Source organism: Panthera onca, chromosome C1 (genome assembly GCF_046562875.1).
Source record: "Panthera onca isolate mPanOnc1 chromosome C1, mPanOnc1 haplotype 2, whole genome shotgun sequence".
Classification (NCBI taxonomy): domain Eukaryota; kingdom Metazoa; phylum Chordata; class Mammalia; order Carnivora; family Felidae; genus Panthera; species Panthera onca.
This window is the reverse complement of record NC_138346.1, coordinates 150133612-150271827: the sequence shown is the minus strand read 5'-3', so window position 1 is coordinate 150271827 and position 138216 is coordinate 150133612. Positions and strand designations below refer to the sequence as shown.

Sequence of the window (138216 nt, the reverse complement as noted above, 5' to 3'; positions counted from 1 at the left end):
ACACACTAAGAAAAGGTTACAACATGGCTGCCAGGAAGGGGAATAAATAATAGAAGGTGATTTTCACCAAAAATAAATAAATAAATAAATAAATAAATAAATAAATAAATAAATAAATAAATTATAACGCTATGTCTGGGAATTCAAATCAGTTCTTAAAATGACTAAAATCGGTTCTTCACATAATTCTTCAATAATAAAATGCAGGAGGGCAAGTTGTAGTTCAATGCAAAGAAGTGTTCTCTCAAACTATTAGCTGCCCCTCAGTGGATTGGGTGACTTTGAGAGGGGGCGAGTGTCCTATGGCTTAAAGGTGGAAGCAAAGTGGGGACAGTCATTTACGGGGAGGCTGCCAGGGGACTGCAGATGTTGGCTTTCCACATGTTTTGTATTGTCTGAGAGCTAAAAAATGTCTTCTACATTTTAACATGCATATTGTAAAAATGTCCAGAGGTCTGTTAGCTTTTCACGGAGAACTGTTGCTACATGTTGCTTCTTGACTTGTCAAGCCTAAAATGTTTACTATCCAGTACTTTACAGGAAAAGCATGCAGACCCCTGCTTTAAGGGATTGAAGTTCCCCCAATGCTGAGGCGCTGGGATCTGAAGCACAGCTCATTTTCTGACAAAACTTCATCCAAGTGGCAAAACTATCTCACTGTGGAGTAGAGCGTCCCTACAGGAGACACGGACTGTCTCCGGGACGAAACTTGGATCTAATATTAGGGAATACGTATGAGGATACACAAATACTGCATTTCCTCCTTCTCTCCTGTTTCCTGCAAATTAAATTTTAGACTTTCAGATTTTATTCGTTGGCTGGGAAGAAAGGCAACTCAACGAGCTCCCCAAGACAAACGTCAGGAACAGGGCGCATCAGAAATAGAAGTAACAGAAACCAGATTTCCCCTCCCGTCAGCAGAAATGGGATATTTCCCAGGGCATCTCACATACAAGGGCTGAGGGTCCCTGCACCACCCTCCAGGGAGTTCCTCCAGGGAAGAAGGTAGAGGCCAAGGCCAGGGAGCATCATGTCATTTCTACTCTAAAAGAGAAATACCCTTTAGAAAATGTCAGTGCTCAAATTCCTCTAATTTTTTTTCCTCTTTTTTATTTTTTTTAACTTACGAAGATGCCATCTCCACCTGTTCTGTCTTCGCTGAGGGATTAGCAACCCTTGAAAGGCTCTGGTCTCCGGGCCTGCTGGGGGCAAGAAGAAAAGGGCTCGTCTTATGACTATCACAGGTGTGAGGTGACAGTTTCAGTAAGTCAGTAAGATTCCTGGATCTCCAGGAGGAGGAGAAACAAAGAGGGGGAAAAAAAACCTCTGACACAACCCAGTTAATCTTAGCTTAAGGTAATAAATTCCACTGCTCAGAATTTGAGCCAAGAAAACACCAGTCTTCAGGGGATTTTATCATCTCCGGGGACACATAAGTGTTTCGTGTTGGTTTTTAAAATGTGCACGCGTCTATGCATGTTTCTTAGCATCAGTGTGCCTAGACAATGGCAAGTCCCTCTGGGCACAACAGCATGCAGTCTGCGACATTTAAAATCACACATTGTAATAAGTATTTTTAATTGCCTCAAGCAATTGTGCGTGCGCACACACATGCACACACACGCACACACACACACACACACACACACACACACACACACACACCAGCTCAGTGCTCTGTGACTTCTACCGCTGCGTCCTCCTCTGCTGTATGTCAGATTACAGGGCCACGGAAGCAAAGCTGATTGCACAAAAAGGGCCAGACTAATGTCACAAGCCCTGCATGGATTTCTCCAGGTCTTTCATTTCAGAACCCTGAGCACAAAAGGATTATTGTTATGCCACATTGAACTACACGTTAATTGTGTGGCCCCAGTCACTCCTGAAACACAGTTTTCACCCATCGCGGCTGGTTTCATTGTGACTGTTTTCATAAGCATCCGTGAGAGAGGCTGCAGATACGATAATATCTTTGACAGAGAAACGGTGGCCAGGAGCCTACAAATCGCTTCACTCGGAGGGTCCAAGCCTCCCTGTCCCCTGCCTCCCCGCTTTCCCCTTCTCTTTCCGCCCCTGCCCTTCAGCATCTTTCCTCTCACACACACAACCTCACGCCTCTCCTGGAGAATGGACTTGGGCCACGTACGCGATGAGTGGCAATCTGGACGAGCACATGTCCTCTGTCACAAAATCGTGTCTTCCATCCAAGCCACTCTCGTCCCCGCCCCTCCTTCCTGAGGTGCTGCTTCACAGTTAGAATTCAGCCCAGAGTGAAAAGGTGGCACTCAGCAGATGGCTGCCGGCGGTACCTTTGCGCAGCCCCGACGCCCACTCCTCAGCAGAGAGAGCCAGGGAGCGCCATATGCTGGAGCTGCTAACATTGCCAGCAGAAGGGAAGCTTTGTTCTTTTGTTGGGTTTCTTTTGAAAGGGGAACATAAATAATACACACCCACTACTCCTTCCCCAGCAATCTGGGCAGAGTTTACCGGCAGCCCTGGCGGGGGCTCCAAGTGCCTAAATGGCTCCCTGAACACCGCTGGGTACCAGTGCTGGCCTCGACCAGATGGGTTAAGTCTGATTAATTGCCAGCAGTAAATAGTACCCCTATTGCTTTTCTTCTATTTAATCAGTGAATGAGCTTTTCGCTGAGACGATCATGTTCCCCTATAAAAATTAAGACCTTTGTTTTCTTCTCACAAAGTCAGTGGGAAAAATGGCCAACCCTACCTCCTTGATAAATGTGTATGTTGCAGAGAGGGGAGAGTGAGGTGTGAGGGCAAGGAGGGGGAGGAGAGGGGAGGGGAGGTCTGAGTTATGAATGCTTAGAGGGGTGGGGAGGAGGGGAGGGCTGACAGGTGAGGGCCTGGAGGTGGGGGGAGGGGAAGGCTGAAATGTCAGGGGAGGGGGAGAGGAGGGCTGAGGAGGGCAGGGGTGGTGGAGGGGAGGCCCTAAGTGTGAGTGCTTGGAAGGTGGGGAGGAGGGAAGGGCTAAAGTGTGAGTGCATGGGGTGGGGAGAAGGGAGGTCTGAGGTATGAGTGCATGGGGGTAGAGCTAGGGGAGGTATGAGAGCATGGCGGGGGTGACAAGGAGGGGTGCTGAAGTAGAAGCACACTGGGGTGGGGGTGGATTTCCTCCAGGCTCTTGAGGAGTATCAAATGAAGGAGCCTGCAAGTCTGTTCTGCCATCAGCCAGCCAGGCTTGTTTCTCTTACAAAAATCCTACATGCTTCTCAAAGTCACTCATTTCAAGCTATGAAAAGTGTCTGAAAGTTCTGAGAAGGCAGCACAGCCTTGCTCAACACCTTATCCAACAGTGCTGGGCACATCAATTCTCAGTAATAGCTGTTGGATAAATGAATAAGTGGCCAATGAATGGGTACTTTGGGGGTTAAATTCTTGATAGCTTATAATGTTCTGGAAATAAGTGGGTTTTTTTTTTGAAAGTTTCTTTCTTTCTTTTTTTAATTTTTTTTTAAGCAATCTCTATCCTCAACATGGGGCTCAAACTCACGACCCCAAGATCAAGAGTCCTATGCCTGCTCTTCCAACTGAGCCAGCCGGGTGCCCCTGGAAACACGTTCTGTATGTACATATGTGTACTTGCATTTACATGCATATGTATACCAAAAGGATCTAAAATAATCTAGCCAAGGTAGTGATAGTGTTTAGTAAGATTTATTGCTAGTCTCATGTTTTTCTTGCGTTACTTTTGTTATTAGAAAAAATTAGCTTCGTGTGGAAAAGGAAGGAAAACATGTAACATTAAACAAACCAAAACAATATCAACCACCGCCATTATCGTAATTACAGTTTACAAGAAACTTTGAGTGGGTGCCACGTGTCAGACACTGTTCTTGAATATCTCATGTTACCTCACCTAATTCTCATGACCACACTATTAAGTAGGAACTATTATTAACCCCTTTTATGGAAAGGAAACCAATTAATGCAAATTATTTATGTTCTAACACAGTAGGCATAATGCAAAGATAAACAAATGAATACAAAGTACAATTTATAACACTTTCCCCTGAGAGTAGCGTGTAGCTGACAACTAGGCCCTGAGGTGCGACCAAGGTAATAAAGTCCCCCTGAATCACAGACAATGCCTGCCTCGCTGGGTTTGAGAGTAATAAATGAGATCTGGAAGTCTCCAGCACTGCCCCTGGCTCTGAGCTGGGACTTAAGTGAAAGTCAACCATCAGTCCAGTCCCCCCAGCCCAGGTATCTCCTGGACCCTTTGGGGTGAACGGTATATCTTAGGCCTGAGCTGCAGCATCTGGAAACAGGAAGATAGACCAACAACAACAACAACAACAACAACAAAGTAAACCAGTTTGAGACCAGGCCAGGCCTGTGGTTGGTGTTTTATAGTGGTTACCTCATCTAGACGGCCTTTCTAGAAACTCTACCCCTGCAGTGGTAATTTGTAGGGGCCCCATTGCCAACACCGTGACAGCAATGGGATCTATGCAAACACCATGAGACAAGACTGTCAAGTGCCTTCGGAAGCACTGAAAATCATGTTCCGCGCCATTGTAGTGTAAAATGGATTTTATCTGAAAAAAAATGTCTCTTTCAAAGTCGGTAATCTATATATGGTTGTCACCTCCATTAACAACTATTTGTAGAAAGTTCACGGATCATGTACTCAGTGAATAGGAGAGACAGCTGTGAGTTTTTATAGATGGTGGAGAGGTCAGGAGACAAAGTCAATTCTGACTCTGCCGCTCACAAACGGGGTAAACTAGGGCCTCAGTCCCTCCACCACACCCCAGTGGAGGTGGCTGTGTGCAGCTGCTTCTAGTTATAACATTTTGTGAGTCTGAGCTAACAAAGCCTTCAGAAACAAAGGGGCAGCAAAGCTTCCCCTGTGGGCAGGGGCACATAAGGAGCGTGCACCGTGCACTCATAAAGCCCAAGCTCTGGAATGATGGGGCTGGTCTGCACGTTGTTCAGAATAGACTCCTTAGAAAGGAAGAGCATGAACTGGGTTTCTGTGGGAGTGGAGGGAAGACAGCTTCCATTCAGGTGGAAGGGGATTAGAGAGAGGAGCCTGGGAATAGGCTTTCCTGCTTGGAAAATAGCAAGATCTGCTCCGCGGGGGCAGAATGTGCAGTAGGGGTGTATGTAATAAAAAGAGGAAGACCCTACAGTGAATTAGTTCAGCAGATGTCTGTGGGGCATTAGCTGTGGGTGGGGAAGAGGCTGATTCTGGCATGGCAAGGGGCTTCTCCAGGTCCCTGCTCTCAGGGAGCTTACAATCTGGTGGGTGAGCCTAGGGTAGAACAGGTCACCAGCAGCCTCCAGACTCATGGGAGAATGGAAGCATGAGAGGCACTCCCACAGGAAGAGGCATCTAGATCAACGTTATCAATCCAAGAATGAGCTGACCATAGGCTTGGTAATGTCAGCAGGGAAGGAGGGAGATGACGGGATTACATCATTTCCTTTAAGATACTTGATTCCCTTCTCTAGGTCCACCCTGTGCAAACCTACCCGTATGTTGCAGGAAGAATTACCTTTTTTTCTTTTTTTTAATTTTTAAAAAATTTTTGTTTTAGAGAGAGAGCATAAGTAGGGAAGAAGGGCAGAGAGAGAGAGAGAGAGAGAGAGAGAGAGAGAGAGAGAGAGAATCTTAAGCAGGGTCCATGCTCAGCATGGAGCCCAATGTGGAGTTCAATCCCATGACCTTGGGATCATGACCTAAGCCAAAAATCAAGAGTCAGACGGGCAATCAACTGAGCCACCCAGTCACCTCAAGAGTTACCTTTTAAAACACAGATAGCTTTGGGTCTCTCTTCACAAACCATCATCAGCTCTCATTTGCTTCAGAAAACTCCCAGTATGGCATTCAAAGCCCTTCACAGAATGACTTCAGCCTATTTTCCTAGTCGTATCTCCTACCCCATCCTCATGGGACCTGGATTATGCCAGGAGCATTCTTTTGATCCTCTTGGCTGTTTATGCTCTTGCCCCTTTCTTATGGTCTCTATTCCCTCTTTCCCTTTAAAGGGCCAACTGAAATATTATCTTTCCCAGGAAGATATTCCCTATCTTACAAATTCTGGTTAGCTCAACAAAACATCCCTTGTATCCCTTTTGCCCCAGTGCCTAGCACACTGCTCTATACACGTAGGCATCCTACTGAGCTTAAGCCTCAGATTCTAAAGGGATTTGGAATAAAGTTTCTAATGGGGGGCTAATTTGCAGACTGGAGTTTCATCTTGCGTGGCAAAACTTGTCCCCTGACGGTGCAGAGACGGATTTTGATGCAACAGTTTGGTCCAGTAGGAAAAGTATGGTGGTTGATTACTGATGTCTGCCACTGTCACAGGAGTGGGTGGCAGCATGCATGCCATTTAAAAATTATTTCAGGGGTGCCTGGGGTCAGCACCAGTTAAGCTTCTGGCTTCGGTTCAGGTCATGATCTCACGGTTCATGGGTTTGAGTCCTGAGTCGGGCTCTGTGCTGATGGCTCAGAACCGGGAGCCTGCTTCAGATTCTGTGTCTACCTCTCTCTCTCTCTCTTTGCCCCTCCCCTTCTTGTGCTCAGTCTCTTTCTTTCTCAAGAATAAACATTAAAAAAAATTTTTTTAAATAAAAATTTTAAAAAAAGATTTCACTAGAAGCTTCCAAAGGACACATACTTCTTTTTTTTATTGTTGGTAATATAACGTAATGCTGGTTGTTTATATATATTTTTTGGTCACTATAATATGTTCATGGTTGTCAGGAGCCAGCTTTTCAGCTGTTCCCTTCCAATGGACTTCATTGACATTTGGCCCCTAGATTCGTGGAGGCTTCCTCTTGTATAAAAGTTTCTATCATCCATAGTTCTAGCTAAATAATGAGAAAAGGATCTTAAAAACAAAATGCAGTTGGCGTAAATACCTTCCACTGATATTTGGAATTATGAAGGCATATTATTATTATTTGAAATCTTAGTTTTCAATATTCTGAACCTCCAATGCTGCTGGTTATCTGCATAACCAATCCTGCCTAATGCTGTCCTCTACATTGAATTAATAATGTGTTCTGGATGCTTAACAATGAAGCATGGTCAGATTTTCATCCAGCAATTCAGAGAGCAAAATGGCTCTTGCAATAAACCAGATCTACCTCTGCCCATCCTTATCTGACTGGGTGCCCACAGCACGGGAATTTGTGCCGGAAGCTGGAGAAGAGTCCCCTTTGTTCAGACACTTCCGAATGAGGCGTCTAACCTGAGTCAGGCAGTGCATGCAGGGCCCTGTGATCACAGTCAACTCAGGTAAAACAAGGAAAACTCCAGAGCTAAGGTTGAAAGCAGGTTTAATGCATCCTGGGTATTTTGTCCACTTTCTCCATGGGCTCTGAAAGTGATTATCTTCCCAAGCAGGGAACAACCACTGCAAAGGAATGCAATTGTTGTAAAGCCCAAGGGCACACAGCTTTCTCTAACCAGAAACAGGTTTCACAATGCAGAGAGGACACCTGGGATGTCTCCACTGCCAAGGGAGAGGGGAGTGCACCGGAGGGCACCAGAAAAGGTCCAAGATGCCAACACTCTGCTGGAAGGGAGGCGGCTGCCATTTGAACTAATGCTTTTGAAAATCTCCTGCTGGGGGAGAAACAGGAAAGTGCTAATGGATGTAATGAACCAAGACTCCCAGGAAGCCAGAGAGAGACGGGGGTGGGGGAAGAACGGTCCCAGTAGCTGAATCGTTTAAAACCAGAGCAAGGAAAACACTTTGGAAGAGAAGCACACTGGGGCACTTCAGTGTGACCCAGGAAATGGGCAGAAGCTCCGAAATCAAAAGCTTAGTTATCAGCCCTTTAGCCCTGAAAGAAGTTATTTTGTGTATTTCCAGCACAGAGACTAGAGGTGGGTGCCTGGCTCCAATCAGGAGTCTCCCACATGCTTGGGGAAAGGGTCTGGCATGGCAAGGATAATTTACAAAGGTAGCCGGCAGTGGAGGGGAGCACAGAGGGCACAGGGCAGCTGAGGCTGTGTCCTCACACAGACCCCCTCCCTGCCACATCCACGGCACCTTGTCTACGAGCATGCAGCTGGATCCTTGCTCCTGTCTTGGTTTCCTGTAGCTACTGTAACGAACAACACAAACCGAGTGGTTTAAAACAAAACACATTCATTCTCTCACGGTTCCAGAGGTCAGATGTCCATGATGGGTCTTATCTGGCTAAAATCAACGTGTCAGCAAGGCTGCATCTCTAAGGGAGTATCCACTTCCTGTGTTTCAGCTCCTAGAAGCTGCCTCCATTCTTTGGTTCATGACCCTTTCTTCCGTCTTCAAAGACAGCAGAACGTCGTCTTCTCTCTCTGAGCCTCCTCTTCCTGCACCCTTTTCCCTTATAAGGACCCTGGAGGTTATATTGGACCCACCTGAATAACCCAAGACAATCCCGCCATCTTGAGATCCTTAACTTAATCGCATCTGCCAGATCCTCTTGTCAGTAAGGTAACATTCACAGGTTCCTGGGGTTAGGACTGGGTATCTCTGGGGAGTCATTATTCCGCCTACCACGTCCGCCCGCTCCCCCACCCAGCACCCAGAACGGCACAAATTCCGGGGTGAAGGTGAGCCAGGTGGGACCAGGGGATGGCATGGCTGGCCTTCGTTACCAGCTGGGCTGTGTGGCTAACATCTCTTTATTCTAGCACTTTTCCCACTGGTCCCGTCTAGTTCATGGTCACCTTGACTCCTGAGCTGCGGTTCCTGGAATAACCTGGCACTTCTGCACCTTCCAGGTAGACAATTCACAAGGAGCTTGGACCCTCCGTGCCCATACTCCTGAGCCTGCCCCCCACCCCCCAGGCTCTTCCTTGTGATGCCTCACGTTTGGCTCCTCACCTGGGGCTTGGCAGATACAGTGAATGAGTTATTTTTCCCACTCACTCTTCCTTACCCATTTGCTAGAAGAAACCCCTGAATCACCATGGCTAAGGGGCATTTGAGTCCTGGCATACTTTTTTTAGAAATTAAAATGCATTTCCCAATGAAAGCAGAATTAAAAATTATGGGGAGGAGAAATCACTGAAATTGAATGTACCTTGAGCACATTACATGCTAAGCCAGTTTGTTGGGTGGCCAAGATCTGCCCTTCACCTTAAACTTCATTTCAGTGGCAAAACTTCTGCTGAACAGCAGACATTTATTAGCCATCCCTGCTTGCGTGCCAGTTTTCTAGCTGCTGTGCTGAATTTACTGTCACCACACTGCCTGGTCCACACTCATGCCTCCACTATCGTCTGTTCACTTGCTCCCTTCCCAGAGATTTTATTATTTCAACAGTCACTTCCGTTCCATCACGATGCTGGGGAGATACTGCAGATGCCTCTTGCCTTATAGAAAGAATGGACAACATCAGACCTCAATGAAAGGCTGATGGAAAGAGCAGGGAAATACAATTAATGGGCAAAGTTATTAAACTCGATGCAGTCTTGTATAGCAGATGTGGGTGATTGAATCTGGGCTCCAGATCAGACCTTCCTGAGTTTTAATCCCAATTCTGCCATTTCCAACTGTGTGACTAGAGCAAGTATAAGTAAAAACTCCCCACGTCTTGGCTTCCTTGTCTGTAAAAAGAGGTAATGATAGCACACACCCAGCCCCGTCTTCCTTGCCTGCCTCACACAAGAGCGGAGTATAACAGACACATGTTTTCCCATTCCCCTTTGTAGCTGGAGATGATACAGTTCTGGCCAATGGGCTGAAAGTGGAAGTCTCCCAGGGAGCTTGGAAAAATAGTTTTCTCAGTAATAAAAGACATGGGAGGAGTTTCTCTTACTTTTCTCTCTTTCTGCTTTGGATGCTGTCATTTGAGAATGCGATGTTTAGGGCTGCTATACCCATGTCACCATGAAGAGAAGGTCAGGAGAACATAGAAATTCTCACCCATCACCCTGGCACCACTGAGCGGCTTGACTACCCTGGAACTGCTCACCTCTCCCCTCGTGAGACAGTTAAATGACTCTAAGGTTTAGGCCACTGAGAGCTGAATACTTGGATAGAATCCAAAGTCTTGTGACTTAAAACTCCTTGCTGATACAAATGTCTGTCTCAGGGGGATCATTGTAAAGATTAACTGAGATAGTGCGTGTCAAGTGCCTAGCACAAAACTATCATTCCATAAATAGTAATAATCAATACACGGGGGAAATTAGGATCTATAGTTATTTGCTTTTTAACTTCCTACTTTTCAATATCTCTAGCTCACTAATTTATGCTTGTGCTGAGAAATACAGTGAAGTCTCAGAGGCTCGACTACATTTGTTGAGTGGTTTATATCCTTATTTGGGCTCCTGGAATAGGAGCTCCTCAAGGGCAGGGGATGTGTCTAATTCATCATTAAGCTCCATGCCTGGCATGTAGGATGCCCTAAGTGAATGTTTTTGGGTGGATGGTTGGATGGATGGATGGACAAGTAATCAAACCCCAGAGTCTTTGCAGAATACCCTCTTACCCATCATCAGGCCTGGACGCTTCTTGTCTGTATAATACCAAAACCTGAACATCAGACTCTTATGGGAATCTGGCATTTTTTATTTTAAACTTGTAACCAGTGATGTTTTACAATCTACCCAGTGAGGTTTCTACCCGGGCTAAGAATGCAATTGAGTATTCTCCCAGCCCAGCATGAGCAAACTTGTCTATTGCTTTGATGGAACACCTAAATTTACCACAGGTCCTTTATATAATAGGACTGTTTTTTATCCAAGAGGAAAGAAATGACTTGCACGGAGGAGTCTTAAGAAAATTGCGTACTACAAAGTAAAAGTGATGATTTTTATTATACCCACAGGACTGCCCTCTTCTCCCCCCACCCCCCAAAAAAAACGTTCACAATAACCAATTTCTGTTGGGACTTCAACGAGCCAAGATAATCTGATGTCTATGGCTATAGTTATTGTCTCATTTGCTAAAGAGATTGCTAAATTAGGGAATAGATGTTGAAGCAAGGCTTGAGGAAAAATGTGAGATGCTCATACCATGCTTCTGATCAATTAGCCCAGACAATATCACTTTATCACTTGTTCTTCTCCTGCATAGCCTGCTATCCATCATCTATGCAAATAAATCAGGGTGTGTGTGTGTGTGTGTGTGTGTGTGCGTGCTTTCACTCCATTCTTACCTCCAAGGTTTCTTTCTTATGCATTGAAATTCTGCAGGTGAAGACCACCAAAGAGATTTCATCCTCTAACTTTTACATTGTGATGGTCAACAGAAGTCACCACATTTTCCTCTTTCTTTCCGTACTCCTGTATCAGTAAGGAGCTCGTGTCTTTCCGTACTCCTGTATCAGTAAGGAGTTTCTATTTATTGCTAATTCTAGACTGGAAATAATGTTTAATGAATATATTGTTTGGAGGTGGGTGGTCTAGCCCTGGTTTGGTGGTTCTGTGGTGTCAGCAGGAACTGAAGCTTTTCTATGTTTCTGTTTTAGCATGTGGTTTCCACTTTGAGGCTGCCCTATGTTCCAAGATTGGTCACAACTCCAGCCATTAAGCCTGCCTTCCAGATAAAAAGCAGAGGGAAGAGAGGAAGAGAAAAGGAATGCATCTCAACTCTTTTTCCTCTTTAAGGAACCTTCCTGGAAGTTCCACCCAGTAGCGTCCATTTATATTTCATTGGCCAGAAGTTAGTCATTTGGGTATAACTGTTTGCAAGGGAAGCTGGGAAATGTAGTCTTTTGGCTGGTGTGTTGCCACCCTGCATACAACTTGAGCTCATTATTAGGGAAGTAGGAGAGGATGTATGTAGAATAGAAACAGTCAGTATATGCCTTGTCTCATCTTTACTTTGCTCTTTCACTCCCAAGATCTATCTGAGTTCCGACCTCTGATCTGTTTTGGGTTTTGTTCTCCCTTAAAACCAGTGTGGAACTTTTAATGTTTATTATCTATTCCCTGCACAGAGATGCCACTTGTGGTGTTGTTAGTAATGTATTTTAAAAAAAATTTTTTTAACGTTTATTCATTTTTGAGAGACAGAGAGAGATAGAGCATGAGTTGGGGAGGAGCAGAGAGAGAGGAGCAGAGAGAGAGATAGAGCATGAGTTGGGGAGAAGCCTGAAGCAGGCTTCAGTCTGCGAGTGTCAGCACAGAGCCTGATGTGGGGCTGAAACTCACAAACTGTGAGATCATGACCTGGGCTGAAGTCGGACACTTAACCAACTGAGCCACCCAGGCACCCCATTAGTGATGTGTATCAATCAGAACAGACTGAGCTATTCCATTCAGCTCGATGGTACTCTCACTTAAGACAGAAGCCTAATGCCTCCGGGGTAACCTGCCATTATTGCCAACACCCCCAAAGACAGGTACAGAAAGAAGCAAACAACCTGTTAATTGAGCCGTCTTACCATGTCCCACTCGATCCTTCCAACTAACATCTCTAAGAGGTAAGTGCAATTATTAATCTTCATTTTACAGATGAGGAAATCAAGGATCAGAGAAGTTAAGTAAGTTGCACAAGATCACATAGCTCTGAGGAGAATCTGAACACAGATGTGTTTTATCCCAGAGTCTTTCCTACCGTATATTTAAATAACTTCTGCACTGTCTCCCAAAAATGAAACTAGGCCCAAACCGGAGCCTACAGATGTGTGGGGTCTTCCCCCAGAACACACCGGCCCCAGCCTGATCAGGATTACTAATTTCAGAGGCTCCTTTGGTCCTTGGCCAATCTGCATGATGGAAGGAGGAGGGGCAGTGAAAAGGTTCACCACTGGTCTGGTCCTCAACCTCAGTGCTGCCAAACTTCTTTGCCATCATGGCACATGTTAAAAAGTGCTCATTTTTGTACAGCATGGGGTAACAGAGGTTGATCCAGGCCCCCTCCTACCAGAGGTGGAGGGGCCCACGTCTTGTCTGGCCCCATGTTCTTTACTTATGCTGTCTTCTCTGCTGGGAGCATGAATGTCCTTTTTCTGTTCCAGCCTCCAGTCCAAGATCCCACATTGCGCATTGCATTTAGTTGGCCTGTCTTTTCAGCCTCCTCCTGTCTGTGACAGCTTCTTGGTCTTTCCTAGTCTTCCAGGACCTTGATACTTCAGAGAGTACCAGGCAGTTATTTTTGCAGTGTCTCTCAAGTTGGGTTTGTTTGACATTTTCTTAGAATTAGTTTGAAGTTATGCATTTTTTATCAAGAATGCCTTAGAAGTGATATGTCCTTATAGATCAATGGAACAGAATACAGAACCCAGAAATGGACCCACAAATGCACGGCCACCTAATCTTCAAAAAAGCAGGAAAAAATATCCAATAGAAATAAAAGACAGTTTCTTCAGCAAATGGTGCTGGGAGAACTGGACAGCAACATGCAGAAGAATGAAACTGGACCACTTTCTTACACCATACACAAAAATAAATTCAAAATGGATAAAAGACTTAAATGAGCAACAGGAAACCATCAAAATCTTACAGGAGAAAATGGGCAGCAACCTCTTTGACCTTGGCTGCAGCAATTTCTTACTAGACATGTATGTCTCTGGAGGCAAGGGAAACAAAAGCAAAAATGAACTATTGGGACCTCATCAAGATTAAAAGCTTCTGCACAGCGAAGAAAACGATCAACAAAACTAAAAGGCAACCAATGGAATTGGAGGAGAGATTTGCAAATGACATATCAGATAAAGATTAGTGTCCAAAATCTGTAAAAAGAACTTATCAAACTCAACAACCAAAAAACAAATACTTCAGTAAAGAAATGGGCGGAAGACATGAACAGACACTTTTCCAAAGAAGACATCCAGATGGCTAACAGACACATGAAGAGATACTCAACATCACTCATCATCAGGGAAATACAAATCAGAACCATAAATACCACCTCAGACCTGCCAGAGTGGCTAAAATTAACAACTCAGGCAACAACAGATATTGGCAAGGATGCAGAGAAAAGGGACCCTTTTGCACTGTTGGTGGGAATGAAAACTGGTACAGCCACTTTGGAAAACAGTATGGAGGTTCCTCAAAAAATTAAAAATAGAACTACCATAGAACCCAGCAATTGACTGCTAGGTATTTTTATCCAAAGAATACAAAAATGCTCATTAGATGGGGCACCTGGGTGGCTCAGTCGGTTGAGCGTCCAACTTCAGCTCAGGTCATGATCTCACGGTTCGTGGGTTCGAGACTCACGTTGGGCTCTGTGCTGACAGCTCAGGGCCTGAAGCCTGCTTCGGACTCTGTGTCTCCCTCTCTCTCTGCTCCTCCCCTGCTCACACTCCGTCTCTCTCTCAAAAATAAATAAAGATTAAAAAAAAATTGTTTTAAATGCTCAAAGGGGCACATGCACCCCAATGTTTATAACAGCACTATCAACCATAGCCAAATTATGGAAAGAGCCCAAATGTCCATCCACTGATGAATGTATAAAGAAGATGTGGTATAATATATAATAGAATATTACTCAGTGATCAAAAAGAATGAAATCTTGCTATTTGTTCCACGTGGATGGAACTAGAGTATATTACGCTAAGTGAAATAAGTCAGAGAAAGACAAGTAGCATATGATTTCACTCATATGTGGAATTTAAGAACCAAAACAGATGAACACAGGGAAGGAAAAATAAGATAAAAACAGAGAGGAAGGCAAACCATAATAGACTCTTAAATACAGAGAACAAACTAAGGGTTGCTGGAGGGGAGATGGGTGGGGGGATAGGATAAATAAGTGATGGGCACTAAGGAGGACACTTACTGGAATGAGCACTCGGTGTTATATGTAAGTGATGAATCACTGGGTTTTACTCCTGAAACCAATACTACACTGTATGTTAACTAACTTGAATTTAAATGCATAAATTCTTTTAAACAGTGATTTGTCCTTCTCAATCATACCAGGGGGCACAGGATATGGGTATGTCTTAATACTGGCGATGCTGACCATGATCCTTTGGAGAAGGTGATGTCGGCTGGATTTCCTCACTGTAAAGTTATTGTTTTCTCTTTGTAATTAATAAGTGTCTTGGCAGAGATACTTTGAGACTACACAAATAATGTGTTTCCCTTCAAACTTCTGCATGGAATTCTAGCATCCACCTGTGGATCTTGCCTGTGGTGTTTTAAGGTGACTTTCTATGTCCCTCATGTCCCTCGTGTATAATTGTAATTCTTCTGCAAAGAAGATCTGTCCCTTCCCCATTTATTTATTCATCGATTTATTTATATTTGTACTGACTCATAGTTATTTCATTCTATGAGCTATAGTCTATTATTACCATTCTTTATTTTGCTCTCAAACTGTTACAGCTCTGGCTGTTGAAAGCTCTTTCATGTTAGTTCCTATGCCTTTTTGACATGCTATTATCCTTTTGAGGTTACTTCCTTACTTCCCTGCGCCACCCAAATGCTCCAGATTTCTCCATTATTTTCCCTAACTTGGTTCTACAATCAACCACTCTTCCAATGGGCCCTGGTTCCTTTCATTGGAGAATGGTTTTAGAAAACAAGATCTGGATGCTCAGTAGCACTCTCATTATAAGACAATTTAGAATCGAAATATTCCAATTTTAGAGATAAGAAGCATGTGGATTTGTGAGGTTACATGATACCCAGTGTTACACAGGGCGGATCCTGTATTCTGAGCCTCTCTACTAGTGTAAATGCCTCATTTATTAAAAACATGAATTACTATTTGGGAAAAAAAGTGCAGATGTGCCAGATAAATGTGATTTCTGGTTGATGGAATGTCATATAAAGTAGGTTTATATATAAAAACAACCTTGGCATAAGTGTTTTTGGATTGACTTTGTTGAATGAATCATCATTATCATCAAATACTTCTTGGTCTCTGTGAAATATCCTATTGTTCGTGTGCTTTAATTCCTTTCCAGAAAATGGTAGGGGGTATGTAAAGTAATAAAGAACATAGAAAAAAATGCCAGGGCAGGTTCACTTTTCGGATCCCCATGGTCTTGGATGGAAACGTGATGGTGGGGTTTACCCTCTCTTTGCCATGTTGCTTTAGTAAGCCAGGAAACCAAGGCTTAGGAATAGGGACCTGGGTTTGGCAAGTGGGAGCAGAGTGGAGCTACAATTGAGGTCTTCAGGCTGGATCCCGTCTGCCTTTGAGGGTCATTATCTGAGCAGGACAGGATGACAGTATCCCCAGTGAGCCTGGGTCGGCAGGACCACAGACAAATTTTCCGTACCTTGTGGCCCAGGCCCTTGGGCCATCTGAGTGGCCTGTCTATACTGCTGGGAAGAGATCTAGCAACTCCGCTCTCTTCCTGTCCCTCCTGTGTTTAATCCTCAATATTGTAACACTTCCTGCTTCAGTCAGTAGTGGCTAAGAATCCAAGACAGCATAGGTAGAGAAAAGAAAACATGGTGGTGTGACTGAATGAGATTGATCCAGAGGTAGATCTGATCTCTAATCCCAGATTTGCACTAACTGGTTGTTTACACAGGCAAGCTCTTTTATCTCTCTGAGCTCCTCTTACCTGGTCTTAAAATGATAGGGTCGGACCAGATGACCTCTTAGGCCGCATCCTCCTTTGAAATTCTTGGAAACTATAAATTCCTTTTCAGAATTTCCCTGAAAGGTCCTTGGGCCATCCCCAGGCTCATTGGTAGAACTCTGGCGCCATCTAGTGGTCTAGAGGACTCTTTCTCCTAAAATGCTTTCTGCTCTCAGGTCTCGCCTCAATTGAAGCAAGAGAACAAAGCAGGTTCTGCCCTTCTTTGCAGGAGTGCGGCAAACTGCCAGACCAAGGAGAAACACATATTTAATTTATGTCCTAGGAAGATATTTTGTGCAAACACACTGCTACTTCCTATGGCACAGGCTGCGGTGTGGTGGGCATGTGGTTACAAAGCCAGGCTCCTGATGTCAGGAACACCCAGAGAGGCGCTCTGATAAATGCAATCGGGAGGCGATGTGTTTGGGTTGCTCCCTGTGTGCTAATCTGTTACCCGCTGGTCCTTATGCTTTCGGCTGCTCCCCAGTTAACACTCATTAAGCATGCATGTAGTGCTTCCATCCTGAGCCTTGGCCCTGCTGTCAGAACCCTCCTCCAGACATCTGCAGCAGAAAGAGGACGGAAGGACCCCTTGGGTCTCCTGCTGACCTGGAACAGCGATCCTTCCCATTTGGAAGGTCCCTCTGGACTTTCCCTTTTCCTGACGTTCTCATCTAAATGAAGATCACTTCTGAAGTCAGCCTGACCCCAGGCTGAATCACCTGAGTCATCCTTGGGCTGTGGCACACTTATCCCACACATCTTGGCATTTGCCAAATGTTGCCATTAATCCCAGAATGACAGCCACTACCTGATGGCTCATCGTTCCTCTCACGGTAACTGCAGATCACCTGGAGCCAAAAGCCCCAGATCTTTTGCTTTTAGTTTCTATATCCTGGCGAGGCAAGTACAAACAGCATTGTTGGTGTCCCTCATACGGGCAAGAAAAGCAAGGACAAAACTGTGTTACGTGACTCTCCCCACATATGCAAATAGGGAGTGGCGGGGTTACAATAAAACAAAGGAGTTCTGACTCCCTGTTCAATTCTGTTTGGAAATTCGTTTTTCATGGTCTCAATGAGGGGCCGTTGGTTCATTAATTTTCACCACAAACACTATTGCGAACCATTAACTGCCTGTACCTTAAAATTTTTTTTAACGTTTATTTATTTTTGAGACAGAGAGAGAGAGACAGAGCATGAATGGGGGAGGGTTAGAGAGAGAGGGAGACACAGAATCTGAAACAGGCTCCAGGCTCTGAGCGGTCAGCACAGAGCCCGACGCGGGGCTCGAACTCATGGAGCACAAGATCATGACCTGAGCTGAAGTCCGATGCTTAACCGACTGAGCCACCCAGGCGCCCCTGCCTGTACCTTAAATAGCTGTGTGTGCATGTGTGTGTATGTGTGTGTTTCCCCTGCCAAGCAAGACAATGTGGTCAGTGGGTAGAGAGACCATTGGGTTGGGGACCAGAAAAGCTGGGTTTTTGATGTGGCCACTGCCAAGATGGGGGGCCTGGGAAGTCACAACTACTGAGGCTTTCATTTCCTTATCTGTGAAATAAAGAGAGCACATTTCTGATTTGGGGTGTGTTTCAATATCTTTAACCCTGGATCTATCCAAATAAAACAATTCAGTGAGGTTACCTTTGCCTAGTAACTAAGTATCATTCACCTGGCTAGTCCAGATTGTTCAGGTGGGTTTATTGCTTTATTGATTTTTAAGTTTTTTGTTTTTCTTTTCTTCTGAGTGACCTGGCCTGTTCTTGGTACAGAATTCCATTCTCAGGTTATAAATTCCTTTAGGACAGCAATGGCTAATAGGTTTCAACTTGAGCGCCCTTCAAGTCAGTGAGCAATGGCTGTTGGGAGTTCTGTGTGAAGGTTTCTGAGACCATGTTCTAAGGCTCCATGGGATAGTGGTTGGTTAGCCATGCCTGCAGTGGGCATGGGCTGGGGAAATGGGGAGGGTGAGGGCTGTATCTGTGATAGCAGTGAGGAATTTGAGAGGGGCAAGGGGAACCATGCCCCTTGTGCCCAGAGGCACAGAGCTCCTTGGAAGTAAGAGCTGGGATGGGAATCCAGGCCTCTTCCCTTCAAGTTCAGGTACTTCCCACCTGGTCTCCCTCTTTATTGGTTGTTGGCAATCAGGTGCTTAGAAGATGCTTTTTGATGACAATGACGACGATGATGATGATGACACTAATGGCTGTGATAGCAGGTTCTCTGCCCGCGCAGTTGTGTGTACTCCATAGATGTGTTTCTTCCTTTCTGCAGGAGAGAAGAGCGTAACCCTCGACAGGAGATGGGCCAGGTGCCTTTCATAAGTGTTCCAAAGGTTCATGTCCTCCTTTCTCCTCCTGGCCAGTCCCAAGAGAGACTCCTGAAAGATAATGCCTTGCACAAGTGACAGGTAGCAGGTGGAGAGGATCCGGAGGGGAGTGGAGGGCAGGGGGACAATGGGCCAGCCTTCTTGGCCTCACAGAGGGGCATCTCAGCGAACAGCGATGGCCTGTGGCCTTCCAAATGGCAAAGGCACAGTCCCAGCGAGGTCCACTGTGGAGGGGCTCCCCGCCCAGATGGACCTGCTGTACTGTGAAGGAACATTCTGTGTTCCTTGGCTGGCAGTGAGCAGTCAGCCTATCAGCCTCCCCTGACTGCACACCAAGGGCCCTGATGGCTTCCTCAGGGGGCACCCTGGAACTTCTGCCCGGAGCAGATGCCTGGGCTTTCTGTTCCCACAGAGCAGCCTTGCCTGGGGCGGTCTATCAGTCTTTCTCCGCTGGGAGGCAGCCACCTGTCCTGAGCTGTGCATGGAGCCTCCTCACAGGGCCCAGGAGGGAGGATGCTGCCTGGGTGCAGGTGGTCTGGCTCCAGGCATAGGAGGCTGGGGGCCCATCCCGGGCCCTGGAGCCTGAATGCCCTTTTGTTTGCAACGAAATCAATCTACCCTTTAAAAAAGCATCCAGTGGCCAAAGTCCCAGGTAAAAAGCTGTGCTGCTGGGGTGGGGGCAGGAGGGGCAGAATTCCTCAAGCTCTGTGGGCCTCAAACCGTCTCCAGGAAAGGCCTGGGCCTGGCTGGCAGTGTAGATGGGATTCCCCCCAACACACACACCTCTCTTTGCAGGCAGGTAACTCCACAGTGAAGAATAATAACCAAAGCCATGTCTCAGAGCTTTCAGAAAAGGGGCTCTGGATCCTGGCTTCAGGTTTGGGAAAGGCCTGGGTTTCCTGGAGCAAAACGCCTTAGAGTCCACCTCCGGACATCCTCTCCTAGGATCCTCCTTAGGTCAAATGCAGGACCCACCCAGCTCCCACCTGACTCTGATGTCACAAAGTAACAGCCTTCACGGGCCCGAGGCTGACTGGCCAAGAAGTCCAACGATAAAAGAAACCCTGTGGGTACTCACACTCCAAAGTGCCTTGTCTTTCTCCTGCAAGACTATTCCTTTCTTTGCCACCATCGGTTTACATTCTTCAATCAAGGAAGCCCCAAGAGGCCAGAAGCCTGCAACACACGGTATGCTTATTTCCATAGCAGGATTATCGCCACAGCGTTAGTAACCGAACATAATTTGGGTCCTGAGGGAGTTTACTGTCAAAGGTGAACTTGTTCTCCATCGGCGGAGACATGGCCCTAAGTTTCTGTCTCCAGGGATTCCATGGAGGTCCTTGCGCGGCAGGAGCAAACACGCCATTGTTTAGGCTAAGCTGAATCCCCGCAACCTGAGCCATCCTTACTCTCGAGATTGGATATGGACATTTTTGGAAGGATTCCTGATCCAAGCGACCATGTCAGAGTTCTTTCTACACCTGGCCTTCTTTCATGCATTTCTCTGCATTTTATTGCAAGGCAGAGGCTGTCCCTGTGCCTATAAACACTCCCTGCCATCCTCAGGAGGAAGGGTCCTCGGACAAATAAGTGAACAAGGTTTTATCGAATACTACGTTCCAGGCTCTGTGCCAGCCTCAGGGAGTCCTGTGGGTCCTCAAGAGGACTTTAGATATGGGGGCAGGGGGAATCAGTATAAAGTGTTACAGGTGACAAGTTAGAAGTAATTATTGTGTTCAGTGGGGAGGGCACAGAGTAGGAGCCAGTGTTTCCTCTGTGGGTAAGGAGATGAAGGGAAGAGGGTGGGAAAACTTCCCCCCCGACCTGCAATTGTTTTCTTTTTTTTTTTTTTTTTTTTTTAAATTTTTTTTCAACGTTTTTTATTTATTTTTGGGACAGAGAGAGACAGAGCATGAACGGGGGAGGGGCAGAGAGAGAGGGAGACACAGAATCGGAAACAGGCTCCAGGCTCCGAGCCATCAGCCCAGAGCCTGACGCGGGGCTCGAACTCACAGACCGCGAGATCGTGACCTGGCTGAAGTCGGACGCTTAACCGACTGCGCCACCCAGGCGCCCCTGCAATTGTTTTCGAAATGAAAGTCACAACGTGGAGCTCTTCTGTATACTCTTAAATCTGCGTGCCAGGCTTCAGGCCTCGTGGTCCCGGATGTCTGCCTGCCCAGCCTGGTGGGGACCAGCATCTGGGGCATGGGTCAAGTTCTCCAAGTTCCAAGAAGATGGGTAGGACAAGATTGTCAGTATCCTAATTTCCCACAGTGGGAGGTCTATTTGTCCCTAAGAGAGCATAGCCGTCTGAGGAAAGGCCAGTCCTCTGGCATGGTCTTGCCCAGGAAATCCCAAACAGATGTTTTCTTCAAAAGGAGCTACGTTTATTTAAGAAATACTCTAAGTTCGGGCTACAATCAATCAATCAATCAATCAATCGAAGAAGCAACCCATGCATAGCCACAGACCTGAAAAAGGCCCAGGAAATCCAGCTAGGTTTGTCACCGGGCCACAGAGTTGTGATTTCACATGGTATGGCTAAGGGAAAACAGCTGCCCTGAGCACTTCTGGGCCTGCCTCACATCATCAGTGACAGTCTGGGTTCTCCATGCACCCAAATGCATGATTGCATTCATTCACGCACCCTATCCAGCAGAGTTACCATAGATAGTTTCGTTACATAGCATATATATTAACATGGAGAAAAATGTCTACACCACAGACAATAACTCACAGCTAAGGACCAAAGACGGCTTCCAGAATCCTTACCTTGCCAAGCTCACTGCTCAGTGTGGATGCAAAGAAGCTCAGTTCTAACACGAAGTATCGGAATTGCAAGGTCAAAGGAGTTCAAGGAGCATGCTCTCCTTTTTGCTATTTGTTATTTTATTTAATTTAGTCTTCCCTGTAGCTTAATGTCCCTGCTCTGGGCAGGCTTTGGGAAACACACATCTGCTCATTGCAATCTCCGAAAGCACTTAGAATTTACAAGCCTTGCACTTTGGTGAAACTCCGTGCTCTTCTAAGGAGCCTCTAAATCAGTCTCCACTAGGGGTTCTGAGGTGCCTTATTATGTCCAATTCGCTCTCTATCCGGATCTTAATGGGATGTGTGAAACCTTGGTGAGGCAGTGCCGGAATGTTTAACGCTCACTGCCCCTTGGTTACTCTGGCCTCCCCTAGACAGAAACTCTTTGTTCACATAGCCCCATCATGTCTCCCCAGCAGGTGCCATCCACGGGGCCATAACATCAGGGACACAGGTTGCTACATCTCAGCAGCCACCAGGTAGAGCCAGGAGCAAAACCTGCTTTTGTTTTTGCTTACTGAAAACCGTGATCTGAGCTGTGTGCTGCATTAAAAAATAATTCGCGAGTTTAAAAGCAGTAAACTATCCATGGCCACAGGTTACTTTTAAGACATGCTCTTTTTCCTTGAGGAAGCTGCACTATCGGTAATGACTCCAGGAGGGAGAGAGGGAGGGAGAAGGGTGGGAAGCAGACCAGGGAGGGGAGCTCCCGCAGCAGTCACTTCAGGCTATAATTTCCAAGCAAAGAAAATGGCTGAGCTGGTTCAGATCCCCTCCAGCCTGGATTGCTTTGCTCTTCAGGGCCGCAGGGCTCACTGGAGCACAGCTCAGCACCTCAGTGGGTCAGGCCTTCTCCACTCTGCTGGAGGCTTGTCCCACATAAACAACAGCGCCCGTGCCTGACATCTGGTTTTAGGCTGCATCATTATCTAGAATCCTAATCTGTTCAGAAGGGATGCATTATACTCAGCTGCCTGCATTATGCATTTACACGGTCCCCTCCACACGGCAGACACTGCTCTAGGCACCGAGACCTCAGAGGTGAACCCAACACGGTTGCCGTCATCATGGGGCTGATGTTCTTATGGAAGCAGCCAGACAAGAAACAAATAAACACATTAATATATAATATAGCAGCTGGTAGTGATCTGTGCCATGGAAAGCATAAAGCAAAGGGGAAGGCTATGGGCTGCTCTGGGTGGGGTGGCCAGGGAACGTCTGCTGATGAGGCGGCCCTTTGAATAGGGAGTCCTGAATGGAGAGCATTTCAGAAGGAACAGCAGGTGCTCAGCAAAAGGAAGAACCTGGCAAAGAGCACGGCAGACACTAAAACCAGCTGCTACTGTTAAGTGCTTACTATGTACGTAATCGAGCACTTTACATACACTATGTGCTGCTTTAATGCATTGTCTCATTTAATTGTCACAACAGTCCTATGACCCAGGTAGAATTATTCTATTTTACAGACAGGAAACAGAAGCTGAAGGACGACTTAATTTGCCTCAGATCACATAGTTAGGACATGGCAGAGTTGAGGCTTAAGCCTGGGTCTGGTCTCAGTCCAAACACGCATGTTCCTAACCTTTAAGATATCGTGCCCTATGCTGCTGTAGTGGAGAGCACTCCCAGACCCACAGGGTTTAGTGTGGAGGAAATACTTTTGACTGCCAGCTGCATGGAAGATGCTTTGCTCATCATGCAAACCGCTTTCTTGTATGATTGTTTTCTCTCTTAGAAACATTGTCCAGACAAAGTTGCTTTTTGGGTGGTCTCTTGAGTCTTTGCTGCTTCTCTATTCTCTTTTTTTTAAAAAATTTATTTATTTATTTTTGAAAGAGACAGAGACAACATGAGCCAGGGAAGGGGAGGGAGGGAGGGAGGGAAGGAGGGAGGGAGAGAGAGAGAATCCCAAGCAGGCTCTGCGCTGACAGCGCAGTGGGGCTCGACGCGGGGCTTGAACCCACAAACCCGTGAGATCATGACCTGAGCCAGAATCAAGAGTCAGACGGTTAATTGACTGAGCCACCCAGTCGCCCCGCTGTTTCTCTTTTACAAGGCAAGTGTGGTTGCTACCAGGATGCCCACGAATGCCACTCTGGTTCCCACCTTTATTCCCGGGCTTCCTAGGGGTGCCACAAAGTTGCAGTGCTCTTTCAAGAACCTGGCATGTGGAGCTCAAAAGTGTAAGACTGCTTTGTTCTTACGTTAGCCCTGAGATCAGAAGTGATTATCAGAGGACAGCCATCTTGGTGAATGCCTCATCTAGCAGAACCACATGGACACAGTGCGGTTTGGTAGAAAGAATACCAATTTGGAATCAGTAACTCTGCAATTTTGCAGAGTCAGACCAAAAAAAAAAAAAACAAAAAAAAAACAAAAAACAAAAAAACATCTGCCTGATCCTGAGCAGATAAATCAGTAATTTTCTCAGAGCCTCAGAGTCCTCATCTACAAAACAGGAATGATCATGCCTACTTCTTTCTACCCTTTTCAGCAGTGACAAGAGAGTATCCCCAGGAGAATATGCTTCTTGTGAAGGAGCTCCTTCATCCTTCCCCAGAAGAGAAGAGAAAACACAAACAAAGAGCTTGGTGTGGAGCTCAATTCCTGTCTCCTAGATGTGAAAAGCCTGAAGGCTATAAAATCGCCCTGGAATTCATCCACACCCAAACAGTAGTTTTGTGTGTTGGCTCTTCTACTGCCTTGGGGAGGCAAAGCAAGGTCACTGAAAGATCTCTCTCCAGGGGCGCCTGGGTGGCTCAGTCGGTTAGGCATCTGACTCTTGGTTTTGGCTCAGGTCATGGTCTCACAGTTCCTGGGATTGAACTCCGCACTGACAGTGCAGAACCTGCTTGGGATCCTCTCTCTCCCTCTGTCTCTGCCCCTCCCCTGCTTGTGCTCTTTCTCACTCTCTCAAAATAAATAAATACACTTTAAAAAATCTATAAAAAAAAAAAAAGAATAACTTTTAAAAAGACAGAAGTGGAATTGAAAGCACCCTGAGTCCAGATGAGTGAGAAACCATCTCAATAAACACATTTTGGATTTAACAAGCCCAAAATGACCCCAAATACAAATATGCATGGGGTAGCTGTGGATGTGATTAGTGGTTACGGTATGGATTTTAAGCCAATCCCTTTGAGTTCGGAAGGTGGCTCGGCCACTTACTAGCTATGTGACTTCAGGTGACTTAATTGCCATCTCTGTACCTTTATTTCACCCTTTGTAAAATGGAGAATAGTAGTACCTACCCCAGATTATTATGAAATTTAATAAGCAAACGTGCACACACACACACACACACACACACACACGCGCGCACACACACACACACACACACACACACACACACACTAGTCCCTGACAAATTAAGCAACATTTAAGCTTTGGCCATTATTATGAGGAACGGACCAGGTTTAGGGAGGAAAATTCCAGGCCGTGAGAAAGATGCTATCACTTAATTATCCAGGGAACGGCATTCCCTAGGGAAAGCAATCCAAAGTGTACCAGGAAAGGCCACTCCGCTCCGTGGCTGAAGATGCGTGGTGACTCTTGGTTGGGTGCGGATGAAAGCGCCGCTCCGGTCCCGGAGAGTAGGAGGGATGTTAAGTGTATGCTGCATTGTCGTTAATTAATTTCTCAAGGGCTGCAGTAATCAGGAGGCTCATTAATGTGTTTCAGCCTGCCTTTCATTTAGAGAACGAACGAGCAGTAAATGTAAATGCAGTGCACTTAGAAACCTTAGAAATCGTTCCGTGCTGTAGTAGGAGGGGGGAAACCCTGCTACGTCTCTAAGGAAAAGAAAAAACCCACAAGGGCTTCTTTAATCACATGAGAGAGGAACAATTCCAACCCAACAGCAGCAGAAGCTCCCTGTGGCTTTTCAAAATATTATCATTTGGACCTGGTTGTCCCTTTGCTCTTGTACAATGTTTAAAGATGCCATGCTCTATCCATATTTATACTCTCCCCAGCAGGGCGCTTAATCCTGACAGGCAGATTCCAGGGGCCAGGGCTTGGGTGAGCCCCTGCAAAGGATCCGCCCTAAGCTCACAGGGATGCATGGCGGAAAAGGTCCCCAAAGGCCCCCCCTACTGGAGGCTTAGCTGTTGTGTCAGGTCGGGGGCACAGGCCAGTGGCTTCTCTAATTCTTCGAGGCCAACCTCAGGGTCACATGTGCCTTCTTCACTCTAATCTTGACCTCCCCTGAGGAGATGTTTGAAACTGTGCCAATTCCTTCTCTGAGTAGTGAGCATGTTTCCGAAGAGCCCTTTCACGGACCTGGACCTCTTCTTCCCCAGCTATTCCTAGTAAATAAATAACGTGCGTAGAACCGCGCCTCCCTGATAGGAAGCCCTCTGTAAGTGTTTATTATTCTCATTGTGATTCTTATTGTTAACTGCTGGCAGACAGCGAGCCACGGGATTTCGGGGATTCTGTCCCTCCATTTTTCCACACTGGGCTTCCTCATAATAACTGCTGTACAGGTGGTCACAACCCACCATAGCATCTTGGATTGTGACTTAGACCTCCGTCCTCCCTCTTTCCCCATCCTCATCTTTAATCCACTTAGGTCGGTAACACCTATTCTCATTTTTACCCTCCCCCAGTGTGCAGAAGAGGGCCGGGCCTAGGTCTACACGGCCTCTCTAGAGTAGGACATGTCTTCAGTGGGCATGGAGGTTAGCCCACGGAAAGCAGAGGTTCCCATGGAAAGGGATGCCAAGTAATCTGTGACACACCACGCTCCTCCCTGGGAGTCACTTCACACCCATATAGCCCCACTTCCCCCTACCCCTATCTCTCCCAGGGGAACCTGAACATAAGACCCTCACTTGGGACCCCAACCAACCTTTCCTCTTCAGTTCAGTTCAACAAGCATCTATCAAGCACCTATTATGTGCCAACCTCTCTGCCAAGCGCTAGGGATACAAAATGAATAAGACACGTCTCTATCCTTAGGGAGCACAGAGTCTAGGGTTCAGTCACATCCAGAAACGCCACTGCAATAAATGGAAGCACAGAGGAATCTTCCTGAAGGAGATGGGGCCTGACTTGGTCATTAAGGACAAGAGTCTGAAGGAAACGGGTGATGGGTGCAGTTTTACAACTTATTTGCTCCTTCCAGTACTTGCCCAGAGGGAGCCTCCTGAGAACACTGAAGAGTCGAGCCTTTATAAAGATCATGGTTTTATACTCTGGTATTCCAAGATGTTCCCGGCCGTATGAGATTCACGTTGCTCCTTGGTTAAACGAATTCGATAACGGGTATCTAATCTTGAGATATGGGGTCGAATGTTTATAGGGTGAAAATTTCAATCTCTACTTTAGTTCCTAATCTATAAATAGAGTTTTTACTTCTCTTGAAATTCTTTCTCTACCATGAAGCTTTCCTATTAACAAGGGTTTGTTGCTGCCTCCTGCCCTTTACCCCCTATCATGCAGTGCCACAATTGGGAACATGCCCCAGCATGTCCTCGGAGGACATAGTCCTATTTATACACGTGTGGGTCTATATCCCAATTATGGCCTGGACCTGGGTCAGCTTCTCGGATGCAACATGAATCATGTTACAACATAAAGAAGAATCTTAGTTCCAGGCTTTGACATAAATTGGGTCAAGGCTGAAGCTCAAAATGTTTATTGCAACATCTAGTTTTAAACCCGAATCATGTTTCACTTTTAAGATTTTTTCCACATTTTGGGGGCCCTGGGTGGCTCAGTCAGTTAAGTGTCCGACTTCAGGCTCAGGTCATGATCTCACGGTCCGTGGGTTCAAGCCCCGTGTCAGGCTGTGTGCTGACAGCTCGGAGCCTGGAGCCTGCTTCAGATTCTGTGTCTCCCTCTCTCTCTGCCCCTCCGCTGCTTGCACTCTGTCTCTGTCTTCCAAAAGTAAATAAACATTAAAAAAAATTTTTTTAATAAATTAAGGTAGAACGTCAGGAAAAAGAATATATGCCACAAATAAGAAATAAAAAGCAGATACTAGACTTAAATCCAAATACACTGAAAATTACATTGAATATAAAGAGTCTAAACATGCCAATTAAAATGTAGAGATTGTCAGGGCACCTTGGTGGCTCAGTCGGTTAAGTGTCATGATCTCACAGTCTGTGAGTTCAAGCCCCGCATTGGGATCTGTGATGATAGCTCTTAGAGCCTGGAGCCTGCTTCAGATTCTGTGTCTCCCTCTCTCTCTCCCTGCGCCTGCTCACACTCTGTCTCTCTCTCCCTCCCAAAAATAAACGTTAAAAAAAAATGTAGAGATTGTCATAGGGTGCCTGGGTGGCTCAGTCAGTTAAGCACCTGACTTCGGCTCAGGTCATGATCTCACAATCCATGGGCTCAAGCCCCGCGTTTGGCTCTGTGCTGACAGCTCGGAGCCTGGAGCCTGCTTCCAATTCTGTGTCTCCCTCCCTCTCTGCCCCTCCCCTGCTCATGCTCGGTCTCTCGCTCTCAAAACTAAGTAAACATTAAAAACATTAAAAAAAGATTTTTGCTACATTTTAATGATTTTTCTAAAGGTGAAATAAAACAAAGGGTAAATTGCTTACACATGCTCTACATCTGGTAAGTTCTCAGTAACGTTGCGTATGTTCATTATTATTAAGAGATAGTTCTGCTGAGGACTCAAGTCATTAATACCTCTAGAGGTGGACAGAAATTTATCTGCTATGAGAAATAAGCTTGGCGTTTTCTTTATGTATATTACGTTGGTCTCACTGAACTCTCGTATTGTTCTTTAATGTTTTGTGCTTACATCTGGGCCTCCTAATTAGACTAAAAGGAGTGTGAGGGCAGTGATCTTAGATTTCTATTTTATTTCCCTCACAGCACTTAGCACCATTCCTTGCAGATAGCAGACACCCAGTAAATATATCTCTATGCGTTGATTGGCTCTACAAGGCTCTCCAAATGAATATTAAAGTACCACATATAAAATATAAAATACCATAATAGTTGGCATCATCTGCTCCACGGTCCCTTTCGTTGTCACTGCTTCTCAGCTCAGGAAAATGAGTAGGAGGAGGGTCCTGGGTGAGGTAACAAATGCAGAGGACTGTAAACTATCCCGGCTGACCGGTTCACACACCTCAGCTTCTCACTGTGTCTCTTTCTCACACTATCCACTGTCCCTGCGGGCTCCTGATCGTCGCTGACCTCCAGGCTCCCGGGCACCAGATGCGGCACCAGCTTATTGCACTAAGGTGCAAACGACTTCTTCAAAGTTCAGGAGAAACCCTGGAGAGGCGGCCTGCCTCCTAGGTCACCCGCAGCAAGCCAGGGCAAACTGGGTTGGCTCCGTCCTCCCTTTCAAATAATAGGCCATTCAGTCTTTGGGAGAGAAGTGAATCAGCAACCCCAGGGCCATTCTAGCGGCCCAAATGGCTGCCAGCTGGACAACCCGCTTCAAACAACCAATTAGTATGAGCACCACAAGTTGATTTGAGCAAATCCAGGCAGCTCTCCGCGCAAAAACTAGAAGGGCCCACATGTCCGCGTGGAAAATGAAGTTGTTTCACCTTCCCTGGCACGGTTCCACTCCAAGGAACAAGCTTTATTTCTCTCAAAACTTGGCTTCCCTTGACTTGCCAGATGAAAAATGATGTGAAGTTATTGAAATCATCTGCTAAGGGAAATGAATCCAAGCTCAGTGAAAGAGGTTTTGCTGCCAGCCTGTCTTATAAGCAAAATAGAACGGTGCCACCAGGTGAAGACAGTGATTATTTCAATGAGCAATTGTATTAGATGTAGAAGGTAATGAGGAATAAAGATGCTGGACCCAGCCCAATGGTTTGCTACATATGCTTCTCTTTCCTGTTCTAAGGTAGCAAATGAACGGAGTGAGTTCAGCTGTGGGGTGATAGAGGCTTCCCCCAATGTGGACTGACTCACAATTCATCATTCGCTGCCCGATGAAGAGACAGCACAACCCTGGGGAATCCGCAGACGTGAGATGCCAACAGTGCCTGTCCCACCCTCGATCTAATACTGCCTCTGGTACACAGTGACCCTGGAGGAAAATGGCAAGCCGTGAAGTAGGATGGTGGTTAGGGAAATGACAATTGACAGACATTTTTAACTTTGTTGCTGAAATGAAATAAGGAAATCCCAAGGATCTGGAGTATTTTTGTTCAACTTCATCTTAGGCCATTCTTTTGATTTTAAATAAATGCATTTCTGGAATGGGAGGAAGGAAAAGAGAGGGGGTGGGACATAGAGTGACAGCAAGGGCCACCTTGTTCTGGGAAGACATCGACCAAATTGGGTTAATCTGGCAGAACAGACTGAGGCAGCTGATAGTCTTTTTGCAAATGTGGCACATTTGAAGTTTCTGCTTTGATTAGTGCCTCTCCGTGTTATCTGAAAAGCCTATCGCGAAAGCAAAAACTGACAGTATTTCAAGGAGTAATTGACAATTCCTTGATTAGAGTGAGAGATTTAACACACATTTCTTAGTAATTGATAGATCAAACAGCCAAAAATATTCAGTATAGTTATAAAGATTTTGAACAACATAATTAACAAGTGTGATGTGAAGGACTTATATAGAGCACTGCACTCAACCACTGGAGAATACACTCTCTTTCCCAAAGCACATATTACATTTATGAAAACTGATGATGAATTAGGGCATAAAGCAGTACCAAATTTTCACAAATTTCAAAGAACCAGTGCTATAACATTGCAACACAATTAAGTTAGAAATCAGTAAAACTTACAACGTAAAGTCTCTACACATCTAGAAATTTAAAAGCACACTTAAAATCCAGAGATAGAAAGCAGCTTGTGGTTGCCAAGGGCTGGCAAGAGAGGGGAATGGGAAGTGACTATTTATTTAACGGGTACGGGGCTTCCTTTGGGGGTAATGAAAACGTGTTGGAACTCGATAGAGGTGGTGGTTGTTACAACACTGTGAGTGTACTAAATTGTACACTTCAAGTTGGTTATCTTTGTATGGATTTCCAAGTCAGTAAAAAAAAAGTGCTCGTTATCTCCGTGTTTAAATCCTAACCAAAGGATACATGGGTGAGACTTTTTCGGGCTTTATACCTATGACATGTACATTTTTCTGTACAGTATGTATATATGTTTATATTTTCTGTGTTATGCTTCAATAAAGAATTTAAGAATGAAAAACATCAACTGAACGAAATAATATTATAAAGTTTGAAAAATAAGAACTGCATGACACTATACCCAAAATTTACGGTAAGCAGTGAACTCACTCAGATCGGGGAAATAAGATGTGGCAAAGGGTGATGATGAGGTCTCCAAAGTACACATAAAAGAAGACACACAGCTTTAAATGTTTCTTTGGAAAAAGAAGAAAGGTTTAAAATGAACAAGAAACGCATTAAATGTAAGAAGGGAGAAACTAACAGAATGTTCCCAAAGAACGTAAAAAGATGGAAATAATAGCCTTAAAGAAACAGATAACAGATACAATAATGATGATCAACAAAACCAAACACTGGGTCTTGGAAGAGACTAACCCCTGGAAAGATTGAATAAAGACACAAATAGGGGCACCTGGGTGGCTCAGTCGGTTAAATGTCTGACTTCGGCTCAGGTCATGATCTCAGTTTGTGAGTTTGAGCCCTGAGTCAGGCTCTGTGCTGACAGGTCAGAGCCTGGAGCCTGCTTCGGATTCTGTGTCATCTTTTATTTATTTATTTATTTATCTCTCTGCCCCTCCCCTGCTCATGCTCTGTCTCTCTCTCTCAAAAATAAATAATAAACATTTAAATAGATATATGTAGAGAGAAGGCATATATAATATTAGGAATGAAAAAGAAGAATACACAAAGATCACAAATATAATAGAAATATAAGATAGAAAAACCTTATGCTAATAACTTTGAAAATGTACCTTTTAAATGGAAATTCCCCCCAAAATACTTACCAAACTGACTCTAAAAGAAACAGGGCGTGCCTAGGCGACTCAGTCATTTAAGCACCCAACTCTTGATTTCAGCTCAGGTCAAGATCTTACAGTTTGTGAGTTCAAATTGGGCTCTGCGCTGACAGTGAGGGAGCCTGCTTGGGAGTCTCTCTGTGCCCCTCCCCTGCTCATGCTCTCTCTGGCTCACCCTCAGAAACAAACAAACAAACATTAAAAAAAAGAGAAAGAAATAGACTGCCTACATAATCAGTAGTAGAAATCTTCCCATGAAAGAAATCCTAGGCTTTGAGAGTTTTACTTGTGAGTTCTAGGAGACATTTCAATTACAGCCTCAGATTATAACCAGCACGTTAAATAAGTAGGATTCATGGGATGCAATCAAATAAGTGGTTGTCTCCTACTGTCCCTTTAAATCTTCTCAGTGAAGGTAATCCTTCCCCTGACACTGGATGAAAACTCAGGCAAGCCCCTTGACTTTTAAGGTTATTAATGAGTAATAGAAATGTCTCTATTTACTTATAGACACAAACCCAGACTCAAATTAGTAACTTAAAATGACCAGTACAATATAAGATAGGCTTTCGGTTTAAAAGTTAGGATTTCTCGGGGCGCCTGGGTGGCTCAGTCGGTTAAGCGGCCGACTTCGGCTCAGGTCATGATCTCGCGGTCAGTGAGTTCAAGCCCCGCGTTGGGCTCTGTGCTGACAGCTCAGAGCCTGGAGCCTGTTTCAGATTCTGTGTCTCCCTCTCTCTGACCCTCCCCCATTCATGCTCTCTCTCTGTCTCAAAAATAAATAAACGTTAAAAAAAATAAAAATAAAAATAAATAAATAAATAAAAGTTAGGATTTCTCTTCCCCCAACTCAGAGGCTGTGGCAGACTGACCACCTGTTTTGGGGGAAGGAAATGGAGTCAGCGTCTTCTCTTTTTCTCTCCCCCTTTCTCAATCACCCCCACCCCTACCCCACCACCACCACTGCACCATCTATAAGTCAGGGCCCAACAAGAGACTGAAAATATACCAGCAATTTGAGAAAAAAATTAATGTAAAAAATTAACTAAACAGAAGTCACTAACCAGGTGACTGATGAGACAAGAAGAAACTTCTAAGGTATCTTTAAGTGTCACGATTTCAACAGCAGCTACCATCCCCAGGGCTAAGGGAGTGAAAGAAAGATGTTAGCATTCTTGAAACTTCAAAGCATAGACAAGGAAGCCTGCAGGGCTGAAACTCTGGACCCTGAGGAGGAAGTGATGCTTGGTTGGTGCTGGTGTGTCTGAGCTCAGAGAAGGAGCCCATGAGGCCAGACTCAAACTTTGAAGAGTATGTGGCCCTGTCCCGGGATAGAAGGGGTGGATGTGAGGAGCCTGGCCTTACAAGTCTTGTTGAAACTGTGAATGAACTGGCTGCTGTCATGGGAGGAACTGCCCCTGATGGGGTCAGAAGCTGTGACACTCACAGGGACCAGACAGGAAGGAGGCAGGGAGGAGCACAGCCCTTCTGCTCCGCCAGCCCTCCAGTCCCCCTCCGGTACCTTGAGCAGCAGAGCCCAACAGGGAAAAGTTGGCAAAGCAGAAATGTAGTTTGCGGGGCTGTGGCCCTAGCATCACAGAGCAGAGAATGAAAGGGTGGGCTTTTCCTAAATGACAGACCCCCATTCCCTGACTGCTGTTTCTGGTCCTCTGCAGGTTAAGGAGATGGAGAAGGAGGAGAAGAGAAAGTCCTTACCTAACTGGTACTGTTATCAGTGTGCTTTGCTCTCTCTGGACCTACTGGATATTTGAAGCGGATTCTCTCTCTCATGGAGGGCTTTCGTGTGAACTTTGCAAAACCTCTTTTCTTACCCCATCACTGCTGATTTCCTTTGATCTAAATGAATACACTCTATTCTGGGCATTGCTTATTAACCCCCATTTAATGCCCAGAAAAGCAGCATCCAGCTTCTCCTGTAATGAAGCCTGCTCACCTCTCCAACTGACCCAATTCTACTTGAGACCATATAAGATGACCCCGTGCCAGCTCCTTTGTGTGCATCTGGCTGTACTTGAGCCAAGGAAACACTCATGGATTCTTTGCCCAGGCAAATCTGGGGAATGCAGACTGACTCAAGCCCAGGCACACCTTTCTTTCACTCCATCGGCAAAGCAGCAGGCCAACCCCGTTGTTGCTTCCTGTGTTTCAGATGAGAGCCAGACACAGGCCCCCCTAGACCTGCCTCACTGCAGAGGACTAAGGGGAACTACTGAATCCCTCTTCAGTTGTCTCAATTCATAACAGCAGTGTTTGCCAAAGAAATTTTCTTGCAAAATTTCCATCATACTCCCTCTCTCAAGCCATGCACATGCTTGAGAGGATGAGGGGTGGTTAATGTCAAGGAACTAATTCCTAGATATGTCTTTTGAAAAGGCATCTTGGCTTACCATCTCACTTTGGAAGTTCGTATCTTGAATCTTGGTGCTTCAATTACAACTGAATCTTAAATTCTTCCAATTCATCTTATGCGATTAGTATAACAGTGATCCTAAAATCAAACAAAACAGAACTAGAAAGGAAAATTATAGGTTAAACTTAATCATAAGTAAAACTGCAAAAAACAAACTATTCTAAACAACCTATTACCAATCCAGCAGAGCACAAAAAAGATGACCCATCATGCTAAGTTAGGTTTATCCCAGGAATGCAAAGTTGGGTTAATTTACAAAAACAATTAATTTAATGTATTACATTAACAGATCAGATGAGGAAAACATTTAATCATCTCAGTAAATGCAGGGAAAGGTATTTGAGTAAAAGCATCCTGATTTGTGACAGAAACTCTGAAGATTATTATGAGGAAGGTAACTTTTTGACAGGATAAAAGCCAAAAGCAAACACGTATAGCAGGTATGATCCTTCATGGTAAAACTTACGAGCCTTCCCTTTAAAATCAGGAACAAGTTGAAGACGCTCAATGCCATTGTTATATTCAACATTATTCTAGTGATTTTCATGACTAAAACGTAAATAGGAAAATAAATAAAAGGTATACAAATTGGAAAAGAAGGAATAAAGCAATCATTATTAGCAGATTGATATAGTTGCCTATAGAGAATATTCAAAAGAATCTATAACCAAATTATTAGAATTGAGGAGCTAACTTAGCAAAGTGGCTAAGTATATAAAACCAATTGCATTTCTAGACAGCAGCCATAAAAATTATAGTAATGTAATTTAAAAGATACCATTACAATAGAAACAACACTATAATAAAATAAAGGGACCTTTATGGAGAAAAACATCAAAGAAGACCAAAACTAACAGAGAGATTTACCATGTTCACAGGTAGAGAGACTCAGTATAAATATGTCGACCTTCCCCAGATTCAATGCAACTCAAATCAGCATCTCAACGGTTTATCACAGACCTCATTAATCCGATTCCAAAATTTACACGGAAAAGCACAGCCCCACGAAGAGTCAAAGTACTCAGATACTCTTGAGTAAGAACAAGGTTGTGCACGCCTTTGTGTGTGTGTGTGTGTGTGTGTGTGTGTGTGTGTGTAAGATGGGGTAGATCTGCCAAACAGCAAGATTGATAAATCGACTTAACTACGACAATGTGATATTACAAATGGGATAGACAAATGGATCAAAGGAGAGAATGGTAAGCCCAGAAATGGATCCATAAATATATGAAAACTGATCTACTGGCACTCTAGAGCAGCTAGATGGCAAGGGAATGAAGTGTTCAATAAACAGTGTGGGAACAAGAGTTTATCCATATTGGAAAAAAGAGATATTGGATTCCTCTTTCACATCATATATAAACTATAATCCAGGTGAAATGAAGATTTAAAAGTGGAAAGAAAAACCTTAAAAATTTCATGTGTCGGGCACCTGGGTGGATCAGTCGGTTAAGCATCCAATTCTTGGTTCTGGCTCAGGTCATAATCTCACGGGTGGTGGGATCAAGCCCTGTGTCACGCTCTGTGCTGACAGCGCAGAGCCTGCTTGGGGTTCTCTCTCTCCCTTTCTCTCTGCTCCTCCCCCACTTGCATTCTCTCAAAATAATTAAATAAACTTAAAAAAATTTATGTGTCGGGGCGCCTGGGTGGCTCAGTCGGTTAAGCGTCCGACTTCAGGTCAGGTCACGATCTCGCGGTCCGTGAGTTCGAGCCCCACACCAGGCTCTGGGCTGATGGCTCAGAGCCTGGAGCCTGCTTCCGATTCTGTGTCTCCCTCTCTCTCTGCCCCTCCCCCCTTCATGCTCTGTCTCTCTCTGTCTCAAAAATAAACGTTAAAAAAATTTGTGTCAATATAGAAAAATATACTTTTTAATGTTTATTTTGAGTGAGAGCATGTGCATGTGAGCAGAGGGAGGGGCAGAGAGAGGAGAGAGAGAGAGAATCCCAAGCTGGCCCCACACTGTCAGCACAGCCTGATGTGGGGCTCAATCCCATGAACCATGACATCATGACCTGAGCCAAAAACAAGAGTTAGACGACGCTTAACCAACTGAGCCACCCAGGTGCCCCGGAAAAATATTTTGACTTTAGGTAAGGAAGTATTTTCTAAACAAGACCCAGAAAATACAAACCATAAAGGAAAAGATTGATAAATTAGAGAAAACCAAATTATAAATTTCCTTTTATCAAAAAACACTGGAAAGAGAGTAAAAAGGCAAACTAAAAATTGAGAAGGTATATTTGTCATGCATAGAATTAACTAAAAATTAGTATACAGGATCCAGGAAGAAGACCTAAAAATCAGCAAAAACCCCACAAAGAACCCAGGAGAAAATGAGCAACAGGAATGAAAAGCTTTTCACAGGAGAGGAAACATGAATGGCCAATCAATATACGAAATGTAGCTTAATTTCATTAGTAATCAAGGAAAAGCAAAATGAAATCACAGTGAGAGACATTTTTATACCTACCAGACTGGATAAAGCCTGAAGATTTTAAGTAGTACAATGCGGTCTTCAAAATACTTGTACTGGGTGATACAATCACTTTGAGGAAAACACTTACATCTAGTGTAGTTGTGACAGTCCATGTCCTCTGATTCCTAGGACTATGCCTTAGAGGAACTTCTGCACATGAGCATCAGATGATATGTTTGAGCCAGCACAGTGTATAGTAACAAAAAACTGAACACAACTCAACAGGAGAAGAGACAAATCCACTGTGGTAGATTCAGAAAATGGTTGTAACAGTAAAAAGGAAGCAACTGCATAGCTGAATTTCAGAAATAGAATGTTGAGAGGAAAAGAATACATGAAAGATGGCATTTTAATACACTTGGAAAACAAGCAAAGCAATATTTTGTTTAGGGATACATATACATATGTATATGGTAAGCTATAAACTCTATAGCAAAGGGATGATAAAGCCAAATTGAAAAGCAATGATTATCTGTCAGGGAAGGGACATGGGGCTGTGGCTGGCAAGATAGTGTTGCCAGATAAAAAGAGGGGTAACTTTGAATTTAAATAATGAATAATGTTTTTAGTATAATTATACCCCAGATATTGCATGGGACATGCTTCTACTAAAAATTATTTATTGTTCATTTGCAATGTAAAGCTAATAGGGTGTATTTTGTTGTTGTTGCTTGTTTGTGGCTAAATCTGGCAACCCTACTCAGAGGGAGCTTCAATGACATTGATAACATTCTATTGCTTAGGTTGTGTGGTGGGTTCATGGCTGCTCAAGTTATGGTATGTTTTTGTTTTTTTTTAATTTTTTTTTTTTAACGCTTATTTTTGAGACAGAGAAAGACAGAGCATGAACAGGGGAGGGGCAGAGAGAGAGGGAGACACAGAATCTGAAACAGGCTCCAGGCTCTGAGCTGTCAGCACAGAGCCCGATGCGGGGCTCGAACTCACGGACCGTGAGATCATGACCTGAGCCGAAGTCGGCCGCTTAACCGACTGAGCCACCCAGGCGCCCCATATGGTTTGGTTTTTTAAAAGCAGACAACAAACTTTAAAGCAAGGCTGCTGCTGTCCACAATTCCACTTGGTGGATCCAAAGCTTTTGCTAAAAAATCAGCAATAGCGAGACCGAGGTGTCGAGGTGCTGGTCCTCCGTGACCACCTGAAGATACATCAAACTTCTTGTGGCTGGGCTTTCTCCTTACTGCTCACCATGCTCCTGTTGGTCATTACTTCACCCCCACGCTGCCACTAAATAGAGCTGTTTGGCTCAGTTAGGTAGGGTATCCTACCATCTTCTTTCCATAGTGTCCATAAGTGCGGGGTGTTACGCAATGCATGACCCACTTTAAGCTCATGCTCCAAGCAATAAAAGAGTTTTTAACCATCAAAGGGCCTTCTTATCTCCCCAGTTCCTCAGAGAAAACATCAGAAAAGAGATCACAGAGAATATCCAGATTAAAGAGGCTATTAGTTGCAAAATCACTTGCCTAGTCCCATGGGGAGAAGCTTACTGGAGGGAGAAGAACCTTACACAGAATTTAATTGATGAAGACTCAATATGTGAAGACTCTTCTTGAAGCAAATGCATAAGCAAAGGGTAAAGACTGCAAAGAAGACTAAGGACCCCCAAATAAAAGTAGAACACACCAGCACAGCACAAACAGCAAGGGTGCAGGGTGGGGGTGGAGTGCTCAAAACATACAAAAGAGATTCCAACTGGATGTGTCATTAATGAGCCCCAGGACCGTGAGCAGCTGTTTGACTCACTGTTGTATTCCAAGTGCTTAACCCAAAGACTGGCTTAGAGCTGTCCTCAATAAATGTTTGTGGGTGGAATAAATGAATGCATAATGAATGAAAGAAGTAGCAAGGGGAGCATTAAAGATTATTATCAGATTCGTAGAAAGGAGGAATTAAAAAGTCACCTCAGAATCTGCTGATTCTCATATATTTCTTACACAGGCACACCTCAGAGATATTGCAGGTTTGGTTCCAGACCACTGCAATGAAATGAAATTTGCAACAAGGCAAGTCACATAATTTCTTTGCTTTTCTAGTGCACACAAAAGTTATGTTGACACCATCCTACAGTCTATTAAGTGTGCAGTAGCATTATGTCCAAAACAACAATGTGCATGTCTGAATTAAAAAATATTTTATTGCCTAAAAAATGCTAACCATCATCCGAGCTTTCAGTTGAGTTGTCACCACTGATTACAGATCACCGTAACGAAGAAAGTAATAATGAAAACATTTGAAACATTGCGAGAATTACCAAAATGTGACACCGGGACACGAAGGGAGCAAATGCTCTTGGAAAATTAGCGCTGACAGACCTGCTCAACACAGGGTTGCCGCAAACCTTCAATTTGTAAGCAGAGAAATTACAGTATCTGCAAAGCTCAAGAAAGCCAAGTACAATAAAATGAGGTGTGCCTACAGATAGGCATGTAAACCGCTTATGGCTCTCGACACAAAGTGTAGATTCATAAAACCTGAATAAAAGAACTGATTGAAACCCACATATCTATCCCGGTCAAAAATCTAGTGTCTGCAGTAGGCAGAACCAGAAAGCAGTTCCCAACAGAAGCTCCCTTGACTAGGCCTGTTCCTGTCTGGGTTTGCTTAGTCACCCTGACACCATGGTTTTGTACATCTCTGGTTCCTTCTGGCTGACCCTGAGGGACGGTGGCCAAACTGCTGATACTTTTCCTACTGCCATCAGGTGCTGATATACGGTCCTTCTCCATCAGTTCTTGCAATGAACCATTCATGCAATAAACATTTATAAAGTATGAACCAGGTGCTGTACTAAGCCCTGGAGGCTTAGAGGTGGTATTTAATGAGCACTTACTAAGACAGTCACTGTGTTAATAACATTGCTTAAATTATCTAACTTGCAGCCCTACGTAGTAGGTACTGTTATTACCCTATTTTATAGATGAGGAAGCTCAGAGGTGAATAAGACAATGTCCATGGCTTCAGGAGGGAAGACGGACATTTGCCCTCCACCATTCTGAGCATTTTCCAAAGCGCCATGGGAACATAGTGTATAGGTGACCTGAGCTGCTGTCCCTAACCCTCTGTATTAGCTATCTAGTGCTGCATAACAATATCACCACCCAATGAGCAGCTTCAAACGACACCCATTTATTTTCTCACATCTGTGGAATCGGGGTCCGGGCACAGCGTAGCTGGATCGATCCTCTGCTTCCAGGTCTCTCGCGAGGCTGCGGTCAGGCCAACAGCCAGGGCTGGGTTCTCATCTGAAGACTTCCAAGCTCCTGTAGTTGTTGACAGCATTCAGCTCCTTGTGGCCTGTCACACTGAAGGCCTCAGGGTCTTGCCGGCTGTCAGCTGTTACCTGCCTGCAAGTCCCTGCCAGTTGCCCTCTCCATAGGGAAGCTCGTAGCAGGCAGCCTGCTTCCTCAAAGCCGGCCAAGGAGAGGCACTCCTAGCAACAGGGGCATTCTAGTCTATGTAACAATCTAGAAGGGACATCCTATCACCTTTGCTGACTTATATTAGCTAAAATGAAGTCACAGGTCTGGCCACAGACCTGGGTGGAAGGGGCTTACAGAAAGATGTGAACACAGGAACCGCCGTGGCGTCTTCCTGCCTTTTGTTCTTCCTCATCTGCCCAGATTAGCGGCCCCTCCTATCTGCCTCCAGAGCTACCACAGGTGGCTGTGCCTTCACCTGACTGCAATGTGAAAGGCACCCTACCCCCCTCCAGGGTTGTGCAGTGCACGCTTTCCATGACGATATGCAGAAGCCCTGCCGCTTCCATGAAATTATGTTTCTTTTTTACTCCGTTGGTGATCTGTTTATTTTTCTCTCACTTGACTCTACTAAAAGCTTCTTGATCCGAGACTAAACCTTTTATTTTTATGTCCCCAGTATAGCAAGTGCCAAACCAGTGTTTGTCAAATCAATGGAAGAAAGATGGCAGCAAAACTAGCTCACGTGGGGGAGCCAGGAGGAGACATGGGGAAGACTTCACAGAGAAGTCACATGTGTCTTCTTCCCCATCACTCAGCTAGAACTGGACACTGAACTTTTCAAAAGAGACTTCACGGACAACTTCCAATGAGATGTCATAAAAACCCTGGTTTACTGTGCTTTGATTTCCGACCGAGTCATGTCCATGGAGATGAAAACAAAAACACCCTGCTGATTCAACCCAATAAAAACCAGCGTTCTTGTTCTCTTACTACGGTAGTGGAAGGTGGCAAGTGGGATGTTTCTTATTTTTCTACAACTGGCAAGTAGAGGCCAGAGAAGAAAAAGAGTGCTAAGCTTTCTGCGGTCCAGGTCAAGACAGCATCCAGCGCTGGGGAACACCTGTCTGCAGGGCTTGCTGAGTGATGCCAGCTTGGCAATGTGAGCCCCGGGTTCCTCCCACCACCTTGCTTCCTCCACCTTGCTGTCCTCTACAAGTCCCCGGAGCAGCCCAAGAGCTTTGAAGTGAATATAAGATAGAGGTGGAAAGGGGCGCCTGGGTGGCTCAGTCGGTTGAGCATCCGACTTCGGCTCAGGTCATGATTTCGCGGTCCGTGAGTTCAAGTCAGGCTCTGTGCTGATGGCTCAGAGCCTGGAGCCTGTTTCAGATTCTGTGTCTCCCTCTCTCTCTGACCCTCTCCCGTTCATGCTCTGTCTCTCTCTGTCTCAAAAATAAATAAACGTTAAAAAAAAAAAAAAGAAGTGGACAGAACTAAGGATAGTCTTAAAACTGGTTATACATTTAAGGCCATTATCAAGTCCCTTTTCAGTTTCTTCATACAAAATCATTTCTGTTTCTTTATGGTTTCCACGCTACAGGCCTTCAGTCACCCACTGTGATTCTTCAGACTACCGATAAAGCGAAGACCAACACCCTGTATTGCGGTTCACGACAGCACGTGCTCAGGGCCATACCTCTCGGACCTGACCAAAGGCCCAACGTGGAAGCAGATGGAAATGTTAGGACCAGCAGCCACACGTAAGGAAACCGATGATACATGCAGCAATGAGGAGGTGTTTAAGTACATTAAGTACTACACCCAGAAATGGCTACCATTTCAACATGATCATTCTAGAGATTTCTCTGCAGGGACAGAGTTGGTTCCTCAAATTAAACTAATAAAGAAAGAGAACATCGAATGCTTGCCTGAACGCCACACTCACTGCACTGTCTTGGGGAGGAGAGGCAGGGATGAGTTGTGTCAAGCTTTGATGGAACTCACGTTATCCGTTCAGTCACTAGAGGCCTTTGGACCTGATGTTCCTCCGCGTGTCAAGGAACACTTTGAGTCAGAACAAAGGCACCCACCAGCGAAGTTCACGGCCTTCTGCTGTTCCCACCAGAGCACAGATCACCTTCACACTGTCCAGACACTGATTCACTCCTGCTGGCTGCCTCCTGTGGCCCTGTTCCTGAAGGATGACACAGTTAGAAAGTTTCTTTTATGTTGCTTCTATTAAATGTGAGCTTTTTGGTGCCCTCGAGTGGTTCTGAGGCAGTAAAAACTATTCAGAGGTTAACATTGTTTTTAAAAATTAATATTCAATTTATTAAGGTTACAGATTAAAAAAACTAATTTTTCCTGAAGCTTTTAAGTTCTGCATCAAATCTGACTGTTCTCTGTATAGTATATATAGCCTGTCATATATATTTAAACTATGTTAAAGGCCTTTGAATAATATGTGATCCTATTTCTAAGCTAACACCTTCAAGAATTTTAAATTGCATTTATAAGTCAATGCATTCTATTTTTTTATTACTTCAATGTTTTGATTGAACTAATATAACTTTCTGAGTGCTCAAATAACACAGAACACTAATAAGTCAAACTTACAAGGAGGGCTAACCTTAATTTCTTTTTTTTTTATTAAAAAAAATTTTTTTAATGTTTATTTATTTTTGAGAGACAGAGAGACAGAGCGTGAGTGGGGGAGGGGCAGAGAGAGAGAGGGAGACACAGAATCGGAAGCAGGCTCCAGGCTCTGAGCTTTCAGCACAGAGCCCGACGTGGGGCTCAAACTCACAAACTGCGAGATCTTGACCTGAGCCAAAGCCGGATGCTTAACCAACTGAGCCACCCAGGCGCCCCCTTAATTTCTTTTATTTCAATACTGTATGTATAAACTTAGTAAAAGTATAACTTAAAAATCTAAAGCAATTATTCATATGTTATAGAGTAGAGTTTAAGTTCTCTTCATTTTAATAGTAGGTCAAGTTTTCTTAAACATAATGGGCACATTATATACCAAATGTATGCTTCTCCCTCACACAAAATATTTACAGTGTGTTGACTTCCTTAAACACACCCATACTTACATCTAAACCAGCCTGGAGTTGAGTGATACTTAAGTATTTTACCGGTTCCCTAGGGCTGCCATGACAAATTACTACAAACTGGGTGGCTTAAAACAACAGAAGCTTATTCTCCCTCAATCTGGAGGCTGAAAGTCTGAAATCAAGATGTCAGCAGGGCCTTGCTGCCTCTTGAGGCCTGAAAGGAGAATCCCTCCCTGCCCCTTCCACATTGGGTGGCTCCAGGCATTGTCTTCCTTGGCTTATGGAAGCCAAGCCACTCCAACCTCTGCTTCTAGCCTCACATGACCTTCTCTGTGTGTCTTCTCTTCTATCTCTCATTAGGACATTCATCACTGGATTTAGGGCCCACTGGGGGAAGGTCTTCTTTCAAGATCTTAAATTTTATTACATCTGCAAAGATCTTTTTTCCAAAGAAGGGAACATAGGTTCCAGGGATTTGGATGTGGACACATTTGGGGGAGGGGGGCACCATTCAACCCACTCTATACACAAAGAGGCTGCCATTCCAGTGAATCCTGGGAACACCCAGAGGTGGTAACTGAGTGTCTCTCTGGGAACAGCACTACTGGGACAGAGTAGTTCTATTTAAAGCAAGGTTACAAGTGCCTTTCAGCCGAGCTCGTCTCATCATTCGCAGCCCTGTGTTCACATTCTGTGTTACTGGATTTCTTTACCGTCTCCCAGAATTCTGCACTAACCCTCCTCCCACCCAGACTACACACTTTAGTTGATTATGTTTTGCATTTATTGACTCTTAACATATATAAATATATTGTCAGGTTATCTCTGAAGACATTTATACTTGGTAGAATCCTGGATTCTTTTCATATCCTTCCAATCTGTTAGAATCATCAGTATCAAGGGTTATCAAAACAGTATCCAAATGAGACTTGTGTCTGTCTTATGGCTCTGTCTGGCTAATTGGTCATACTTCTCAGATCTTTCCACTGCCAGTTTCAAACAATAGGTTAGGGATTCTCTTAGGACTTTGAACAAACTGTTGAAAAATGAATTTCAAAGAACCAGTTCGACATTAGGTCTTTACTTAAAGGAGGTAGCCTTGTAGAGTGGTAAAGAAACTCTTCTATGTGTGAGCTGGGTGGCTTGGGAAAACTCCTTAGTCCTTTTGAGCCGGTGCACCCCTGATATAAAATGGAGGTAACATCATTCCAAGTTACTTCACTGGGCTGTGAGTGCTAAAAGAGATGGTGTGTGTAGAGTATTTCTCACAGGGCCCAGTTTATAACAAACACACCAAAAGTTTTAGTGATTGGAATACTAGAACTTGTGTGTCTGATAACTGTTCAGAAGAGTGTTTCCATGTTCCCTTAGGGACTATTTGAACACAAATTTGGTATCTGGTATAGATAGAAATACTCCTTAAAAGGAGGTTCCTTCCTGTGTATTATATATTCATTCATTTTTATTTATATCCAAATAATTGTTGAGCACTTACTATTTGCCAGGCACTGTTCTAAGTGCTTGGGATGATGACTGAACAAGACAGGCAATAATTCCTGTTTCATGGAGCTTAAGTTCTAGTGGGGGGAACCTTATGGAGCAAGGAAAGGGGTCAGGGCCGTGCCAGGAGAGGGGTAGGTTGAAAACTGGATAGGGTGGTCAGGGAGGATCTCATGAAGAAGGAGACATTGGAGTAAAGACTTGAAGGAGATGAGGGTGTAAGCTATACGCAGATAAATGCGAGGCAGCATTTCAGGCAGAGGAAGCAACAATGCAAAGGCCCTGAGGTGGGAGCATCGCTGACATGTTCAAGGACAAGCAAGACAACAGTGTAACTGGAGTGCTGTGAGTGAGCCAGGGAGTGGAAGGGGAAAAGATAGAAAGGTGACAGGACTAGATAATGAAGGTCACTGGCATCACTTTAATAAGGCAGGAGGCCATTGCCAGGCCAAGAGCAGAGGGATAATGTGATTTGACCTGAATTTTAAAAGGATCACTCTGGCTACAGTGTGAATAGATAGTAAGAGGGGAAAGGGGAGGAGCAGGGAGACTAATCAGCGGGTCTGTAGGAATCCAGACAAAAGACCAGGACATAGTACTGGGGGTGGTAAGAAGTGGTCAGATTTTGCTTTTATACTGAAAAGCGCTATTTGTTGATACATTAGGTGTGGGTGGCGAGGAACAGAGAGGTGACAGAAGACGCTAAGATTTTTGACCTGAGCAACCCGAAGGACTGTGTTACTATCAACTGAGATGGGGAGGGCTATGCGTAGAGCAAGCTTGGGGTCGGAAGAAATGACTACTAGACATTGAAGGGGTATTTTCCATATGAGTTTAGAGCTGGAGAGAGACAGAGACAGAGACAGAAGTCCTGGGTATAGATATATATTTGGGAGTTGCCAGTATATAGATGGTTACTCAGAGCCATGTAGCTTGATGATATGACCAAGGGTGAAGGGAGAAGGAAAAGAGAGCTGGACCAGTGGTGGACCCTGCCATGATTAAGATGCCAGGGAGAAAAGTGAAACCAGCAAAAGAGACGGAGAAGGGGCAATCAAGAGAACATGCTGCCTTGGAAGCGAAGGAGCCGTGTCCTGCACGGTGCTCCAGTTTGTATTCAACGCTGGGAATGTCCTTCGTGTGATGACAGTGAGCCCCTTAGCAGTCTAGGTTACATCTGTTGCAGCTCTCCCAGTTTCCCCTGACTCTTCCTCTCTAGCCAAACATCTTTTGCCTTTCTGCGTAGACTTCCACAGGAGAATCAAATGGATTTTAAAAATTAAAAAATAGTAAAGGAAACAAAAATCAAGAAATACACCTCAGGATAGTAATGATAATTTTTGTAAAGTGTGCCTATAACTCATTTACATAAGCTACACAAAATATACACATCACATGCAAATGCTCTTGCATTCATTGGTACTTAGGAAAATCCTGTTGGTTCCATGGCAGTAATGGATTTTGTACCGTACCCTGCCAGCTGTACAAAGGCAACCCAAATGGCACTTTGAATAGTCATAACTCTGGTCATACGTTTTGGACAGTGATGGCAACCCCTTCCTTGTCCCATGATTATCTATTGGAAGAGCCTTAGTCACTAGTGTAAGCTGTTTTTGAACTCAGGGTCCATCGTATTTCCCTTGACATCTTTCTCAATACCCAGAACACTGTCTGGCTCACAGTAGATACTCTACAAAAGTTTGCTCAGAGAATGAATGAATCAAGTGCTTGCTGTACTGATGAACAACTTGAACCAAATGGACTTTTTTGGTCAGCAACTGAAATGCAGACAAGCATAGCAATTATATGTAGAAGTTGCCTTTTTTGGTGAGTGTCTGGCATATTTTTTATTGGATCATTGATATTTCTTCTTTTTTTCCCCTATAACATAAAAAAAACCCTCAAAAGTGTAGGCTTTCTACCCCAGGACAGGGAAGACACTTGCCACCTTATTTGAACCACATGTAGCTCCAAGAAGAATACTAGGCAGAAAGGGGGTAGCTTCTGCTTTTTAATTAGCAGTATTGTTGAGGACAGATGCTATTCTATTTTTCATCTCTCTCTCTCTCTCTCTTGCTACCATTTCATGAATTATGATTTTCCATATTCTCAAAGTAAAAAAAAAAAATCGCTGACAGAAGGCAAGCAAACCAATGTCATCAGTGAATATACCACACAAGTGTATATGAGAAGCTATATCACTGGCCAAAGGGGCATAAAACCGAGTTAGTCTGCAAACCAATCAAAAGGATCATTTCCATGAGCAGCTGCCTTATTAGATGCATAATCAACAGTCTACCCAGGGCGTCTTTCCATGGGAGAAGCCGGGGAGATAAAGATTCATTTTGTCAGCGTGTTCTAGTTTTTCATATGATTCTTTGCTGTCTCCAGAAGTTTTTTTCAGCCCTCAAACAGACAGCTATAAAATTGATTGGCTTGAAAGCCAAATAAAATAAAACACAGTAGCCTACTTTATCATTTACTACTAGCTATTTATTATGAGCAGTGCTGTGTTGGGATATCGACCCTGAGATTAAAGCTAGAGAAATATAGATTCTGAGATTCTGCGGACACATAAAGCTCCCCAGCCATGGTGACAGATGATAATGAGATTATACTCAGAGGCCATCTTTTATCTCAATGGAGCCCAACAGCTATCATTTTTTTAAAATAATGAATTGTACAAACAATGCAGGGAACATTTGCTTAGCAATTCTGCGATGCAGCTTCCTTGGGCCCCAAGTACATTGGCAGCCTGCCCAGCTGTCTGGCCACTGAGGACAGACACTCCCCAAACTCATTTATCTGTTGATTGGTGGAATCATTTGTTCTCTTATTTACTTCAACCCACCTGCTGCAGGAGGCGTTGTCTCCCTGAATATCTCTTGTATTCATCATGTTCTTTCTTGCCTTCAGGTCTTTTTTCTCAGAGTGTCCCTCCAGCTGGGAAGCCCTCTTGCACATCCAAAATCAAAATGCTCCTACTACTTGAACACACAGCTTAAGTCGCACATCTTTCACAAAATCTTGAGCAACAACTTGGGAGCAAATTGGTTCAGATCCAAATCCTGGCTCTTACTGCTTATTAGCAGGGGAGCTGAGGGCAACTCACATCACCTGTCTGAGTTTCAGCTCATTTACTATAAAGCAGAGGCTAAAATTCTTACCTCCAAGATTCTTATCTAATTCGTATTCTTTTTCAGGACCAAGCGTGTGAAGCGCACAGCATAATTTCTACCCCATTGTAGCCACTCACTGTTAGTTCCTCCTCTTGGGCTCCTTTTCTCAGTTAAGTTTTCAGCCCACACTTAAATAATTAAACAGACACTGAATTTTTCACACCAGGATGTCCTGGATCTCAGGTTCTTCTGTGAACCTTCCCATTACCTTTTTGCTTTAACCCATGGTTCTGAACCCTGGCTGCACAGGGCAATCACTTCACATACACGCTATGGTTGGGTCCAAGCCCCAGAGATTCTGATTTAATTGGTTGGGATGAAGCCCAGACATTGCTTGACAGACAGTTCAGATCTCTGCAGCTGAGCCGAAAGACAGGTCAAAGGGAAATACATGAACTCTCTGAATGGTCTTAAATCTGGGCTCACTAGCGTCACTAGGTGGGCTTTGTCTGGCAGTCCTACTGAGCTCCCTGGTCCACTCACTGTCCCACTCCCCTCAACAGGGACGTCTCACTTCCTCTTCTCCCCTCAACCCCCCTCAACGCCTCTTGCCTTATCATTGCCCTCTGCTAAGGATCTGGAGCATTCACTGATTAGATAGGAAGAAAACCGTGAACGCACCCCATCAGCACATGTCCCAACTCCTTGCATGCATACCCTGCTTTCTCTCCTCTTACTGTGAATGGAATGTCCCTGTCGCTGTGAAAGACCAGATCCTCCACTTAGATCCTGGAGCTCATTCCTTCCAGCAATCATCACCACAATGCTCCCGAATCATCCCGGATTCCCTCTCTACTGGATCATCCCCACCTGCAACTACACGCTGTAATAATTCCCATCTTAAAATAAGTTCCCCCACCACTGCCCATGTCCCTCCAGGGACTGTCCCGCTTTGCTGGTCCCTTTTTAGGAAAAGAGCAACAATTTGAAACTAGCTAGTCCTCACTTGTCTCCAGTGCTTTCTTCTCAGGCTTCCTTGGACTCCCTTCAGGCAGGCTTTCATCCCCCCTACTGCACTGAAACACCTCTGTCAAGGTGACCAAAACCTCTAACGCCAAAACCTCACATTGCAGCATCTGACATGACTGATCACTCGTCTTCACTGTCACTTCGCTCTCTTCTTACATGACTGGCTGCTCCTTCTGTCTTCTTAACAGACTCTTCATTTCTCTGAAATGAACATTGCAAATCCCTAAGAGTCAGTTCTCAGAACTTTTATTAGCTTTATCCATACTCACTGTCTATGTGATTTAGTTTAACCCCATACATCTAAGTGCCATTCATATACCGGTGACTCCAAGATTACCATCTCCAGCCTGGACTGGTTTGTTTCTCCAGCTGCCTTCCCAACACCTCCACCTGGTTTTGTCTTGGCATCCTCAAATGTCACTCTACAACTGAATTCCTCATTCCCACCTATCCCCATATCTTCTGTTCCTACCAACTTCTCCATCTCAGTAAAAACAAATTCTACTTTTGGAGGCTGTGGGTAGGTCTACTCCTCGTGCCCCAGACCCCTTGCCTGAATGCTTTGCTGGGGTAGCTGGGGGGTCGGTCGGCGTTGGTTGAAAATCATCTGCGACTTTTGCTGCTGGGATACTCACCTCACTGCCCACTAGTCACCGTGAAGAATGTGAAACCCAGGCCTCAACACTCGCCACTCTGCGTGTGCGTGTGTTTGGCCGCTGACCCCCAACCCGTGTTCTGCCTGTAGGACTTGTATGTGGACCCTGGGCCCACGTGGCCAGGACTGACTGGGAGGGAAGGGAGCTCTGCTCCCAACTCTCAATAAAACTGTTGTCTAAAAAGAAATAAAATGGGGCACCTGGGTGGCTCAGTCGGTTAAACATCCAAATTCGTCTCAGGTCATGATTTTGCGGTTTGCAGGTTTGAGCCCACATCAGGCTCTGTGCTGACAGCTTGGAGCCTGGAGCCTGCTTGGGATTGTGCATCTCCCTCTGTCTTTGCCCTTCCCCCACTCATGCTCTGTCTCTGCCTCTCTCAAAAATAAATAAACATTAAAAACAAATTTTTAAAAGAAATTCTACTCTTGTAGTGTTCAGACCCAAACACTGGAAGTCTCTTTAAGATGCATCTCTTGTTACCATATCCAGTCCATCGGCAAATCACCATCATACATGTTTTTCAATATTAGATAAACCAAACTGATAATTTAAAATGTGTTAATTTATTGGGGCACCTGGATGACTCGGTTGAGTGTCCCAGTCTTGATTTCAGCTCAGGTCATGATTCTAGGGTCCAGATTGAGCCCTGCCTCAGGCTCTGTGCTGACTGAGTGTGGAGCCTGACTGAGATTCTCTCCCTCTCTCTTTGCTCCTCTCCCCCACTCACTCGTGCACACGCTGTCTCATCTCTAAAAAAGAAAAAAAGAATGTTAAATAGCATTGCATACATAACAATAAATACACATACACAGTGCCAGGTACTATGTTAAATATTTGACATATAACTTCTTTCATCTCCATAACAAGCCTATGATGTGTGGAATTGCCCAAAGAGGATCTTGGCTGAAAGTCACGTAGCTAGCAAGTGAAAAAGCTGAGATATGTAGGCAATAGGATTCCAGAATCCATGCACTTGACCACAATGCTTTACATTTACTATTTAAAATGTTTAGAACTTTCCAGTGTTGTAAATGTTGTTTTGACCAACTTTGTGCACAAAGCCTTTTCTTAATTTAGAACCATTCTTTAGCATGCATTCTCAGAAGCTGAATTGCTCAAAGAGCATAAACATTCTTAAGCCCTAAAATGGCTAACCCATTATTAATTAACATTGGCTCTTTGATTCTGAAGTCATATACAGTTATTAAGCAATGTTTTCAGAATAGAGAAGAAAAGCTGAGGAAGAACTTTAAATAGCTAAGTTGGATCCTTGATTTGGTCACTGTGTATCTTACATACTCATTCAATCTTGTGGTCTTCAGTTTCCCCTCATTTATAAGATCAAGATAATCCCTAGGTTACACCTTTCTCACAAAGATGCCTATATCGGGCCCTTATTTCTGTCAAAAGAAGAAAATTCGGTGTTACTTTCTACCAGGCAAACCACAGACTCTGAAGCAGATCTAGGACTGCTCTAGTCCAGAAAGGGGTTGATCTCTTGCCATTGGTTCGGACACTGAGTTCTGACTTTGAAATGACCTCACAAATCTGAGTCTTACACCTACTTTGGCCTGTTTCAAGATCCTCTTCTATTCACACCGTCTGGACCTGAAGGAGAGATTAAATAGAGCTATCTTTGTTGTGTTTGTATATCAACTCTGACACCAATATTTTCGTTCTCATGTTCTCATCTTAACTTTGATAGCATAGGTTTGGATAATGAAGAGCCAATAATAGGTGAACTCTGCTTTTATGGGTTTTTTTTGGGGGGGTGTCTCATTCCCATTCAGTCTTCAGAAGATCCATATACTATAACGTGGAACCTGTAAATTATATGTACCAACAATATGTTTTAGTGAATTTTCACCTCTTAGTCCAGAACTAACTATATTATTATCTTCTACCCTTAATCAACAAAAAACAAAGGACCCATATTGTAGAAAGGGGGAATTTTCAGAAGCTAAGAAGCCCCCTCTCCTTCCTTTTTCCTGGATTGGCAGTTTGCAAATCTTTTTCTGACTGAAAATCTCATCTATCTCCCCTGAATGTGAAAGGTTGGAAGCCTGGGAACTATACTTTCCAGAATACAAAGCCAGCAAATACCCTAATCTAGATTCTGCCAGTGCCAGAAGTTTATGAGAGATGAGGAAGGCATTCAGTTTATGAGAGAAGCTGAAGCCATATTCTTCCTCTAGCAGCAGAAGTAGATTTTGCAGTGGCCTCTGTCACAAATTACCTGCCTCAGGGGGCATGTCCAAAAGTTTGAGCCCCCCATGTGTGGCAGCAATTCCCAGAAAGTTAGCTGCCGACCTGAGAGCCAGTTATGGGCTTGGCTTCCCTTACCTTTTCTCCTCTAGCCCTTCCAACTGTTTTATAAGTACCTAACTGCCTATTTTAAATACCTTCCTGTTATAAGTACCCAGAATGGTTTCTGGTTTCCTAACCGAAGGCTGACTGATATGTCCCATCTCCCAATTTATATAAACCTGTGATTGGGCATTCACCTAAGAGAAACACAAGTCTAATTTAGATTACCAGTACCAGATCCCTAACCCACAAACTGTAAACTGATTTTAATCCCAAAAGTAGCCCCTTTATGTGATTTCCTTTTCTTCCCCCAGGTCTTGGGGAATTCTACATCAAGAATTATACAACAGGCGCCTCTGGGTGGCTCAGTCGGTTAAGCGTCCGACTCTTGGTTTCACTCAGGTCACGATCTCACGGTTCGTGAGTTCCAGCCCCGCATCGGGTTCCACACTGACAGTGTGGAGCCTGCCTGGGATTCTCTCTCTCCCTCAATCTCTCTCTCTCTGCCCCTCCTCTGTGCTCTGTCTCTCAAAATAAATAAACTTGAAAAAATTTTTAAAAGAATTATACAACAGAGTCAAGATCTTAAAAATATAACATCAACATCACCAATGTTTCGAAGTGATACCTTGAGGATGGCTACATCCATTCATGTCTCTCTTTAGCATTTTCAGCTCCCTTTCACTTGATTTCTCTTGGATTATTTGCATGTATGTTTATGATTTTCTCAATTCTTTTTTTTTTAAGTTTATTTATTTTGAGAGAGAGAGAAAGAATGTGAGCAGGGGAGGGGCAGAGAGAGAGGGAAAGAATCCCAAACAGGCTCCACACTGTCAGCACAGAGCCTGATGGGGGGCCTGAACTTGTGAACCAAGAGATCATGACCAGAGCTGAAATCGAGAGTCGGACACTTATACACACACAATGGAATATTATTCAACCACAAAAAAGGAAATCCTGCCTTTTGCAACAACATGGATGAACCTTGGGAGCATTATGCTAAGTGACATAAGTCAGGCAGAGAAAGACAAATACTATATGACCTCACTTACATGTAGAACCTAAAAATGCTGAATTCATAGAAACAGAGAGTAGAATAGTGGTTCCCTGGGGCAGGAGGTGGGGGAAATGAAGAGATATTGGTCTAAAGTTACACATGTCAGATGAGTAAGTTCTAGGGATCTAGCATACAATAGGAACGGTGACTATAGTTAACAATACTATATTGTTGGGGCACCTGGGTGGCTCAGTTAAGCATCTGACTCTTGACTTTGGCTCAGATTATGATCTCACTTGTGAGTTCAAGCCCTGTGTCGGGCTCTGCACTGACAGCATGGAGCCTGCTTGGATTCCCTCTCTCTCTCTCTCTCTCTCTCTCTCTCTCTCTGCACCTCACCCACTTGCACTCTCTCTCAAAACAAATAAACATGCAAAAAATACTATATTGTATATTTGAAAGTTTCTGGAAGTTGATCTTCAATATTCTCACCACATTTACAAAAAAAGTAACTGTGAGGTGATAGACGTGTTAACTCACCTTATTGTAGTAATCATTTAACCATAAATACGTTTATCAAATAAAAAAAAAAGTCGGACACTTAACCGACTGAGCCACTCAGGCACCCCTGATTTTGTTAATTCTTTTAAGGGTAGGACTTTTTGTTCCCTAGCATCTAGGAAATGTTCAAAGATGTTGGTTAAATGTAAAAATAAATGTGTGGGTTTCTATTTGCCTTGGAGTAAACACCAGCTCACACATTTCACATTTAAGTTTCACTTTAGCACACATAAGCAGGCCTTCAGGTTTCTAAGGTTCTCCATTTTGGTGAGCAGTTTTATTCCATCCTTTCCCCCCACATTAATAGATTTACAATTACACATTTCACACCTACCTTAATCTCATAGATTTTAGATGGTCTCCCTAGGTGACTCTTACGTACACTAAAGCTTGAGAACCATTGTAATAAATGAAAGCACAGTTCCTTCTCTTTGAAATACCCACACCAGGAGTGAAATTCAAAGAATCCAAAGACTTAGGGTTCTTTCCATGATTCATATCTGGGAGGTGATGTATAGAATAGAATTTTGGAGCTAAAAATGTCCCTATGGATCATTTAAGCCCCTCATTTGGTAAATTGGCAATCCTATATAGAGTTTCATTGACCATTTAGGGTAGAGCAGAAATGAGAACCCAGGTATTCTGAATTTCAATCTAGCGCTTTCTTTAAGATGGCTGTCATGTACATTTGCATGGGTGGTGAACTGAAGAACTCTAAGTGTGCCAACCATACTGTGGACATGCATATACATTAGTACAGTTTCCTGATAGTAGTAAAGTTCTAACAAAATTAGGGTATCAGATGCTTTTCCAACAGATGCAAGTTGAGTATCGTAAGGAAGGGATAGCAGTTTTCCCTACTTTTTTCAATATAACCGTATACTAATATAGAATGTACAGGCTCTAATCTCAGTAACAAATACAACACAGATGGTTTATGCAAATTTGAATTGTGCAAACTTGAAGTTGCTGATATAGAAAATTTTTATAAAGTTTTGCTGTACAAAATTGCAACTCTCTAAAAAGCTGGCAAGAACTGCATATCCCAAGACTGGCTGACCCCAGTGAATCGCAAACTGTGCTCATGGATTGCATGCAAAGGCACTGCATTGTATACAGTGACCCACACTCTTACCGATGTCCCCTGGAACCTCCACGTGTGATTTTGGTGACCATTATGCAATTGCTTGCACTATTAAACCTTTAGCTCAGAAGTAATCTATGATAAAACACTCTGAACTCGTAATCATTGCCATTAATAGTTTGCCATCTGTTAATTTAGGAGCAAGCACACTCTAAAAGGCACTGGTGAGGATGCTGTAAAAATAAAATACAGCATTAGGGCCCCAAAAAACCCAACCCCACAGCAACAGCATCTCCCATTCTAACACTATTCTGTGAAAACTGGTCTTAAATTATGAGTGTTTTACATTATGTGTTCAGGAGAGCATCACTCACACGAAATGCAGTTTCCCTTACTTAAAAAAATTTTCAGGTCTTTAAGTGATTTTAACCCCTATGCCTATGCCTGAACGACAGTGTGTAAAATTGGAAGGAGCCCTGGGGTTTCCAATTTAATATCACATTTAGTGGTCCACCAACGGGATATAATTCTTTGACAAGCATCCCAGAAGTCAGATCTGTGTTTTCAAGTTTTAAATTCTTTTTAGTTCACCATGAGATGGATCATCATGTAGAATAACACCTTGGTTATTTTTATTCCAGGTTCTAATAGGGCTTGAGATTTTCATTAAGTCACGTTCACGGTGTCTTCACAGGCTTAACATCATTATGGTTATTCAATCAATTAAAAGAGGGCCAAGCATTCTTCTCCCCCACCCTGAATGATTAAAGAATTAATGGGCTAATAAGCACAAAATACTTTCAACCTTGTGAAATTAGTCTACAGACTTGGGGCATGACATGCCCTATAGCGTGTGGGGTGGCATCAGAAGAACACAGCTGTACCACCTGCCTCCATGTCTCCCCTACCCCCCACTACCTGATGCTGATACAATTGACTTCACCTCATCCTGGATCCTGAGTCATCCGATCATGGGCTGTGCACATGATCAGTATGCCTGGTAAAACAGGGGCAGCGAAATTTCTAAATTTTGATTGTTAGTGTTTATTAAAAGCATCAAAGGGCTGATTGTGAGGGCAATTAGAGCTCTGTTAGAGGTTTACATTTATTCTGTGGTTCAGTATTGTTTGTATTTGGAATTACACAAATGGAGGCCATAATCATCTCAGTGCTTAGGGCGTCTAAAGATCACATTATGGCCCAAGTCTACCACTCACTTCAAAAAATATTTCACCAAAAAATTTCACCAATTTATTTCCAAAAATTCTCTCTTTCCAAGCAGGCAGTCTTCACAAAGAACCAAATCCTCTCACCAACACAGAGATATGTGAACACCTTGGGCAGTGCTACAAATCTAAGGAAATTGAATCCTGTTTGGCTAGGGAGGAACCCAAGCTTTGAGTCAAGGGTTGGTCTGAAAAGGTCTAGGTCGAACTTTTAGAACCATCATCTCAATGACTTGCAGGTAAGCTTGGGGTCCTAGGCTTGAGGGGAAAGGCGTTCGTTCTTCGTTTTTTTCTCCAACTAAGAGATGCACCTGCCATGCTCTAGGGGAGCCCTGTGACCCTTGCCACTTGTCAATTCCAAATATACATGACCTCTCTACTCTTGAACCATCACTGAGATATGAGTGTGCACATAAAAACAAAAGCTGTATATTTCCATCATGAATTTCCCACACTTGGATCCCCTCCAGACACTATTCTGAACACTACATTCTGCTGCAGGGTACTAAAAACAGTGCTTTCCTCAAAATAAAACCTTTAAAGATCCCTTAGTAGCTATTCAGGGACTGGGATTCAATTTCAATCCTCCACCCTTTGGCCAGCTGTAGATTCGAGATGCTTACATAAAACATTGAGAGTATGTACTTCACGGCAAATTTGATTTTTCTTCTGCAATAGATATGTGTGTTATAGTTACCACAGACTATATTTTTACTTAGAAAATACACAAAGCAATAATACACCTCAACAAGAGAGAACAAATTCTTTATTTAATTTTATAGGTGTTCTTGATATAAGCTTCAGATATACTCCACTTACTACATGGAGTTTGTGACATCTACACCTTCAAATCATAATACTCTCTATTTTAGGCCATTATATCTAAAAGCATGACTTTTCAAATCCTTTTATTACAAGTAGTTCTTGCACATAAATGTTACATCACAATAGCAAAAAAAATGTAAACTTCTTTTGCAAACTACATAAATATTATAATATCTGCCTTGAAGTTATTCTTATTTTAAAATCAGAATATATTCTAAATGCTTTATATAAAAAACTTTGGTCAGTAGCCTGTGTGTCCGAAGCTTTTTATTTTTCTTACTGACTTGCCTTTCATGTTGCTTACGTATTTGAAGGTGAAAATTTTAAAAGAGAACTCAGATCAAAATTCAGTCCATATGTAAGACAAGTACCAGAAACATGTCAATAACTATAAGCAAAATATGAAATGTGAAAATTATTCCATATACTAAAATCCGACAAGCCACCAGTGGTATGGAGTTAACTGAAAATAAGGACTCAAGTCAAGCTCATATATGGTCCTATATGAAAGGAATTCAGGCCCACTTATCAATATACCTTTTACTTTGCTATATGTCTGTTTGCAAATGAATCACCTCTTTTTCTTTTCTTTTAGAGCACAACAGGTCATTTCTACAGCTATAGTTCTAGACTGAAAAGCCTAGATGGCCAGTGAATTTATTTCACTACCACTGTCCTTGAGGTCTGTAACTACAAATTAGAAATGTATAAACACACAGATGTGTATACACACCCATGCACACTTCGGCGATCACATCAAGGCCTTTTTTTCTGCTCTAAGTTTCTAACATTTACCTTTTTTTTTGTTTCTAAGTAAATCTTCTTCCTCAGAATGTTCTTTCATTTAAAAATCAAGTCTAATCTGGAGCCCTTACTGATTTGTTTTTCTGAGATTCCTATTGAACACCTAGCTACTGGCCACGGTTTCTTTGAGGAAACAAATATAGCTGAAGCATTTAAAAAATTTTAAATGCATGCAGAAAGAACTACATAGGCTTTCCAAGCAGCTATAGCAAGTGGCTCAAGTAACATCGTTATTTATCTTGGTCTAAGCCCTTTAACAACATCCTTTTAAAGCACAAAGAGAATGGCTACAAGATGGCGGCAGGGCCCAGAATGGTCCTCTGAGTGGTTCACAGGACATCACTCAGGAATCTGCTGTGCTGTCTTCCCTCTTTTGTGCATTTTCTCTAAATGCGCTGTGTTCCCTCTTTACTGCTCATGCTTTTAAACTATGTAAAGTGATTTTTAAAAAATCTGCCAGTGATTAATTTAGACCTCAAATAACACTGTAGGTGGGTGTTGTCAGAGACAGGCAGCCATTCTTAACAGCTCCTCTCCCAGAGGAGGCCTGGGTGGGCACAGGGACACCCACAGCTTAGGAACTGCTCTTGTTGCAGACCGTGCCTTGACTGATACTGTCTTCCTTATACTGGCTGCTCGTGTCGCTCCTGCTGAGGATGGTGGAGGGGATGCGGGAGGGGCGTCTCTCCGGGTTCTTCTCCTGAGAGAAGCAGCAGATCATCTTCTTCATGGTGCTGTACATGTCCTCGTCTTTGTAGGAGTAGATGATGGGGTTCATGACGGAGTTGAGCAGCGCCAGCAGCAGGAACCACCTTTTCACGTGCTGCACGCCACACTGCGTGCAGTTGAGGCCATCCAGCAGCAGAACCACCAGGCCCGGGGTCCAGCACACGACGAAGGCCCCTGCAGTGACAGAAAAGGAAGCCGGGCTGCTTATTTAGATTTCTTCTCACCCGGCCTTCAGTCAGCGGCATCAAGGGACCTTAAGGATTTGTTTTGACAACTGCAAAGCAAACTTCCACGCTTCCTCTGAGCACTTGAGACCTGGGCTCGTTAGAGGCAAACAGCTGGGCACGTCCTTGCCTATTAACCATGTTCTCTTTCGACTCCTTACCGGCTTACCCGGGACTCCTAATTAGGGGCTCACATTTACCTCCCTCCTGCTAAGCACTACTCGTACCTTCTCTCCGTCAGTTCTCTGAACCACACTAGAAGGCTGCTGCAGTCATGACACACACTTTGCAGAGGAGAAAACGAGGCCAAATTCCAGGAGTCTGTGTGGGGAGGCCTCACACCTCTGCTGTTCGCTGGATCAGATGTTCTGGGGTGCCTGGGTGGCTCAGTAGGAGAAGTATCCGACTTCGGCTCAGGTCATGATCTCGCCACTCGTGAGTTCGAGCCCTAATTCAGGCTCTACGCTGACAGCTCAGAGCCTGGAGCCTGCTTCGGATTCTGTGTCTACCCCTCAATCTGCTTCTCCCCTACTCACGTGCTCTCTCAAAAATTAATAAACATTAGGAATTTAAATCAGATGTTCTGAATGTTTTCCTGACAATAAGACACACTGCATCTGTGGCATTCTCCTGGTCTCTTAAGTCACCTGTTCACAAATTGTATTCTTTATAAAACTATGTTGACAGAAAGCACTGTCTGCTTTTTTGATATATTCATAGGCCATCTACTTAATACTCTGCTCTGGATTAGGTTTTTGTTTTTGTTGTTGTCAGAAAGAAATCTGTTTCATGATGACATAGAAATGTGCTTGTAGCCAATTTATTTAGCACAATTTTAGCACCAAGTGCACACGAAGGGTAATCTCTTCTGAGTCGCCAGATATCTGATCATACTTAGCTTACCACTAAGCTTTCTTTTTTTTTTTTTTAATTTTTTTAACGTTTATTTTTGAGACAGAGAGAGACAGAGCATGAATGGGGGAGGGTCAGAGAGAGGGAGACACAGAATCTGAAACAGGCTCCAGGCTCTGAGCTGTCAGCACAGAGCCCGATGCGGGGCTCGAACTCACGGACTGCGAGATCATGACCTGAGCCGAAGTTGGCCGCTTAACCGACTGAGCCACCCAGGCGCCCCACCACTAAGCTTTCTGACATGTTTTTCCTAAAATATGAGACATAGGTTCAAAATTCCCTTAGTTGCCATAACCTCAGATAACAGTGACAGCTCACATTTATACAATGCTTACTATGAGTGAGGTGCTGGTGTAAATACTTTTCCTCTATTAATTCACAGAACCACACTGTGAGGTAGACACTGTTATCATCCTCAGGAAACTGAGGCACAAGAGAAGTAACCAGCTCACCATCAGATAGCTTATAAGTAAGTAGGTCACCATCAAACATCTAATTTTGAACCTTGGCAGTTATTCTCCATATGGTTTCTTTTCCCCAAAGTCCTTATCATTTCTAAATGTTCTTGCTTATCCATTCGATAAACATTCATTGTGAGCTAACAATGTGCCAGGAACTGTACTAGGCACTGAATGAGGCAAGGACTATGCATCCGGGAGCTAAAGTGCTACTGAGGAGACAGAATAAACAAGCAAGTCTGTAATCATATCACCAACTAGTTATTCCTACTGGTTAGAATTAGTCCTAGACGGTATCCCTCTTGTCGCTTTATCTTCATTCTGAGAGATACAATAGGCAAGTCAAGTCAAGAGTTGTAAAAAGGCCGGGTAAGGCTGTGAAATGCCATGAACTTTGGGGTCAGAAAGGTGTGCCCAGCTCCTCACTTTATGAACTCCATGAATGAGGCAAATCACTGTGCTTCTCTGGGCCATTCCCTCGTGTACAAAAGAAGGGTAACACTCCTGACTGTGTGGGTGGTTGTGAGGGGTCAGAAGTAATGGAAAGTGGTTCCTAACATGGAGTTGGGTTCACCAAGTAGTGATTATCATCAGATGCTTTGTCAAAGACATCTGCCAAATTAGATGTTTAGGAGTTATCAGGAGGGTTTAATTCCCCATTTCCTAATTCCAGCTCACCAAGGCTTCCCTTTTCATTCCCTCCTGTATCATTTTTGGTCTGGCTGACATATGTGAATAAAGACCTTGGAGATAAGAGATCAGAGACTGGCTGCTAACATTCACTTACTGTACGACTCTGGGAGACCCATGTCATCTGGCTGGGGTTCGGTTTCCTAAGCCATAAACTGAGGACTGTAGGCAAGTTTTGGGTTTTTCAAATTTAGGGCCAGGACATCTTCGTGGGCATGCAATCAATTTAATGGATTTGGACAAGTTTGGGGATTTTTAAATGAAAGAATGGAATGGAATAGCTCAGAGCGTATGTACAGACCAAGGGAAGTTCTGTTTCATGCAATGTTTCAGTTTTACATACCATGTTTTCTGTGTGTATTTGTTATGAAGTAAACTATATTATTTCTGACTGTTGGGCTTTGTCAGAAAGTTTGAAAAATGTTAGTGTAGATAATCTTTAAGGCCCCATCCAGCTCCAACGGTCTCTATTTCCCATAACGGTAACATTTTTTGTTCTCTGCTATTCCCAAGAGAGCATTACTATGTTGTCAAGAGACAAGAACTAAAAACACCAGACATCAAAAGCTGTAGCTGCCAATTTTGATGTGAAGACTCCTTTCTGTGTGAAATTGCATGATTCCAAAGAAATCCCGGTAGGAGGGTTCCAAGATCCTTGTGTTAATGGGAAAGAGGGGAAAATATTGATTAACTTTATACTTTGTTAAATATGCATGTCAAAATTTAATAGAGTATATAACTTCCAAACCAATGGAAGGGGAAGAATGGAACCAAAGGAAAGGAAAAAAAAAAAATATCTCAATAAAAAAAAAGCGGGGGGGGGGGGTAGTGGATACGGTCAAACATAGCAAAGTAGGACAAATAAAGAACAAAAGAAGATACTGGAAATGAATCTAAAACACTGATAACCAAACTCAATGTTAATTGTGGTATTGTTTTTTTAAAAACAGGCGAACCTAAACAATTTGATGTCGAATATTACATCCATATGTGGTAAAACCAAAAGGGAAAGCAAGACGATTAACATAAAATTTAGGATACGGTTACTTCTATAGGAGAGAGGGTCACTGGGGTAGGACACACAGGCCATGCTAAAGATATTGGTAACGTTCTATTACACTGGGTGGCAAGTACACAGGTATTCTTTAAGTTTTTTGTTTTTTTTATTCTTTTAAGTGTTATTCTTTGTACTGTAGATATATCTTATATAATTTTGTCTGAATGATATATTTCACACAAACACATACACATGTCAAAAAAGGATAAAAGTAAATTGCCAACATCTTTTCCTAAAAACTGTTTTATTTTTTACATTTTTTCCCTAATGTTTATTTATTTTTGAGAGAGAGACAGAGAGAGAGAGAATGAGCACAAGAGGGGCAGAGAGAGGGAGACACGAAATTAGAAACAGGCTCCAGGCTCTGAGCTGTCACAGCACAGAGCCTGATGTGGGGTTCGAACCTACCAGCCGTGAGATCATGAAACTAGCTGAAGTAGGACGTTTACCACTAAGCCGCCCAGGTACCCTTGAAAACAGTTTTTAAAATGGGATTTTTTTTTTTTAAATCATAAAAGTTTTTTGTTTTTTTTCCCCCAGCATGAAACTCTGGTTTAGATTAGTCAGGGGACCTGAAGACTCTAAATAAATCTCCAAAGTGATGCCTTGTTTGTCATAATGCAGTGACTCATATATATTCTCCCTTTGTATTGAATTGCATAAAACAATTCATTCAATCAACACTTGCCAAACCTTTCATTGAGCAATGATTATAAGAATTTTATATGTTCTAAGAATTTTGTATGAATTAACCATTTACTCTTCATGACAACCTAATTAGTATTATTAACACTATCTAAAAATACCAATGCTACTCTCATTTTAAACCTAAGGAAACTGGAGCATAGAGAAGCAAGGTAAAATGTTCAAAGCCACACTGCTCATAAATGGAAGAGCCAGGATTTAAACCCAGGCATCCTGGTACCAGAGCCTGTGCTCTTGTCCACATGCTAGGCTGTTCAGCAATGGACACAGAATCTTATTACTAGAGTGATGGGGAAGGCAGAAGGGTAGTTTTAGCCTGTGAAGCTCCATTTATGGTATGTCATGTCTGACTGTGAAGCTGCATATGTCATGATTAAGTCATTCTTTGGTTTGCTAGCATAAAGATTTCCTGCCGGGTGGGCAGGCAGGCAGGCAGGCAGGGAGGAAGGGAGGAAGGAAGGAAGGCAGAGAGGAAGAGAGGGAGGGAGAAAGGAAGGAAGGGAGGATGGAGGAAAGGATGGAAGGAAGGGAGAGAGGGAAGAAGGGAGGAAGGAAAGTAGGGAAGAAGGGAAGGAGGGAAGAAAGAAGGAATGGAGGAAGGGACGCGAGGAAAGAAGGGAGAAAGAATTCCAACAAAAATATAGGCTGGCCGCAGGAGTAAGAAGAAACAAAAATCTGCTGACCTTTTCTTTATACTGTTTCCAAGAACAACAGAACGCAAGCCTTCTTTGACGGAGCAGCCGAAACACCCTGAGCTGCCAGAGAACCCGTGCTTCGGCATGCCGTCTGAGGTGATGGCTGCACACAGGGCAATAAGCCTGGGAAACACGCCGCTTCCTGACTCCTCCACTCGGCAGCCAAGTTCTCCCACCAAACACATCTCAGGGTAGATGCACGGTTTACCTAGCAGTTCGTTCTTTGGTGGGGGAGGCGGTTAATGTAGGTCGACAGCTAGTTATGGGGCCCCAAAACAATTTAAAAGGAGAAGAACATGTTGGGAATGGTTTTGGCCTTGGGAATCTGTCATCTTGGAGAATTCCTACAGAATGAAGGAGATGTCAAAAACAAACAGATGGGCAACTGGCCTATTCCTTAAAAAGGGGACAGATGATGGACCCTGGGAAATACAGATCAGTCAGTCCCCTATCAAGTTCCAAAAAGTTTTGGAAGAAAAAGCTAACACAAATGTTTTTTGAGTATTTAAACTCAATGCTCAGACCATGCCAGCTGGGAATAAGCAGAGTTTTCAAAGAGAGGTCAGGACAAGTCCTAAACACTTTTCTTTTCTTTTTTTTTTTTTTTAAATCAGGCATTAACAAATAGGAATGGATCCAAGGTGCCTATTTGGGAACCAGTGGAAAGAAAATCAAGTATGTTCCCTTTGGAGAAGAAAAGGCTTAGGAAAGACATGATGTGCTAACCACCTCAAAAGCCTGAAAGACCATCATGTAGAAAAAGAAAGTGCAGGGGCGCCTGGGTGGCTCAGTCGGTTAAGCGTCCGACTTTGGCTCAGGTCATGATCTCACGGTTTGTGGGTTCGAGCCCTGCGTCGGGCTCTGGGCTAACAGCTCAGAGCCCGGAGTCTGCTTCAGATTCTGTGTCTCCCTCTCTCTCTACCCCTCCCCAGCTTGCACTCTGTCTCTCTCTCTCTCTCTCAAAAGTAAATAAAACATTTAAAAAGAAAAGAAAAAGAAAGTGCAGACTTATCCTGCGCAATGGCAAAAGGTCACCCCGAAACAGAGGGAAAAGTACAAAGGGGCAAAATTTGGATGTAATAGTTTTTTCTAAGTAATGAAGCTATTTAGCAGGGGAACTGGTTCTTCAGTGAGCAGAGAGTCTTCCCTCAGCTGACTACCTCCTTTGCCTAGACCATCCTGAGATGTACAAAGTTAAGGGATTTTTCCTAACTGAGAGAGATGGTTAAGTGGCTTCTGAACTCTTTTCCAAGTAGAAAATTGCCACATTCTACGAGACTAGGAATTTCAACCTCTCATAAAATTCAAACAAATTTGACTTGTTTGTTTCCTGGACACAATGATCAGACAGTATGGCTAAAAACTATGGAGATGAATACTTTGAGCTAACTGTTCCCAAACCCAACTGGTCATCCAAATTACCAGGGCAGGTTTTTGATAATGCAGATTCCCTAGTCCCACATCAGACCCAACAGTCAGAACGTCGGGGGTGGGATGTGGAAATCTGTAGGACTCAAAAGTTCCCTGGGGGGTAATTGTGCACAGCCGGTTTTGCAAACCATTTCTCTATGCTGACTCAAAGAGTTTAATCAAGCCGACCCCGTGAGCAAAACTGTAGACTCCACAGATACATAGCAAAAAGTAACTGAAAAGGGGGGGGGGGGGCAGATTTCTTTAAAATAAGCAAATAAGTACCTCTACACATGAATATCTTCAGCTTCCACTTGGAAAAATGTTTGAGCACCTCCTATACGTGAATAAACGTACAAACACTAGCAGCGAAGCTGGACTGCAGGCAAGGCGTGCACAGTCCTCCTCTGGCCTCTGTGGGCCCTCTGGTTTGCCCTGCCAGGAATGCCTTCCTGCCTCCTAATCCACGGTCTACTTTTCTTTCTAAGCTTAGCTCAATTTCTGCCTTCTCCATGGACCTCCACCTTCATCCAGCCCGCAGTGATCCTTCCTTCTTCTCAGCTCCCGTGGCACTTTCACCGACAACATCCACGTGGCACTGAGCTCGCTGCCTGCCTCATTCACTCTAACATTTCCCGAGAGCTCTGGGCCAGGCAGTGTGCTCAAGGCTTTACACACACCGGTCATTTAACACTCACAGCCCTGTGAGGTTGCCACTCTTACCGTTATCCCAAGCTTACGTATGGTGATTTGAAGTTCAGAGTGGCTCAAGAATTTGTCCTGGGTCCAGAAGCCAACAAATAGAAGAGTCATAATTTGAACCTGGGGCGAACTCCCTCATGCAAACCCCTGGGCACTGGGCTATCCTGGAGGTAGTTTTTTTTTTTTTTTTTTTTTTTAATTTTTTTTTTTTTAACGTTTATTTATTTTTGAGACAGAGAGAGACAGAGCATGAATGGGGGAGGGTCAGAGAGAGGGAGACACAGAATCCGAAACAGGCTCCAGGCTCTGAACTGTCAGCACAGAGCCCGACGCCAGGCTTGAACCCACGGACCGCGAGATCATGACCTGAGCCGAAGTCCAGCCGCTTAACCGACTGAGCCACCCAGGCGCCCCTGAAGGTAGTTTTTAATACACATGCCCTCTTTCTCAGGCCTGTTGTAAGCTCCCTAAGCATGTGGATCTGCCTCATCACAGTCTGTATTCTCAGGACTAAGTATGAAGCCCCACACTCAGCAGAGAGGAGTCAGTTGAAGGTGACTGAAATTTAGTAAGAGCCCTCCCAGGGCCAGGTACTGCATGAGCTGTTAACATCTGCTGTTGTGAACGGTTGTACAGTCCTGCCCTTCACAGGCTGACAGGCAGGGAACCTGGATGCTATGTGTGATGATTTTGACTGTTGTCACGGAAAGTCTCAGGCGAAGGCAGCCAGTTGAGCTGGGTGTTGAAGGTCAAGACCAGCAGTGCAGAGGTGAGAACAGCATGATGCATTGGGAGAGTTCCAAATAGTTCAGAATGGTTTTAACCCAGAGCTGTGACTGAGGAAGTATGGGTAAAGTCTGACAGATGACACAGGCCAGACCCATGTTGCCGATTCACTGTCATCTTCATACCACACCCCCCACCCCAATACATATACACACACCAGGCACCTCTGAGCAAGGGCCTTGTGGGAAACACTCAGGAGTTGGGATTTATTGTAAAGATCAGACCCCATAAGCCTTTGCCCTCAGGTGTCCACTGTAGTAATGAACTAATTTCTCTCCCAAGTGTCTAGCATGGTATGAGTCATATATCATCCTTGGGAAGATTAGAAATATCTCTACTTTCTGTGGTTCATAAAGGAATCCCATTGAGAAAGCTTAGATCAGAGGTTTTTCAGACTCCATTGCAACTCATTAACGAGCTGTGAAATCAACTTAGTGGGCTGTAACCAGCAATTTTCTAAAAGATGAAATGGCACAGAACAGAAAACATCAGAGTGCAGCAAGTATAGTAAGGGTATGTTTCATGAAACTTGTTTCAGTTACACACAAAAATGTGTGTGTGAACTGGGCCATAATATAGAATGCACACTATTTCTTATTGTGGGTCCTGATTTAAAAAAAAAAAAAAAAAAGGAAAACCCACTTCTATAGATCAGTGGTTTTTTTCAAGTCAGACTTCCCAAAGGAAACCTCTTGTCAAAGTTCAAAATCCAAACTCCTCTGACTCAAGACAGAGATGGGCAGCAGGGGGTGAGAAGGAGTTGAGTAAAGCCCTTCACAGCAGAACCCATGTACCTCTTCACACTACGACCCCCACTCCACACATGTACACACACTGAGGCACCCCTGGGAGCCCCACTGACTGCTGTTTGAAAACGACTGCTGCAGAATGGTAGTTCCTTTAAGGTTTTTGATCAGGGGCATGGATACGTCTTACATTTTAGAGTGAAGCTTTCAGTGCTGGGGATGGACAAGTGGAGCTCAAAGTCTGCATCCGAACCACCTGGCAGGGGTAGGGGCTCTTCAAAGTTCAGATTTCCGGGCCCTCCCCAGACCTACCAAGTGAGAAACTGATGAAAGTAAGATCTGGGCATCTTCAGGTTGAGCCGGCTCCCTGGGGAATGCTTCACTGTAACAAGCATGAGACCCACTGGCCTGGCCTGGAGACTCCCCTGAAGACTGGCTACAATTCAGGCGAGAATGGTAAGGATGGGAAGAGCAGTGCTGGCGGAGATGGACAGAAGCAGAAGGTTATCAGCAGACGGTAAGGAGGACTGGATGTGAGAACAGAGGGAGAGGAAAGAATCTGGGTGACTGGGTCATATGTGGCTCTGATAACCAGTCAGAGGGGGCAGCAGAGGGACAGGTTTAGAAGGAGACAGGGTCCGGTTTTATATGCATCTGGTGTGTGGACTACCCGTGGCTCCTCCAGCCAGAGACGTGTAGAAGGCTGTCGGCAGCTTGAGAGCTCCAAATTGAAATGTTGACTTGGGAGTCACCAGCAGTGGGTGGCAACTTTGGCCATATGTCCTTCCATTAATAAATATTTACTAAGCAATCACCTACCATGTGCCAGCTACTAAGAGTGAACATTTTCATGATGATTACATTTGCATAACAAATCTAATTTCCTTCTATTGCCGAGTGACAGGTCAGTTACGTTGACAAGAAGCAATTAGGTTTTATTTTAATGAGGCACTATGTTCCTTCAGTACCTGTTTAAGAGACTCGCTAATTGTCCAATTAGACTATAAATGAGCTTTCCTCTGGTAATTAAATAAACTAGTTTCAGTGCCATACTCAAAAACCAGTATCATGAGTTCAATGTTAATTTTTAAAGTACAGTGAATCATATACTAGAATATGCAATTACAGTGCTGAAATGATATTTAATGACTGCAATTTAAGGTAATCAGAAATATCAAATTAAGGAATGTCTAACACTTAGGAAGATAGAATTACAAATGAAAATATTGGTGACAAGTGAAATAAAAGATCTTCCCAAGTCCCTAATCAATATCATGTTAGACAGTCTATAACAGCCCTCCTCTCTTCTTTGGAAGTTTTCAAAATACCTCAAAAAACCTTCTGGTTAATACTTCACCCCCACATTACACAGGACATCGGAAGGAAGAACACCAGTCCATCTAAGAAGAAGGGTCCCTCACGGGACTATACTTAAGATAGTTCAACATTCTTGGGGTTTTTGTGAAAGGATGTGCAGAAGACAAAGACTTCAAGTTGCATGAAACCTGTTCTTCAGGACTCATAGTTTTTTCTATTCCGCTAGTCACGCTTGTAGCCATATTTTCCTCTGTTTAAAAATTCACACGTGCAGGGGCGCCTGGGTGGCTCAGTCGGTTAAGCATCTGACTTTGGCTCAGGTCATGATCTCATGGTTTGGGAGTTTGTGCCCCTCGTCGGGCTCTGTGCTGACAACTCAGAGCCTGGAGCCTGCTTTGGATTCTGTGTCTCCCTCTCTCTCTCTGTCCCTCCCCCGCTGGTGCTCTGTCTCTCTCTCCCCCTCTCTTTCTCAAAAATAAACAAACATTAAAAATTTAAAAAAAAGTCACACATGCCATTAAAAAAAAATCCTGACATGTGAGCGGCACACAAATAAAACATCTATACCAATTAAAGCAATCACTCACACCGAATTGTTGCGCTTTGGCACATGGACTACTCATTTCATCACACAGGAGGATGTATTTTAAATATGTTCAGTCTGTTATTCTTTGTTTTCAGTCCAGGAAAAAGTGGCAGGGCACAGGCAATAATGCTAACCTAGTAAGCCACAGGGCTGTCTGATTTACTAAAATAGAAAATTACAACTCTACATAAAAGGTTGCGAACCTCATCCAAGGGAGGCTCTCCTCTTATTTGAAAAGAAATTTTTAAAGTAAAAACTTTAAGGTAAAAAGCTATTCTTGGTCAGAAGTGTTATAATGTTCAAGTCACACATTAACAGAGTATTTAAGTGGGAATGCTCTTGTGGCATCAGGTAATTTGTTCAATGATCTCAAACTAACACTATCAGATGTGGTTTGACTCTAAATTCATATTCGTTTCGCCAGTGTTTCAGAAATCCAATAATTCAGAAAATAGATTGTCACATATGTGAAAGGAATGAAAATATATACTTTCAGTAAACCTATTTTTACTACAGAAAGCAAGAAAACGCTAAGACACTTCAAATAGAAGATGAGCAGTTAAGCATTCCACAAATGATTCATTTAACACTATTGTCACTTCTGCTTGGCCTTTTGACTCTAACAACTGGTTTTAGACACTTGTTTTAAATTTGTGGCCAGCTTTGGAAAACTGAAAATCTCAGTGCCCAGGGGTGACGAGATAAAATTTAAAGGAGAGACATAGCAGCTAGAACCACAGCCTAGACCTAATTCTAGTGTTTAACTCTGGGCCACAGCTGGAAATCATAAACTGAATAAGCAAGAAACACCATCTCCACCTCCAGACTCTGCTTTAAGCATAATATGTATGGACTAACAATACCTCAGAACCTCACTAGTATATCAAGAACTCTCTAGCATCTAAGAAAAGGTGTGAGGTCAGCTGTGTGTATTGAGAGAGTGACAGCTATTTGCTTGGTATGATTTTAAAGATGGAAAGATCCCAACTAGTCTGCCCAAGGATCTGAAATTCTTGCTGGAGTCATTCCTTCAGATTAGAAAGGTCTCTGTTGCACCCTACCTAAAAATGTTAACATTATTAAGCTACAGGCATAGAATATTTTATCATACAAACTGTCATTAGCACAGAGCGGGGTTCTGAGAGGACGTTAAAGGAGTATCTTTGATGGGGTTGAACATTTTCAAAACGAGGGTTGAACATTTTCTAAAGTATGGGACACTGCATAGAAAAGTTGACTTGCGTAGAATATGAGATTCTGGATGAAATACCAGATGGCACAAAATACCATTCTGAATTCAGAGGAAGGGAACAGGAATTAGTAGGAGCAGCACTTGACTTAGAGAAAGTTGGGCCTGGAAGAGCAACAGCATGTTATAGCTTAGGACTTACAACGTCATGACGCAAGAGCCGTCACCCTCCTTCCTATGCCCCTGGCTGCCATCATTAATCCACCACAATACCTGCTTCTGAATCCACATATGGCCTCCAATCCTTCCTTCACAGCACAGCTCTAAGCTGCCTCTAGCAATCAGATGGAATTTGCCTTTGGGAGGAAACCCACTTAACCATCCTGTTATAGTAAAAAGAGGATAGTCTGGAGATTAAGCAGACACTGAGTTGACTACGGGCGAATCCATTCACCTTCCTGGGCCTCCTACCAGTTTCTAAGCTATGGAATGATACTGATTTGACAGGATTTTTGTGAAAATGTCATGAGATCATGCATGGAGTGTCCAACACAGAAACTCCCCAGAAAATGGTAGTTCTGACTACTCAGTGTTGCTTATTTCCCCTGCTGTGCTTCCTAAGGCAATTCATAAACACAATCCGGTAGAACACTTCAGTCGCTGCTGTGCACGCGCATGCACGCGTACTCACACACACACACGATTTATGATGCTCGGTCCTATTCGCATCTGGCTGCCCTGCTAGCCCGATCCTCAAGATCCCTTTTGCGTCTTATTCAACTTGGGATACCCAGTGCTTAGCCAAGCACCATATATACAGTACTTACCAAAAGCTCGCTACATGAAGGAGTAAGGGATCTCAATCCGAGTCCAGACCCTAGAGTATGCTTCTTAAAAGGTCGTTATGTTTCTCTGCTCCCAATTTCTTTACCTGTATACTAATGGAATTGGACTAGAATGACCTGCAAGGTTCCTTTTGGCCCTCACATTTGATAGTCTGAGTTGCACGCAGAGCTTCCTTCAGTCATGGCCAATGTGTAGTCCCAAGTAACTGAACAGAAAAGCAAATACGGATGCTCTCTACGGTGCCAAGTGAGAGAATTTTATGGTAAATCTAAGGTGCATGTTACATGATTCCAGCAGAAACTGGTGTCTAGGTGGGGACGCCCAGAATGCTCTCAGATACCAATGTTTATTCAATTAATATATGGTGAGCACTTAAGTGTCATGCGCTATGCTAATCACTATGCTAGCACTATGCTAATCACTGGGAATAGCAAGACAAAGGAGACAGAGGAGTAACTGATTACCAAGCAGGGTGTGCACAAGAAACTGTAAGAGCATACTGCCTGACGGTCTTCACAAGAGTTGAAGTTGACCCTGTTCTCTACAGGGTCGCCATGGACTGAGTTTTTAAAGTGACAGAAATGTTAAGAATACCCCATGGCAGTGTAGCTATTATTACCTTGTTTTCAACATAAACAATATTTTTGATATATTAAAAACAATCTTGTTGAAACACTGAAAGAGTTGAAAATAATATTGATATAAACAATAACAGTACTGAAAATAATACTACCAATGTAGAAGATGTTCATAATGTATTGTTGAATTTACAAAAAAAAAAAAAGCAGGTTACAAAACACTATGGGTATAGTAGGAATTCATTCTGATTAAAAAGAAGTTAAGCATGCATTGTGTATGAACATGTGTGCACTTAGAAAAAACCACAAAATATACAGTATTTCCAAATACCCTAGCAAAGATAATCTCCAGGCAGCATGAGCCAAGTGCTATTTATCTTCTTCCTTATATCTTTCATTATCGTCTTTATTTCTTCGCTAGGAGCCTATCTTTTGTTACAAAAAGCTCTCACTAAAGCTATTTTTGTTTCTATTTTGGGTACAAATATATCTACATGCACTAGATTTCTACTGCGAGAAATGCCATCAGACTGATCCTATGTAGCTGAAAAACAAGAAGGTCAAGACTGCCTCTCCTAACAAATCTCTTAATAGGACTTTCACTCCATGTTACCTTCAGATAGTTTACTAAATAGAAAAAAGCACAGTAAGAGTCTGAGAAAATCATGAAATGGTAAAACCGTGTCATAACCCTTGAAGGAGAACCAATAAAAATCAATTCTGTAAAATGTGAGGTTTATTATTGCAGTGTTAATTAAAAAACATTTTCCACGAGTTTTACATTAATCGCAAGAGGAACAGGTAAAAGGAGGACATACTATACTCACTGAGCCAAAAGGTCCCAAATGATCACTTCTCCTCCCCACAAGAGCATGTGTGTGTGTATATATATATAACATATACATATATATATGTGTGTGTATATATGTGTGTATGTGTGTGTGTGTGTGTGTGTATGTATCATCCAACAAAAATTTATTGAGCCCCAAGAGGAGCCAATGTTAGTGCTAATTACCCAGGACACAGAAGTAAACAAGATGGACAGGAACTCTTTCCCTGGTCCTGACTTCACCAGCTCCTTCTCATTGTTTAGTTCTCAGCTCCAAGTATGCCCTTTGGAGAGGTCTTCCTTTGTGACAAATAAAGTTGTGCCCAGTCCAGCCATTCCCTAAAATATTGGTTTCCTTGTATCACTCTCTGCACTGATCTTTATTTGTTGGCTGGTTGACTGACGGATTTACTAACTGCCCATCACCCCAACTGGAAAGTAAACATGAAAGTGGGGCCTTTGCCCACTGAATTCATCTGCAGGCACATTCCATGTATACAGCACTTTCTAGTTCCTTTATGGAGGTTCTGATTCTAAGTCTGGAGTGGGGTCCAAAGATCTGAATCTTTAACAAATACTCCAAGAGACTCTCATACTCAGGGCAAATGTGCCAAGTGCCGGATTTTATACAAACCCAAGTCTTAATTTTCATCCACTAATCCAAAAATCTGATGACCATCCACTAAGAGAATGGCTTCTTAGGGATCCTTCTGTTGGAAAGGAAAAGTCTTTAATTCTGATAGACTCTGTAGAGTCATGTGAAATGTAATTTGGTAATACTGAATGGGATAGACCTATAGGAAATTATGAAAAACCATTACCAGTCAGGCTTCTATTCAAGAAAAAATATTTGGTAAAGTACAACCTAATAACTTATTATAATGGATCAACTGTGCCATCAGAAAAAGAAAAAAAAAATATTTGGAAACATATTCCTAGTCAGCATTGAGCAAATCTGCAAAGTTTGATAGAAGGAATACGAGGAAATGGGTGGCTTATGTATACAGCAAAGTAAAGTAGGAGGACCTACGTAGAATATGTGTAAAAGATAACACTGGAAGGATGGAATGCAAGCTGGTGCAGCCACTGTGGAAAACAGTATGGAGGTTCCTCAAAAAACTAAAAATAGAACTACCCTATGACCGACCCAGCAATTCCACTACTAGGTATTTATCCAAGGGATACAGGTGTGCTGTTTCGAAGGGGCATATGCACCCTAATATTTATAGCAGCACTATCAACAATAGCTAAAGTATGGAAAGAGCCCAAATGTCCATCGATGGATGAATAGATAAAGAAGGTGTGGTATATATATACAATGGAGTATTACTCGGCAATCAAAGAGAATGAAATCTTGCCATTTGCAACTATGTGGATGGAACCGGAGGGTATTACGCTAAGCGAAATTAGAGAAAAACAAATATCATATGACTTCACTCATATGAGGACTTTAAGACACAGAACAGATGCACACAAGGGAAGGGAAGCAAAAAGAATATAAAAACAGGGAGGGGAACAAAACACAAAAGACTCTTAAATACAGAGAACAAACAGAGGGTTGCTGGAGGGGTTGTGGGGGGGGGGGGATGGGCTAAATGGGTAAGGGGCATTAAGGAATCTACTCCTGAAATCATTGTTACACTATATGCTAACTAACTTGGATGTAAATTAAAAAAAAAATAATTTTTTTTAAATGTTGGGAAATCACTTAAAGGGAACAAAGTCACTAGTAAATGCCAAATGGAAACAGAAAAAAAAAAAGATAACACTGAAAGGAAAGACAGACACTGTAAGAAGTACACGCAGATGTCATTAAGGTATCCTGTAAGAATCTGGAAATGAGAGAAAAATACTTGCTCTCGGAGTTAAGCCCTAAACCAAAGTCACCTTAAAGAGATAATATGGTCCTTGGACCTGCAACACCTTTACTGAAATCTGACTGAAAGTGGTAACATCTCAGGAGAAAGAATGTCGCCAGAGCCAGGGATGTCCAGAAGTACCTTATGCAATTCCTAGGCAGAAAAGTTCCTGGTCAAGCTCAGTCTGTTCTTGTGGCTGGGAGGTCTCTAATGTTCTGATTCTGTGCAAAAGGCAACCTCTGAGTGTAACTGGACTTGCCAGGTATTAAGTATCTGAACCTCTTGGTAATTAAAAGAGAGGACTGACCACAGGGGGCAAGGAAGGAAGCAATCAGTAGTGACACTTATGCTTTGTTTATATTCTTGCCTCTGTCACCTTTACTGCCTGTTGACCTCCTCCTTATTCTTTCAAGTCCAGCTCATTTGTCACCTGCTCTTCACAGCTTTCCCCAGACACTCCCCACAGGCTGAGTCAGATGTTCCCCATTCCATGTTTCCATGGTACTTTCCACATGCTTATTGTCAAATCAGACACCATGAACGGTTTGTCCCTCCATGGCCAGCTAGACTGAGAGCACCTGAAGGGCAGAAATGCTGCCACAGTCACCTTGGATTTCCGACACCTGATCGGGACTGGATGCTTAGTAGGTGCTCAATTTTCAAGCAAGCAAGCAAGGAGAGTTGGAATGTCACAGACAGTAACCAGAGGTGACATAAGAGAAAATTAAATATTCTCTCTGCTGGGTTTTCACTTAGAATGACTCAGCCCCATGTACTGGTTTCAGACAGAACATATCTCAGGCAATCAGCCCTGATCACGTTTCTGTGCCATCAAGGTAAGCTCAAGGTTACAGCACCTCAGGAGACCCTCCTTATGAATTTACTCAATAGCCTTTTCCCAAACTGTGCAAGTTTGTTGGCTGGAATTGACAATAAACTTTGCCAGGAGCACAACTGATATATGTGGCTTTGAATTACTCTTAAAAGCCCATTTCACCCATATATAGTTGGTTACTTTGTAGGTAATTATTACTAGGCTTACTGCAATTTGATTTGCAGTGATGTTTCATTGATTCATTCTTGACCAGTTATACCCTTTTTACGCTTGCTAATGTGTGAAATAACTCCCAATAGTCTCCACCCAAAGTGTGAGCCTTGCCTTGCCTAAGGCCCCCCCAATTCCCACAAAGGGGGTTAGAGGTGCATCTGTTTCTTCTGGTTATTTCTTCAAGACCCTTCCTTCACTCCTTTCCCACAATTCCATATACCTCTTACACTCTGTGTTTGAAAATAAACTAAATTAAACCTTAAAACATAGAATTTCTTACTCTATTTACCCTGTATAATGTATGTACACAGACGTATGCGTATACATGCACACTTTAAGTACATACACTTGTTTTATGTTATATATGAATATTTAATTTAGAGTTGGTAAGATAAAAATCTTTTTTGCTGGTAAAAATTTCCTTTAGAGAAAGACTGAACATTCCAGGCCATTGGGTGGGAACAGAGTTCCCTCTTAAGACAGTGAAAATTAGACTTAGTTTATATAACTTTATCCTGGAAAGCAAGCAGCAAACTTAAATGTGAGGACCGTCTGTGCTAACAATGCAGTATCACCTAACCAGTCTTCACACTCTCCTATGGACGAGGATGATGATTGTGGTTCCAATCTGTGTGGCCAATCATAAATGTGCTTCCTCCCCATCTAAGAATACTTATACAAGATGCTAATGTTCTTTTTTTTTTTTTTTTTTCAGGGTAAAACAGAAAAAAAAAAGATCTGTGTAGGGCATGGCTATAATTTTATATAGGATTTTTGAGACGCTGTCTTTAATAGCTCTTCTCTTTCCTTTCTTGTGTCTTCCTGTAATCATTAACACGTTTATTCATTTCAGCAGTAAGAGTTAAGCAAATAAGATGCAGTTCCTGCTCTTGAAGTGTTTGCTCTCTAGTATGGCAAAAAGGGCACGCAGATAAAAATAATTACCATTAAGGCAGTAAATGACACACAGCAAATGAATGGAATGGGGAGATGATACAGAAACTCAGAGAAGAAATCCCCACATGTTGGGGTGATTGAAGACCTGATGGAGAGAAGAGGACTCAAGGGGTGCATCATGGAAATGCAGGAATTATTAGAGAGGAAGAACACTCTTCATTTGTCCCCCAGCCCCTGGCTAAATGCCTAGTATATAAATACACCAAACACCTTTGAGATCAGGCACCTTGGTGCTGTTAAGAACAGAAAGCTGAGACAACTCCCAGTGTGCATCTCACCCAAAGGAACTGTAAGCCATGTTATCATCACTGGTACCTGGAAAGCTAAGGACTCCTTTTCTGAATTGGGATGGTTTATTATAACCTAGAACAGAGGAATCTGCGGCTCTTCTTATAGTTCATGTTTTTCCGCATTTGGGTTGATCCAACTCATAGAAGTCACATAAGCCACATTACGTCATTGTTGAAAGAATCCTCTGTTTAAAAAGCTACTTTTACTATCCTAGTAATCAAATGAGATTAGTAAGTCCAAATGTGTAAACAACAATCAATTTATAAACTGTTAATCAGTGAAGAAGAAACATCTAAATCACATATAGATAATGAGAAAGATTGCTCAAAGTTTAGAGGACTCCTTGAATTAGACCGTCTCTTTACAAACCAAACACCCTAAATTCAATAAAGGGCAAATAAAAAAGTCCAGAATACCGTCTCACTCCAGCTATGGAACTAAAAGCATCATGATATTCAAATAACACAAATGCCATTTTTATCCCTTAGTCACCCCCAGGAAAAACATTAAATGCTTCCTCTTTCAACATACCTTTTTATTTTACTGAAACAAATGTGTTTATTATTGTGTACAATGACTACTCGGTATTGTTACCTAATGATACACATATACTGAAGGATTTAGTAGTTTGGTAAACTTGGATAATCTACTTAAACTTAAGCCTTGCTTCCTCATCTGTAAAACAGAGGCAATAAAATCCCCATCATGATGTTGGTGAGGCCCAAGTGAAAGAACGAATATAAGGCCTTTCAGTGCAGCATTTGGCACAGGGTCATTGTCATGATCATTATCTCTTATTATTGCTCTAGGAAAGACCTTTTGGGATCTAATATTTGGAAAATCCACAATGGCACTGGTCAGAGGGATAATATGAATGTGTTTTCACATCTTGGCCTCTAGAGACAGACTGCTGGGTTCAAATCCAAGACCTACCACTTGCTTTTAGGTACCCTTGGGCACTTGTCATGAAACTTATTTAACCCACTTATACCTTAGCTCCCTTACCTGTAACAAAGATAATAAGAATACCACCTCCTCGGGTTGCCCTAAGGGCCAAATGACTGATTACACATGAAGTATACAGGTAAGTGCTTGGCATAGAGTGAGACTCGATGTGCTGGCCATCCTTGTACCGACCCTCTTCTCCAGGTTTAAAGATGGTCAAAATCAAACTCAAGAGTCTCAGAAGAGTGAAAAAGATACTAAGGTAGCAGAGTTATAGGAGATGCAAGAGTCCTGTTCTTCCCTAAGTAATCCCAGAGGATTTTAAAATAAAGTGAGTCTTGGGGTGCCTGGGTGGCTCAGGCAGTTGGGCATCTGACTTCGGCTCAGGTCATGATCTCATGGTCTGTGATTTCGAGCCCCATGTTGGACTCTGTGCTGTTAGCTCAGAGCCTGGAGCTGCTTCAGATTCTGTGTTTCCCTCTCTCTCTGCCTCCGCTCTCAAAAATAATCATTAAGAAAATAAATAAGGATGTGGGGCACCTGGGTGGCTCAGTTGGTTGAATGTCCGACTTCAGCTCAGATCATGATCTCACGGTCTGTGGGTTCGAGCCCTACATCGGGCTCTGTGCCGACAGCTCAGAGCCTGGAGCCTGCTTTGGATTCTGTGTCTCCCTCTCTCTCTGCCCCTCCCCTGCTCATGCTCTCTCTCTCTCTCTCTCTCAAAAATAAGTAAACATTTAAAAATAAATAAATATAAATAAATAAATACATTAATTAATTAATTACGTTAACTGTCTGATGACTTTGGCTTAGGTCATGATCTCAGGGTATGTGATCCCACATCAGGCTTTGTGCTGACAGCTCAAAGCCTAGAGCCTGCTTCAGATTCTGTGTCTCCCTTCTCTCTCTGCCCCTGCTCCACTCATGCTCTGTCCCTCTCTGTCTCAAAAATAAACATTAAAAAAATAATAAAATATAAAAGGTTTAAAAAAATAATAAATTAATTAACTCATTAAATAAAGTGAGTTCTTTAGAACATAGCTGTACAGAAAGAACCAAGTGAAAAAGACGTGAATGGCAGGAGTAGCATGCTGAGCCCTAACTATTCAGCATATTTCTATTATGGCACCAGCAATGCTGCAAATATTTGTTTTCATTTTCATGCCCATTGTCTTTACTGGACTATATATTTAAGCCAATTTACTTTTGTGTCCCTAGTTCTTAGCAGAGTGCCTGACGTGAAGTGGGCACTGAGTATTTATTAATGAGTGAATGATCAAATAAGTGGATACAAGAATGGTGTAAACATACATGTGGATATTTGCCCAAGTAGAAGAAGACGACCTTTTTTTTCTTTAATTTTTTTTTTTTTTTTTTACTTGGGTATAGGTGACACAAAATATTCCATTAGTTTCATGTGTACAACACAGTCCTTCTAAAATCGAAGACAAGAAGCAACAAGTGTTGGTGAGGATGTGGAGACAAAGGAACCCTCGTGCGCTGCTGGTGGGAATGCAAATTGGTAGAGCCACTCTGGAAAACAGTACGGAGGTTCCTCACGAAGACTTTTCAATACAAAAAGAGCCAAACTGGACTCCTAGATCACTAAGAGGGAGCCAATAGCAAGTGAGAAGATAAATGAACAGGAGTAACGTTCCCGTATCCTGGAACCCCAATTTCACCGTTCCTAGTTTTGACTGTATGGAGGTTTTATTATGAATCATCTTGTTTGCTTGGCGATTCTAATTAGCCCATCCTGAGATAATGGATTTCATAGACCCTTTGGCAAGATGGTTTTGTTTTTTTGCAAATGATACATATCCATGCAAGTAAAGTAGTTAATGCTTGTGCGTACTTCAAATGAGATCAAGTTATTCTCCCATACTTATGAAAAAATCTCATCAGTAGGTAAACCTAATAAAAATTTTTCGTAGAGTCACAGACTCTGAGACTTGCAAGAATTCTTAAAGTGGGTCTATCTAGCTTCCTATGTAGTGAAAGACTCCCTAAGTAACACCAGACATGAGGGTCACCTAATACTTACCTAACACTTCCAACAAGAGGGAGCTCCTCGCCTCAGTGCACTAGACAGCCAGGTCCATTGGAGAACCGCTCGAATTTTTATAATGTTCCTCCAAAAATAAGTTAAAATATCCTTTTTGTAACTTTTACCCTTGACCCTAGCTTAACTTCCAAACCTCTGAAATATAATTTTGTTTCCAGCTAACAATTCTTAAAATATTTTAAGATAACAGTTCTGTCCCCCTTGCTTCTCTTTATTTGATGACACTCCCCCAATTCCTTCATCTGTTATGGATCCTTCAAAACCCCAGTCACCTTCCTACAGGTGGGACTACACTGACAATAGTCCTCTCCAAATGTGATGTCTTAGACTGGCATTATGGCACCCCCGTGGACTTACTTGTATCCAGAAAAAGCATACAATTTCTTCTCTAACTGGATTTTTCACATTCGATTAATATGCCTATGGCCATATTCCCCTTTGGGCAACCACACAGCGTGATGTCCTCTACATGATGGCATTTCTGGTCAGTAAAAACCCTTGGGTCTTTTTCCTTTTTTCCCCAAACATGCACTATTTTTTTTAAAGGAGGTCTTCCTTACCTCTGTGGCTGTGTAGTTGCAAACAATGTGTGCATGTATGTGTTTTATTTAAACCTAATGACCAGATCTATTCTTATAAAATGTTGTTCTTGCTTGTTTGGGCGTATCATTCTACTCTGCTGACAGCTATTTAAATCTGGAATCTCTTTCCTAACATATTAGTTATTCTTCCCTCTTTTTGCCAGGTATGCAAGTAATGTTTTTTTTATATCTTCTCTAAGTCATTGCTACTTTGCTAGGGATACACAGACCAAGTGCAAGAATTCTGGCAGTCCTTGAGATCCTTGCCAGGTTGATATCAATCCTGACTTTTAATCCCCAGGCTTGAAGGCCTTCTTGACATCCACATACATACCACCTACAACATTCTCTTTATCTACTCACCTGGCAACCTTCTTACAAAATGTACATTGGGTTAATTTGTTATTTAATTTATGTGGATCTTATGAATACTACTTTTTTTTTCCCTTAAAAATCCATTCTACAATTTGCTGGGCATATGATTCTTCATCAAACAGTAAAACAGTCAAGCAATATAAATTCATGACTTATTTTCTGAATTCATACAAAATCACTCACATTTATAAAATATTAAAAAATCTCCAACCATGGTCCAAAAATGAAATTTAAAGTTCACAACTGTTGTATCTTTTTTTTTTACATATACATTGCATCCTGGGAATTAATAATAACACTTCATTTTCAATCACCATAATAGCTTACATGGTACTTTATTTTTCTTAAAGTAATCTCTACACCCAGTATAGGGCTTGAACCCACAACCCCAAGGTCAAGAGTCGTGTACTCCACCTACTAAGCCAACCCGGCACCACACTTACATGGTACTTTAAAACCACACATCTCAAAATTAACAGCCATTTCTGTGCTTTCTAATGGCCTCATTTTATAGATGAGAAAACTGAAACACAGATAGGCTAAGTAAACCTTATTAGCAAATAATATAATTCAGGCTCACCTACCCTGCAAATTAAAATACCTATATTCTTAAGAAAAAGGTAATCCTAGGGGCGCCTGGGTGGCTCAGTCAGTTAAGCATCCGACTTCGGCTCAGGTCATGATCTTACGGTTTGTGTGTTCGAGCCCTGCATCTGGCTCTGTGCTGACAGCTCAGAGCCTGGAGCCTGCTTCGGATTCTGTGTCTCCCTCTCTCTCTCTGCCCCTCCCCAACTTGTGCTCTGTCTCTCTCTGTCTCTCAAAAATAAATAAATGTTAAAAAAAATTTTTTTTAATAAAAAAATAAAAAGATAATTCTATCACTGAAAGAAAAACACTCTATCCGTTATTAATTTAAAAACTCACTTTAGGGACACCTGGGTGGCTCAGCCGGTTAAGTGTCCGACTTCAGCTCAGGTCATGATCTCACAGTTTGTGAGTTCAAGCCCCATTGTCGGGCTCTGTGCTGACAGCTCAGAACCTGGAGCCTGCTGCGAATTCTGTGTCCCCCTCTCCCTCTGCCCCTCCCCCACTCATGCTCTGTCTCCCTCTCTCTCTCAAAAAGAAATAAACATCAAAAAAAATTTTTTTTAACTCACTTTATATGAACACAGCACTTCAGTTATTTAAAGAAAGACAGAAAATTCCCCTAGGCTGATTTACATAGTCAGCAGATGTGCTTCCCTGAAGATTCTGAGCTAGGTTAGGGCCAGCAAAGAGAACCTGGGGTCCTTTCCCATTCTAGGAAAAAAACAAGGTGACATTAATTCTGATGGAGTCAACAGAAAATATGTGAAATGCCAAACTTAGGCAGGAGTTTGTCACTGTGAAACATGGCAATATGATTCATTAGTAAAGTCGCTATTACATATATATCACACACACACACACACCTCATATTAGTCAACTGTCATGGAAAAGGGAATACTAACAGTTGTAATCAGATATGGAAACAGGAGGGTAGTGAGGCTTTACATACCACATTTTTGCTGGGCCACAGTAAAATCGAAGGTTAGAAACTTGCATTCCTATTTGCACAAGAACTAGGATGAAAAGAATATTATTTGGAGCTAGAAGAAAAATGATTCAGAAATGGTATCCTTACAATACATGTAATTTTGTGCTATCATGTTTCTTTGTGAAATACCATCCTGGAATGGGTGAACAAGATGGCCTCTAAGGTCCCCCCTGATATAATATGATGCGATTTTGTAAAATCTCCCTAGAACACCAGAGCTCTGTAAAACACAGGTCTAATACATACTGGGGTATAAAGAGCATCAGGCCAACTCCCGGAGAAAAAAGTTGTACTCATCTCCCTCCAGTGCAGACTCTGGAGGCCAGGGGACAAGATGGGGATCCTTGGAGCAAAAGGGATCTCTGGATAAGGATCACTGTTGCCACCAAACCTGTGCCAACAGTCTGGTTATTAGCCTCTCTGCAGGAATGCTAAGAAATCTGTGCCACCCAGTGTTGACGTCAGGTCTCCCATGGATTCCTCTGTAGATCACCTTCTTTCACTGTAAATTCCACCATCTCTTGTGGTCCCATTCTCAATGATTCCAGACTCTGTGCTCATATATACAGGTTACATGATCCGAGCTACAGGTAACAGGATCGCTTTCCTCTCGGTTGTCCAGGACAGAAATTTGGGTGTCATCCCTGACTTCCCTCTCTCATAGAACACATGGCAACAGTCACCAAGTATTGTCAGTTCTGCCTCATTCATGTCCCTTATTCCATTAATTTCTTTCCAAACATCCAACCCGCCTCTTAGATCACCATCATCTGTAGCTTGGATTAATATAATAACCTTCCAAATGGCCTTCCAGTCTTTACCCCCTCTAATTCATTCTCCAAAATGTGGCCAGCAATCTGAATATAATGCAAGTCTGATGAAGCCACTCCCTGCTTAAAAGTCTTCAGGACAAGTCCAAAGTACATAGCCTGACACGTAGGTCCTTCATGACCTCACCCTGACTGACCTCCCACACTCCTTGCTCCTCTGACCCTTTACTCTGCCCTCTGTGTTATTTGCAGTGCCCTGACCTGGCCATGCTGTCTTTCATTTCTGGGTCTTTGTCCTCGCAACTTCCTCTGCCTTCAACACACTTCACAGATCCACAGCCCAGTTCTTCACAAAATTCCACAGCTTCCAGCACTTGGCTTACTAAAAATAGCAGCTTACATTCAATGTGAGGGGTTCTGTTCAAAACATTTTTATGCATTTAGTTATTTAATCTTCGCATCAACCTTCTGAGGTAGGTATTATCATGTTCCCCTTTTATAGAGCTTGCATGATCTCTCAAAGCTGCGTTATGTACTTCTAAGTGCTCCCCGAGCCCCCTGCATTGATCATAAAACTTACTATTATGTATTTCCCCAATTTTCTGTACCACAGACTACAGGTCCTAAAGGAAAAAGACACGTCTGATTTTTAGTGGTCTCCTAGATGAAGCTCAGTAAATGTCTGCCAAACTAATAAATGATGACAATCCTCGGCAATATGGTATATGGGTTGGGAATACATTCTAGAAGCAACTTGCCTGCATTCAAATTTTAGCTTTTACAATTACTAACTGTGTGACCTTGAGTAAGTTGTTTAACTGCTCTGTCTAGAATGGGGATAATGATAACATATACTTCATATAAGAGTTAAATAAGTTAATATCTGTAGAGTGCTTCGATGAGTTCCTGGCACATGTAATGATCATATAAGTGTTTGCCATTATTAGCATTCATGTTAATGAAGGGCCTAAAACCACTTGTAAAATGGAATGAATATCATTAGCTCAATTTTCCAGGCAAGAGGAGCTGACTAAGATCAAGTGACAATCCTCAAATATATGCTAGCTCTAAACTTAAATATCATCATCCAAAGACTTGTTACAATGTGTCAGAGACACAGAGCTGAAGGATTCCTTACAAAACAAACCATCAGTAAGCTTTTAAAAAACAGTAATGACAACAGTACATGAGTGAGTATTCTCCTAACCAAGTCTAAAGAGAAAATGATCCAGAACTTTCAGAGCATACCACTTTATTACAGAAAGGATAAACTCCTACATGGGAGGGCCAAATCTAGAAGAAAGTTACAAGGAAATGTTTCATAAGACTAACAGGACCGTCTCAGATTTGTGAGAATGTTTAGGACCAAAGAAACTCTGTTTTATGGAGAAAATTCCCGGAACAAATTACTTGCTGACAGTGAAAAAACTTGCATCCTCAGACTTTGACTTTGGGATTTAGTTGTGTGCTCTTAAAAGAAAAGCCGATGTCTTTTTAAAACAAAAAATTCTAAGAAAAGATAGAACCAAAGGAATACACATCGTGACAGGATTTTGTGAAACAATTAGAGTATTGCATTCCTTGTTAGGAACATTGTCTCTGTTCCGAGATTACTGAAATGAAGGCCCCATTTGCTGAAAACAGTGGCTAGTTTCCACCAAAGGAGACACAGAAATGGAGAAAAGTTTTATTTAGAGTTGGCCCTTTACTGAGCAATCCAAAGCCTCGGTCCCCACGTCTGTAACCCATTTAAATGCTCACAGGAATTTCCTAGTGAAGAAACAGCAACCAGAACTTTTACTCTAACGTTATCCCCTAGTTCTGAGCAGCAATCCACCCTTTGGCAATGATTGGCAATGAAAATAGTAAAGTATTCATTGAAGTTCATTATCTTTTCTTTCTAAATCACATGTGAAAAGTGAATTCCTAAAACTCCATTTCCCATATTTGTGACAGACATTAAATCCAACTTAAAAAACAGCAAAATCATGAACACTTTTATTTGCCTGAGAGGTTTGCAAGAACAGCCAATGGTACCTCATGACAAATGTTTGTTTTACTTATTGGTTTAATTTTTAAATGTTTGAGACAAAACCCCATTACGACTAAAAATCTGGAGAACCCCTGGATTTCACTGAAGAGGAATTTGTCCTTTAGTGGAAAAGAAAAATAGATGAAGCCACAATGAGATTCTAGAAAATTTTCAATGCCTCTGTCAATCTCCAAGCTTACACCTCTACACTATGATGTCATTGGGTGTGCATGGCTTCATGCTGTGGGATTAAAATGGACACCAGTAAGCAGATTCCCTCTGTTCTGGTGACTGCTTCTGGCTGCACACCCCTCTCAATTATTCTCTTGGTCTCTCTCTATTTAAGTATCACATCCGTTGTCTCTCACTGTCTTTGTCTGTCTCTCTGTCATACACACTCACCCTCCAGCCACATGGCTCTGCAGGTGAGGCTCCTGGAATATCTGATTCTACTCTGGACCAAAATTAGTTCCTCTGAAGCACCAGATCCATAAAGGGCCAATTAAAATCCCCTTCCTAGACAGCATCTTCTGGCCAGAGGTGAATGGTCTAAAGGTTGGCATCTGATTCCAGGCTGGGGCCACTGAGTCCCTTCCTAGAAAATTTGTAAAGGCGATTAAGACAGTGACCTTGACATATACATGGCTGCCATGTTTTGTACATTATAAACAGAAGTAGCGGCAGGGGTGGGGTAAAGAAAAGCAGTTTGCAGAAGGAGGTAAGACTAAAATCAACACGTAGGAGAAACTAAGATGAAAAATGAATAGACTTTCCTGGATAGCACAGGGCTTTTCAACCTCTGGTTCCAGGCTTTTCCTTGGGCATGTTTATCTACACACCCTAGGGTTCTATGACCTTTTGTTCTTCTTTTTCACCTAAACGACAAGAGTTGGTTCCTGTTTTTATAATCAAAAGTATAGTTAATACACGAATGGAACTCCAAATTTAAGTACAGGGCCCCAAACTGAAAAAGATATAGTTTCTTCCAGATATGTCACAGCCACCACCATCAGATCAATCGTTTGCTGTAATTTTAGAGTCTTAGACAAAAGAAGTACAATCCACGGTCAAAAGCCAAAAAGTTCCCAGAGAGTTTAGAAACAGAAAAACAAAAAACAGAAACAAAAACATAGTGCGTGGCTACTCATGTGCTTTTAATGGCATAAATGAATTAGAAATCATTTGCCTTACATCTCCTTTAGCTTCATAAATTAGAACTTTGAAGAGATATATTAAAGAAATACACTTAAGTAGATGAGTTTTCACTTTGATAAAATGTACAATATTCATGCAGATTGTAAACCTCATCAGTCTGTTTATTCATAGCCCTCCTAAAAATTGTCATTAACAAAAATTATCTGTTAAAGTACTTATGACTCAGCACATTTTTTTCTTTATGTAGGTAAATGAGGGTAGATTTGGGAGTTCCTTTAGAAGCAGAAGATAATAATAACAGTCCTATGTTTGAATTTCAAGTTCAGTATCATATTTGGCATGGATTTCAAAGTCTTCCAGGGGTGCTGTTTTGTTCACAAGGAGGTTTTTCTTGTTTGAGCCCTCTTGCATAAGACTCTTGGAGGAGAGCAAAGAAAAAAAGATTCACTACATGTTGAGACATGAAGAAATTAGTGCACAGGAAACGTAAAACACCCAAGAAGCAACGCTTCAGTCTCTGTAAGCTGAACAGCAAGGCAGTTTCGTCCTTTCCTTACAAGATGAGGTCAAAAAGGGGGGACCAAGTGCTGAGGAGAACGTAAACTCCCATCTTGGGTCTTCACGCTGTGGAAATTAAGCCAAGCCTGGGTGGATGACAGGACCGAGCCCAAAGTTCAGTGCCTATGGAGGCCCTAGCCTGTAGAAAATTCTAACTATTTTTTCTGCCCTCACATTTAAAACCACCTTCTTTTATCATGTCCTCTCTTCCCCTCCACACAGTTACTCCTCAGTCCCCTGGCCACTGCTCTCAGCCAATGCTGGGGTCCCTGAGTGGGAAGGAAGGTGGGTGGGGATCCACCCTCAGACACAGGAGGGAGCGGACACTTCTCTCTGTGACTGCCTTCCAACTAACTTAGTTTTAAATTATGATTTTTCTCTTCAGTTGCGTTAAGACACATTTAATAGTGAGCTGGGTTCTTAGGAAGCAAAGACGTAGGAAGAAGGACCCGTCAATCATGAGTGTGCTGGCCTAAGCTTCTCCACGCTGGAGGTGCTGTGGGCCTGGGTCATATGTTAATCAGTTTCACACAGGCGGTCTTCTTGCTAGGGAAAGAGGCTGTGTGGAGCTCCACATCTGCTAGACACTGGCAGAGACTTCGAAGGCTTTCAGGGGTTAAATTCTAGTCCACACTAACAGCACTACCCTCCTAAAGACATGTAAGCATTTCACCAGCTCATTCACTTGAACCTGGCCTTCTGCAAAGAAAGTAAGTAGCCCAGTTATCCTCTGGGGGCAGATCAAAAGTCAGTGAGGCTTGAGGCCATGGAATCTGCCAAATGACTCCTCTGTCAGGGCGTCTGCTCTTGCTGTCACCAGCCCTGCCTACGTGGAACTGTCCCCCATCATCACTGGGCTCACTGCATGTGGGTTTCGATTCAGGTGTCACATCAGCAGAGAAACTTCTAGGACCACCCAGCCTAAAGTAGCCTACCCTTCCCCTGTCTCTGCCCTGCCACTCTTTATCCCTTCCCCTGCTTTATTTTTCATCAGAGATCTTAACACTATTTGACATTACATTCTAATTCATCTGCTTATGGTTCACCCACATGAGCATGTAAACTCATGAAGGCAGGGACTTCGTCTTATTCATCTCTCTGTTCCCAGAACCTGAATGGAACCTGGCCCAAAACAGCCCTCAGTAAACACTATTTGAATGAAAGAATGAACGAATGGGAACGGAATATCTCAATTTCTAGCTTAATATATGTTCATCTCCCCGTCAGCTTTCATTTAGTCCCCTATGCTTTCTGTGCTTGGTTTCCTGACAAGGGTTGATGGATGGAGAGCTTCACCCTTTCAAATGTCTTGTGCTAAAGCAGAAATTCTTCATTTGAAGGTATATGAGTTATAAAAACCTGGTGTTGACAGAAAGCATAAGGAAAAAGACACCGCATTATGTGGGGGGGGGGGTGTGGACTGAGATAATCTATTGGAGGACAATTGAGAAATATCTGACAAAATTTTAAAAGAGCCTTTTCTTGATTTACTAATTCTCGAATAATATAGTCCACAAAAACAGTATAGATGTACCCATAAGGATGCTCACTGCAGCATTAGTTGTGAGAATGGAAAATCAGAATAGACCATAAAATAATCAATAATTTGGTATGGAATACTATATACTCTTATACACTTGATGAAGGGAATTAGATATGTTGATACTGACATGAAAAAAAAAAATCCAAGATATATTGTCAAATGAAAAAAGCAAGCTGGCAAACTATTATAAATATTAACACATTTCTGTACATAAATCATGATTATGTGTGTGAGTACACACACACACACACACACACACACACACACTTATTTGCCAGGAAAGGGTCTATAACAAAACGACACATCAAAACTGTTAACAGTGGATCTGACCTTCCTAAAAGAGAGGACTGAGGGCAACTTTTACCTTCTAAATCATAAGTTTCTATAATGTGTAAATTTCAGCAACCAGCAAGGACTACTTTCATTATCACAAAAATAATAAAGGCTTTAAACATATTTAAATTCTGGAGCCAAAGCACTTTAATATTTATAAAACTATTTACATTCTGAGCTCCAGTCTCGACATTCAGATTAACATGTTCTGTCACCTCTCTAGGCTTTATTTATTCCTGAGCCATAAAACGAGGCTAGGAATTTCTGTCCTGCCTGCTGCTTGGGGTTATTGGGTAGCTAAATCAAATTCACAGGGTGAGTTTTGAGAACATTTTGAAATTACCAAGTCAATTCAAGCAGCCGCTATGTATATTATTGTTGAAGCTCCTTGTTAGCATTGTTTTTCATTTACTCCTAAGAATACACTCTAGGAGGGATTTGTGTTAGGACTTTTACAGGTAAGGAAATTGGTAGAAAGAAATGAAATTTCTCCCTCGGACAGCCACCTTTAAACCTTCACTCTATCCCAGGAATTACCCAGACAGGAGATAGAGGAAAGGGCTCTGCAAACCATGATCCCTCCCAGATGAAAGGGACCGGAACAGTCAGGAGCAGGAACAGGCACCCCTGGAAACTACAAAATGAAATAAAACTGCCGTGAAAAAAACTGTATGCTCCTTATCCTGCAAATGTTTTGGTTCAAGGCCAATTAATCCCTTTAATTATGCTCCAGTAAATGCTTTTATATACCCCCAGCCATAATAGTTTAGGAAAACCTCTTCAAAATAAATAGTCAAGATTTTTAAAAAGAAGAAGAGAAAATGTAGGCTTTGCTAAAACAAACATGCCTTCACTTGGAGGAAAAATGAGGCTTTTAGAAAAAAGCAGGGATAGTGACTTTACCAAACTACAGAAAAAGATACTTCATTCACTAGGAAGTTTCTAAAAGTTTGCTTGTTATGGCCATGCTACCATTATATACAAACAAGCAGGCAGGACAACATATTCTACCAGTGCCATGCAGCCTTGGGTCTAAAAGTTATTTATTATCCTTGCCAAGGCTTCAAATAAGAGGGCTCATTTCTAAATAAGGTGGGTGGGACCCAATTTCCTCAGCCTCAAGCAAGCAAGTTAAAAAAAAAAAAAATTAATGGTCATTTATTTTTGAGAGAGACAGAGTGCAAGCAGGGAGGGGCAGAGAGGGAGGGAGACACAGAATCTGAAGCAGGCTCCGGGCTCTGAGCTGTCAGCACAGAGCCTGACACGAAGCTCGAACTCAGGAACCATGAGATCATGACCTGAGCCGAAGTCATATGCTCAACCAACTGAGCCACCCGGGCGCCCCTTGGCAAGTAAATTTTAGTTCATCATCACAAAGTTCTATCAATTCCCCAGCACTAGCATGCATCTAGTAATATAATAAACGAATTCAAGATAGTAGGTTCACTGATCATCAAAGATTGTCAAAAAACATTCCCAGATAAATGTTCCTGTTTAAAAAAAAAAAGGCATTTTAAAGACGTTTCAGCTACATAACTGAACACTAGACTACTGATTACATTCTAGATATTATTTTTTAAATAATAGTAATTCTTCTCTCTTCCTTGGAAACATCTAGAGATGTTTCACAGCAATAAAGACTTTTTTGCTTATCACTTGAGTCCTACTATGTGCAATGCCTCGTGCAATATAAACACAAATGAGTTGTAGCCGTCCCTGCTCTAAAATGAGTCGCCTAACACAGAGAATTAAGGTTAGAAAAGCTATGCCTTGTCTGCACTTCTTTGAAAGTTCCAGTCTTATTAGAGCATCTCAAAACATAATATGAACCCCGTGCAATCTTTCTTTTCAAGATACTGCCGCAACAGATTCCTGTGCCCAATTCCAACACTGATATTGAAGATGTGTTGCTGGAGCTAGTAAACCTTGTCATCAGGTTAATGTTAGAAGTCCTGTCTCCCCTCTCGTTTATAGCTACTTTTCTCTTCCTTCCTTCCTTCCTTCCTTCCTTCCTTCCTTCCTTCCTTCCTTCCTTCCTTCTTTTCCTTCCTTCCTTCTTTTCCTTCCTTTCTTCCTCTTCCCTTTCTCTCTCTCTTCCTTGTTCCCCACTCCTTTCTTCCTTCCTTCTTTCCTCCCTCCTCCCTCTCCTTTCCTCCTTCCTTCCTTTCCTTTCCTTTTCTTTCTTTCTCCCTTACTCGCTCCCCCTCCTTTCTTCCTGCTTTCTTTCCTCCCCCTCCTCCCCCTCTCCCCCTCCCTCCTCCCTCTCCTTTCCCTCCTCCCTCCCTCCTTCCTTTCTTCCTCCCTCCCCCCCTTCCTTCCTTTCTTTCATGATTTTCTCACATGAAGCACCCTCTAAAACATTTTTGGGCAAGATTTCATTCCATGCTTCCTCAGGAGTGCAATAATATTGGAAGCACAGTTTGCAGGTCATTCTGGGAGGTCAGTGAGAAGTCTCCTGGTGTTAATAGCTTGAGTAATATTGTTTTCTCCTTCAGACCACACCAGTAAATTGTTTTCATTACCCACAAAGGGATTGTTTGTGTCAGAGCAAATGAGATCTGATACAAATTCAAACTGGCTAATTTCAACCTAACAAAACAGTTTATTCCTAATAACTAAGAGAACAAGACAATGATAAAAAATTTGTTTTTTCTTTATGATATAGAGGCAGGAGAGAGTATTAAATAGATGGGTCCCCTCAGAGCAAATTATGCCACTACAGTGTGCTATCTGCAAATTTGAGGAAATACCCTGTAGTTTATTTTCCTAGAGACTGGGGCTTGGGGGTATTTTTCAAACGTTTTCTAAAAATGCTATTTTATGTTCTCTAGGAATATCAGAGATTCTGCTTTGGGTCTATTTCATTGAACTTCTTTTGTTTATGAACGACCCTTTTTTGTTGCTGTTGTTCTTTGGGTTATCCAAGTGTAAAGCTCTGAAGCTGCGTTCATCCTTTTTGCTGTTCCCCTCATGCCTGATATGCCTCACCTTCCTGAGCCATCTATCCTTTTAATGTGCTTTAAATCTATTTTTCCTGTTTTCTCACTGCCACCATAGTTACCGTTGCCTGTGAAGTGTTTCTGCACGGGACCTGGGTAGTTTCTTCCAAAACATGCAGGTCAAGGCTTCACCAGCAGACCACTAAGGCAGAAACCGATGCACGTGTGCAGGAGGGGAGGGAGAGCTTGTGTATGTGTTGAAAACATTGTTCGGGTGATCCTGCTACAACGCACCACACTACCTCCTGAAACCTCATTTCTAGAATAGTCTGGGCCCTCTCTCTGCAGCCCTCCAAACCAAGCACTGGGAACCAGTTAGAGCCTACCTCTGATCAGGAAGACTCTGAGGAGCCCCCAGTCTCAGTTCGGCCACATTCCTGGTCTCTGCTTTATACTCTAGTCCCCTTAATTAGGTCTCCAAGGTAACCTGACCAGTACTCCAGATCTTCTGAGGCTAGGTCTCTCCCTGACTCCTCTCAGTCTCCCAGGGACCTGTGTCCCTCCAGAGGATGCATCCGCACCCATCCTGGTCCCCAGCCCGGTCCAGGTCAATGACCAGGTTCCCATTACCTGCAGTCAAGCTTCCCTGACTTCCAACCGCTGATTTCAAGGTGGCTTCCTGTAGCCGGTTGTTGGAGAAAGTGGCATCTGTTGTCTCCAGCTCTCTTGCCTGGATCCCAACCGTTCCTTGGTGGCTGCTGGCACTATTCTAGGGTGCTATTGTGCTGTCATATAGGACCTGCCACTTTACCCTGATCTGTCTGTGGCACTCCCTCAGCAATGCCTTTAACGGGAGGCACAGACCTTTGTGAGCCTGCCCAGATCCAGCCAGGTCCTTGCCTCTCCTGCACCATCCGACAGCCCTGGCCTCAGCCTGGCAGCCACCCCAGCCTTTCACCTGCCGCAGAGCTTGGACCAGTGCCAGCCTGAAGGGAACACGTGCTTTCCATGCAAATGTGGCAGCTCCCACCTGTACTACTTTCTGTCACCACCTTGTGACCCTTTCCTGGTCTGCAGGTGTTGGAGAAGCTCCATCCAGGGGACCGAGGGACCAGTGGGCCGGCTGTCCCCTTAGGTCTCCGCGTATCTATTTCCCATGTGAAGTGAATACCCAGAGAGCTCTCTAGGAAACTCAAGAGGAGCCCAGGGATTCTAGAGACCTTTATCTCCTGTGGAGACATTAGTGCTGTGAGCTTTGCATCCAAGCTTTCTCTTTCACTGGATAAAGGGTTGTCTCAGCCTACTGCTCCCCTGACCGATAACTATGGAACATCATTAATATACTCCGATATGGGGCACCTGGGTGGCTCAGTTGGTTGGGCGTCTGACTTCGGCTCAGGTCACGATCTCGCGGTCCGTGGGTTCGAGCCCCGCGTCGGGCTCTGGGCTGATGGCTCAGAGCCTGGAGCCTGCTTCAGATTCTGTGTCTCCCTCTCTCTCTGCCCCTCCCCCGTTCATGCTCTGTCGCTCTCTGTCTCAAAAATAAATAAAACATTAAAAAAAAAAAAGTTAAAAAAAAATATACTCCAATATGTCTTCAAAGGACCTTAAGAGAATGAGGACTCTCTCACAGAACCCTTGGACCCTAGTCTACTCTCTTTTCTGTTGTCCAAGGCTGCCTCTGGCTCATGAGCCCCACATGTACTGACTCAGTTGTATTCTCTGAACGTCCAGTGTCTGGTCACACCAGTCTCTGAATGATCCAAGATGGCTGCTCTCTCCTGAGGCCCTGAAGCCTCTTGAGGTCCCTAAGTCCCCAGGGGGTAGCCCAAGGTGCTTCAGAGGGGCTGCAGAGCCAAGTCCAGAGAATGCCTCAGCTCAGGAGCCCCAAGTTTCTGCATGGATCCTGAAGACCACAGTCCCTCTACCCCACAATCACTGAGACCCCTATGTTACCTCCCCTTCCTAAACTCAAGGGAATTCAAAAAAGCCCTCAACTTAAGAACTTCCATACTGCTCCTGCGGGACCCTCAGGCTAGCACTGTCCTCCCCCTCAATGATATAAGTCCAGAATCAAGTGGCTGGTCCTTGGCATTGTCCCCCTTTGACCACATCCTGAGACTCCCCCAGTCAGAAGGGTCTATACAATCCCTTATTATATAAAGGCCAGCAAAGAAGAATCAGGAAGCCTAAAGATTCTCTAGGCTCATGTCAATGCTACCTCTCTAAAGTACAAGCTGCCTTAAAACAAAGGAACCAGGGGTACCTGCGTGGCTCATTCGGTTAAGCATCTGACTTCAGCTCAGGTCATGGTATCATGGCTCATGAGTTTGAGCTCTGAGCTGTCAGCACACAGCCTGGAGCCTGCTTCAGATTCTGTGTCTCCCTCTTTGCCCCTCTCCTGCTCACACTATGTCTCTCTCTCCTTCAAAAATAAATAAACATTTTTCAAAAAAAGGAACAATATTTCCTTCCAAGTTAGAGCACATGGAGGAGAGTCCAGTTATCACCCCATAAGTGAGCACTAGCCTCTTGTAGGACCACCTCTATGTCCTTCTGAGGTTCCATTCCATGCTACTGAAGAGAGAGTCTTAGCTTCTAAGCCACAGAGACTCAATTCGAGCCCACAATCACTTGCTTCTGCTATGCCGCCTCAGCATCCAGTAATGCCCCAGCCGCAGAGGACAGCACTGAACTCCTCTCAGAGGGCTTCACAAGTTTGCTGTGTGTCCCTGGAGTCATAGCAGGACATCCAAGTGGCCACACAGATACCAGAACTTTGCCACATGTTTCCAGCCAAAGTAAACTCGGTATTGGAGCCCAGAGCCCCCAAGAGGACATCAGGCCTAACCATAAGGAGTCCCAGGACCCAGGAGCTTGGAACACATCCTGGGAAGGAAAACACTGATATTCCACGGAGGAATTGTTCAAGTCACACAAAAAGTTCTGACCTTTCACATGAGGCCCATTTGTGGTATTCTTAAGTGAGCCCAGTCATGAAGGGGACTGTTCTGGATAAAACACTTAACAGGTCTTGTCTTGGACCCAGCTGACAACAGACACAGGTGGGTCCTTGCTTCACTGGTGAGTCTAGTTCTGAGAGCCCAGTAACATATGAGCTGTACATGCGAGCTCCTGGGACTGTCTCAGCCACACAGCCCGTCTACCTCCCTGTCGGTGCTGCAAGCTGGTGATAAGGAGCCTTGCCCTGGAAACAGGCACCTGACAAGGAAGCTTCTAAGAAAACACCTCTCACAGTTGAGGAGATAGATCGAGACAACACACAAGGCTGGCCCTCATAATCCTGGGGGAGGATAAATTCAATGAGACCTAAGTCTCTGCAAGTGGTCCTGGGCTAGTTAAGGTCAGGAGGTTATAGTCAGCAGCCGCGCTAGCCTGGTACGTGTGCGGCCTGCACAGTCACACACAGCCTGCGTTCACCAGGTCCCTGAGCTCTGTTTCAAGATCTGCTGTCTCCATCTTGAAATCCTTAGTAAGCTCACCTTTGAACTTGTTGTTTGTAAGTGACATTTGACAGGACAATAGAACATGAGTGTGAGCAGAGACATCCAGAAGAAAGGAAAGAGCTTGAGATCTTAGTGCCCTTAAGGGGTACTTTTTTCCTGCCTTTTTAAAATAAGGGGCCCACGAATCGTGTAGCCAGTCCTGTCAGCAACCCTGAAGTAACAGCCTCCCAAGTCACCAGCTAACCCTTAAGGGACAGAATTAAAGCCATAATGACCATGTAGCTCTCTGGAGACTTCTCCACCTCTAATCCCATTTCTACCAAAGAAATCTCCTTTCAGGCCTTGAGTCACTCACTTAAGGTTTACTTGGTACCCTCTTCAAATGCCCCCAGCTCAAAAAGACCATTGGTAAGAACTAGGACACCAGGCGCCTGCATTCCAGAAAGCAAATCATGTCATGATACCACAGGATAAGAAGCATCCTAAGCAGCAGTAGGACCATCCCTGTGGTTATGACTAGGACAAGGACAGAGGCTGGGGCACCTGCTCAGGTCCTGTCCTAGGACCATCTGGTGAATATGTTTGTTAGATCACTATATAAACATTTGTTGAGTATCTACTGTGCACCAGGCACAACAGAAATGGAGACAGACACAGTCCTATCTTTGACAAGCTGAATCTAGTAAGAGATACGGGCATTCAGCAAATAAATTATAATGAAATGGGCTAAATATTTTTACACATATAAATAGTAAGCTGTAGAAGCACTGGATAATCAACTCTGAAAGAGTCAGAGAGTGTCCCAGAGGAGGATCTCAAAAGATAGACAGGAGTTTGCCATGCTAAAAATACCCAAGAGGGGCACCTCACTGGCTCAGCTGGTAAAGCATATGAGTCTTGATCTCAAGGTCATGGGTTTGAGCCCCATGTTGGGGGTAGAGATTACTTTAAAAATAAAAAGAAGGGAGGGTACTTGGGTGGCCAGTCCGTTAAAGCATCCAATTTTGGCTCAGGTCATGATCTCGCATTTGTAAGTTCAAGCCCCGCATTGAGCTCTGTACTGACAGCTCGGAGCCTGGAGCCAGCTTCAGATTCTGTGTCTCCCTCTCTCTCGGCCCCTCCCCTGCTCGTGCTCGCTTACTCTTTCTCTCTCTCAAAAATAATCATTTAAAATAATAATGAATAAATAAATAAATAAATAATAAAATAAAAAAGAAAAAATCAGAGGGGGGTCTATCTCTAGCACCCATATTAAAAAAAAAAAAAAAGAAAGAAGGAAAGAAAGAAATATTATCCAAAAGGAGCATCAAGCAGACCTGTCCACCTGCAGAATGGTGAGAAGCTGGGCACAACAGAAGCCTGGGCTGTATGGGAGGGGGATGTTCAGAAAAGAAGGCTGGGACCAGAATTGTGAAAGTGGCCTCACAATTCCAGCCCAGGAATTTGGGCTTTATCTGGAATTTAAGAAGGGCCAAGAAAAGATTAAACAGAGTTCATTGTGCTTTTTTAGGATGATGCCTCAGCTGGTGGTATGTAGGAAGGCCTGGGGCAGGCAAAGCTGGGAGGAGGGAATCCTGGTAAGCAGGATGGTGAGGCTTAGTTTAAGGGGATGTAATAAGATCTGAGATACCACTCAGGCTGATTTGGTGACTAATGGGATCTAGATGGTGGGAAAGATGACCATACTAAGTGTTCCTGGTTGGAAGGCAAGGCAGATGGGACCTCCACCATAGACACGCAATACAACCCACGGAGCAGGTTTAGAGGGGAATGTGAAGTCTGAAGTGCCTGTGGGGCATCTGGGCGTGTGTGCGTGACCGGCAGCTGGAGACAGAGATTTGGATCTCCTGACAGAGGCCCCAAGGATGGAGACACAGCTTTGGGCGACATTCACGGAGAGGCGTTGGTCCATGCCACAGGAGGAAGGTCACCTTAAGAGAACTTGGGCAGCCACAGGGGACAGGAACAAGGGCATTTCAGGGATGGCCAAAGATGGGAGGGACTGGCAAGAGACAGAGATGGAACTGAAGGGGGAAGAAACCATCAACAGGTGGCATGAATCAGCTGTGCAATAAGGAGTTCCAGTCAGATCACTGAAACAGGCAGTTAGGAGGGCAATGGTGGCTTCATTGGCACAATCTTAATAGGGGCAAAGCTAGATTACCATAGTTTGAGGCGGTAAGAAAATTAGATAAGAAATGGAAGAAGAGAGGCAGTACAGTAGTTAAAAAGGACATGTAAGGTCAGGGGCTATAATTTAATGGTCAAATACACAGGAGAGCAAGAATTATGAGAATAGGCTCCTGGGGAGGCTGGGAGTAATGGGCTCTCGTAGAGAGCTAGAAGGTAAGAATGGAGGCCTTTGCAGGTTGGCTAAGACGGTGGAAGGAGGGGTAATAGGAGCATCTGTGTTAGGTGACTTCTATCTTCTTGGTTAGAGCCAGCAAGGAAGGTGAGGTCGGCTGGGAGCTGAGGAAGGGCAACGCTCAAAGGCTTTAAGAAGTCTTAGTTTCCAGGATGAATTCCTGCCCCTGAATCTTGGTTTCCAGGATGGATCTCTGCTTCCTGCTTCCAAGTTTCTCTGACCTTGGCCATCTGCTTATTGGATCTCTGCCTCTTGCCAGATTTCCGCAAGCTCATGTTCCACTGGTCTGCTCCCCGTCTGCTCTCCTTGCTGGGCTTCCCCGGCTGTTCTTCCTGGCCGGTGTGCACTTACGTGGCTTGCTGCGGACAGCTGAACCATCCTGCTCTGGAAGGGGCCAGCTCTGCCTTCCCTGTGGCTTCTGAGCTATACCACCCACAGAGCCTTCGGCCAATTCCAGCAATCTCCTAAATGATCTCTCCCTCTTCAACCCTCTCCTATCTTTCTAAAACTCTGCATTTGGCAACTCCTACCTTCCTCTCAACCCATCAATGCCTTCAAGCCTCTTCAAGGGCTCTCCATTGCCAGATAAGGCAGTTTAGCTGTGGCCCGGGCCACAAATATAATTTGGCTTGTGGAGTCCTTTAACAGAAGTTGAAGTTGTCCCATTAGTCACAGGTGCCACCCCTCCCTAATGCCTTGTACCTACCCCAGGCCCAATCCATGGACCAAAATCATCTTCCTGGCCTCTGTAGACATTTGACAATAAAGTCCACACCATCTTAAGATTCAAGGCCTTCCACTCTGACCCCAGTATGCCTCTCAAACCCGACTGTCATTACTATGCAAACCCCTTTTTCCAGAAATCAGTCTGCCCTGCTCTCCTTCCCACTCCTGGCCCCAGAATGGTTTCCCTGGAGACAAATACAGATATAGATACATAGATATAGGTATAGATATAGATATATAGATATATAGATATAGATGACATAGATATAGATATAGAGATATGCCTGTCTTCTATCCTGTCATTCCACTTATCTGCAATGCTTCACCCTCTCTTCTCCACCTGCCATACTGAGAGCTGGCTCAAAGCCTGCCTCTACAAGGAAGCCTCCACAGACCATCCAAACCCACATCATTTTTTGCCTGGGCTCCCTCATTTGGCCCTTTTGTATGTTTCTTTGTTCCTTAAGTTATCCTATTAGTTATCTTTTCTGGGGGTAACCTTCCTGTTTCCCCAGATCAGCCTATAAACAGGGTTCCCCTTAAGTCTTACATACAAAAGCCAACAGAGCAGATCTGCCTCTGTGTAATTTATCTCACACATGACCCAACTGTCGATTCATAAACCCTGGTCACCTCCTGACAACCATAAAATATCAGAGCAGGCACAAATTCATAGTGCCTTTAGGGTAGAGGCCACGTTTTATAGTAGTATACTGCCTAAAACCCAGTAGGTACTTGGTAAATGTTCACAACGAGGAAATATAAAAACCAGAAATCTCTTCCTGTTCAGAAAATCAAAGGATAAAACAGGCCTTGTATTGGGCCATGAACTCTCTGACTTGATGAAAACAAACAACTCTTGGCATATATCATTGTAACACAGGCATCCAAGGACAGGTATATTTCACCAAGGCAAGAAGGGAGACCCATTAGAAGAAGCAGGAACTAGGAAGTCCAGAGTTCTGGCCATAATACTAGCAATGATTTATAAGGTGAACTTGGACATCTCTCAACAGACACTGATTCTTCAAGGTAACAGGGTCTTCCCTTGTCACACTCTGCAGTTATACCGACAATCTGGTGGTGAGGGAGAGTGGGTGGCTGGAACAGAGGGACAGCTGTCAGAGCAGATGGACGCGCTGCTCACCTGTGGTGTCCCCCAGCCAATACTTCTGGTTCACCTGCCCTTTATCCCAGCTTCTGGGTTGCTCCCAAGGTCTGAGAGGCCATGATTCCAGCAAGTACCTTTACTCCTAATTCCCACCCAACCAGTTTGCTTTGGCTACGCACCGAATGCAGTGGCCCCCAGCTGAAATTCTAAAGATACAAACAATGTTAACATGCACTTGATAAAATTCTACCATGGGTCAGTACCTACCATGCTACTCCAGGTGTCAGCCCAGTGATGTGACCTACTGGTGTAGGTATGACATTCAGTGGTCTGAGTAACATGCCATGGCCACACTCTCCTTTGGCAGAAATGGAGGCCCTAAGGGAAGGTATTACTGAGATCTGGAAGTCTAAACCTTCTAGGAGGCTGGCTGGGTGTTGGCAGGAGCGCTGGATGTAGTTGGGTAGTGGAACATCTCTGCTAAGTGAAATAAGCCAGACAGAGAAAGACAAACACTGCATGCTATCGCTTATATGTGGAATCTTAAGGAAAAAAAAAAAAAAAAACCAAGGAGAGGAGGAAAGAAAGCTTATTTCGTAGAAACAGAGACTAGAATGGTGTTTATCAGAGGGGAGGGGAAATGGGGAGACGTAGGTCAAAGGTCACAAGTATTCAGTTATAAGAATTGTAAATTCTAAGCACAGCATGACAACCACAGTTAATAATTCGACATTGTGTACTTGAAAGTTGCTGAGAGTAGATCTTAAGCATTCTCACTGCAAAAAAAAAAAAAAAAAAAAAAAAAAATCTCACTCTATGAGGAGATGGATGTGCAAATTATCTTGGTAATTATTCTACAATGTGTATGAATACCAAGTCATCATGTCAGATACTTTAAACATATCCAGCTTTGTCAATTACCCCTCAATAAAAGCTGGAGGAAAACACAAAGGTAGAATTTGAGAGGTGTTTCTGTACCTTGCACTCAGGAAATATTTAATAATTGTTTGTTCCAGCTGAAGAGGAAGGTCTCAGGTTTCTTTAAAAAAAAAAAAAAAAAAAAAAAAAAGCCAGAAAAACAGTTGTGAATGAGGAAGTCTGATTGGGGAATATAAGAAACGGAGTGAATTTAGCGTCACAGAACCGAAGGGGTGTATGGAAGAAATGGAAGAAAGAAGGCAGGGCACTGATTATACTGGAAATGAGAACAATGATTTGGAAAAAATGACTTGATCTGACTGCAGAGGGAGGCATCTGAAGCAGTCAAGCGGGAGGTTAAAAAAAAGAACCAAGAGCCAGACTGGAGACAACAAACAGCTACATAGACAGAGGCAGAGGGGAGGAAAAGACCTCTAAACATGTCTCAGGGGGAGGGGTCTTAAGAAATGAAGGCAATCTGGGGTGCTTGGGTGGCTCAGTCGGTTGAGCGACCAACTTCGGCTCAGGTCATGTTCTCACGGTTTGTAAGTTCAGGCCCCGCATCGGGCTCACTGCTGACAGCTCAGAGACTGGAGCCCGCTTCAGATTCTGTCTCCCTCACTCTCTTCCCCTCCCCCACTTGTGTGCGTGCTCGCGCGTGCTCTCTCTCTCTCCCTCCCTCCCTCAAAAATAAATGTTAATTAAAAAGGGCCTGATTTAAAGAAAAGAAAAAAGAAATGAAGGCAATCTGAAAAGATGGGATGCAGTGGGATTCAGTGGCATACAAGGATGGGGTTTAACTCGAAGCTGTCTTCCCTGTAACATCAGACAGTGAGGTCTTCCCGATCACCATGTCCAGACAGTGAGGTCTTCCCAATCACCATGTCCCCGCTCAGTACGCAGGGGGTGGGTCAAATGGTATTGTGGGAGGGCAACAACCAAGAGCTACTTGATCACTTACAGCTTGCCCTGGAATCAAACGCCTCTCTCCCCCAAGGCACCTGTTGCAATACCATGAAACACATAAAGTCTCTGCAAAAGAGGCACTCCTTTGATTAGCTGTTTTAAAACAAAAGTTTGAACACCCCTGGACTCAATGTACTAAGTATTGGTGCCTGGATGGCTTGACTCTGAAAAGAATTAGTCATTCTCTGTCTGATATGACTGCACAGCAACAAGAGGGCTCCTGCATGCCAACCATCTGATCGTTTTAGCATTTCTTAAAGCAAAGGTTTAACTTTTTTTTTTTTTCAACAGGTATCTGATAACTCAGGCATGCAAGGCAACGAAACATTGAGAGCAGGCTTCTGCGATGCAGAAGCCATGGCAAGGCTACTAATGCTGACAACAAATATTTTAGAATTTCCTGGGATTCTATTAGCTCTTCTCGACTCCTGGCCTCTGTGTGTGTGCGTGTGCTTGTGCGTGTATGCACGTGTGTACACTTTTTAAAAAAATTTTATTTACTTTTGAGAGAGAGGAAGAGAGAGAGTACGAGCAGGGAAGGAGCAGATACACTTTTTTTTTTTAATTGAGCAAGGATATTTCACTGATGAAACCTATAAATAATATCAAAAGGCCTAGCTTCTGGTCTCAGCTCTTTTCAGACGAAGAACAAACTTCCCAGCACTAGTATAGGTGGGAACAGTACTTGACTAAGAAAGCATTCTGGTAGGATTCATTAGCAAGACGGGACAGTTTCTTATGAGGAATGTCTTCTGGATCACACACAAAGATGTTGGTGCTGTATTACAGGATTCTTATTAAGCTAACACTTAATGGTCAGGGTCTCACTTAGGATGTTTTATTCATAAATGTTGCAAAAGTGAAATGAATTATTAATGCAAAGATCATCTGTCAGAGACAGGAATCATTAACAGCATTTCATGGTGGGGGTCGGTGTTTACAGAGACCAGTAATGCAAACTCAGAGCCTTTCCGTTCTGTGGTGACCACACGTTTAGGTTGGCCTCGGTCTCCGGGAACTGAGCTGGCTATTTGCCAGCTGTCAGGCAGTCTCTGGGAAGAAACATACCCAGTCAACTTCCTCCCGACCACTTGTCCACATTACAAAACCTGCTATCACGATGGCACCAACAGTAGGCCTCCGGGCTCCCTCTCCACAGTACCTGTGACATTACTGGGGAAAAGGGCACTGTGCTTAAATGCAGGGCCAGGCTCTTCAGAGTCAAACTAAAGCCAATATAGCCAATATTTACTGAGCACGTAGTATGTGCCAAGCACTATACTAGGTGCTTGTATGTGCATTATCTCACTGCATCCTCAAAACCTTGCCATGCCAGAGGCACTGATATCATCCCCATGTGTAAGAAGTCAAGTCACAGATGTTGTGTAAATTGCTCAGGGTCACATAACTTGGAGTGGCAAAGCCAGGATTTAAATCTGGTTCCCTCCCTATTCCCAGGCCCCTGGTGTTGCCATCTACATCTTGCATAAAGTTTCAAGAGCCTGCGGCTGTCATTCCCTGCAGAGAGATAGTCGTAACTGTCACTGCCATACTGCAAAATCTTTAGAACAAATCAAGAGTCAGCTAAATGTTGAGAATTCAAGTGACTTTACAGACATAAACAGAAATCAAGGGAGACACAAGTTATAAACCTCATGAATAGGGTTGATGTTACTCTATCCCTATCACTTATGTGAAGCTAATTAACCTTGAAGAGTGGGGTCCTAGAGCCAATCTGCTTGAACTTGACTCTCAGCTCTGCTACTAATTTTAGGCAAGCAACTGAACTTCCTGGGCCTCAGTTTCTTCAATTAGTAATAATAACAGGACTTTCCTCAAAGAGCTGTCATGAAGATTAAATGGAAAGAATGTGCCAAGGGCTCAGAACCACATATAGTACATCCTGAATGTTAACTGTTATTATTTTTGCCAATATGGGTCTATGGGCAAGACGCTTAAGTCCATCCAAATTTCCTTATCAACAAAACAGATCTGCACAGCATTGTTATGAGGGGTAAGTGAAATCAAATCCCCAAAGCATGTAACACGCAGACTTCCTAATGGTAGGAGCTCAAAAAGTATTCATTTGTTTTTCTCTTCCCAAGACAGCACTACCACTCACCCTTCTAAGACCTCTGTTTCCCATAGTCTAAAATGGGAGACCCAACCATTCCTTGGCCACTCACAGGCACATCACGGCCAGAGCCTGCCAAAGGCCAGGCTGGATGTGAGGAAACCTGGTTTCTATTTTTAGTTGTAGCTCTTGAGAAGCCACTTAACTTCCCTTAACTTCAATCTCCTCATTAATTCACTCATTCTATTATAGTTTTTTTTAAATGTTTACTTATTTTTGAGAGAGCGAGAGAGGCAGAGAGAGACTGAGACACAAAATCCAGAGCAGGCTCCAGGCTCTGAGTTGTCAGCACAGAGCCTGACACGGAGCTCAAACTCAAGAGCCGTGAGATCATGACCTGAGCCAAAGGCAGAGACTGAACAGACTGAGCCACCCAGGCGCCCTCACTCATTCTATTATAATCTCAACAAAGATGTTCCAGTCAGTGTGCTACACGTTTGATATGCAAAGGTAGATAAATAAGGTACAATCCCCGACTGCAAAGCAGGCACACTCTGGTTCGAGATGAAGGCATGGAACATGGAACAATTAAATGGATTGGCTGAAGTATGGACAAAATAGAGATGGCCCAAAGGCGGTAGTAAACAGATTTACCTAGGTAGGACAGGGAAAGATTCAGAGAAGACAGGCCCCTGAGTCGAGTCTTACAAGATGAAAGGGAGCTTCCCAGACAGAATAAAGGGGAAGGTATTCCACCATGCACAAGGCTTAGGATCCCAAACAAACAAACAAAACCACAAATAATTATAGCTGAGTATAAGGCATATCTAAGGGAGGCAGAAAAATAGAATAATAATATCTTCCCCACTTATCTTGTAGGATTTCCCTGAGACTGAATGAGAACATGTATTAAAATGCTGAAAAAGGGGCACCTTGGGTGGCTCAGTTGGTTGAGTGTCAGGTCATGATCTCAAGGGTTCATGAGTTTAAGCCCTACATTGGCTCACGGCTGTCAGTGCAGAGCCTGCTTTGGATCCTCTCTCTCCCTCTCTCTGTTCCCCTCCCCCATTTGCTCTCTCTCCAGAATAAATAAACATTAAAAAAATAAATAAATCCCTGAAAAAGACACAGTGCTGCAGAAACATCATGTATGCTTATTACTAGTACTCTAGCAAGGCTCATGATAGACTGAATTTTCACCTATTTCCTCCCAGCATGAGAACCCCCAGCACTGTTTCTTTACCACCTTCGCCTCTTTCCTCTCTCCCCTGAGAGAAAGCAAGAGGAATTTAGCACTGACCTAAGTGGAGAGGTAGGAGGGAGAAATGACAAGAAAAACATGCAGCTCTTTGTTTCAGTTACCACAACCTTTTTCAAGGTCCTTTAGCCATAATGTTTCTTGTATTTTTTTTAATTTATAAATGTTTATTTAATTTTGAGACACACACACTCACAGAGAGAGAGAGAGAGAGAGAGAGAGAGAGAGGGAGGGAGGGAGCATGGGAGGGGCAGAGAGAGAGGGAGACACAGAATCCCAAGCAGGCTTCAGGCTCTGAGCCATCAGCACAGAGCCTGATATGGGGCTCAAGCTCACGAACTGGGAGATCATGACCTGAACCAAAGTCAGAGGCTTAACTGACTGAGTCACCCAGGTGCCCCCATCATGTTTCTTATATTTTAAAAGATGTCAGTCATTATTGGCTGGAAAAGAAACCTCGACCATGGCTTTTCAAGCAGACTTGACCATAACCCATGTTAAGAAATACATTCTAGGGGCGCCTGGGTGGCTCAGCCTGTTAAGCATACAACTCTTGACTTCAGCTCAGGCCATGATCTCAAGGTTCACGGGATCGAAGCCCGTGTTGGGCTCTGTGCTGTCAGCACAAAGCTGGGATTTGGGATTCTCTCTCTCCCTCTCTCTCCGTCCCTACCCTGCTTGTGCTCTCTCTCTCTCAAAAATAAATAAACTTAAAAAAAAGAAAATACGTTTTTATATTACAATCCTGTACACACACAAAAAGTATTAGTTACAATCTCCTAATTGATTTCATTACAGGTCACAACCTGAGGTTTGAAAACCACCACCTTAAGAGACAAGGTTTATGGAAGATTTCAAAAGTATGGTTCACAATACCCTCAGACTTCTTTCCTTTTCACTTTTTAAGACTTCGCAAAATAGAAGAAAATCCAGCCCATTTCCCAGGAAACATAACATCCTTGTATTCACAGTTCACATGGCGTATTGTCTGACAATAAATGAGAGGTTTTCATGGGGGGCTTCTTGTGCATTTGTCTGGTTGCTACAGCCAATGAGCCTTGTTAACAAGTAGGATTTCAAAATACATGACCCTCTCTTAGGCAAGGCCTTGGTGCCCTGTGGAAAGCAGGGATCATGTGTCCGCAATGTCTTTTCCATGAGAACATTCAATAAGCAACTTCTTCCATGTAAAGGGCTCATCACACATTATGACCCTGAAATGAGCAAGCATTCTGCCTCCGGGCTGCTAAAATGGGCACACAATGCCTAGATGCCTTTCCACTCATATACAGATTTAAAATTCACACTATCATCACATTCCTCAACAAGGAAAAAAATCTGCTCCCTAACCAGCTCTGTATGCTTTGTATGCAACCAAAATACTAAATTAAAGCTGGAAAGACACATAAAGGTCATCTGGTCTACCTCTCTCCTTCCAAAGAGGATGGCCAACTAAATTTCCTGACTCACGTTTGAGCTATTTTCTGTTGTACCACAACATGCATCAGTGTTCCACCAGGCCTTCCTTGTGGCACTACTCAAGCTTTAGATGTTTCTACTATCCTTTTGATTTTGTTACTTCTCTTACTTAAAATCCCTTGCCCACTCAAATCCCACCCATCCTTCCAGATCACATCCCGAGCCCTCCGAGAAGCCGTCCCCAAACTCCACCTGTCCATCCCATCTTCCTTCTCTGAAATGAGATTCAGCTCACTGAATTCATGCAACTCTTTGCCTTTTAGATGCTGTTCAACAGACAGTTAATATATATTAATTGACTGACTTTGTAATGTTTAAAAGAGGGTATATTGAAAAGAAACTCCAATCTTATATTAATCTTTCCCACAACATATATATCAATGCAAGCAGAAAAGTCCAAATGATTAAATCAGATAATCATTACAGAAATAAGTAGTAAGCTACTAATTTGCACATACATAGAACCAGTGACTACAATGATGATACATGCTACCACTGCTGATTTTTCAGAGATGCTATTATTTGGGAGACGCTTGTGTTAGGCAACTGAATTCTTACATGTATCTTCCTCCCTGAGGAGATACTATGATAGATGCTTTCATGGAAAAAGACTGTGCTTGACTTTGGTCACTTACTGTTATAACAAGATCATTGGATTTATAACTTGCAAAGAATTTAAAGATCATCTAATCCACCTCACATGATGAAATTTAACCAGGAAAAAGTGAGCTAATAATATGCTTTGTATCACTCTTGTAGGAAATGACAGAGTTGTGGCTAAAACCATATCTTCTGCAATCCAAAGAAATCAGGATCTCCAAGTCTAAAAACCTCATACTACCCAGCTCTTCAGTTTCATTTCCTCTGTCCCCAAACTTCTCATCTTCCACCAGATCCCTCTGTCTCACCACTAAGGAACTTCCCCAGGTCCTCGCCACCAAACTGTCTTCCCGCCGTTAACCAATTCCCCCACATTGTTCCATCTCAGTGCCACAACTTCTCTTATCCTACTTAGCAATTTCACGGTTTATTCTGTTTTTTTCCCTTATCGAACACCACACCTGCCAAAACTACATAGCTTCTGTATTTTACCCTTCCATAACCGTTCCAGACAAAGTTACATTCAAACCTGAAGCTAGTGACCATCACTATCCTACAGAGTCCCATTCTCCCCACCTAGGATTACAGACTGTATATGATATATAATAAGCTGAAAAAAGAAAGCTTTCTCTTTAATCAGGCAGGTAACCTCTCAAGACAAATAGCCAAACAAACAATGATGCTTGCAAACCCAGAAGGGAAAATAGCAGAATTCACTGACAATCCCAACAAATACTGAACATCGCTCTTCACCAAAAACATCAATACCCTATCTAGTTCAAGGGTGGAAAAACTGATTAATGTGACTCCTTCCTTTTCTTACTTTTAGTCTACATTCTTATCAAGGGGTGAAATGAAGAATGAGGGGGTGAAAGCAGAAGACAGAATAAAGAGAAAACCAGTAAAAAGTCCAAATAAATCAAAACTGGCTGGAGAGTACAGTGTTACACATGTGGGCTCTGAAGGCCAACCACACGGTGAGTGCTGGTGACACTATCCATCACTGAGTGGCCTTGGGCATATAGCTCTGCTCAGTTTCTCCATCTGGTAAATGGGGATAACAGTGGCACCTGTATCACAAGATCGCCATGAGGGTTAAACAGGATGGTATCTACAACACACTTGGGACAATGCTTAACACATAGTAAGTACTATATAAATATTTGTTAACGAAAACAAACCCTCAGTTTGAAATCATTTTAACCATCATGCTATGTATCTGCTGACTTCCATATCTTACTAGCAATTTCAGGACCCAGAGGCAGCATGATGCCTCCCATACCATACGACAGACTCCCTACATTCTCTAATATGAATTGTTTCCCAAGAATTCATTTCATAATTCCTTCGTACTGGGACTTGACAGGAACATACTCCAGGGTCTCTCTCAACAACAGTCCTCACTGCTGCAGCCACCACACATGGTGAGAAATGGCCTCTCTGACAGAAGACAAGGCCTGTGAGCCCACACAGCACCAGTTCCACCTATAACCCGGACTAGAATGACAGGGCAGCCGACCAGACTGACAACAAAACAAAAGGAAAATTCTTTGCACCCAAACACCTCTTCTAGGGACAGGGCTCGCAGTGCAAAGCCAAAGTCCTCAGAGCTGTTCAAATTTGCTGCCCTAAAGCCTCTTCTCCCTTTCTTCATTTTGTTCTGATCAGGCTATACCAGATTTGATCTTCTCAAAGTCACCTAAAAACTACTAGGTTTGCTGGGGCTCCTCGGTGGCTCAGGCGGTTAAGTGTCCAACTTCAGCTCAAGTCATGACCTCGTGATTTGTGAGTTCAAGTCCCACAACAGATTCTGTGCTGACCACTCAGAGCCTGGAGCCTGCTTTGGATTCTGTGTCTCCTTCTCTCTCTGCCTCTCCCCTGCTCACATTCTTTCTTTCTTTCTCAAATAAACATGAAAAAAAAAAATTTTTTTTTTTCTTAAACTACTAGTTTGCTAAGCTAAGCCTAGTAAGACCTTATCTAACTCTACTTCCCAAGACTACTCACATTGCAGATACTCCCTTTCCTTGATGGCTCTGTTCTCACAGCTTCTAGGCCACCATATTCTCCTGGGTTTTCTGACTACTCCTTGGAGGGCTCTTTTGTTGGTTGTTCCTTGCCTCCCCACCCTCCCTACACTGGAGGGCCCCCAGGCTCGTTCTTTGGTCCTCTTCTGCATGTTCACCACCCACATTCACCCCACTATGGTGAGCTTATCCACTCTTCTGGTTTAAAATACCATCTCTTCCCTCAATGACTCTCAGTGAACCTCCAGTCCAGACTTAATCCCTGAACTCCTGATTCAATAACTCACTTGGATGTCTAATACGATTCTAAAAACCAAACTCCCGATCTTCCCCCCAAACCTCCTCCTCCACAGCCTCCCCATCTCAAGGAATGACACGCCCCACCCTCCCTCCTCCTGTCACCGTGCTTCACACCTTATCCATCAGCAAATCCTGTCACCCCGATCTTTACAAGACATCCAGAATCTGACAAGGCACTACCTCCCAACTGCCCTCTCGTCCCTGTCACTATCACCTCTGTGAGTACTGAAATGCCTGCCCTCTTAAATTTTCTTGCCTTTGCCCTTGCCCCTCACAAAACAGCATCTAAAGAGGTACCATTAAAATGCAGGTCCAATCATGTTACCTCCTTGTTCAAAACCTTCCCATGGCTTCTCATCTCACTCAGAAAAACCAAAGTCCTTATGATAACTACACAGCCCTATGTGATCTGAGTGGCCCTAGCACCTCTCATCAGCTCCCGGACCTCCTCTCTTTCCACTCTCCCCACTTGCTCTACTCCAGCCACACTGGCCTCCTTGCTGTTCCGGGTTCCTATCCTTACTGCATCTCCTGCCCAGATGGCCTCCCCCAGACACACACACGGCTCGCTTCCTCACCACCTTCACGTCTGCTCAAAAGTCATCTTCAGTGGAAGCTAGAACTGCAAACTAGACCTGCTTAGCCTCCTTATTTTCCTGCCCTGCTTTATTTTTCCCAATGAGACTCATCAACTTATTTAATAATTTTTAAATTATAAATATAATATAATTTAATTATATATAATTTTATATTATATACATATATAATATATTTAATTTAATTAATAAATAATATAATTATATATAATATATATTAATATAAATCATAATATAATATAATATAATATAATATATATTTATATTTATATTAAAATGTATTACAAAATTATTTTCCTTGTCCCCATTACAATACTTGACTTGTTTTCCCCTGCAAGAGTGTAAACACCAAGCACGTTGGGGATTTATGACTGTTCTCATTCACTACTGCATTCACTTAGCAAGCACCTTGTATACACTAGGCTCTCAATAAATATTTGCTGAATGAATGGGAATAATGGCTCCCTTGGTTCCTCTTACCTAAGACAGTCATCACCGTCTTCATTAGCTTCATGGGTGTCCTTCGGCGGGTGATGGACCCACTTGTATGTGGAGACAAAACGTTGGTTTTCCTCTTGACATACATGTAGATTCGCAGGTACACCACAACCATGATGAAGAAGGCCACAAGGTTGGACACAGTCCAGAAAATGAGGTAACTCCTGCTGTAAATGGGGGCCAGGGAAGAGCAGGCAGAGATGTCACAGAGGCAATTCCAGCCCAGTGTGGGGACCGCCCCCATAAAGATGGCAATGGCCCAGACAAACAAAATGAGCAGCGTCACCCTCTTTTTCGTCAGGTTGCTGTGGATCCGCATCCTCATGATTGACATGTGCCTCTCCACAGCAATAACCAACAAATTGGTCAGAGAGGCGGTCAAGCTAGTGTCCAGGAGCCCCTGGCGGAGAAACCAGCGGTTGACGGTCAAAGTTTTTGAAACGGGGCCAGTGTTAAACATCAGGAATACATAGGCAATTCCAGCAAAGAAATCTGCAGCAGCTAGGTTAGCCAACAGGTAGTAGAAGGGGAAATGAAACTTTCTGTTTTTGATCACTGCTGCGATGACTAGAGAATTAGAAAAAAAAATAAACAGGCAGAAAAATGTTCCAACACACAAAACAATCACAAGCTTCGTTCCTGTCCACTCATCGGCAGTGTCTGTGTTGCTCCTATTATAAAAAAAGTCCATCCGCTTATCATAGTAACACTCATTCATTGTGGAGAAGAACCGAACATCCTAGAAAGAAATTTAAAGAAGAAACAAACATCACTCTTTGCAAATTCAATCGCTAAACCACCAATTGCCACTGCTAAGCCCCGTGTTCTAGCCAACTTCTGTTAATCCTTCAGATCCCGGTGTAAATATCCCTTGCTCCAGGACTCTGGCCCCTGACCTCCTATCACAACATTTATCTTGCATTAGTAATTGTTTGTTTCCCAGGCTACGTCCAAGCTCAGTGAGGGATGGTCTACGGCTGTTTTGTTCACCATTAAAATCTCAAGACCCACCTGTCCTGGCTCCCTCATGACCAGTACTTCCTGAATGGCTGGCTGGTTGAATGAATGATCATGGATCAGCAACAGATCAGATATTCTGAGCCCTGCAATATCCACTCTGCACCAGTAACAATGACAACACAGCACGTAAATCCTTTCTCCTGGTGGTTTCCAGTTCATTCCTTACTCATGGATTCTGTTCACTAGGCAAGGGCAAGTTGGTAAGGCCAGGCACATTCTCACCAAGATAATGAGTACTGAGATACTCTTCTCACGACCAAATGGAGTCCCCAAGAGATCGGTCTTGTACCACTTCTGATTCTACTCCTGATCCTCCTTTTGCCATCTTTTCGTCTCAAGCTGTAATAACAACGCTCACTTATTAAGCATGTGATGCAGGGCTGAAGACTTTGTTCTCAGTACTCCTCCTTACTTTTTTTGTTCACTTCTTCCTTATTGTCCTAATTCAAATTATACCAGTGGGGATCTGCTTACTGGATTTCCAGACTCAATCAGTTTAAATCACTTTCCTTCCCTGGGCTTTCAACGCAGCGGGTGGTGTGAGCTCTGGAGGTTAGGCAGACTTCCAAGGATGTAAGAACATACCTGCCAAGTGAGGGTGAGTCCTCAGGACATATGTCTGAAAGTAGACCCCCAAACTGGGGCATCAGGCAGGCAGAGAAGACGCTGATCTCAGGACAAGATCTCTTGGACACCAAAACTAAGGGATTCTGGCCAAGGAGGGGTTAAGAGGAGCCTAAGGATGCCTATCCATCTATGCTTGGTGGAGAGAGAACAGGTGTTCTGCCTCACAGTGGTCTGGCCACAGCCATGAAGGGTCCCATCAAAGGAAGCTGGAGTTGAAAGCCAGGAAACCGAGAGCTACGATGACTATGGGCTCCCTTTCAAGGACTGAGGCTGCAATGTATTAGCTGGAAAACCAGAGATCCAGTAGGCCCAGGCACTAGCAGTCTACTGGTGTGAATGATGTGGCTCTAACAGTACGAGCTTGACAGAAATCCCTAGCTTTTAAGATTCTTATAAATGCTGTAATCCAATACCATATCCAGAATCAGGATAAGCAGAGCAGATATCAGTTTGAAATTGCACAAAATAGAAATATATCTTAGACTGTCTTTTTTTGTTTTTAGTTTTTATTTATTTATTTTGAAGGGGGGAGGGGCGGGGGGGGGGGTAGAGAATTCCATGCTCAGCGCAGAGCCTGACACAGGGCTCAATCTTACAACTGTGAGAACATGACCTGAGTAGAAATCAAGAGCCAGACACTTAACCAACTGAGACACTCAGGCACCCCCCTGGGTTTCCTTTTTAATTTATATTTTAATGGTGTAATGATACTTTAACATGAGTTAGGTACCTACTTCTCTGTCATAGTAAATACGAAGTAAAATATCATTTTATATGCTTAAAATAAACAAACTGGCAATGGTCTCAAGAGGCAAATGGTTCTAGTGTTTTTCAATTACAAGGAAAGGGGACTCAATTTTAATCACAAAAGAAAAACTACTCTCTTTGGCAGACATTCACCAACGTTTAACTGCCAACAGCAGACAACTCCATCAACAGGCCAACATACCTATGCTGTATCATGATAATTTTCCCCAATTAAAAATATATAATTTGAATAGCTTCATGAGGTTCCAGTATATGAACATGACACACTTTATTTAACTAATCCCTACATGTTGGACATTTCAGTTGTCTGTAATATTTAGCCTCTATAAGCAAGGCTGCACTTTTGTACATTAATCTCTACATACTTAGCCAACTATTTGCTTAGGATTTCTTTCTTTAAAGAAAAGGACCAAACCCTTGTTTATTTATTTTATAAAGGCACCCCCACAGTCGGGGTTGAAGGTCCCCTCTGGATGGAAACAGCCCAACTGACCCACCACCAACAGGCAGTTTGCCCAAGAGGATCGCTTAGGATTCATCCACAGATTTCAACTTCATGAAGTAAAGGGTATAAGTTTATTTAAAGGTTTCTGATAAATATTGTCAAACTCATCGTATTTCTAATCCCACCAGTTGCATATGAGAGTTGAAGACACTAATCTAGTGTAATTCAATTCAAATATTCAAGGAGAAAATTCAGCTTTCAACAGTATTAACAGTATATAGAAATTCAAGACAAACCATTCAAGAACATGAAGAATCTTAATGGTGCAATTATTATGTGTTCTTTCACTAATAAAAAATAACTTATGTACTTTATTTTGCTATATACTCTAGATAGCTAAGAGAAACATATTTATTTTTTATATATATAATTTTTTAAATGTTTCTTTATTTTTGAGAGAGAGAGAGAGAGAGAGAGACAGAGAGAGAGACAGAGCATGAGTGGAGGAGGGGCAGAGGGTGAGGGAGACAGAATCCGAAGCAGGTTCCAGGCTCTGAGCTGTTAGCACAGAGCCTGATGTGGGACTCGAACTCAGGAACCACAAGATCATGACCTGAGCCCAAGTCAGATGCTTAACCAACTGAGCCATCCAGGTGCCCCAAGAGAAACACACTTCTAATTTAAAAGTTATGTTATCCTTGACTAACTCATCAGCAATATCAATTAATAGGTCAGAAAGACACTGGGATAAAGGTACCACCAAGAACACTTTAAATTTCCTGAATTTCCTCTTGAAGGGGTCTTAACATTTTAGTTTTGGTTCATAAATATGGTGGAATTTGTAATTATATGATACCCTAAAACCTCAATGATTTTTACTTGAAAAATCTTCAAATTCAACTTTCCCTCCATCAAACCCCAAATGGCACATTCTTAGAACATATTTCAACAAAAATCGTCCTGAGACTGAGAAGTAGTTTTGTCTTACCACGTTGAGGGAGAAACCACAGAAAAAAACATGGTTAACCAGAACTCTCGCCAAACAGCTCCCTACCTCCCAGCCTCAAACCCTACTTTTGGGAGAAACCAACAATGAGAGCAAATAAAGTTCACACAGGGAAACTATGAAAAAGATTCCCTAGGATGGAATATTGTACAGCCACTGAAAATTGTATTTACCATGAAGTTGTATTTACCATGAGAAAAAGCACACACATGCCATCATCTTAATTGTAAATAATTATATAAGTATGTATGCACATGCATACATATATATTCATATATATGCACACACATACATTTTTTTTTCTTTTTTTTGGAAATAAAAAGACTTATTCATTTTAAAAGCCCACTACAGAAAAATGTACACATCTACATTTCTCAAACTTTACACACATATATTTCTTGACTTATCCTTTAAAGATACAGAAAAATAGAAGGAAAAAAATCTCAAAGTGCAAATAGTTCATTAAGGATGGTAGAATTGGGAATCATTTAAAAAATTTCTTTCCTGGGGTTCCTGGGTGGCTCAGCTGGTTAAGTGTCCGACTTTGACTCAGGTCATGATCTCACCGTTGGTGAGTTCGAGCCCCACATGGGGCTCTCTGCTGTCAGTGCAGCACCCGCTTCAGATCCTCTGTCCTCCTCTCTTTCTGTCTCCCCTGCCAGCACTCTCTCAAAAATAAACACTTAGAAAAAATTCTTCCCAGTTTTTTCTCTGGTCTACATTTTCTGTAATAAATAAGTAAAGAGACTTTTAAATGCTAGTTTAATTCTGCCTTGGGACCATACATTCCACTTAATGTATCCTACCTTTCTTTGACAAATATGGCTCTGAAAAATCAAAATTCACGTTCAAAGGAAAAGCCTCAAGGATTCGCTATGTTCATTACTGCTACTCTCACCAGCACAGCACACTTGAGAGTTTTTCAGTGATAATGAAAATAAAATGGTTTCCTGCCTCAAATGTCATATAACCGTAAAACCTCAGACACTGACAACTAATCAAATCAGGACATCCCTTTCCCCAGCTCTCCTGTAAAACATTTCCTAATGCAATCACCCCAGAGCTTCAAAAATGAATAACTAGAAGGGGTGCCTGGGTGGCTCAATTGGTTAAGCATCCGATTTCGGCTCAGGTCATGATCTCGTGGTTTGTGAGTTCAAGCCCCGCATCCGGCTCTGTGCTGACAGCTCAGAGCCTGGGGCTTGCTTCGGATTCTGTGTCTCCCTCTTTCTCTGCCCCTCCCCTGCTCATGCTCTGTCACTTTCTGTCTCAAAAATAAATAAAACATTTAAAAAAATTTTTTTAATTGAATAACTGGAAGTTTTGTGAATTAGTGCTTTTGATTTTTTTTCCTCCCCCCGTCATATGCTGCAAACTTATTGATGGTCCCTAGTACATACTAATGACAGATCATCATATTTTCTCAGTTGGAAATTACCAAAAAATTTAATGAGCTCATAACAAATGATCAATTTATTATCTCTTGAACTCTCTCAAACCCTTAAAATAGGATTCTGTGATCCGGGCCTAAACATCTCCTCCACAGAGACACCTTCTCCGAAAACTCCAAAGTAACCACAGAGCCCTGTTCTATCTTCACCACGGCATCTATCATTTGTTATATATTTTCTTCCGTGTCTATGCATCATTTATGGTCCATCTCCCACCCCTGGACTGTTCTGCTCCAGGAGAACAGGGATCTTGCCAATTCTGACCACATCTGTGGCATCAACATTCGTGGGAGGAACGAACAAATCTCGGTCCTACACTCTCTCTTCTCCCACTAACACGAAAGGGTCAAACACCATTGCTGACCTCCGTATCATGCACTAAATGTGTCCATTAGAGAACTACTTACCTCTGTTCTTGGGTTAGTTAACTTCCTATGTCCACGTCATTACTACTATTCCTAACCGCTAATATTTGAGTGATTACTTTGTGCCTGGTGGGTCATCTCATTTAATCCTCCCAACAGTGACGCCCATACTATCACATCCATCTGGCAGGTGAGGAAACTCAAGCGCCCTTTCCCTAAGGTCATACAACTAGTAAGAGACAACCCTGGATTCTGTTCAGGCAGCTGTGTTCCCAGGCCCGCACGCCTATGGACGCCACTCCACTTTGTCTCCACGGGCAAACAAAACACCCAACAACTACAGTCACACTTACAATCACTACAGAATTACCAAAACAGAATGATCCAATCAAGACACATTCAAAGACTGTCCTGTACCATAAAAAAATCTAGGTGTTATAAATAGCCTGGGTTTCTTTGTTTTGCTTTAACAGCCCTGAGAAGCACAGAAAAGGCACTTTTCTGAAAATTTGTTTTCAAATTTTATGGGAAGTGGGCCACACAACATGGTCAATTTCAAGACTAATGTTGCGAAGCTTTAATTCTGCCAAATCCCCAGCTGCTTTTTTTTTTCCTTCCCCCCCACCCCTTTCTTCTTCTCTTTTATACCAAAGGTTTAGAGGATTTGGCTAGTTCGACCGACCCCCCCAAACAAAAGATGTTAAACTTTGGAGCTATTACCACAACTTCAAACTTCAGTAATTTAAGACTTCATAAAATGATGGCTTAGGAAGTCTATATGTGGAATCCAAATGAAAACTTCATGAGCAAAGCTTTCATTTAGACTCTCCCAAACTTGATTCTCTGAAAAAATGTTCAGCTAGCCCATAATGTGGAAACAATTATGAAAATTAAGACATTTGAAAACCACTCAAGCAGCTTTTATTTCTGGCTACATCTCATAAGACACGGTGCTGCTGGCCTTTTAGCTGGCTTTCAATAATGCTCCCCCTTCCTCCTAGGACACAACAGGGGGCATCCTGAACGAGGTCAGTGGGTGCTGTGCATATTTCCTTTTCCTGAGGCCTGCAAATGTGGAATAGTCCGCTCCCCTCTGGAAACCCCAGCCAGATGGGAGTTGGAGGTTAGGTCAGTTGCTGTGCTAATGGCCAGAAACGAGACCACTTCTGCATAAGCAATCACGTTTGCTCACTGAATTCTTTTTAATAATTCATGTTAATAGTAAAATCAGGATAGCATGGGAGATTTAAGTCCACATGTGATCCCTGAGGTTCATTTTAGCCATTAGTTTCAAAGCCTTTGGACTTTGCTATTCCCTCTGCCCAGAAGCCTCTTCCCCCACATACGCACAGGCTCATTTCCCCACTTCATTCCTGCTCAAATGTCACTGCATCAGACAGCCCTCCTCTGCCACTCTCTAAAAGAGCACCTCACGCCACCCTGCTGAGCTTTCGCCCTCTGTCCTGCCTCATTCTTCTTTGCAGCATTTCTGACTACCTGTCACCATCTACTGGGGTTATGGTCTACCTCTCATGAGAAGGAAGTCAAGGACATTGTGTTGTTAGGGTGTGTCATCCCCAGTACCTGGAACAGTGCGCAGCACACAGTAGGCACTCAGTAAAACACTTGTTAAACATAGAACTAAATGCAATCCTTGTGCATACATGTCAACGTGCCTGTAACTGTTTACCCAATCCGAGCGTTATTACTTTCTTCTTCTGTGTACCCTCTAATTTGGATCTCACAACTCTCTCATTTTCTCCACGGACTTGGCTCCAAGCCCCAGTGGTTGAGAGGTGTGAGGAGTAGAGTTCACCACCCTTGAACAGGGTGGTCTGAAGGGCAGTCCCACAATTGAGACCTCTCCCTTGTGTGTATGGATATCAGAAACTATGACTCCTCTTTGAACATAACTTCAAAAGAGAGGGCAACCCAGTGGCCAAAGGTAGAACAATTTGAGCAACAAAACAAAACAGCATTGGACTATAAACCAGTGTATAAAATAAACACTCTTAATGCATACTGATGTGAGTAAATGACTGAATAACAAATGAAAAAGAGGAGATAAATTTCCCATGCATAAGAATTCCAAATAAATTATACAGACATTCTACTCTAAAAGAGGGGAACATAACTCCTCCCAGAGGACAGCAGGGAAAGGGCAGGGGGTGGGGAGGGGTGAATCACTTTTCAGTGGAGAAGCTTGACAAATGACTTTACGGAGGTGATCAAGGTCAAGAGCCACAGTGATAAGTGATGTTGCCAATCTGTACTCTTGATATATGTTAAGAATGGCACTCTACTGTTTCCCAAACCCACAACTACAGTCTCATCACGAGAAAACTCTCAGACAAATCCCAATTGGGTGACATTCTGCAAAATTCCTGATCAGGACTCCTCAAAAACTGTCAAGGTCAAGAAAAATAAGGAGAATCTGAGAAACTGTCACAGTGAAGACATAAGGAGACATAACATCTAAATACAATACGTGTCTTGGATCCTAGAATGGAAAAGGGACATTAGGGTAGAAACGAAGAAAATCTGAATAAAATACGGACTTAGGTGATAATGCTATATCCATGTCAGTTCACTAATTATAACAAATGTACCACATTGATGAGATGCAAATAATAGAAAGAACGGTGTGCGGGAGTAGAAGTATAACAAGGGGACTCTATACTATCTGCTCAATTTTTCTGTACATACAAAAAAGGGAACCTGCCTGGGTAGTTCAGTCAGTTAAGCACCCAACTTCAGTTCAGGTCATGATCTCACGGTCCATGAGTTCAAGCCCAACGTCAGGCTCTGCGCTGACAGCTCAGAGCCTGGAGCCTGTTTCAGAATCTGTGTCTCCCTCTCTCTCTCTCTGCCCCTCCCTCACTTATGCTCTGTCTCTCTCTCTCTCTCAAAAGCAAACATTAAAAAAAATTAAAACACTCACATTTAAAAATAAAATAGATTTTAAAAAAGAGAGGAGAGGATGTTATCAACCTCACTATACTTCAGTCATTTCAAGATAAATAAAGCTCACGTTTCAACAGTTGCTGTACTCTGTTAGGGTAAAACACACAGAGGAGAAGCAATTTGTTTGAGATTCAATTTAAATGGATACTGTCTGTGACTGAGTATCTCTTAAGAAGGAATAGTAAAGTCGGGCATACAAAATTGTTCTGATTTAGACCCTCCGTCTCCACACAACAAGGCCTCCACAATGCACCCAGGGCCTCTACTGGTGGTAAAGTTCCCAGGCAGTGGCCACACAGAGGAGGGGCAGACACACGCGGGGTGCACTTGGGAAATGACAAACTTCCGTGGCTCCGGTCGGTCGTGCTCGGCCCAGCGGTGGTGACCTGCGGGGGAGAGCTGCAGCTGGAGCCTGGCAGAATAAACATGTCCCTCTGCCACTGCACGCTTCTGAGTCCTTTAGGTAAGGAGGACCGTCTGCTGTATGGCAGCTGGTTCAACCCCTGCTCTCTCTCTCCACCGAGTGGGCGGATTCATAAGAGGCCACGGTATATACACACTGCTTCTATCTACGACTTGTTTACTAAACAACTGTGAGTGAATGTATTGTTCCCCAGATGTCGCTGATGACTGAAGTCTGTCTTAAACCTCTCGATTAAACAGGAAAGCAAAACATGCAGAACTAAACCAAAGAAGTGAGACGTGGGTTTTATGTGATCAGCAGATTCCCTGACTTAACCTGTCCAAATAGAATGTGAATGTTTCATTGTGTTTGCTTTATCTATTATGCGATTTTAGTGCCATCTAATCCACGAGGCTAGAAAGATGACAGACACTTTGTCCTCTGACCCTCTCAAAAGGAAAGATGCTAAGCATAATGCTTAAAATGAATGTTCACACATAATATAACATGTTCTATCACACAGCAAATAATCCTTAGACCATTATGTAATCACATGCTTTACTGTTTGGAGGAGGAAAGTGCCATAATTTAAAGTGTAGACATTTATAGCTAAAAGAAGTATCTTGTACAAAGAACTCTGTCACTGTGAAAATATATTTTGAGAAACTTGAATGTTCCTGCTTATAGCAAAGACTTTCCACAAGAAGAAAATTAGGTTTCTGAGGGGCGCCTGGGTGGCTCAGTTGGTTAAGCTATCGACTTCGGCTCAGGTCACGATCTCGCAGTTCGTGAGTTTGAGCCCCATGTCGGGCTCTGAGCTGTCAGCACAGAGCCTGCTTCAGATTCTATGTCTCCCCCTCTCTCTACCCCTCCCCTGACCACGCTCTGTGTCTCTCTCAATAATAAATAGACGTTAAAAGAAGAAGGAGTAGGAGGAGAAGAAGAAGATGATTAGGTTTCTTTAGATGTAAAACCCACAACAGACAAAATTTTGGTCCAAACCGTTTGTCTCAACCTAACTGCAATACTGCATTCCCTTGCTCACTCCTTTGCATGGCCCTGTCCCTTGCCTCTAGTCCTAAAATGGATCTTCAAGAGTCTCTTGCTTTATACAGTTTGTTCCAAATACTCCCCCACTGTCACCAGCAATGGGTCCATAGCGATCTGCAGCGTGGCCCCTCTGTGCCTCTGGAGATGACGCCAGCCCTGACTGAATTCTAAAACTCTGTATAGAAAGGAAAATCATATTTTCAAAGCATGTGGCTATAGTAGGTAAGAGTTGTTTTATTCAAGGCTTCGGAGGTTCTTTTTTTTTTTTTTTTCCTTAATGTTTATTTATTTTTGAGAGAGACAGAGTGCAGGCGGGCCAGGGGCAGAGAGAGAGGGAGACACAGAATCCGAAGCAGGCTCCAGGCTCTGAGCTGTTAGCACAGATCCCGACACAGAGCTCGAACTCATGAGCCCCAAGATCATGACCTGAGCCAAAGTTGGACACTTAACCGACTGAGCCACCAGGTGCCCCAAGGATTCGGAGATTCTAAAAGAGAGCACCACTACTGCTAAACCAATAAGCCAGAGGGTCTCCTGCAGGGATTCTACGCCCTGGTCAGGGAGCAGCACTCGTCACTCAAGTGGGAATCTCATAGCCTTCCCCATCCTGCCTCCCTCTCCCACCCCGCAGGGCCTGTCTGGTAGTTAGAGCACAAAGGTGGCTGGTCATGGAAATGCATACAAAAGGCATCTGGGCGATATGCCTGATCTCATCTGTGGGCCCCCCTAACCCCCGCTCCAGCCTTCTCCTTGTGCTCTTTACCCTGCAGGACTCCATCAGCAGCTCCCCTGCCCTCCAGCTCCAGCCAACGAAGAGGCACAGCAAGAGACTGTGAGGCTGTGAGGCGGGAGAAGGCAGAGCTGAGACACTGACGGTCCCTGCTCCTTCCCCGCCGGGCTGCCATGGGCTGGCCTGGTTAGCTGCTGTCAGGCAGCCTCCCCCTCCCCTTGGCTTTCAGGTTGAGGAGCCTTGACCGCTCCTTGCTGCTTCCAGCTCTCGGTTGGCACCGCACCATCTCTTGTTGGTTTCCGTGAACTCTGCCCTCTGCCAGTTACCAAGTGACCGTTTCCCCTGTTCCAATTACCAGTGTGACTGTATCATTTGTTTCTTGTGGAACGCTGATGATACAGATGTCATTTAAAGTACACTGTAGCATGACAAAAAAAGGTTATTTTCAAGCTTTTAATATGTTATGGAGTTTCTTAAATCTTTTAGTAATATTTAGTAATATTAACATTTCTTAACATTGTGAATCCAACAAACAACTCCCAGAGAAGGAAAGAGGAATAAATCATATTCCTGAGGGCATGGACCAGCATCACAACTCTTTTGATGTTCTCAGTGTCCCATTACATGCACCAGAACCCTACTAAGTTTCTCCACGCACAGGGACTTAATAAATGAGTGATTTACCCACGGCAATAGGGGTTATAGAAAACACAGGTGATGGCACTGGATTCCAGGGGATCCCTGCATTCTGGAGTCTACCTCACAGATGTCCTTCAGTGTAATCCAGGACCCGTCCCAGCTCTACCTGTGTTGCTGGTCTTACACATCATGGAAATACATGACATGGATCAGTGTGAAGTTGGGCTAAGGATTAGCCAGATTTGAAACCAGATGCTGCAGAGAAGGGATCAGTAGACTTTCCCTTACAATCAGTAGAGGGCAGGGGAGGGTAATGACAACCTGAGCCAAGGGGGCACTGCTGCCTGATGCGAGGCAAAGGCAATGCAGACATATGACAAGGGTGACACATGGGTGGGCACCACCGAGCCATCCCCCAGTGGCAGGGCCAGCTGTGGGGAATCCTGGGGAAGTGCTGCTCTCCCAGAAGCTCTATGGCCTGCAGCCTTGGTGGAAATGCTACACTGGTAGACGATCTTTACGTGCATTCAGTTTTGAGAGAGAGAAAGAGAGAACAGAGAGGTGGCACAAGCAGGGGAGGGAAGAGAGACACACAGAATTCCAAGCAGGCTCCAGGCTCCGGGCTGTCAGCTCACAGCCCGATGCAGGGCTCGAACTCATAAACTGTGAGACCATGACCTGACCCAAAATTGGGCACTTGACCGACTGAACCACCAGGCGCTCCTGACGATCTTTAGATTCTGGAGACACCAGCCTAACATAGTCCCTGACTAGGCACAGAAGCTTGGAGGCTCAAAAGCACTGAGAGTCGTCCCTATTCTAGAATTCTTCTCCTCTCTCTCGCTCTTCCACCTGCTCCCTCCAATACGAATACAAACACGGCTGGGGGAGATGAGAAGCAATCCTTGCTTCCGGAACTTAAGACAAATCCATACTACTGGAACTTTCCTACACATACACACTGATTTTCCTGAACTGACTTTTTATTCGCTAGATTCCGACTCCTTTTAGCTACTGTTGGGAAGGACTCCTGGGGTCACACTGTAGGCATGTCCTCTACCCCAGAGTGAGCCTTTCCCACCAGACAGTGAGCTTCTCAAGGGCTGCAACAGTTTCTTACTTAAATTTGCGCACCGGACGCACAATACAGGGGCATGGAGCAGATACACAACAAATGTTTGGCTCACGGGTTGGTCAGTTTCAGTCAGCTGGTGGAAGCAGAGGAGGTGGAAACTTGATCACATTATGTTGATTAATGCTCGGGAGATACAGGAGTGAAAAGAAAGTACAGGTATTCTCCCAAGAAATTTAGCGGAGAAATACTAGGTACCTCTTCGATGGCATTCAACACACTTTATTACAATTTATTTGTCTTAACGTCATTTCCAAACCTGTTGGGAGCAGAGCTGGTATCCTGCCTCCCTGTTCTTCGAGACGCAAACAAGTATCTGCTTATAATCAGCACAAAATAAAAATGTGTTCAGTTTTAGTAATTCCCCAATCCTCTCCTTCCCGTCCTCTTTCCCTTTGGTCCACTGTGGAAGTTGACAAATAGTCATCCCCTTCTTCTTTTTTTTTTTTTTTTAATTTTTTAATGTTTATTTATTATTGACAGAGAGAGACAGAGCATGAGTGCGGGAGGGGAAGAGAGAGAGAGAGAGACACATAATCCAAAACAGGCTCCAGGCTCTGAGCTGTCAGCACAGAGCCCGACGCGGGACTCAAACTCACAGACAGTGAGATCATGACCTGAGCCGAAGTCGGACGCTCAACCGACTGAGCCACCCAGGTGCCCCAGTCATCCCCTTCTTGATACTCCCCACCTGAGCCTCTGTGACCCCATTCTTTCCTGGTGTTTTCTCCTAGCCCTCTGTATCGCTGCCCCGTTTTTCCATCAGTCCTGCAGTATACGTACTCCTAGACTTGTTCTCAGCCTCCCCTTCTCTTCCCTTTAAACTTTCTCCCGCCCGAACTACTACTACTTAAATGATCTTCTCTATGTGGATGACTCCTGAACAATGATCTCAAGCCCCGACACCTCTCACACAGTCTCATTCTAAGCTCCCAAACTGCCTTCAAGATAAACAAGAAGAAAGTTGGCATGAAGACAGCACATATGTAGGTTGGAACTCTCATCTTCCTTTCAGCTCTTGGAGATAACGGGACCACAGTGAAAAATACAGCTGCAAGTTTAAACAGCAGGGTTTTAGTGCCGGGAGACAGAATGATGGTGGTCTCAGGCCTCACAAGTTGTCCGTGGTGCAGCACACAGAAGTTGGCAGAGAGGTTTGTAATAGGACAGACTTTGTCCCACTCACACTGGCCAGGCCCTTGTATGTTCTCTCTCTTGGATGTTTTGCTGAGGCTCAGGGTAGACTAGCAGGGCCACCTTTTCCCTGATGCCCCACTGGGTCCCAACTACTGCAGTGTTCTGGGCTCTCAACTTGCTCCTGCTCCAGCACTTGGGATATAGCCTTGGGGATTCTAACTCGGCTACAAACCTGAGTCTATGCTGGCTGGGCTTCCCCCAGAGAATGGTTCTCAGCCTCTTCTCCAGTGAACTTCCCCTTATTAACCTTACCATACAGCAGGGCTCTGACCCTCAGGCTGCAAAGAAGGACTGGCCGGACCCTAGATTCCATTTCTAAGAAGTCCTGTTCTGTGTGGTAGGACACTAGACTCATTCTTCTAGCTCCTTTGCCCATAAGTGTATACTGCTCTGAGACTGCTCTCATGACTTTATTTCGTTTTTTAAAATTTCTCATTTGAGAGAGAGAGACAGAGAGAGAGAGAATGAATCTCAAGCAAGCTCTATGCCCAGTGCAGAGCCTGATGTGGGCTTGATCCCAGAACCCTGGTATCATGACCTGAGCCAGAATCAACAGTTGGTTGCTCAACCGCCTGAGCCACCAGGCGCCCATGATTATTATTATTATTATTTTTGTATCAGTATTTAGCTTACGCTCTATGGCTCAGACTGCTAAGTTGTTTTCCAGTTGGAAAGAACTCCATTCCCCGCCTCCTTGCAGCCAGGCTGGCCACATGACTAAGTTCTCGCAATGGAATGTGAACATAAGTGAAGTGAGCTACTTCCAGGTTAGCCCTAAAACATGCCATGTGTGCTCCTCCGTGCTCTTTCACTTTCCTGCAAACGGGAACACAGTCAGCTCTGTGATTCAGCACTAAGCATTCAGACCAGGGCAGAGCGCTAAAGGAGCATGATTCAACAGAGTGCAAGGACAAGTTTCTACCAATAAGGAGATAAGTACAGAAATCACAAATAAACACCTGGAAATGTTTACAGCACTTTGACATTACTGTGAAATACAAAGTGCGTGATCAGTGGCTCACAAAACACAACTATTGGTTTTTGCTGTATTGGAAAGAAAGAAAACCAGCCTTTCAACAAAGAGAGTTTGAGAAGCATTGCCCTAGTGGATGGTGGGAAAACAAGAAGAAAGGGACCCTTCAAACCCTAAGCACTCACCTCAGGACTGTCAACAAGAGAGAAAAATAAACTTCTGTCTTCTTCAAGGCACTGTGTATTGAAACTCTGCCCAAGAAGCCCGCAGCTCTAGGTGAAGGTGCTGGAATGAAATAGAACGTGAACATGCATTGGCTGTTCCTTCCTTGCAGCTTTTAGCAAAGCATTACAAGAAAGAGATGAGCTCAGGCAAGAATTGTTTGTAAGTAGGTGTACAGGAATGGACACCATCTTGAAACTGGGGGATTAGAAAAGTTAACTGCTTCTGTGACCCCAGAGAGCAAAAAGATGGTATCACCACTCAGCGCCTTTCTTGAAGGTCTGTCAATAAGACGTTCCAGTGAAGCAAAGGAAGACAGGCCTACAGTAAAGATCAGAGTAAAGGTGCACCATCCTGCCCATGGCTATGTTTTAGAGGATCTCAAGGTAGAGACCAAAGAAGGGGGAAGACAGAGGTGGGCCAAGCACAGAAGGTAGGAAATAAGGCAAGCTTAAGAACCTGGTCAAGAACCAAGCGGATGTGGTAACTGGTTAATGGAACAGACCAGAAAGCCAGGGAACTTTTGAAGGTATTGTATTACCACAGCTGGGCCTGGAAAGGCCCCTGTTCACTCTTCCCCAAGAAGCACACTCTCCCACACCCATTTCAGATACGGCCACAGACGGACAAGGAAGAAACTTCATAGGAAACAAAGTCAAAGTCAGGGTCCTTGTGAGGCCTCTCCTGGAAAGCAAACACAGGGACCACCCACAGAATTACCCCACCACCAGGGCAGAGAGCTTTTATTCCTGCCCAGCACGGCTTCATTATTTTTATGCACCTGTGACTGCTGCGTGTCTCCTGTTCTTCTGAATGGGAGCTTGTTTTATTTTTAGGTGGTTTTCTTGTCCCTCCTCCTCCATCATATACCAGATGTTGGTCAGTCAGAATAAAGAAAGAAAGGAACATTCTATGACGAGTATATAAAACAGAGATTAGATAAGAAAAGGCCACACCAGGGGCGTCTGATAAACTAAACCCTTTCAAGGAAAGCATGGGGGGCCATGTCACATAGGAGGGGCTGGGTAATAATGGGGAAGGAGCGGAAGCTTCAGCATCAGCTGGACCTGAGTCAGATGTAGACTCGTCACACTCACAAATGGCTCTAACCCGGCACACCGATGATGCAGTCAGAGCCTTTTGCTTTCTCTATAAAAATGGCACCATAACTACAGTGACTGTATGGGGTTGGTGAAGGATTAAATTAAAGCAATGTTTACAAAGTGATTGGCAAGATGCCTAGCACATAGGAAGTAATACAATGGCAAATAGTACTTCCTAAGAAAGTCAGATAACTCAAATTTTCTTAAAAAAATCAATGGAATATACAGCCAGTATTCTGGAAGTTTAACTGTTTGCGCTCTAACATCTCAATTTAACAATGAGTGATGACAAAGTCATCCTACATCTACCCTAAGAAGTTCTCCCTGCCTGAGAATGTGCCCAGTGCTGCGGTGACTAGGCTGCAGGCACTGCCACCTCCTTCTGCTGCTGCCCGAGACAGAGCAGGGAGGCAGGGATGGAGAAGGAGGTAGAGGAGGGAGAGCAGAGACACCACGGTGTGGTAAAAGAACCCAGACTTCACGTCTGGGTTCAAACACCAACAGGTGAGCAGGTGAGCACAGTGGACAAAGAGCGTGGCTCCCATTACAAACATCATACTCAGCAGTGGGAAACTGAGAGCCTTTCCTCTAAGATCAGGAACAAGACAAGTAGCCTCTGGCCACTTCTTCTCAACACAGTACTGGAAGTCGCAGCCAGGGCAATTAGGCAAGACAAAGATATGAAAGGCATCCACATGAGAAAAGGAGAGTAAAATTGTGTCCATTCACAGATGACATGATCTTATACACAGAAAACCCTAAAGGTTGCACGCAAACACAAACACACACAAAAATGTCGGGACTAATAAGTGAATTCAGAAAAATTGCAGGATACAAAATTAACACACAAAAATCAATTGCCTTTCTATACACTAACAATGAACAATTCGAAAAGGTAGTTAAGAAAACATTCCCATTTACAACATCAAAAAGAGTAAAATACTGAGCAATAAACTTAACTAAAGAGGTAAAAGACTTATACACTGAAAAGTACAAAACATCAATAAAAGAAATAAGAGACACAAATAAATGGAAAGACATGCTATGTTAACAGAAAGGAAGCCTCAATATTGTCAAAATGTCCATACTATCCAAAGTGATTTAAAGATTCAGAACTATCCCTATCAAAATCTCAGTGGCATTTTTTTTAAATCCTAAAATTAATATAAAACACAAAGGACTTCAAATAACCAAAACAATCTGGAGAAAGAAGAGCAAATTTGGAGGCTGCATACTTTCTGATTTCAAAAAATATTACCAAGCTATAGTAATTAAAACAGTATGGTACCAGCAAAAAGACAGACATCTAGACCAACAGAACAAAATAGAGAGCCCAGAAATAAATCCATGCGTGTATGGTCAACTGACCTTCAATAAGGGTGCCAAGAATACACAATGGGGAAAAGACAGTCTCTTCCACAAATGGTGTTGGGGAAGCTAGATGTCCACATGCAAAGGAGCATGGCTTCTGGAGCTACATGGCCTGAGTCTGAAGTCTTGTTCACCAGCAAACTAATTAAGGGATTTCCTCATCTGTAAAATAGGGATAATAATAGTATCTAATTTCTAAGACTGTTGGCAGATTTAAATCTGACACTTAGGATTCATTCCTTTACAGCCATTATCAATAGGGCCTTGGGAAAGTTACTTAACCTCTCTGACCCTCCATTTCCTTTGGTGTAAAGGGGAGACAAGCTCTACCTTGTTGGGCCACTGGGTGATTAGGACAAAGTGAATGAAATAGCCAGTGGAAAGACCTCAGCCCACTTCCAGGTCCAGAAGAAGTGTTCAAAGTGAGTTTGCATCTCTTCCCATTTGATCCTGTGGTGAGATGGGCAGGGTAGCATTCTCCACGTTCCAGAGAAGAAAACTAAAACTGGGACAGACTGATTCTCTCTCACCAGTGCTCATCCTTCTGGCCCAGGGTTCTTGGACCACACTGACTAATGGAGCCCTTTTGCGGTACTTAATTCTATGCCCCCATGAGAAATGAAATATTCAGGTTTGCTCTCCATACTGACATTAATGCCTTTTGCAAACATTTACTGATTCTAGAAGAAACAGAATATGATTATGGTAAACAGCAACAAAATTTGTAAGCATACCTCTACTTATAAGTTTTGACAAAAGCTTATGGGAAACAGTCCATACCATGAAATGAAAATGACAGAATAAAACTCTAAATACATAACAAAAAATAGCAATGATTAGTCAGTTTGCCTGTTTCAGAGAAAGTTCAGAAAAACAAGCAACTGGATTTACCTCTAACACCCTGAATGATCTAACTTAAGAAACACCTTCTCCAACGGCATTGTACTTTCCCCATCAACACAATAGAGTCTACCATTTGAACTAGACCACAGAATTCAATCATCTAACTTGTAAGAAATTAGACTGGAAATTAACTGAGAAAGACCAGTAATGACCTAGTCCTGTGGACATTCATTTTCTTTTCCCTCTGTTAGATATTCATGGAATTCGCATACATGGAGAGTTACAAACATGTAATGGGTAAGTTCCACTGTCCTATCATAGTGAATTCTACCCAACCATTGAGTCCTCTCATCCCTGTCCAGTTAACATTTCCTCAGTGTTCATTATATGCAGAAGACAGGCAAAGATGTACAAACACGTACAAGGATGTCAAATGGGAGCGCCTGGGTGGCTCAGTCAGTTAAGCATCTGACTCTTGATTTCAGCTCAGGTCATGATCCCATGGTTCATGAGATCAAGCCCCATATTGGGCTCTGCACCTGACATGGATCCTGCTTAAGATTCTCTCTCCCTCTCTCTCTCTGCCCCTCCCCAACTTGCATGTTCTCTCTCTCTCTCTCCCTCAAAAAATAACTTAAAATTATTTAAAAAGAAAAAAAGAGGTCAAATACCCGCAGGAAGCTCATAATCTAGAGCAGTGGGTGCCTTAACCAGGGCTAATCCTCCATACACCCCTGCCCCAGGACATCTCCCAATACCTGCAGACATTTATATGGCAGACGCAACTGGGAGTGCTAACTAGCATCTAGGGATGCTGCTACGCAGGCTACAAAGTACAGGACAGCCCCCACAACGATGAATTGTGCAGCTAAAATGTCAGCGGTGCCAAGGTTGAGAAACCCCAATCTAAAGGGTGAGATGACAACTGGACGTGTAGTACTTCCATGAGTTGAATATGGTGTGAGCTATAACAGAGACAAAAGTGAAGGGCTCTCAGATTGACGTTTAAACAGGCAAACAAAACTCAGTGTTGGCAAAGGTGTAGGGAAAATGGCCTGTCCTTAACATACTGGCGGGAATGTAAATTGATCCAACTTCTGGGGAGTGTGATTTGGCAATATGTTATCAAAAGCTTTGTTTATACTATTTCGATCTTTGCTTTCATTCCCATCTTCTTCACGCTTCCTTTGCTTTCTCTTTTCTCTTCCTTCCCCAGAACGGAGGGGTCAGCTTGTGAGGGAGAATGCAATAGGATGAGAGGCAGTTTGGGGAGTGGCACCGAGGCATGGGCAACATGTTAGGGAGCAACAGAGACTGGTGAGCAAAGGGGCTGGAGGCTGATAACAAAGCTGCTTAGGCGCATGGGTTAGCAGGCCTGGCAGCCAAGGACAAGAGGCCGTGGGGACAGAGTCAGGCACAGAGGAGGCAGCATGGCCTTTGTGGTTGGGCCATGGGCAACTAAGAGTAAAATACTGTAAAAACAAGTAAAATGTAAGTAAAAATAATGAAGATAAGCTTCAGTAGAAGCTAGACACAAGTTTCTAACCACCAGAGAATATACGTACAAAGATAAAGGGGTAAAAGTAGAAAGATCCCTGGGTGTTGGATTAGAGTTGGAGTATTTGTTATGAATTCATGATTTTGTAACATATGGCCTAATGTAGACAAATTGACGAATGTATATGTGTGCATATGTATATACATATACTTCCTAGCTCCGTCCAAGAGGTCTAAAACAATGACACTCCAGTAACAATGGGCACATCAATCTTCCATATCTTGGTTTTTAAATACCATTCTTTTCCAAAAGGGAGACTACCTAGGTCAGGGAAAGTACAAAGTAAGCCTGGAATATCTTGTGGTACCAGAACATTTTAAAATGCTCGGTGAGGAGCGCCTGGGTGGCTCAGTCAGTTAAGCGGCCGACTTCGGCTCAGGTCATGATCTCGCGGTCCGTGAGTTCGAGCCCCGCGTCGGGCTCTGTGCTCACAGCTCAGAGCCTGGAGCCTGTTTCAGATTCTGTGTCTCCCTCTCTCTGACCTTCCCCCGTTCATGCTCTGTCTCTCTGTCTCAAAAATAAATAAACGTTAAAAAAAAAAATGCTCGGTGAATAATGGGGAGATCAAAAGGACACAGGAGCCAGCTTCGAGGGGCTTCCACTGGTCAAATGAGGACCATTTGAGCATCAAAATAAATAATGATGGTAACAGATTTCAACATTTTGGATACAAAGGGAATCCATGAACGCTTTCTAACATAAATGAGTAAATACAGGAGGGAGAAAGAAAATTCTTCCTTATAGTATAATGCCAATGAATAAACGTGGGAGTGATGGAAATACAGAATCACCATGTGGCAACTTTCACAGAGGTGGCTGATTCAGGCAGAAGTCATCAATGACTGGTTATGCCGTAGGTGGAGGTTTAATGAGGAACAGGCTATTAACATAACCTCAGAGTACTTCCCCACAAACACCAATAAATCTCAAAGAAAGAAGTGGTGAATTTAAGGTGAGGAGAGCAGGCAGACACCAACATAAGCAGGTGCTCAAGGCCAATATTCCAGCAGCGAGAGTTTGACGTGGTGTACCTTCCTTTTTTTTTTTTTTTTCCTTTATTTATTTTTGAGCGGCAGAGAGAGAACAAGCAGGGAAGAGCACAGAGAAGGAGGGAGAGAGAGAGGAAGAGAGGGAGAGAGAAAGAGAGAGAATCCCAAGCAGGTTCTGCACCATCAGCACAGAGCGCGATGCAGGGCTCAAACCCATGAACTGTGAGATCATGACCTGAGGGAAGTCAGAAACTTAACCGACTGAGCCACCCAGGTGCCCCAACATTGTGTCCCTAATGTGATGCACCAAGAAGAGCAAAGTGCTGCCAAGGTCACATGACCTGAGTCTGGTTCTGAAGAAACACGTGCTAGACCCAGCTGGAGAATCATCCTACAGCATGTAAGACCTGTACAAATGCAAGGATCTTAGAAACAGATTAAGTCTGAGGAACTATTCCAGAGGAGACATGACAAATAAATGTAATGTGTATCCTAGATAAAGCGAGAAAAGAGTGATCTGGGGGATGGCTGAAGAAATATGAGTGGGCTCTGTAGACTGGATGGTAGAGTTGTACCAACATCAATTTCCTGATTTGGTGTTACAATGATTAATTTTGCGTGTCACCATAACTGGGTTAAGGGATGCACAGATAGCTGATAAAATATTAACTGGGTGTGTCCCTGAGGGTGTTTCTGGAAGAGATTAGCACTTGAATTGGTGAACTAAGATCGCCATCACCCAATGTGAGTAGATGTCATCTTCCATTGACAGAAGAAGGGGGAATCTTCCCTGTTGCTTGAACTGGGACTTATATCTTCTCCTGTCCCTGGACATCAGTGCTTCTGATTCTCAGGCCTTCAGACTCAGACTGAGTTACACGACCAGCCTTCCTGGTTCTCCAGATTGCAGGTGGCACGTTATGGGACTTTTCGGCCTCTAGGACCCTATGAGCCAATTCTTACAATAAACATCCTCACTTACATCTATTTATATCCTATTGGTTCTGTTTCTTTGGAGAACTCTAACCAATTCAAATGCCATGGGGATATAGGATATGATTATACTTATTTTCTCTTTGTCAGACCCATGTGACCCCAGGGAAAGGGCCCCCATTCAAAGGACTAACCTACTAAAAATCAACCAGGGCAGGAGGCACGTGAGTCAGTGAGTTCTGCAAGTGGTCTCTTGTTTTGGTCTTCAATAACCAGTTACCGGCAAGGGCTTAACTTTGGATTTCTTTAGCTCTCCTTGGGGAGTGAATGCCTCTGACTGACTCCACTGCCCACCTTTGACTTAGATGATCTGAGTCGATCTGGGAGCAGCTCCAGAATTTCTGTAGAGGAGGGGCTTTGGGGCAGCTTATCTGTAACGGGAGACCAAGGAAGCCTCAAAAGCTTCATTTACAAAGCAAGCACACTGCTTTTGTGTAGATTGCTTGTTTGTTTGGAGGGCCTTTGGGCAAACGGGTGGCACAGAGACTAAGGTGCCCTCCAACCCAGCCCTGCTACCTGCCAAGCCATCCCTGATGATGTCACAGAATCTGCACAGGGCTAAGTCAAGGCCAGGGCCAGGAGCACCTCCTGGAGGTGAAGACACAGGACTAGTTGATGAGTATTTAGGGGGGCTGACTAACATCTTTAGAAAGGGGTGGGGCAGGCTGTACTGGGCAGGTTGTTTTCCAGAGTGACACCTAGTCTGGCCCAGCTTAAGGTGTATGAATGATTCACACCTAAGGAGAGGAGGCAAGGTCCATGGGAGCTGGGTGATGTCAGGGGTCACAGGCAAGGAAGGAGTTTAATGTACCAGGCGGCAGGACAGGAGGAGAGGGGTCAAGTGCTGCAGAGGCAGGGCCAGCAGATGAAGGGAGAAGAGGAATAAGGAGAAGGACATCAGCCTCAAGAGTGAAGAGGGATAGGCGCAACCCAGGAAATCAGGACCCTCCTTTCGTTGGGCCTGGCCTGGCCCACCAGGCAGATCAGGCAGAGCACCACACATCTTTCAGAATGAATTCAATAATTAGCTTGTCTGTGGGGTGGAAATGCCCTGAGTTGGTTCAGTGCTTTGCAGAGTGAACCGCAGAGACCTAAGTTAGCAAGAAGGCACATGCCAGTGAGGATGGCATCAGGCACCCCAAGTCCATGTCTGGTGATTGCGTGGCCATGCTCTTCTGACTCACTGGCTGGTTAGCTAGCTCTGTGTTTTTGTCTACCAAGAACTGAGATGAGCAGACCGTACAGGTAATACTAAGAGGGAATTACTGCTTCTTCGGAACTTTGCCCTGTGCCTTCGATCACACAGTGTTAAGTCATCTCAGTCCTGAAATTTGCGTTCCCCATAGCACAGTTTCGCAACCTCTGGCAGGATTTCCTCCGTGAAGTCTCATTCGACGTGGGAGGGCAGGAGAGAAGGCTCTGGAGGGACTGCAGCAATGAGCACTTAGCACACCCAACACCCGTATGGAGACCCTACCACCCCCATGCAACCTGCCTAGGGTGTCCCACATCTGGAGGCCCTGCCTCTTTAATTCCAACGTTTATGTGGTCCTCACAGGCACAAAGCTCTTTCACAGAGACGACTTAACGGCACCCACAACACATGCACATAGGTAGAAAGGAATTATTATCCCTGTTATGTAAATGAGAAAACTGATTCAAGGATGACAGGCGATTTATCCAACGTCACAAGACCTCACAAAGTGGAGCTGGGACTAGAACCAAACCCATGTTCTCCAACTGCCTAACTCGGTCAACTCTCAGGGCTTCTGCAGACAGCACCCCGCCCCTCACCTCCACCTCTCCCATCCTTGGCAGGACTAAGTTCCAGGGGACTCCTCCACATACATGCACAATCCAGGATGAGGAACAAATGATCAGCAAGGCCAAAGAGGAGGAGGCTCAGTGCCTGCAGGAGGAATGATGGAAAGAAGAACAAAGGACCCAGGAAGGAAGCAAGCAAGCAAGGAAGTGGGTGGAACATCTCTAAGTCACCTACAGCTCGGGAATCTCTGTTGGCACTCTCGCCAGAACAACATGCATTTGCACCCATGTTTAGACAAATATCAGTCTTGGAGGAAAAGATGGCAACCAGCATTTAAGGAGCATTTCCTGTATACCAGGCACTCTGCTGAGTGCTTTCTCTTCTAATTTTCGGAGGTGGACATAATCTTCACTTTTACAGACAAGGAAATTAAGGCTTAGAGAAGTGAAGCAAGTATCCAAGGTCACAAAGCCTGGCCAGGAACAAAGGCTGGTCTGACGGCAAAGCCCTGCTCTTTTCCTTACACCACATTAATAATGCCTTGGGCCCCCGGCTCTGCCATTTAGAAGCTTGCAATCAGACTTAACCACTCTGTTGGGTATAATCACAGACCAGAAAGCATTCTGAACTAATGTACACTCCAAGGAGAATGGCTAATAGGTAATTTGAGTTATAGTAATTCCCATTTGAGTTACAGCAATTCCCCCTGCCCCACCCCAAAGAAATAAGAGGTTGGACTTAAGTTATGGTGATTTCTGCCCCCTCATCAAAAAGATGGAAAACATGGGGGCAAAGCAGTCAGCCTTGGGCATGTGTGCAAGACTTTGAGCAGGAAGTGCCTCGACTGCTGCCTGGCTACACTTCTGTGTGCATTTGTCCTGTGTGTGGGTTTTGGAAAAATGAGGGAAAGCATGAACATGTTATAGACTCTCAGGTTCATGACAGAAACAATCACGTGTTTTTATGTCTTGTGAGATCAGTCTTCATTCATAGAAACCACAGGCATATCTGTTCTACCAAACATCCTATGCAACAACCAGATACCTAAAATAGATCTGCTGTAACATACAGGGGCTGGCAGCTGATTTATGCATTTGTCAGATTTAGAAGACAGGATGTGTCATTTATATTGAAATCAAAGCCACAAAGTTTTAAATGTGAAAGATGAAAAAAGAAAACAAAAAATGTGCCCAAATGATCTACGTTTCTAGTTACGCAGTAGTGATGGTCAATAGAAGATATGGCCAGCAGCTTAGAAGTCCAGATCTAACATGTCCTAGTACACGATACTAGCTCCATACAGTCTCAAGGCACAAGAGACAACTCTGGAAGCTTATCTCAAGTACATAAACCTCACTGGCAGGATTTGTTTGCTGGTCTTTTTAGAATGGTCCTGTTTGTTTAGATAAGCATGATGTTAACAGAGCCAAAGTTGTGTGTTTCTAACTGTATAACTTCTAGTTGAAAAAATTCTAACTCACTGGACTCAGACCACACAAAATTGGGTCCCAAGTCTCAGGGAAAGCAGGGTTAGCAACTACTGATAGATAGTTCACCAGAAAGTGCAACAACTCTCCTTAACAATAAAAAAGTCCATGCATTGATGAAACGCCATGCAATGCATAGACTAATAACTCGCTGGTAAAGAAGAGATCATCTGTTTGTAGCTGGCATTTACTTCATCATCCAACTCATTAAAAAAAAACCAACATAAGTAGTTACCCTAAGAAGCTAAGTGGCCCTTAACTTTTAAAGTAACATTCCAAGACCAGGTAATACTCTGGGCAGCAAAGGAGTGAGGAGGCAGAAATGTGTTGCAATGACAATAACAAATGACAGGGACATATTTTGTGGAAATTACTCAGTTAAAAATTGCTTTTGAGGCCCGTTTTAATGATTACCTTTATAAGACTAAATTGTGTGCCAATATTCAGTCACTACTCCAATTACAAGTTGAGAAACTTGTAAGCAATTTTGGGTAGTCACAACTTGCTCAGGGAAAGCAATAAAGTAACATTGCTACAGAACAAAGCACTTTTGTCTTCCGTTGGTGAGGGGGATCACGGGGACCTTCATTAACTCACCAAGCACCCCCTCCCACCCCCACCCCCAGTGTTACCAGTTTGTTAATAGTAACGATTGCACGAATCTTTATGCCTTGCAGACTTCGAGCTTTATCCTGCCACACCGTCGTCCCGGGCGTTAACCCGAGGCTGAAAAAGGTTAAATCCCTGGGCTCCACGGGAATAACTCAGTTCACCATCAAGGGCTGTGAGGCTGGGCTTGGAAAAGCAGCACCTGTGCCAAGGCAGAGCGAAGCCTGCGTCGCGCTCCCGGCGCCCAGCCCACCAGCCCACAGCACATGCAACGCGGATCCTGCATCCCGGTTGCTTTTCACCCCCAAGACAAAAAGTGGGGGCGGGCAAGATGCGCCACCCGGAGTTTGTCCCAGGTGCTTGGAGTAGGTTCGGGACCCGGCTGGACGCCAGGCAAACCCGAAAAGCCGCGTGCTGGGCCCGGTGGAGGTGCGCCTCGGCCTCCCCAAGCGCGCCCCGGCCGCCCCGGCTCCGGGAAACCTCCCCGCGCCCGGCGCCCGCACTCACCGCTCACGCTCGCCCGCCGCCGAGCCCGGGAGCGGGGGCCCTTGCGGCTGCTGCATGCCCTCGGGGCCGAGCGCAACGAGGCGACCGGGTGCCGGGCTCCGGCCGGGAGCGGGGAGCAGTGAAGGTTTAGACGGGCCGGCCGCGGCGCCCCTCCTCTCCAGCGGCAGCTGCTACACGCCCGGAGCCCGAGGAAAGTTTGGCGGAGCAAGGGGTGGCGCCGAGGGGGCGGAGGGGCCGCGTCCCCGCCCTGCCCCGTCCTGCCCCCGGCGTCCGACTGTTCCCACGAGAGAGCGCCCCCCACCGGCGAGGCACGGATCGGCGCACAGGGGCTCTCCTACAGATGCCCTCCTGCCTGGGACTGGTCCCTAGGAGGGTGGCCGGCCTGGAGGAGTGATGGTGCCCACTAGAAGTCCGCTAGGACCCACAGGGCTTACAGAGCCATACCTCGGAGCCCGGTATTAAAGCGCTGTCCCTCTGTCTCTCCTCGCTCGTCGGGAAGAGATATGTTTGGAGTGGCTCTGGGTAAGTGTAGCCCACACCCACCTTCCCAGGGGAGGCAGGTTCACTGCCAGGCCAAATGCTTGCTCTAAAACTTGAACCTCAAAGCTACCCCAGGGTGCGGGCAGCCCCCAGAGGCCCAGGATGTTCGTGTGCATCTGGCCTGGAGCCTTTCCTAGGCACCTTTTTGTTGAAACAGGAAATTTAAAAAACAAAACAAAACAACTTAAAGTTCTTATAAGAGGGTTCTTAACCTCCTGGGGTAAATAGTCCTGGGTACTTTGTTTTTCAAAGCTGAAATATAAAGCCACCACTGACCCACCTTTGGTAAAGAAAGATGCAAAGTAAAACAATGTCCTCAAGACTTTGTTCTCTCTGCACTCTGCAAAGTAAAACAAAGTCACAGACTTGCTGAAAGTTGGACCTTCCTGGTGACCTCACCAGAGAGAAATACTGTGAGGTCCTTCCTACTCATGCTTCAGAACCTTGGGAAACACTGACAGCATGTGCCCAGATATCTTCTTGTAGCCCTTGGCCATTCATTCATTCGTTGTTCATTCAACGTTGATATTGGGACTTCCTATATGTCAACTAGGAACCATATCCTAGAAGACAAACTATATGGTAACCTGCCCCCTACCATCAAAGAAATTCTTTCTCTGAAGATAATGTTTTGTTTGTTATGGGATAAACCTCATCCCACAGGGCATGACATCCTCTATACCTCAAATCTTCACAGGGATATGGCTAAATTTTGGTTGACATGTGCAGAGTACTGTTGCTTCACTTGGGTGTTCAGAAAATTCCTGTGTTGCCTTGCAGATGAATGGTATAGGGAGGGCTACAACTTGCAAAGCTAGTGTTAAGAAAGATCCTGTTTACTGGAATAAGCAAAAACGTGGCAGATGATATATGAGAACAAGGTCAGGGGAGTGAACAGCTCAACTCCAACAGCACAGAGCTGAAAGGGCAACCACCAGCACCTAGTAAATGCTAATGTGTCGTGTGTTGAGTGAGTAAGCCGTTGTAACCCTAAACTGGCAACTGTAAACACCAGTTAAAGCCTTCTTTTACTGGAAATTTTTTCCAAGTTCCAAACAATTTAATTAGCAAAGGCACCGGGGAAACATAAATTATGTTGTAACTTGGGAACTTCCTGAACTTGAACTTGAGCATTGGAAAGGAGAACAGGGATTCTGTAAAGCCATATGTGATTACCTTTAATGCATGAGTCCTAAAAAAAAAAAAAAAAAAAAAAAAGGAGAAGGGATTATGGTTAGCTGTTTTTGCAAAAGGAACCAGACATTCTAGCTAGATGATTTTTTTTTTTTTTTTTTTACAAATGTGGGTCAGGTCTGAGGGGAAGGCAAGAAAGTGAGCCAGAAAAGAAATGCAGAGGGAAAGAGGCTGGGAGAACATCCAGCTTGTAGACCTATGGGCAGGAACAGGACAAAAAGGGAACAAGAGGCAAAGGACAAGTAAAAAGAGATGTGTGGCCCCCAATTCTCATTTTTAGAAAGAAGCCAGAACCTTCTTTAAGTCTTTGTAGGGTCTATGATATCTCACTTCTCTACCAAAACGTTTTTATTAGTAAAACTAAAGCTGACGTCAAAAATGACAAACGTCAAGCCTGAGGGTATACTTGGCCTTAAAGATCACAGGCTAGAAAGTCATTCAAAACTTTTTCAACAAACATTTGCTAATCAGCTTCCTATGTTCAGAGTGTTGTGTTTTGTGTTCCCGGAGATACAAAAATGTATAACATTGTTTCTATAAGGGGAAGAGAGGTGCACTCCACAGTGCTTGATGGAAAGGAATTGTGATGGCTGAAGGAGCAATTATTGCCTTGGAGAAACTATGTCCACCAGCGTCTCCTTGGCAGGGAATAAATGCTGCAAAATAAATACATGAACAAATAAAACTAAAAACCCAGCCTGCCCCCTCGTATAGTGAGAAGCAACACCACAAGACTCAGGCAAGACTTCTCCCCCTCGGGTTTTATGGAAAGAGGCCCATGTTCCTCTGCCCCCTACTTGCTTTGGACCTCTGATTGCATGGGCAGGAATTCAGACTGTCCTTCTCAATTTTTTTTTTTTTTTTTTTTTTTTTTTTTTACAGTCTGAACTGAATCTCTGTTAAATTTTGCTCATCTGTACTAATTAGCAATGAAGCTGCCGACAGCAGATGAATAATGTGAGAAAGTGAAGGACAACTATAACGTGAGAGATGTAAGTGGTACCTGAAATAACAGTTAGCTAGAAGGTTCTGAGGAAAGCCTGTGCAAAAGCAAGGTGATTGCCCTGTAGAGTACTCATCAATTGCATGTAACTCCAAGTGGAAAGCAATAAAGAGTCACAGAAATAGTCAACAACTACCGAAAAATTAAAAATCAAACTCATTTAAATTGGGCAAACCATCTCATATGACTTATGTGAATCATTCAAAAATAATCCTTAGATTTTCATCTCATCGCTGCTGAGTTCTGCATATTTTTATGCTTCAGAAAAGAGTAACCAATTTTGAAAACAAAAGTCATGATGGGAATCTTGTAGCAAAAATGAAAACATATTATAAAAACATAACAACTAGGGTGCCCCTGGACCCAGATTTCTTTCTTTTCTTTTCTTTTTTTTTACTTTCTCTTTATTATTTTTTAATTTACATCCAAGTTAGGTAGCATACAGCGCAACAATGATTTCAGGAGTAGATTCCCTAATGCCCCCTACCCATTTAGCCCATCCCCCCTCCCACACCCTCTCCAGTAACTCTCTGTTTGTTCTCGATATTTAAGAGTCTCTTATGT

General features: G+C 43.6%; 1 protein-coding gene and 1 long non-coding RNA gene across 3 annotated transcripts; both read right to left on the bottom strand.

Annotated features, from left to right (window-relative positions):
- Positions 1-17664: 17664 nt before the first annotated feature.
- LOC144617080 (uncharacterized) lies at positions 17665-39965 on the bottom strand. Its single transcript, XR_013557100.2, has 5 exons — positions 39602-39965; positions 33943-34043; positions 28568-28649; positions 19880-19977; positions 17665-18852 (listed from the first exon to the last, which is right to left on the bottom strand). It is a non-coding gene; the product is annotated as an uncharacterized LOC144617080 (long non-coding RNA).
- A 15982-nt stretch (positions 39966-55947) lies between these two features.
- Positions 55948-135173, bottom strand: LPAR3 (lysophosphatidic acid receptor 3). 2 transcript variants are annotated; one of them, XM_060621674.2, is made up of 4 exons: positions 124472-124573; positions 123654-123753; positions 108681-109437; positions 55948-57730 (listed from the first exon to the last, which is right to left on the bottom strand). In XM_060621674.2, the coding sequence occupies exons 3-4, from the start codon at positions 109414-109416 to the stop codon at positions 57402-57404; spliced, it is 1065 nt and encodes a 354-aa protein (XP_060477657.1). In that variant the 5' UTR covers positions 109417-109437; positions 123654-123753; positions 124472-124573; the 3' UTR covers positions 55948-57401. The 2 variants fall into 2 exon arrangements, with proteins under 2 accessions (XP_060477657.1, XP_060477655.1); XM_060621672.2 differs by lacking the exons at positions 123654-123753; positions 124472-124573 and adding an exon at positions 134916-135173.
- Between the last annotated feature and the right edge of the window lie 3043 nt (positions 135174-138216).

Coding starts and splice junctions, on each gene's coding strand:
- LPAR3 (XM_060621672.2), bottom strand. CDS start 109,416: ATGAATGAGTGTTACTATGATAAGCGGATGGACTTTTTTTATAATAGG. Junction 57,731..108,680: donor GACGGTGATGACTGTCTTAG/GTAAGAGGAACC, acceptor CTGTCACTGCAG/GGGCCTTCGTCGTGTGCTGG.